Raw genomic sequence first — 138,831 nt, forward strand, 5'->3', positions numbered from 1 at the left:
GGGCTCCGGCGGCTCCCGGCCCGCCTCGCCTTTGTTCGGGCAGGGCTGGAGCCGAGCGGCCGCGGGGCGGGGGAGGGAGGGGGGGGGGGGGGGGGAGGGCTGGCAGGCAGGAGCCGGCTGCCCGAAAAAGCTTTTTTTTTTTTTTTTTAATCTCCAAGAAAAGAGGAGACGCAACCCGAGAACTTTTTTTTTTTTTTAAATAAGAAAAAGTAAAGAAAAATTTTTTAAAAAATGTTTAAAAAATTAAGAAAAATAATAATTAAACCCCCCCCCCAACCCTAACTCCCACCCCTTCGCGCAGACCCTGCCCCCGGCCCGCCCCACGCCGCGCACGGGGGCCGCGGGCGCGCAGCGCGGCGCCGCCCGGCCCCCCCCTCCCCGCCTCCCCCCCCCCCCCCCCCCCCCCGCCCCGGAGGCGGCAGCGGCGGCGGCGGCGGCGGCGGCGGGAGCGGCCCCGGCCCCGGCCCCGGCGGCGGCGGCGGCGGCGGGGGGAGGCGGGCGCCGGGCGCTGCCCGCCCCGCAGCCCGCCCGCCCCGCAGCCCGCCGCGCCGCGCCGCCGGCCCCAAATGGATTATCTGCGGCTGGTGCTCTCCTGCCTCGTCCCCCTGCACGGCTGCCTGGCCGCCGGCAGCGCCCCAGGTACGGCCCCTTCCCCGGGGGGGTGCCGGGGGGGGCCCCCAGAGGCGGAGGGTGGGGGGTGACAGGTGGCTGGCACCCCGGGGGATGGGGAGAAGGAAGAGGGATGCCGCCGGAGAGGGTGTGGGGGGGTGGATTTGGGTTCAGTGGGAAATTGGGGGAGATGGAGGCTGGGCGAGAAATAGTTGGCGTGCTTGGCGTGCGAGGGGCACGTCAGCCCGAGTTTATTCTGCTACGTTTGACGCGCCCGGTTAAAACTACAAAGCGGAGCTGCGTCGGGAGGGAAGAGCAGTTGTTGGGCTTATCGCGCTCCGGCGGCGCTCGCCAAAGGCTCCCGGAGTCGGGTTGGCCACCGACATCCCGACGCGTGAGCGGGATGCTGCGTGCCCATCGCCTTTTCCCTCCGTCTTGTCTCCGCAGAGCTCCTCCTGTCCGGCAAACTCAGCGAGTATGGTGTGATCGTCCCCTTCAGCGCCGATTGCCGGGGTCGCTTCCTCTCGCACGTGGTGTCCGGCGACGCGGCGGTGGGCATCGGCCAAGCCGCTTGTCCCCCAGCCCCGCGCCCGTCCCGCCGCCGCGTGCCCCGCAGCCCGCTGGATGAATCCCCCCAGCGCCGCGGGGCTGGCGGCCGCTTGCTCTACTTCAACGTCACGGTGTTCGGGAAGGAGCTGCACCTCCGGCTGAGGCCCAACCGGCGCTTGGTGCCGCTGGGCGCCGTGGCCGAATGGCAGGAGGATTTTGAGGTGCTTTTCCGGGAACCTCTCCAACAGCGGTGCCTTTTCACCGGCGACATCTCCGGCATGCCCGGAGCCACCGTGGCCATCAGCAACTGCGACGGACTGGTAAGCTCAAGGCCAGCGTGGAGATTCGTGCGTGCTGCCTGTGTTTTGGGGTGATTTTCTCTTAAGAGGTGGATCACGGTGTCCTGAAACCTGACTTTTTGGTGATGCGTTAGGTGGCTGCACCGTACGTCTCCCCTTCACCGGTTGGCCGCCGCGGGTTCCCTTTCCTTGTGTGGCTTGTGGCATGAGCAGGGCAGGGTGCCACACGTGCCAGGGCTCTGTCCCTCCGCTATATGTGCAGCGATGCAGCTATATTTATTTAAAGGGGTTAAAAAAATTGCTTGCCCCCTGTCTGGGCTGCCTCCTGCCAGGAGGTGGACCATGTCAGATGCTGTTATGCCCACGGGCTCTGCCCGGCCTCTGGAATGGGTACCCACACCGCCGGTGATGCTGCTGCATCCTCACTCACCCGGCTTTTACCTTGGGACTGCTTCAGGAACTTTGTCTCTGCGTTTCCCGCCTCTTAAATGAGGCTGAGCCAGCTCGAGCATCTCCTGAAATCACTGCTAGCATGAGGGCTTGCTCCCGCTAAGCATCTTTTTAGGGGAGGCCCTCTTTTTTTTTTTTTTCTTTTTTTTTTTCCTGATTGCTCACGTGCTCGGAGCCTTTTGACTTTCTGAGTGCAGGGTGAGCACAGTTCAGCATCGGTAGCTTGCTGCACAGCGCTTTAATTACTTTAAATGGCTCCGTGCCCTCCTTAGCCCCGGTGTCTGGTCTGCCCGTGGGTTTCCCACCTTCGATACACTTGAGGAATCACTTCTTATTTTTTTATACCTTTGGCCCATTGCCCTTCAAATTTCCTTTGAGCCAATTTAATTCTTGTTTTAGGTGCCAGCGTTTGCTGATTTCGCCTGGTACCACTTATGTTACTCCTGGGTTGGAGTAAAACGTCTTATTTTGCTTTTTTTTGGTTATATTTCTTTTCTGGTTGTTTTATTCTGGGAGTTCCTTAGCCAATTTTGGCTGCTAGCACAAGCAATTCGGCATTCCTTTCTTTTTATGCAGCGCCTGGTGTTACTATACAAGCAGAAATGATAGAGCAGCACAGCTAGAAATAAATATTTTGCCTACATTTAGTAGGTTTTTTTTTTTTTTTTGCCAACAATTTTAGCACATAATCCGCACCTTTTGAAGCATCTTTTTTGGAATCGGCTGAGGCTGTGAATTTGCAGAAATTTCTCCGTGACATGGATCGCGCTGGGGCTGGTGAATTTGGGCAGGCTTGAAAGCTTTGAAGGTATTTCCTATAGCTCCAGCAAGCAACTAGTAGTGCTGCGCCCGGAGTGAAAGCCTGTTCTTTAAGCAAGTTGCATTGCAGATAAAATTTCTGTTGGCATCATGAGCAAAGGGATGCTGGAAGCGGTCAGCAGCTGAGTCCGTGTCCCGCCGCAGCCGGGAAGCAGCGAGGATGGCGTTAGGGGGTTTCTCTTCCCTGGACTGCACTCTGCTGTTAGGGTCCATCTCAAGTAGGTTTTAGTTTAATTTTTCCAGGCTTTTCTAGACTTTAGCCCCAAGTTGTCCCATCTCAGCCCCTTGCACACTTTCTCAGGTGGGGGTTGTCGTTATTATTTTTGCCCTTGTTCCAGCCATCCCTTGGCCGCAGTTTACTACAGCAGCGATGCTGGTTTCAGATGTAGCTTGTACTGTGGGGTGCTTTTGCACGTGGATTTATGCAGCTGTACCTGTCTCGCCATCCATGGCACCCCCAAGCCCACTGTTTTAAGCTCGTGTAAAGGCAGAAATGGCTCTTCCCCCAGGATCAGCAGCTCAGGGTGCTTGCTTCATCCCTCTTTGCCTTCAGGAACCCCCTCTGCAGCCAGCTCGGCGGGGGCTTTGATGCTGCTGTGTGGGGTGGGATTAGCTGAGCCGCGTTGTGCTGATGGTCTTTGAGGGTTTGCAAACGCCCAGGGCTTCTGCAGGGTGGTTTTGGTGCGCCCCCATTTCCGAAGCTGTCCTGGGACACGGTGTTAGCATCGTGGTTGCTGATGTGTTGTCTCACAGATGTTTTATTTCTTCATGGAGAGCTCTAGCAGCACTAGGGAAGAGAAAACCCCCCCCCCCACCCCCCCACCTTTTTTTTTTTTTTTTTCTTCCTGCAATGTATTTATTGCTCCATGGCCAACAAATAAATACCCTGGCCTCAAGCAGCAATTTCCCATCATCCGGTGAAGCACATGTGGTGATTACAGGCTGGGGGAAGAGGTCAGGAGGACAGAGCCCGAGCAGGGGCTTTGCTCCTCCCCCTGTAAAGAGGATTTTGTGATATGGCCAACGTAGCAGTTGGTTTCTCTCTTTCATGGGCTTGCTGGCTGGTGTAGATTGCTGTATGGTCCTCTGGCTTAAGTAAGTCTGACAGCTTATATATCCCCTTCGGAGGAGCTGTGAGACCAAGAGGACCAAAAAAAAACCCCAGAAAGCAGTAAAAAGAGCTTGATGTAGTAAATGGAACAAGAAACGGAACCGGAACGTGGCAGTAGGTATGGATGGGATGGGAGGATGGTATTTACGACCACGCTGTACCTCCAGCGTGAGCCGGCAGGGAAGCAGCAGAGCATCCTGGGGGGATGTACACGGTCCTGCTAAATGGGGACTGGCTTAATGCGGGGAGCACGGGCTGGAGGTGGCTTTGTTGCTCTTCGATACGCACGTACCCTGGAATTGTGGTGGACTTTTGCTGGAAGTTATCCACGAGCTTCAAAAGGGGATTGTGGCTTTTGCATCCCAGTATAGCGTGTGTGGGAGGCGCAGGACTGCGCTTGGCCGCTCGTTTCTGGTCAGAGGAAGCGTTCTGGGATGCTGCAGATGAAGGTTGTGTACACAAAGAGATTATGCTGTGTATAAACGGAGACTGAGATTATAAATAATAAGAAAAAAACCCCCAGTTCTTAAAAAAGAGAGTACACATCAAGTCTTTCCTAAATCCATATTTAGCCGTGTAAGTGAGCTGATTTTTTTTCACAGATGCTAAATCCATGACACCTTCCACATCGGTTATTTGCTGTAGGCATCCACGTGTGAAAATCTGGCCCTTTTTTTTTTTTTTTTTTTGCAAGGGTGTCTTGTACCAGGTTGGGAAGATGCTGTAGTCCATAACAATGTCAAAGCTGATCCAAGCCACCAAATTCCTAACTGGTAAAGTAACGTTAGGCAGAAATCTCCCCAAATCTCCCCCGGCAGACACATCTCGCTGCAGTGAAGGCATCCCATCTTTCCACACAGGCTTTAGTAGCGTGTGATTGACCTTGCTTTGCTGGTTGCAGAGATGGGTGAAGAATTACCATCTGTAGGCACTGTATTTGCTTTTCATGGCTGACTTTTTCCCCACTGCTCTCCGGGATTGTTTGCACCAAACAGCAATGTGCTGCAAAGTGTAGAGCCAGCATTTTCCATCCCTGTCGCCCTGGCTTGCTTTGGATGGGTGGCAGCGGATAAGCAGAGCACAAAAGCCCTCAGGAGCAGTAATTAATAGGGAACGAAGGGAGAAACAGTCCCTATAACAGTGCCCCTGTGCAAAAAGTATGGATTTGTCTTCCAGGATTTTCCCTGCAGCTCCTGAACTGTAGGGTTAATTTTGGGAAGAAAAAAGGTGCTGGTTTAAATGTATGGCGAGTGAGATGTCTCAAGATGTTGCTCTCGATGGGAGTGGAGCAAACGTGTCTGAAGGTGGTATTTTCTCCCCCAGCTTCACTGGTGGAAAGCTCTCTCTGCATCCTGCTTAGCATCTTGCCTGAGTTTGCGATACTAGACCGTGTGCCCGGTAAAGAGCATGGAGTGAAAGTCTCAGTGGTTAATTATCTCGCTTAATTCTGTGTTCCCCCACGATGCCAATGAGTTTGCAGATGGAGAAGTACCAAATAGTGACCGAGCACCTCTGGGCTGTGCCCTGGTGCCACGCACACCATGCTGCTGCCCGGTGTGGTCCTGCTCTGCACAGGGCAGAGGCATCCCTCTGCAGATCCCCCCCCCGACGCCTTCACCGGACAATCTCCAGATGAAAGGGGAGTGGTGGCTAGCGACGGTGCCTGCCTTCACACAGCCCGGATTTCTGGGACTTTTTGTCCAAATTAAGTGTGAATCGTGTAGGAAAAATACATACTATGCACACAGCTGGATTTCCCCCTCCTCGGCGCTGTTTGCTTCTCTGGCTGAGTGGAGTGGCTTTATTAATTTTTCCACGTTTCAGCTGTGTTGAAGTGCCACAATTTCCTGAATTCCCATGAGAGTTGGAGTTTTTTTACCCAGTGGCGATGGAGGAGTCGCTTACCTGGGGTGATGGGGGGTGTCCCCCTTGGAGAGGTTGCTGTGGGGCCAGTTCATCTCTCCCATAGCCTGGGGAGACGCAGGAAAGCTGGAGAAGAGACGTCACCCTCTGCAAACTGGCAGAAGTGAGTTTAGTGTTTTCCTTAAAAGAAAAAAAAAAAGTGTATTTTTCGTTCTTTCCAGTGGAATTGTCTTCAAAGGGCCATTTTCTAGTTTGGGAATTACCTTCACCGCGAGCTGCAGACAGCGTCTCATGTTAGAAATATCTGTAATGGTAGTCTCACCTTGCCAGGTTTCATTTGATTTAGCATTTGTTAAACCGAATAAAATTGGGGATGGGAAGCACACGGCAAATTGGTCATTGAGGATGGGATCGATCTCTTGGCAAGAGCCCAAGGAAAGCTTTGTGAGGCTTTTTGGGTGGTGTCTGGCTTCTTTTGCTGCCTCCCTACAGTTAAAACCTTCCCAAAATGCTGAAATACAACCCGAGCTGCTCCTTTTTTAAGACTGAGCAGGTTCATGCATGCCTCTTGCAATGGTGTTTTTCGCTTTTTTTACTTTTGTAGATGCCAAGGGTGACTGCTGTGGTTTCTGTTTCATTTATTAGGTTGCTCTGATCAGATGTGCACACAAGTCCTTGCGGTATCTATTTTGCCTGTTGGTCGTCGCGGGAGTCAGCAGCGTGTTGCATCCCGCCTTTGGGAGAAAGCACGGGCGAGGGAGTCTGGGCTGCTTTATTTCTTGAGCCATATATAATTAGTCACGAGCTGTACAGCAGCACAAACCCAAGTGGGCTGTGGCTCGGGACCAGGCTCTTTCATATTTTAATCCAGCCTTGCCCCGGCGCGATGGCACGGCTTTCCTCCGGCCGCCTGACTCAGCAAGTCCCGGCTTTCGCTGTAAACCCATAACCTGGCTTTGGGGTGAAACGCCCCGTGGCAGGGCTGCGAGGGGGTCGCAGTGTCTCGGCAGACCTCCTCCTGGAACAGGGACTGCTGGGTGTACCATGCTGGGTGCTTTCGGGTAGCAGGAGTGCCACTCCAGGCCAAATTTGTAGCGATGTGCAATCTGGAAGCACGTTAGTTGGTGGGAAATCATCAGCGTAATTCCTGTGCGTAAAATCCAAGTGGGCGATGCCTGTGTCAGATGCCCAGCGTCCTACCCTCCTAGCTACTCGTTTTTGCATTAAGCAGTGGATGCCCACCTTCTCTTGTTGTATAATAAAGAGCAATGGCTTGACTTGCCCAACCATCACTGGACCTGACCTGTGACTTGACTCCCTGGCTTGAGCTCTACCTCCTCACCACCACCTTGCCTGGTGCTCCAAACTCTTGGTTGAACCTGGCTGTGACCTTCATCTCCTTGGCTGGGGGTGGTGGGACAAGCCCTGGCTGGGCAGATCCTGCCCTGATGACCTGAACGTCTCCTGTGGGAAGGACCTGAGATACGTGTGTCAGGCAAGTTGATCGTAGCACAACTGCCCGTACTTAGATTCCTTGGGAAGGAGGTAAAACAAAACCAGCCAAAAACCTGCTTTCCAGAGGAGTTAAGCAGCTAATAAAACCCAAGTGGAGTAGGAAATTTGATGAAGTCTAAAAGAGCCAGGTTGGCTGATGCCACGATGAATGCAACGGTACGTGAATGCGAAGGGGATCCAATGACCCAGGCGGGCTTGGAAGAGCCCCAGCTTTGCCTGGCTCTTTACAGAGCCCAGCTCACGTCTTCATACCGCTCTGCGCAAAATATATGTATCTCTCTATATATATATTTTATTTTTATTTGATGAAAACAGTTCCAATACCCCAGCCCTGATGAGGACTCCAGCAGGTACATGCTATTGAAGGCAGATCCATATGTTCTGCCTGTGTTTTCCAGGCAGCTATTCAACAGCAGGCAGCAGTGGGCAGCGCCGGAGGAAGGAGCGCGCGCGTGCGTGGTGGAGGGGAGCTGTGAAAAATGCTGGGTTGGGGGGGCTGCCCATGGGGTGGAAGCCAAATCCTGGTGATCCTTTTACTTGCCTGAGGTCCGAGCCAGCCGGCACTGTGGGGTACGAGCGCTCGGGCTGATGTGAGGGGGATTTGGTGGGAGCCTGGTGTTAATTAGGAGCAGGTCGGTAGCCAGGACAACATTTCCAACCATGTTTGCCCTCTCATTCATCTTCTTCTTTGAGAGGTGGAGTTGTAACGCTTTCCAGCTTCTCCTCCAAAGGGATTCCCAAGCACTTCACGGGGCAAAGACGATGGTTTCTTTTTCCTTCCTTCTTGCTGTGACTGCAGTTAGTAGTGTCGGTGAAATGGCTGATTTCATCCCCAGCACTGTGGAGATGAGGAGGAGGATGGGGAGGGTGCAGGGAGGCGAGGTGGCGTGCAGCCTGTATCCTCTGATGCGCAGGGTTAGGCAGAAAAACTCGTTGCTGATGAGAAGGAATGGAGTTTCCTAGCCATATAAAGACATAACTTGAATTGTGGCCAGGGTTTTTTTTTTTTTGGTGGTTGGTTTTTCCCCCTTTTTTAATTTTTTTTTTCCATCTACAGGAGAAATTAAGGGTTATCGTACGTGAACAGTGTCGTGGATCCATCCCAGTGTCATGGAGTAGCAACAAGACACCTGGTTTATTTGGAATGCTTTTTCCCCTTGCATTCATGCATGCTCTGCGTCGATCTTTAATGAGTGTATTGAGTGTGTACGTACACGTATATAAAAACACACCTTTCTTTTCCCTTTTCTTTCTTTCCTTGTGGAGTCCAGGCTGGCCTGATTCGGACAGACAGCAACGAGTTCTTCATCGAGCCCCTGGAGAGGGGGCAGCAGGAGACGGAGGAGCACGGGAGGGCCCACGTGGTGTACCGTCGGTCAGCCATCCGACAGGACAGTGCCGAGCCCCGCCAGGACCTCCACCCCGAAGGTAGGGACTGCTGGAATCTAGCCTTTCCCAGCAATTGATAATAACTATTTCTTGTGGGGGGAGGATTTCTCCCTCCGCTTGCCCTCTGGCTCGTACATCTTGCCCTGTGGCTTTAGACTGGCTTTAACTGCCAGTTGGGTCATCAGCAAGAAAGAAGGAAAGAAAATGCTGGGCTTTCTCCGGGAGCTTTGAAATTCTTCCAAATTTGGTTAAAATTGGATGAGTTAATAAGAGTTATTCTTCCTCTTCTTCAAAGAGGAAGGATCTCCTAGATGGGTGTGGTCAGGCCCATGGGTGATCACATCAGCCTTGGGATGGGAAGCAGAGTCGGGACTCATGAGCAAAGGGGTCATGAGGAGCTGGACTTGGTCCGACTTGGCTGCTGACTGCGGCTTGGTGATGTAGGTGCTGCAGTCTTGGTTTAACCACCTATACGCTGTGAGATGTGGCGTAGATTTGACTTTTAACAGAAGACAGAAGCCCTTCCTTTTCCCAGCCTTCATAACTCACTTCATAATTTTGCTTTTCCAGTGCCTTGTCCTTTTTGGTTTTCTTCTTCTTTGCCTTGAAGGAGAAAACATAGCCCTTTTTTTATAATAGCATTACTTAGCTGTGTGCTGCACTCTGTGTGCATAAATCACCTGCTGACTTCCCCTCCCACCCGCGCAAAGCCGAGCACACCCAGAAATGTTTACAAGTCTGGGGTCAACGTGGTGCAAAAGCACTCTATGAACCTATTTATATATATGCAGAGGCATTAGCCTTCTCTGGCATTTATTCACCTATTGTGGCACTGTAATCGGCTCCCTGATTTTTAAAAGAGTTTAAAATTTTTCCAGGGTGTGCTCGTTGCTTTTGCAGCATCGGTAATGGAACTGCAGCTGAGATCTTTGAAGGGACTGCTGGGTGATGGGATGAAAGGTGTGGTGAAGGATGTGATGAAGGATGCTCTGACTATGGCTGTCTGCTCTCAACCCCCAGCTTTGCGTGTGTCCTCCCCACCTCCCCAGGTGTCCCACCAGCACCCAACAGACAGTGTAGGACCATCATCACATAAATGTGTCTTTTAGTGCTGGTGCTGCCAATCCAGAGCCATTTCCCTACCATAGAGCAAGCTGGATTAGCAACCTGGTTGGAGTTAAATATCCTATTTATTTTTCCTGCTTAATTTATGTTTTTTTTAAGTGTCACCATGGTGTCAGGTCACCTCAAAGGCTGTTTCTCTTCCTGCCCCCCTGTGCTTTGCTCAGTGCCCGGCGTGCAGGTGGGTGATCTCCCCAACTCCCTGGAGCTGATGACGGAGCGGCTGGGGGATGCGGAGCGCAAGAGGCGCCATGCCAGGAAGGATGACTACAACATCGAGGTCTTGCTGGCGGTGGATGACTCGGTCGTACGCTTCCATGGGAAGGAGCACGTCCAGAACTATGTCCTCACCCTCATGAACATAGTAAGACTTGGCTTTGGGTGTCTGCGGCTCCCACCCCTTCCTTGGTTTACTGCTCTTTGGATACTGCAAATCTGTTATCCTGGGAAAGAATGGGTTTGGGGGGGCGAAAAAGTGCTGCAGGAAGGGCTATTCCTTTGCACAGCTGGCTCTGGTGTTTAATAGCTGTGGCAATTGGAGTGATGGAAAGCATCACGTTCCCCTGGCCAGTGGCAGTTGGTTGCCATCACTGTTGGTCACCCGAGTCCAAGAGCATCTTGTGTTTCTCCTGGCCAAGACCATCTCCTCCTCACGGCCAGAATCTCAGCAAATGCTAGGAAAGAGAATGATTGTTGATTATTTAGTTTGGAATTATGATATTTATTCTGTAATTATGATGTCTGTTATTTATTTTGAATAATATTTGTCGACGAGGGAAGATTTTTATAGTTTTGTCACGTTCCTTGGAAAACCTGTGCACCTTGAAGATTAGTCAGTTGTATTTGAAAAGGAGTTTACAGCAGCTTTCCAGCAGCCCTGCTTCTGCGTCTCTCCTTATTCGGTGGTGCAGGGCAGCCTGTGCTGATTCCCTACGCTGCTTTTCTTTCCTTTTTAAGATAAAAATGTACATATTCCCCAAGTCCTGAGAGATGTGGAAGGATCAATATTTATTCAGCTATTCATCTTGCAGGAGGCTTGCTCTGCCGGCACCTGAATGTCTGCAAAGAGGGGCAGCCTTCAAAGTTCTCTTTCGTGGGCTGCCCCATTTTTGTTTTGTTTTCCATGCTTTATCCTCGCCTCTATTTATTTTTATCTGAGTACTCTTTTGCATGGCGATGGAAAGCGTTCGAAAGGTGCAACCAGCTCAGAAATAACCAAGCTATAAAGATGCTTCTGCTTTCTGGTTGCTTGTTTGTTTGTTTGGGCATTATTTCTGCCCTGGCAGGCAGGCTCAGAGCCATATTGCCAGTAATGAAGGGGAAATTATCAACATAAGGGGTAAGGATTTGTGGGATTAAAGGCCAGGTGTAATGTGGCCAGTTCCAAATAGAGATTTTGGTTTTGAAAAACAAACGCCTTCGTTGCAATGTTTTATTCTCCGGTGCATTATCCTGATGTCTGTGGTAGAATGCTCTCAGCATCACATAAATTCACTCTCTGAAAGTTTCTCCCCTTTGCTTATTAAATCCTTCTGCAAGGGGGAAGCCACAGGGTTCCCCTTCTGACCTGGGGCTCTTCCCACATTACGGGGGTCGGAGATGATGTCATTTTTTTTCTTTCCGATCCGGGGGGACGGATGGTTTGAGTGCCTGGGGATTGTCAGCTCTAATCAAAAGGTTGGTTTTCAGGCACATTTCATGGTTTATACCCCGCGGGCAGGACTTTTCAGGGAGTGAATGCGCGGGATGCTGTGCTGGGAGAAGGGAGGACCGCTGTCTATTCAAATAAAGGCAGTGCTGGAGACTTTAATGAATTATATAAAGAGGGGAAAAAGGCAGCATCAATAAAAGGGGGAAAAAAACCAGGATAATGCATGCAACAAATACTTCCCCAAGTATTATTTCCTTCTATACATTCTTCCCCCACCCCCTTCCCCTTCTTTCTTTCTGGTTTTTAGTGCGTTTTCTTTCCAGCTTTGCTGTGACCTCCATCCGCCTCCTCTTCCCTTGGCGCCGCCTCGTTTCCTTACCGGCTCGGATTGCCTTAAAATACCCGATTCAGCATAAAAAAAAAATGCTTTCTGGCCTGGATGGCAGAGGGAGAGAGAGAGAGGAGGGTGCTGGGGGTTGGTGGGGAGGAGCGTGCTAGGACCACACAGCTGAACACTAATCCCATTAGTTGGAGGCAAGGGCAAGGAGGAGAGGCTTGGCCAGCCCTCTAACGAGGAAAGGACTTAATGAGCTGGGCTGGAGTATGCCGGGGAGATGCTGCATGGGAGCCAGCTGGGCAAGCCTCCAGTTTTCCAATCAGGAGATATCCCAAAGAAAGAGGCAGCAAGCTTGGAAGTTGATAATAAACTTTCCTGGCCTTTTCTTTCTGGGGTCCCCATTGGGTGCCGAGGGGGTGGTGGGACATGTACACCTTCCCAGTGCTGTGTGGGCTCAGCTTAACGCAGCGCTGCTGTAGGTAGGGTCCTGGGGCTCTCCCCGAGACACAAACCCTTTTATTAGGAACCTGGTGTCGGCTGAAGCTCGGTGATAAATGATTCGTCACGGAGAACTTTTTTTTATTTTTTTTTAAAAAACCCCCTTATTTCGTTGCCAGAAATGTGGTTGCCAGGCTTTTCATTAAACAGCGCTGTGTCCATCCTGGGAAGCTGCCATGAGGATGACTGCTCCTTTTGTGCACCGAAGAGCTTCCCTGCAGGCTGCCGTCCCCGCTAGCTCCCAGCTCCCAGCCTGTATTCTCATCCTGCCGTTCCCTTCTTGGCTCAGAGGCTACACCAGGATTTTTGGGTCAGGTTGAAGCGAGTGGGAAATGCATCCTTTGCCATCACTTGCTGTGCACGCTGGAGAAGGCGTATCTGAGCATATCTCATAAGTCTGAGCCGAGCATCGCTGTGTCCACTCCAGCAAAACCTGGCCCCCTCCCTGATGCTGGGCTCTTGGGATGAATATCTGGCAATGTGGCGGCTGGAGGAAGCCGTTCCCCTGTCTTGCTTGCTGCCCGTGGCAGGGATTGCGATGGTATCAAAGCAAAATTAGCATCCCCCAGCCACGGTGACTGCTGCGTGTGAGGGCTGAAGGGTGGGAGAAGGGCTGGGAACCAGGAGGGGATCCAGCACTCTGTAAGGGAAAGAGGAGAGGAGGAAATGTTCTGTGTCCTGCTTTGCTTTTCAGCCTCTTGTCACTCAGTTGGGCTCCTTGAGAGGGAATTACCCTGTTAAACCCAGGGCTGTGCTGGCCATTCAAAGCCCAGGCATGGTTTTCTCCTTTGGACTTCCCACCGCTCGCCTCTCATGCTCTCAAGGCTGGGGCTGGCGCTGCTCTGAGGAGACAAGCTGAGCTATGGGCTCTGTTAAGCCTGTCCTTAGTATCAACTGGTTTGCTGGGGTTTTTATAGGATATTGCCCATGATTTGGTTAAGGATGCAAAGGTACTTGGTGTTTTCCCATTGTTTCAGGTTACTAGGGAAACCCCATGACTCAGAGCCCTCTCCAGGCTGGGACTTGCCCAGCTCCTCTCCCGCACATCGGCCAAATTATTGTTCCCAAAGGCTGAGTGACAAAGAGTGCTACTGAGACCCCATGGAGGAGACGGTTACAGGAAAAAAAAAATCAAACCTCCGGCTTTAATTTTAGCCGATTATCTGAAAAGCCAAGTCGAAGTGTGGATTGCTCGAGACACTGATTTGCCGAGCTTGGTGCCGTTTCAGGAGGGGGACCAGTCTGAAATGATGGGCAAATTATCATCCTTCTGGTGTGTGGGGATTTTTTGGTGGTTCCTGAGCCATCTTGTTGCTAACTGATAATAACAGAAAATACCTCTGATGTCTGTCTTGCGCATACACGCACTTTTTCTCACCCCCTGTGTAGGCTCACATGTTTGTTGCTATGTTTTTGCGACAACATAGCCTGTTGCATAAAGAGTTGTGATAAAATCTAGAGTCTTGCTCTGCAGAGCAAACCTCCCCTTTCCTCCATTCCTCTGTATTGAAAATGTGGGTAACACGGGTCTGCCCTTGCAGACGGTGGTGTACAACCCTGCAGGGGATGCAAGTGTGTGTAGCGAGCCCGATAATGTAGTCAGGAGGATTTCTGCCTCTGTTCCTAGCCCCTCAGCCCCAGAAAACAGGCTTGGGGTAAACCACCAGCATGAAAATTGAGTGAGGGAGTAAAAGAAAGGAGCTTAAAGATGACTTGGCTGTTCTGAGTAAGCGTTCTGGGCTTTTGAAATGTCAGCTATTCTGCTGGTTTGGCAAATTCTTTTCGTGTCTCTCTCTTTGTTTTCCTTCCCTGAAGAACGGCGAGGTCTAGACATTGCCAGTGCGGTTTGCTGTCGAGATCTTGCGTCTGGGGCTGCAGATTCGGGGCTGGCCAGAGGCTTGCAAGGATTTAGGTAGGCAGTCTTGCTCCCAGTGCCAGCAAGGGTCTGAGGTGGGGGAGCGTTTCCACGCACTAGGTGAATTCATTGAGTGTTTTAGAGAGGATGCATGGGGTTTTAATGTTCCTTTCATTCTTTGTAAAACATTAGCATCGTCCCCTTGGCTGGGGGCTTTGGAGTTGCCTGCTGGGGGTCCTGCAGGCTGGTGGTTCTTGCTGGTTTGCCCTTAATGCAGAGCTAGCCTTAAGGGCCGGTCTGTTTTAGGTGAAAAAAACCCCTCTTTTAAATTAAATGGCAGAGTATTTCTTGCCGGGTGGCAGTATTAAACAGACTGGGCATCTAACCATGTGGGTGAGAAGGATAAGAAGATTTTTATCCCATGTATCTTCAGGGAGACAGGTCCCTTTACCTGAACCCTTTGCTGAGCAGGTATTTTTTGGGGGGATTTTCTCTGAAGACACTGACTCACTTAATGGCATCCACAGAGGGCAGGGGGAGTTGTGCCAAGCCTGCAAACTGCTCTCCAGGCCAATTTCCATCCCCTTTGCTGGCCTGAACCAGCTCCAGGGTGAGCTGATGGCGTTCGGGGAGGTAATGCTCGCCCCCTGCCACCTCCATACCCACTTCTTTGACAGGCACCACAGCACTGGGAGAGATGCTGGCCCTGCTGATGATCCCCCCCAGAAACTTGGGGATCACAGAGTCGCAGCTGCCATGGCAGCAAGCACCAAACCCTTTTGATTTTTTTTTTTTTCCCTTGATCAATTATTTATATCTGGCTATTAAGGGAAGTCCGTAGCCTTGGGCAGTCTGGTTCCACATCTGCTTTCTGAATTAACCGTAAAGGTCACTGCAGAGCTGGTATCTGTTAGGTACAGATCCCTGCCTAAATGCTGCCCTCCCCTAGACACAACAGGGACTGGGGTCTAAGGTTAACCCTTTGGTTCAGAGGCTGGAGGGGTACCTAGTCCCTGCTAGCTGGAGGAGAGTGGGATTTAGCATTGCTTTAAAAGGAAGATTTAGGGGATTAAATGCCATCTTGGAGTAATACAGCTTCTTGCATCTTAGTCCTTTAATAAGCTGTTTCTAAGCTGCTCGTGGTCCTGCTGCTGTCCGTAGCTGCTTCTCTAGCAGGGCTGAGGAAGGATGTGCAGTGCTGGGAGGGTGTTGATGAGTTTAGTTGTCAATGACTGTGAAAAGTATTGCTGTTCCCAAATTTTTTTTTCTCCCAGGGTAGCTAACGTTGCCTGGGGGTGCACGGTTTGGGGCAGGGAGCTCTCCTCAGACCTGGGGACTGTTTGCAGGCACCACTGGTGGGAAGAGACATTGCTGAGAGGAGGGCTGCTTGGTAAGTCAGCTGGCACGGAGCAAAGCTCTTGCCCCAACAGCTCCTCTGGTCGTGCTCCTTCCTCCCCTGGATGCGACCGTCCCCTTCTCTGGAGAGTGGCTGCCATGTGGTATGTTGTCCCAGAACATCCTTTCCCGCTGCCTGTGGGGTCTGCTGAGCATCCTGCCAATATATCCTGCGCAGCTGCGAAGGGAGAGGTTTGTGCTGCTGCCTTGGATGCTGCGAGTCACGGCAAGGTCAGGCAGTGGCTTTGTCTGGGAGCTCCGGCGGGTGGAGTGGTCCCTAAAGCAGGAACACGGTTCATCCCAATGGATTGAGGGGTCCTTGGGAGTGGGGAGCAAGCAGCAGAGTGCTGGTGGGGGATGCTGAGGTGCTGATTGCAGTGGAGGCTTAATGGTGCTCCAGCTCCTGACAAGCACTGGTGGTGAAGGAAAATGCATAAAGGTTTGGGAAAGTGAAGGACATGGCCGTGTTTTCCCCCTTGTTCCCCTGAACTATCCCCCAGGTCCAGCTCTCCAGCTCTTCAGGGCCATAGCACATTTTTCATTTCTCCCTTTCTCCCCCTATTTCTCACCGGTTTATATTGCCTCTCAGATGACATGCATTAAGGCTTGGAATATTTTTGTAAAGGGCCAAACTCCTGACGTGGGGCTTCTGAGATCTGCTAACATTTTCTCCAGGATGCCAAAGCCTCTTACATCCCAAAACCCGGGGCTGAGCGTGACCCTCCCCGGGGTGTTGCAGCTCCTTGCTGGGATGGATGCTTCATGCTGTGGTGGGACTGTAGGTATGAGTAATGTTTGCAGGCCAGAGCCCAGCTGCAGCGCTGCATGACCTTCCTCCCATCTGCGTACATCCCCAAAAAAAGAGTTAGCATCAGAAGAAATCCATCATATTCTCATTAATCTTACAAAATGCCTTTAAAAGGTACTGGTGCAGCGTAAATGAGCATCTCGACCAGGGTTGAGCTGAGGAGGGGTTGTGCAGTGTTATCTTTCCATGCTGATGAAGAAATGACATCACGGGGCTTACAGTCTGTGCATCCAAAGGGATGCCTTAATGAGGATGGACTGGCAATTTATCTGTTGATTTTTATTTTTTTTTTTTTTGGGTCGGTTTTGCTGCATTCGAAATGTGGCAGGCTCAGGACCTGCATTATCTCTCTGTAAAGCTTGGAACCACTCCATGGGAGTATTAGTTGTCATGGGGCAATGTTAACGCTGGGTATTTGGGTTTAAAAATGGCCTGAGTGAGTATTTCAAACAGATACACAGCTTATAAATCAGGGGGCTCGTAAAGCACTCATGCAGACTGGGAAATGGCTGACTTGGATTTGGGCAGTAGTTAAAGGGGTTCAACCCTCAAGTTCAAAAGTAAGCTTAAATTTAAAAAAATGAATGGGGAAAAAAATAGAAAAGCTCCATAAATCTGGTTTTATAATATTAATCTAGTCTGGAAAGCTGTGATAGAGCTGAGGCAAATTATTTCTCTCTTGGACAAAGTTGAAAAAGTATTTTTTAATTTAAGCATTAATTCTAATCAGTATTTAAAATGGTTTTAATTTGACTTCCTCGACTTCTGCTGTCTGACTTCTTCAGTGTTCATTTTGGAGACTTTTGGGAAATAAGAAAGTCCCATTCTCTAAAAATCAGGTTTTTTTCCTGGGCTGTATTTTCTCACGTGCTTTGCAGGTGGGTGAAGGCTGATCTCCTGCGCTTGCATGGGTTTATGGCTGCCTGCTCAGTGCCTCTCTGGGTGCCCAGCTGTCGCTACGCTCAGCTCGCAGGGACCTTTCTCATCTGAATGTCTTCTTCTCATGGTAGCACTTAGGGGTAGAATTTATTTATTCATCCTAAAAACACAGAAGGAAAAAGCTATAGCTCATTATTTCCTTTGCAATCATCTTTCTCATCTGAATATCTCTTCTCTTGGTAACACTTAGGAGTAGAATTTATTTCTTCATCCTAGAAACGCAGAAGGAAAAAGCTATAGCTCATTATTTCCTTTGCAAAGTCATTTTTAATGGCTGATGTTGATAGATATCTTATTGACTCACAAGCCCTCCCTGTTCTTTTCATTGTATTGTCTTCTCCTGGGGTTTCTGAAGTGGTAGGTCAAATTTGACTCACTGGTATAACTGAGTAATGCCCTTGCTTTGATGCGATTGCTCGCCTCTCCCCAAAAAGCCATTTTTTCTTTCCACCAAACACAACGATGCTGGAGCCCAAAGCATTTCCTTCCATCTGAGAAATTCACATCCCGAAGAGGGTGATGGCTCATTGTGAGATGCTCAGCAGTGGAGGCAGCCCCTGTGGGAAACGCAGCCCTCCTCCGCTCTCTTGATGGGTCGGGTGATGTCATTGACTATCTGAGACACCCATCCTGGAGAAATCTGGCTTATTCCAGTTTGGCTTTTTGACTTTATGGTTTTTACACAGGGGAAAATTAAAAAAAAAAACTGGGGGTGGGAGGAGGGAGATGAGATCTTTGCACCTGGTCTTGCGCGGACTTGGAAAGCGGGGTAGGATGCTGAACGTGGGAACGCAGAGGACAGGAGGGGCTTGAGAGCTGAGATGGTCTTAACCTCTCCTCTGTTTTATTTCCCTCCCTTCTTCAGGTGGATGAAATTTATCACGATGAGTCCCTGGGCGTTCACATCAACATCGTGCTCGTCAGGATGATCATGGTGGGATACCGCCAGGTAAATACAGTGCTTGGATGTGGCGAGGAGATGCCATTCAGGCTGGCCTCTGCTTTTCAGCTGCTTTCCCGGCTCGAGCCCTGCCCCATGAGGGAAGGAGGGCTGCCGAAATGCAATATAGACACAGCAGGCAGCTGCCACTTCTCCCAAGGCCGGCAAGTGTGCAGCGACACCATGACTTAAGTGTCTCATCACCATAATATTTAGCACTTAGGTGAGCCCTGGCTTGGAAAAATGTGGCTGTTCAGGTCAGCTGTTGAAGCCCAAGTGGCAACTGTGCTGAGCACGGATAAATTTGAACCCTCATCTGGCTGGTTTCTGGAGCCTGAAGGTCTGGAGAGCCCCATAGCCGTCCCCAGGGCAAAGAGAGGTCCCTGGGGAGACGGCGGGTGGGCTGCCATCAGCCTTTATCTGCTTGCTCTAGGGTGCTGGAAGACCCATGAGAGGCTTCCTCAGAAGCTCTAGCGTGGCAGTACATGGTGGGACAGAGGTGGCTTCCCACGCTGGTAGGAGCTGGATGTTAGTGAGGAGAAGCCGAAGCCAGGATCTCCTGTGTACCAGCCTTGACTTGGCAACCCTAGAAGGCGTCGCTGGCTGTCCTGCAGCTCTCAGGTGGCTTGGGCATGGACAGAAAAAGCATGGGAAGGTTTTGTGTGGTTTCTCAGGTTGCATTTATTTTTTAAGGCTCGTTTGAGCACGGCAGCCAGAGATTTTCTTTATAACAATGTGATTTGCTATACTTTTTGTGGCAAGCTCCTATCCTACATGAAGCGTTCTAGCAAGGGTATTAATGACTCAACACGGTGATGTCTGTGTGTGTGGTCCACGAATAAACCCCATTTGGTCTTGGAAAAAAACCTGCATGTTATAGGAATCTGCTTGGCCGGCAGAAACCCAATGCTCCTAGAGACTCGGGCGTGAGCAGATATTTGAATCCAGGCGAGATCTCAGCTCACCACTGTTAAGGTCTGATGCTTCCTGAAGCAAGTCCTCCTGTGGCTTCTTGTCTCCCACTTTGCATTTTGTAGGATAAAACCTCCGTGGCTTCCACTTAAGGGCCAGGGGAAGGGCAGTATTTCTTACCTTTCTTCCCACCGCTGTGGCTCAGGAGGTACCTGCCCGAGAGCATCATTTATTTTATAGAACATTGTTTATTTTATAGAGCATAATTTTGCAAAACGCTAATCTTGAACAAAAAAAATTACGAAGGACAAGGTATATATAAACAGTCCTGGGCATCTCCACCTGTTTCCTCTTGGGGTCTTGGTCTCTGTGGGTCAAGTTTCACAGGGGAGCGTTGCTGTGCTCATCGCTGAGCATCAGCATCTCATGATGGCTTGACAAGGAGCCCGTGAAAGCAGCTGGGAATCTGAACCCTCCTTGCTTCCCAGCTGCTCTCCTCTTTTATCTGCTGCTGCCCCAAGCACTTGTGTGACCAAAGAGGGTTGTATACTCTCCTGTGCCAGACCACATCCATTTGTGGGAATGATTTCCTAGCTGTTTTAAAACAAAAAAGGTGCAAGATGCTTTGCAGATGCGAAGTGGGATGTTGTTGCTTCTAATGATGAGAAGCACTGCTTCAGAGTCTTTCCAACCCCAAAACTCTTGACAGGTTCCTTCTCCTCCACTAACTTACCCATCTTTTTATATCTTTCTTTCTTTTTTTTTTTTTTAATTCTTTACCCAGTCAGTCAGCCTGATAGAGCGAGGGAACCCATCTCGGAGCTTGGAGCAGGTCTGCCGCTGGGCTCACTCGCAGCAGCGCTCCGACCCGGAGCACGCTGAGTACCACGACCACGCTGTATTCCTCACCAGGCAAGATTTTGGTCCCGCAGGTATGCAAGGTACTGTATTTATCTCGATCAGGTATGTGCAGTTTGCTGGGGGAAAGCCAGCAAGGGGAGAGGATTTCTTACAAACACAGTCTGTTTCTTGGCCAGCAAGGTCCAGAAAAAGGTTATAAAAATTGGTATTTCTTTAATGTGAAGTAGAAGAAAGACAGAATCAATCCAGAGCATCAACGTGAATGAATAAAAAAATAGTCTTTATTCATTCTGCCCTTACTTTGGTTTCATGCACCAATCCTCCCCTTGTCCCAAAGTACCATAAAAGTTTAAAAATAACATAAAAAAAGATGGAATACCATAGGGATCTTCATGGGGCCCGTCAATCCTTTCTGTATCCGGGAGGACCTTTAAAACCTGGTTTTACATAGGTCAGTTTCTTAACCCTCTTAGGACTTGGACATGGGAGTATTGAGTAAACCCTGGGCCAAAGAGGAGGTCTTACTGCAGTCTGAAGGAGTGATGGCAATAGTCCTCTCACCCTCTTGGTGCAGCGGCTGCTCTGACGTGGTCTGAGAAATTAGAGACCCCAGGCAAAAAAATTTAAAAAATTTGCAGGAAAAGCTTGTGGTGTTTCACAACTGTTAAAAAAGCAGATGCTTTGGTGTCATCATGAGAGGTGACTTCTCCCAGTTCTCCTGAGCCTGCTGCCTCCAAATTGCCATCTCCTTCCCACACTGGTGGCAAGGTCTGGATTTCTCATCAGGAGACTCTATTTGATGCTGTGAACATGCTGGTAATGTCACACTAATTTGTAGCATTAGTCCTTCTGGTGCACATAGGAGGAAGAAGAGGTAGAGATGGAGTCCTGTCCTTGTCTTGATTACCTTCCTGGAAAGGGTCTTCCTGCAGCAGTGGATGAACCGCAGGGGATATGCAGCTGGAAGCCCTCTTGAACATGCTGTTGGCCGTCAAAGAGCAGAGCTTGGGTTGTGCCAGCTGCTGACCTGCCTCGGGCTCCTTGTCTGGAGCTGCGCGGCAGTGTGGGTGGAATACCAGGTTTTGTTTCGTTTTTCTAGACCCTTCCTGGCAAAGTGACTGTGTCCAAAGGCATTGGTGAGAGGACCTTTTTTGGCATGTTGGCAGAGGGGGAGACTCACTGGACTCCCCCTTGGTGGGAAGGAGTTGTGAGATCGATGGAGTAGCCCTGCTCTAGGGGTGCTTGTTCCAGCTCCTTCCCCCTTTCCCTGGCTCCCTGCTTTTCACACGTCTTTGGGATGGACATTTGCTTTCTGCAGAAGTTCCCATGGCTGCCACGTCCTTGCCTGGTTGTGTTGCATGGCACAAGGTGTAGGTGCTTCTCACCCCCCGGGGACTGCCCTCTCATTGGGTTGCTGGGATAGTAACACTTTGCTTACCTTTGCCTCTTTTCCTCAAAACAAAGTCCTTTTAGATCCCTATCACCCATTGTCAGCTCAGGGCTACATGCAATGAAGGACCAGACCATGGTGCCTCCAATACTTGCTCGTGGTGTGTGTTCATTGATAGTATCTAAGCAGCTGCTGAGGTGATGGCAAATACCTGCTGGCTCTTTAGCCACTGCTGTAGGGTGTACGTGCCAGCTGGGAAGCATCTGTCCTGCTCACGCCTGTCCTGAAGCTGAGCTGACGGCAGAGGTGGTCCTGCCCCAAAGACCCTGCAGCCTAAATCAACAGCCAGGAGGAAGGAAGCCTTTGATGATGAAGTCCTCCAATTCACAGGGACCTGGGAATGGAGCCTAAATGTCAAGCCTGTGCTTAGCTTGATGCCTCAACTCTCCTTACATTTGTGTGCCCAATTAGCAGTGGGGACGGTGCTGAATCTGGCTCGTTAACCCATGCGGTTCTCTTAGCCCAGGCTATTTCCATGCTGGCAAGCCAACCACGCTCCGTCACCACATTCCCACCAGACACGGCTCATACCTCCCCCTTTGTTGTGTCACCTCCCCTTGGCCAGTAAACCAGACCAGTGTCTGGTCTGGCACGGCAGTGGTTAAGCTGGTTGCAAGTCCTTGCAAAGCGTTGTGGTCTTGTGGCGTAGCTCTCCTCTGTTGCAGGTCCAAGTTGAGCCCTGAGGAAGTTTACAAAAACTTCTCGGTGCTGGCAACAGCCCTGCTCATGGCATCTCCTGATGGGAATGGGAGCAGTCACGGCCACACAGGGAGATTTTGGAAAGCTGATGCGATTGTTGCTTTGGGAATTGAGGGAGGCTGAAAGGTGTGAAGGGGAAGGGCCAGGATGGACAGCTCAGCGGCACTGCCCTCACATGTGGGTTGCAAATAAACCCCTGCCCTTCAAAGAGAAATGCCTCTGGGTGCTGGACAGATGGGTTGTAAATTATTAATCGTTGCTGCTGAAGCCCTGTCTAAACGAGAAGAGAGTGCTGTGTCCCTCTGGAGTGGGCAGGCACAGAGGGTTTTCTGGCCCAGGCTGAAGGATGCTTTTGCTTAGATTTAATTTGTTGCCCTGTAATCACCTACGGTTGGCCTTTGAGCAGGCCGGTGGTGGTCCATGTAGAAGGTCAGAGAGGCTGAAAGCAGGTAGGAAATGTCCGTAAAGAATAATAAAGTGCATTTGGAGGAAGCAAGAGACTGGCTGGTGTCCTGCCAGTGTGGTGAGGACATGCCACTTCTATGTGTGTGTCTGGTAAGCGTTTGCAGGCTAATGTAGTCTTTACCAATGAAGTATTTTGCAGGTAATATTTCTTGCCATCGTTCTCCCATGGAGAACCCCTTATACTACTTCCAGTTCTTGGTGGGGGGTGTCTTAATTATGAGAGATCAGTGTCTGCCTTCCTGAGCATCCACCTTTTCATATTCCTTTGTCCCGTCTCCTGCCTAGACATCCAGAGCCACTTTAGTTGGGAATGTGTCCCATTTTCATCCTAGACAAAATATATTTGCTCTCCCCTTGTACAGAAAAATTGCCACATCTTTACTCTTTCTTGTGGAAAGTTTCATGGGGGAAAAAAAAAATTACTTAGAAATGGTTTATCCAGAATTTGACTCATTACTGTATGGTTAAACCCAATTATCTGATTCTCTCTCTCAAACTCTTAGTTTGGCCTGTTACCTGACACTTTCCTTCTGACTGCAGTACCCATTGCGCAAGTCATTTCTCCACTCTCTTTCTTAAGGTGTTTTAGTTTATTTGTTCATTGGAGTAAGACTTGTTGACCACTTGAATGTGGGGAAGATGAAGAGCAAACACTTCCCCCAGTAAATAAAACCCTGAGTGTATTTATTGAAGTTGCTTTGAGAAGATCCTTGTCATTGTGGAGGCTTCTCTGAGGTTACGTGGTGCTTTACGGGCAGAAGTGAACTTGCTCTGCATGTAATGAGAATCAGGTATTTATTTTATCTTTGGCTTTTTGCTCAGCAACTTGGGTTCATCTGACCTCCTTCATTTGGTGCACAGGCAAAAACGCATCCATCGCTTCCCACAAAATACTGTCTGAGTGAGCCCTTCAAAGGTTTGTGTCTGGGCTTGTTTTGAAAAATTAAATTATTGTGACGAGAGAAGTTTCCTTCAGAAGTTCCGTTGCAGGTGGACACCCTGGAAAATCTCTGCTCAGCTGATAAATAGAAATATCAAGGGAAATGCTCACCCCAAACTCCCTTGTTTTTGCCTTATGCCTGGGGTGATGGTAACTTCTGGGTGTCCAGCAGTGCGGCAGCCGCCCATCCCTTGTCCCATCAGACATCCGATCCGCTCAGTGCACCCACAGAGTCAGCTGCTGTTGACTTTAGGGCAGAGCTGTAGGAAACCTTTTATTTTTTGTTATAATCTATTGTCTTTGGCTAGCTGCGTGGTGCTGAGACCCACCCACTTGTTCGTCTTGGCAATTAAGCTGAGAGCAATCCCATCATTTCCTCTCCATCGTCTTCCAGGGCAATTAGTTGCAAGTCGCTGGCTTGGTGTGGAGCAAGTGGCCCATGAGAATGGTGGCACATGGGCTCTGTGGACCCCATGTTTTGGCCAGGGTGTGTGCAGGAGGGCAGGCACAGGGGTGTGCATCCACCCTCAGCTCATCAGCACCCCTCTCCTGCTGCAGCTCAGCCTCCCTCTTCCTCACTGAGCTTTCCTCTTCCAGCATCCCTATCCCCAGGGCAGAGTTATCCAGCATGGTCCTGCCCTGCTTTTGCCTCTCGGATCTGTAAGTCCTTTCTTTGTGCTAACTTCCTTCCCCTTGATGCCAAAAAGGGTCAGTCCTTAAAAAAATATATATATTAAAAAAATGTGGAGAGTAAATTCTAGAAGGTGCCAAGGAATTAATTGAATTGGGCAGAAATAATGTGAGAAAAAATGAAAAATAAACCAAACTCAAGATGATGCATTGCTGAATGGTGGGGGAAGGCTTCCCTGCCCACAGCTGCCCCACTGCACTGCACTTGATCGAGGGCTGGGGGCTGGGGAGGTGCATGGTCCTCCCCGGCCCTGTCTGGTGGGGGGGTGCCCCCGTGCCTGGGGCTGGTGTGGGTGCATGTGCGGGTGCATGGCAGGGGTCCCCGTAGCCTGCGGTGAGCGAGGCTTGGTTTTTGGTGGGGCTCTGGGGGACACCTCATGCTTTTCAGTCCCTCCCTTTCTTTTTAATAAAGAAGAATGCAGGGGTGCTGTTTCTGGGCTGGGGAGGTGGTGGTCACTGACAGCAATAAAGGATCCATGGGTTCCTTTGCTGCCCTCTCACTGGCCCAGACGTGTTAGCACGAGGGCAAAGAGATGGTGGCGAGGCTAGCGTAACCTCACCTGCTTTTGGCACTGGCAGCCAGGATGGTTGTACTGGTGAGCAAGTCCTTGGGCTGCCATCCAGGTGACCTGGGCAGCTCCTCCTCTTCAGTGCCTTCCTCTTTATTTTCTCCTCCTGTTGCAGTGAAGCCAGGCTGCAGGGGTTTTTTTAAATTTTTCATGTTTTCCCCCCTCTCTCAACGGTTTTTCTCTCTCCTCTCTTCCTCTGTCCTTCCCTTCTCTCTTGCCCCAGGCTACGCGCCGGTGACAGGGATGTGCCACCCTCTCCGCAGCTGCACCCTCAACCACGAAGATGGCTTCTCCTCGGCATTCGTCGTCGCCCACGAGACTGGCCACGTGTAAGTCATGGGGGCAGAGCTGGTTGTCCCCTTCGGCACAGGGACAAGCGTGGTGGTGCCCCTTTCTTTGCAAAAGGGACTTCCTGCTGGCGCAGGCGTGCGTACCACCGCGGCATGCAATGGGGCTGGTGTAAATCCTCCGGGAACCTGACTTTACACCAGCTTTTCCCACCAGATTAGGCATGGAACATGATGGCCAGGGCAACCGCTGTGCTGATGAGACCAGCATGGGGAGCATCATGGCGCCGCTGGTCCAGGCTGCCTTCCACCGCTACCACTGGTCCCGCTGCAGCAAGCAGGAGCTTAACCGCTACATTCAGTAAGTCAGTTTTAACCAGGAGGGGATGTTCCCCCTTTGGACGGCGTGACTGCCTGCATTTTGTGCTCCGCAGCTCCTGTGTGAAGCAGGCAGTGGGCAGGTCCCCATTGGTGTAGCTTGTTCTGGCCAGAATAGCAAAAACGGGTCCTGGGGAGGTTATTTTCACTTTTTCTTCTACTAACAGCTTTGGTTCCTTGCATGAGGCTGAACAGGTTTGGGACTGCGGAGGCTGGAGGCAAATAGGAGCCTGTTAAAAGCTGGAGATGTCAACAGAGCAATAGTTTGCAGAAGCTCTGTGCAGGTGGAGCCCAGATCCAGATCTCAAATATTTTTGCCATTTGATTTGGGCAGCCTGTGTGGTTTCCCCTTTAGGCTATAAAATGTTTTGTGCTGCATTAAAAAAAAAAAAATGTATAAACAGGCCAGGAGCTTTCTGTGTGTTGGGGCCAAGAAGAGCAGCAGGAGGACCCACTAGCACCAAGGGGCTCTGTCCCCGAGGGAGCTGCAGGCAGAGGTGGGATGCTTGTCTTTGGGGGACTCTGCACAGCTGCTCTTTGCTGGAAACATGTTTTCCAGTGTTGTGTAGTTAGCATCACAGAATCACAGAATCATCAAGGTTGGAAAAGACCTTGAAGATCATCCAGTCCAACCATTAACCTCACACTGACCGTTATCAACTCCACCAGATCCCTCAGCGCTGGGTCAACCCGACTCTTCAACCCTTCCAGGGATGGGACTCCACCACTGCAAGATAATTCGGATTTCTTGATATCTGAATTTGGAGAGAGGGCTGAAGGTGAGGGATGGGGTGAAGGAGGGAAATCCTCCATACCTGACTCTGCTTTGCCTCTGCCCTGCATCTCTGCAGCTCCTATGACTGCCTCCTGGATGACCCCTTTGAGCATCAGTGGCCCACGTTACCCGAGCTGCCGGGCATTAACTACTCCATGGACGAGCAGTGCCGCTTCGACTTCGGTGTGGGCTACAAAACGTGCACGGCGGTGAGTACGGGTTGCATGACCGCATTGCCCGCCACCCCTGGGACCCCCAACCAGGTGCCACGGGGGCGAGGAGGGGTGCTGTGAGCCTGCTGGGACTCCCCGCTGCTGTCCCAGCCCAGCTCCTCTGTGCTCCCCAGTTCCGCACCTTCGACCCCTGCAAGCAGCTGTGGTGCAGCCACCCGGACAACCCCTACTTCTGCAAGACCAAGAAGGGGCCACCCTTGGATGGGACCGAGTGCTCTCCGGGCAAGGTAGGGGCTGGTCTTGCCTGCCCCCTCCTTGGGAGGGGACAGGGACACCCTCGAGGGCAGCAGTTGGTGGGTGCCTGGTTTTTAGCTGGTATTACTCCTTATTTTCCCCAGTTTGTGCTCAGATGAGGACTTTGTTTTTCTTCTGGTCTGCCTGCTTCTGCATGTATATGTTGGAAAAACTGGTGGCCGATGTAGGTTTTGGGTGGTTCTCTGCTGAAGAATAGCTGGGCATAAAATATCCAACAATTTTTGATGAGTTTCTGTATAAATCCCAGCAATCTTGCTGAAAATGCAGACTCCTTGAGTGCTTGAATGAGGGTTTGCCAAAAGCTTCCAAAATGAGGCTTTTTGAGACGTGTACAGACGTGTTCCATGTTGTGCTGCCACTGCAACATGTGGACTGGAAGGCCCACGGGCTGGTCAGCGTTTTGGCCCTTGGGGGACCTTCCCTGCATCTGTCATGGTGGTGACTGAAGGCACACTTGGCTTTTCCCCAGGGCTGGAGTTAAAGCCTGGGTCTGGGTGCCCATGAGGTGACACCGCAGCTTTGTGTCAGGCATTGTATATGTGTGTGTGGAGCTCTGGATTTCACTTACCAAAATGCCCAGCAGCTTGCTGCTGCGCTCCGTACAAAGTTTGGGTTTATCCCCCCTGTGCCAGTGGGGAGGCGTCCCCAGGGCTGATCCAGTCCCAGACCCAGGTGTAATTCAGTGCCTGCCCAAGGATCTGCATGGGTAGAAAGAGGGAGTTTGGCTGGAGAGAGAAAACCAGTCCAGGAACTAAAAAATACAGTGTTATGGAAAGAAAACCAAAGGGATTTGTTTTGCAGAGGGATCTTTGCATGCTCCAGGCTTGTGCCTTCAGCAGCCTTTTGCATGGGTTTGTCCTTCCACATCCACGTTTCTCCGTCTGTGCAGCTGAGTGGCTTGTGTGTCATGTCTGGAGCAAATCACTCCTTCTCTGTTGCCTGCTTTTCCAGCTATGATTTAAAAAAACAAACCACTTGTGAGCGAATAAACCCCGGAGAGAAACATGACGATGTAACTCAGCTGCCAGCTTCCCAGCTGATATAAACCACCACTGTCCAGGCTCTTCTATGCCAGGTTCAAGCACAGATGTGTTGGGAGCCTGCCCTGCTTGTCCCTGCTCCTCCGCTGCATTTTCTGCTGCCAGTCCCTGCTGTGGAGCTGTGCTGGGCTCTTGCAGCGAAACTGCGGGCTGCTGGTGCTCCTGAATTGGTCGTGAAACATGTAGCTTGGTGGTCCCCAAACCAGACTGTTGTCACCAAATGGGATAAAAGAACTTAACACCAATGTGATGTAGATAAGCAGACACTCCTTTATTAACAGCCCGGTGCGTAGGGGAGTCGTCTCACCAACAACGCACACCTAGCTCGTGTAACATGCTGATTATAAAGGATACAGTGGTACATATTAATCAAGTTTTCATACATAAACGTTAACTCCCATAACTCATTTTCTTATTCCCACCCCTTTCTGGTCATGTGCACTTGAGTCCTGAAATGAGTCGGGGGGCTGCTTTTGTGACCACCATGGATTACTGACTCAAAAGAAAGACCCTCCAATGCCCTTGACCCAAGGACTTTGGCTCACGTTACAATTTTGACATGCTTCAAGGCCCTTTCACACTGTGTCTTTTAAAACACCTGGTGTATCCTTTTAGAACACCTGGTCTACAGGGCAATAAATCGTCCTTACCAAACAGCCTAACCATAGTACTTGGTCATGAATCTTATTCTTTGAGTAGAAATTTGGTTAATGATTATTACCAGCCTATGTGGCCTTAGCCTAGGACTTTACAAAGGACTTTGTAGCAGCATAACTGGTTGCATGGTTACTCTAAATCATTCCTTATTTAAAACCACATCACCAAAAATCATTAAAATCAGCTCAAATTAATAACAAATCAGTGACACTGTCACATGCCCAGGGACCGCTCCTGGTCCTGCTTCCCATGGGAGGGACGTGCCTGAGAGCATGATGAAGAGCACCTTCCTCCCATGCTTTGCAAACCGCGAGCTGTTTTTGTAGTGCTGTGGGTGCAGGAGGGCTCTCTTTGCTGGTGCCGAGTGCTTTGGAAGAGGCAGGCGTTGAGTTCACCCCTCTTCCTCCTCCCTTCCAGTGGTGCTTCAAGGGTCACTGCATCTGGAAGACGTCTGAGCAGCCTTACAGCCAGGATGGCAGCTGGAGCTCCTGGTCCAAGTTCGGCTCGTGCTCCAGGACCTGCGGGGGAGGCGTGCGCTCGCGCAGCCGGAACTGTGACAACCCGCCGTACGTTTGGCCTCCACCTCCCTCCTTTTAGCGGGGTGAAACTGGAAGTGACAGAGAGCCAGAGGTTCCTCGCTCTTCCCTTTGTGCGCTCGGTCGACAGGGATGGGATATTGCTCCTCTGTGGGCTGTGCCGTGCATTTGGGTGCTGAACAGCATCCCCCCCCCAAACGCTCTTTTAACCCACCTGCTTTATTTTCCAGCCCGGCGTACGGTGGGCGCCACTGCCCGGGAGCCACCTACGAGTACCAAGTGTGCAATGCCGAGGAGTGCCCGGGGCCCTACCAGGATTTCCGTGCCCAGCAGTGCTCCAAGCGCAACTCCTACTACACCCACCAGAACAGCAAGCACGCCTGGCTTCCCTACGAGCATCACGACGGTGAGCGGCAGTGGGTCCTAGCAAAGGAGCAGTAGCCAAATTGCCTTCCCTCCCAGAGGATGCCGTGCTGGTGGCCATCACTGTGGGATGGAGACTGTGCCAGCTGCACAGATGTTGGGTTGTGGAAAGCTCCTGGGCTGGAAACTAGAGTGTAATAAGCCAGCACCAAGCAGCCAGATCTTTAAAATCAATTTCTTGTGTTTGCCCTCAGGTGTCATGTAGAGAAACCCAGCCGTTGCTCTGGTTCCTGCTGTCTCAGAGCGCAGCAGGGGTGGGCTGAGAAGATCAGCCCGTGTTGAAACTTCTCCTTGCTCCTCCTGCGCTAGTAAGAGGAGAGCCCCTTGGTAGCCAGAGATAATTCTGTCTGCGCTACTTTAAAAGTCTTATCTCCACTTTCTGTGTGCTTTGGCACACAGAGGACTTGTTTTCCATGGAGGTGGTGGTGGGGGTGATGATGCTCCCTGCTCGCTCCCGGAGCCGCAGTGGGGAGCATGCTGCTCTGGGCTGGGGTGGGAGCCAGGTCCACCTGCCTGGCACGGTATTCCTTGTGCGTGCAGCCAAGTGCCTGGCATTGTGATGTTACGTAGCGTGTCCCGTCCAGGCTCTTAATTTCCGGAGTGTACTGGGCAAAGGTGCAGGCTCTTGAGCAGCAAATGGAGGTGGCAGAATAAGGCACATGAGTAGCCTGGGCTTTGGAATTCTCACTGTGCTCAGGGGTACAACAGCTGAGATGGGTTTCTGTCTTCAATCACTCTAATGTATTCCCACAAACCCCTTTTTTCCTCCCTCTTTTTCCTCTTTACTTCTTATTTTGCTGCAGATGCTCAGAAGTGCGAGCTGATCTGCCGGTCCGAGGGGACGGGGGACGTGGTGTTCATGAATCAGGTCGTTCACGACGGTACCCGGTGCAGCTACCGAGACCCCTACAGCATCTGCGTCCGGGGCGAGTGCGTGGTGAGGAGCTGATGGCTGCTGCACAATTGTCCCTGTCCTTTGCCTGCCCAGGAGAGAGCTAGTGCATCCCCTTGACCCACGATGCCTTGGGAACACACATTTTAGCCCGGGGACTGACCCTGTGTGCAGTAAAGGGCTATGGGAATGGCAAAGCGATGGGGTGGGCTGCAGGGATGTAACCCCATGCTTGTCTTCTCTTCCGCACGGGTGACAGCACGTTGGCTGTGACAAGGAGGTCGGCTCCCTGAAGCAGGATGACAAGTGCGGGGTCTGCGGGGGGGACAACTCCCACTGCCGGACGGTGAAGGGCACGCTGGCCAAGACCCCCAAGCAGCTGGGTGAGCGGGCTGGGTGGGTTGGGGAGCGGGTTTCATCTGGGTCAGCTGGATTCACAGGTGGCTGTGAGCGGGTATGCGTCCGGTTGGAGCAAACCTGCTCTTTCTCTTCCCTCCATCCTTCCTCTCTTCCTCCCTCCCTTTCAGCGGGTGTTTTGAAGATGTTTGAGATTCCAGCTGGGGCGAGGCACCTTCAGATAGAAGAGATGGAGCCCACATCCCACAGCATCGGTGAGTATGCCGTAGTTTGCCTCTCCTTTCACCCACTACCCTTTTCTCAGCCCTATTCTGAGAATTCCCACCCAAAGGGTCTTATCCAGGTCGTTCCAGCCCTTCAAAGGCAGTGACCAGAGGAAATGACATTGAAATACCTCCTTTCTCCTCCAGCTGTTAAGAATCAAGCCACGGGTAACTTCATCCTTAATGCCAAGGGTAAAGAAGCCAAAAGCCAAGTGTTCATTGAGATGGGCTTGGAGTGGGAATACACCATTGAACATGGCAAGGAGAGCCTGAAAACCAGTGGCCCTCTGCACGAGGCCATCAGCGTTTTGGTAAGCCTGGCTGACCCATCCTCTGGGGGTGCTGGGGATGGCCATCACCCAGCGGTGCAGAGATGGAGGGTGGTCTGAGATGGAATGTAGGAGGGGATGGAAGGACTTTGGCAGAGAAAGGACGTAGGGCATGTCATTAAAACCAGGGAAATGAGCTAGCCAAAAGCAAGGGTTAGTGAGTTGTGTGCAAGAATGTCATAAGGACACGTTGCTCGGGTGCTTGCCTTTGAATCCGACTGCATTTTGCTCTGTGCAGCAATTGCTCATGACTCCATGTCTCATTTTAGTTATTTGGTATTTGAGGGAGTTAGGGATTGGGTTCCCTGGGCACCTGGGCACTCCCGTCCATCCCTGTGGCCGGTGCTGGCTTTGGGTGTAGACTGTGGTCCTGCAGGTCAGAGGAGAGACCAAGGACACCTGACCTAAGGCTGGAGTTTGGATGTTTGGGCAGCATTTTTGTCCACAACTGGAGAGGTACATTCCTGAAGGGTAGACTCTGTGTTCAGAGCCCACCTAATCATGTTGGAGCTAGTAACAGGGTTTGTTTCTCCTACTCTCTTGTGTACCGTACCACGCAGTCATTGTTCACTTCTTTTTTCTTTGATGGCCTCCTCTTCCCTTCCCTCTTCTATGGCATCGCTCTTTCCTCTCCTTCCCCCTCTCCAATTGTCCTTTCTCTGCCTGCAGGTCATCCCTCAGGAGGAGGAGGCAAGGAGCAGCCTGATGTACCGGTACATCATCCACGAAGACCTGCTGCCCATGATTGGAAACAACAACGTCCTGCTTGAGGAGATGGATTCCTATGAGTGGGCCCTCAAGAGCTGGTCTCAGTGCTCCAAGGCGTGTGGAGGAGGTAGCTTTCCCTTTGTAGCAGACTACAGCGTGGGCTTGGGAGGATGCTTGGGTATGTTAGGCAGTGCGTGAGCCCTTTGGGGCATCTCTGGCTTGGAAACGTGCAGGTGCTGTTTTAAAGTGTTTCTCCCCAAGATCACACATTGCAAGGCTTTAGACCTAGACCTGGTACTGTTTGGAGGCCTGGCTTTCTTCTCCATACCCATGTTCTTCACACCTCTGTAATTTGGGGGTTCTACCACATGGGAATGTGAGCGTTAAAAACCATTATTGCAGAGAAGTTTAGCTGAGCATTTTAGCCAGATTTCTTATGAAAACAGGCTTATGTGATTGTGTGTGTACCTTTGTCTGTCTATCCACGTACCTGCTTTGATTTTTTTAATTCCTCGGCTGTTTTTAACTGGATTTGAGTCAAGGAGTAGTGGTCTTGCAGATGACTGCTCCTAAAGCTTGTGTGGAAATAGGTGTGGACACACCAGTAGGTTCTGTGATGGAGGGCAGGTAGCACACACGAGCTCCTGGCAGAGTTACTGATGGATTTTTCCCTCTGGGAGGAAGCGTATGTGCCCACATGCTGGCATTGGGGGCTTTGCTGATGAAAGCCTTGCCAGTGGGATCTGACTTTGAAGCTGGCCCTGCTCTGAGCAGGAGGTGGACCAGAGACCTCCAGAGGTCACTTCCAACCTACCTGACTCTCCAATAATAGAGAAGACCTCACACTTCTACCTTGCAGCTGGAAGATTTTGGGACTGGCAGAGCTGGAAAGTGAGCTCTTGCTGGCTCTGTGGCCCTTGCTGCAGCAGGGCTCCCGGCAGCGCAGCAGGCAGCTCATGGCTAAGGCTGGCTTAGCCCCAGTCTGGTCTACTCCCAAGCAAGCACAGCTTATTTGGCAAATTACAGCAGTGCTTTGGCTGGGCTTGTGATGTGCTGCTTTTTTTTACCCCCATCTAGAGAAATAAAGCCAAATCTGTAGCTTGCTAAGTGCTCGTGGCTGTGTCTCCACCAGGAAACTCTCATGTCTTGACTTGGGTTTTTGGGAGACCAGCTTGGGGGAGGGATGGGGGGGACACTGAGTCTGCTTTGCCTCTCTCTGTGTGTGCACCCCACGGCAGCCTGGGTGACCCCAAGAGGCTGGGGGGTCCAGCACCCACATGAGCATCCTCTGCAAGCCTGGGTGAAGGACTGCTTGGGTCCCATCTGAGCAGTGACATCTGAGAGCACACATCCCATCCCGGCAGGGATGCAGGAGAAGGAGGTGGGGAGCCGGTGAGACCCCTGCCCCCGTTGCCTCACCGCCTATGCTCTGTCCCCACCAGGCATCCAGTACACCAAGTACGGCTGCCGGCGGAAAAGCGACAACCGAATGGTGCATAGAAACTTCTGCGACAACGGCAAGAAGCCGAAGCCGATCCGGCGGCGCTGTAACCTCCAGGAATGCTCCCAGCCAGCGTAAGTCCCCCCCAGCCAGCCCGGGGTGCTCTCATCCCCTCTACGGGAGTATTTGGGGCTGTGTTGGGAGCGCGCCGGCCTCTTCCCAGTGTGGGCATCGCCTCTAGTGCCTTCACCGTGTCCATCTTCCCCCCCACCCCTCTCCCCTGCAGCTGGGTGGCCGAGGAGTGGGGTGCCTGCAGCAGGTCCTGCGGCAAGCTGGGGGTGCAGGCGCGGGCGGTGCAGTGTGTGCAGCGCCTGCAGGACGGCACCAACCGCACCCTGCACACCAAGTACTGCCCCGGGCAGCGCCCCGAGACACGCCGGCCCTGCAGCCGCCTGCCCTGCCCTGCCCAGTGGAGGACGGGCGCCTGGTCGGAGGTGAGCTGGGAAGAGGGCCTCGGGGTGGAGAAAGCCCCCCAGCCACACGGCGGGGTTGGGAGGAGGGGTGTAGGAGCTGGGTGTGAAGGCCGGGTGCTTGTAGAGCAGGCTGGTCTCATAGGGATGGAGATAAGGGTACAAGAGCCAGCGATGTTTTCACCGAGGTTTGTGGGGAAACTCAAAATGAGACAGGGGATAGCATCCCTGTGCAGGCTGGTGGAGAGCGGGGCGGCGGCATGCTGAAGAGGAGGGGAGAAAGCCTTTATTAGGCAGCAATATCCACCCGAGGAGTCATCATCTGAAAATACTTGCAAATCCCCCTCCGGGGTGGCTGTCGGGGTGTGCGGGCTCCCCCCACCCCAGCCCTGACTGTCTGTCTGTGTGTCTGTCTGGGCACAGTGCTCGGCCAGCTGTGGGGAAGGCGTCCAGCAGCGGCAGGTGGTGTGCAAAGGCAGCGAGGGCGGCGGGCACTGCGAGGGCGACAAGCCGGAGGCTGTCCAGGGCTGCCACCTGGCCCTCTGCCCAGGTGAGAGGAGGAGGAGGAGCAGGAGGGGTCACCTGGAGGGGGGCATGTGCCAGTGGGGACCAACCTTGATGCATGCCTCCAGCCCATCTCGGCTTCAGGAGGATGCCAGCAAAGAAGGATGGGTTGAACATCCCTGATGCTGCTGGCAGAGAAAGGGTTAAACGCCAGCCAAAATGTTACACTTTGCTGTTCTTGGCCCTGATATTTGCTGTAGGTGGTTTGGGGTTTTCTGGCGGTTAGGGGATGCGGTGAGCTGAGGGTATGATGGAGATGGACACCCTGGAGTTCATCTTGGCCCAGCACTTAAGTCACCCAAAACACCCCAACTGGGTGCTCCCCAAGGGACCTCGTTTTTAAGGAGATCCCTTAAAACAAAAAAATCCCCCACCAAAACATCCTCCTAAGGTATTCTGAGTGCCCCCAACCTCCCGTGGCGGCTGGGCATCGTGGTGCTCTCTCCACAGGGAAGCTCTCCGGCATCACCGCCAGCGCCGACGCCGGTGACCACAGCACGCCCAAAGGGCAGCGGGTGCCCCAGGATGGGGCCAAAAACCCCGTTAGCAAGATCTCCTCCAGTAAGTGTCCCTGCTCGGGTAAGCGTGACGCTTCCCGGGATAACCCTCCCTGCAGCTCCCTGCGGGAAAGAGGGGCGGCTCAAAGGGAGGGGGCACATCCAGCACTGATTCTGGGGAGTTTTACCCTCCACTGCTGCATCCCTGAGCCTCTGCTTGCAAAGCCTGCTGCTCGGTTGCCATCTTGTGGAGTCTGGGATCTTACAGTTTCCACTGCCTTTGGCCAGACAACCGTGTTGCACTCCGCTTTGCCTCCTGGATTTTATGCCCTTTCCTTTTTACCTGGAACTTTTATCAGCCTGCCGTGTTTACCCAAGCAGGGAGATGGCTTCTGGCTTTTGCCCCTTGCTCCAAGCAAGGCGTTGCTTAGAGCGCTTCATAGCTGGGGCGAGCTGCATCGTGATCTGATTTAAGATGCTGGTTTGGAGAACCCCTTGCTCTATCTTTTTTCTGCCATGCACACAAACCTTGAGCGCTCTGGCTTCATTTTCCAACTCCCTTACCCCCCCTTCCTATACAAGCGTTACCAAAATGCTGCCCTGGGGCAGAGAGCAATAGTAGGTTTGGGGACAGCAAGGGGGACACCTTGTTGCCTTTGGGACTGTTGGAAGGGTGCAGGGGTGGAAGCCTAATGCCATCTTCATCTTTCGTGCTGTCTGACGCTGCTCTGTCCCTCTCCAGGGGAGCCTTGCCTGGGGGACAAGTCCATCTTCTGCCAGATGGAGGTCCTGGCTCGCTACTGCTCCATCCCTGGCTACAACAAACTCTGCTGTGAATCCTGTGGCAAGAAAGCCTCCTCCACCACTGGTTCACCCCCCACCACTGGTCCCAGCTCTTCCCCGGGAACCGCCGCTCCCAGCCCTGCTCTGCCACTCTCCCCCCGCCCCACCGCCCCTGCCCGGGGGGGACCCGGGGGGGACCCCACCCCGGCGCCTCAGGCTGGGCCAGCCGCTGGTGGAGGGATGCCCGGCAGCGGCACTTTTCCCGGGGGGCTGCCAGCCCCGAGCGAGCTGGGCAGGGGCCAGGCAGCCAGGTAACCTGCTCGGGAACACCTCGCCGAGGGGCAGGGGAAGCCTTTCGCCTCCCTCCCTTCCTCCCTCCCTCCCTCCCTCTCCTCTTCCCCCTCTTTTTCCTCTCCCCCCCATTTCCACTGATGGTTTTCATGGGTGGCACTGCCAGGTTTGGAAACGACCTGGCTCATGCAGAAATTCCCGGGAAAACCACTTTTCTTCTCATGATCCCCCCACCCACCCCCTCCCCCCGCCCTCCCAACTGTGGCATGGTTTTTTTTGACAGTGCCACGGAAAAAAGGTGAAAAGGAGCAAAAAAAGCAACAGCAGCTTGGCTGCAGGTAGACGAGCTGCTTCCTCCCAAGGTGCTAAAAAGATTTGAGGGGAGGGCTTTAATGTTGCTTTTTCTTTCCCCCTGCCCCAAGCAACAACACAAGATGTGCTGGAGAGGAGGGTCCTGGCTCGGCGGTTCAGCCCCGGTGCTCGGAGCTTGGCGGTAGCAATGGGAGGATGCTGGGGATCTGGGAGGGGCAAGCAACTGGAGGGAGGTGGTGAGATGGTGGGGAGAAATGTTGGGAGATGCCCAAACCGCTGCCCTGGGCTGTCCCTGTTTTGGGGTAGAGAGTTTGGGAAAGGCGTCTGGGGGAAGATGGAGCGTGAAAACCGTAGACCAGCTTCTGTGCTGTATTGCGGGATAGTCAGGAGATGGTCCAGGCAACTCTAACACGAGCAATAAGAACAAGGTCAAAGACCAAATATACATGTGAAAAATGCCTGTCACCTGGTGGTGACTTTTTAGCCAATACTGCCCTTGGTCAGCCTTGAGCTGGCACTGATGCCCAGCCTCCGCAGGACCACCAGCCTGACCCCTGCACCCTTGTACCCAGTGCCTGTGGGGCATCAACACTTTCGGAGGGAAATGGGGACGGCTGGGAAGGTGGGAGTGGATTTTAGGGGCAGTTACAAAGAAAGGAGAGAGGAAGATTCATCTACGTCTTTTTTGTCACATGGGAGGGGGTGAAAGGGGGGTGATTAATGCCGTTAAAAAAATATTGTGCCAAGTACTAAACCTATGCACAGCACTTTAGGAGCCTAGGGCTGTGTGCAGCTTGCTTGGTGTCAGGTCAGCTCCAGGCACAGGGTCTGCCCGGAGGAGTTACTGAACTCGAAACCTCCCCAGGGCGGGGTCAGGCAGCCCGCTGTGGGTGTCCCCAAGGAGTCTGCCGTGGTTTCGGTGCTTAGGGGTGGGCAGCCTCCCAGCTGAGGGCATCCAGCACCTCTGGGTGCGGTGATGGGGGAAGGTGGGCTTCTGTGGGGGATAAGCACAGGCAGGGAGGAGGTTTTGGGGACAGAGAGGTGGAGTCTGAGGAAGGCAAGGCTTGACAGATAGACCAGTTCAGCATCACAAAGCGGGGTCTCTCGGGAGCACGTGCTGGCCCTGATGGTGCTGTTTCCCTGGCCATCTGATGGGCAGGACAGGGCATCTCCAGGGGCAGTGTTTGGGAAGCTCTTCAGGTGTCTGGGGCTTGCTGGCGAGGTGGCCCACGGTGCTCGGCATGTACCGAGAGCCTGTGGGTTTTAGGGCACGCTGCTCTTTGAGCCTGGTGCTTTCAGTGCTGTCAGTGCTGAGGAAGAGCGCTGCATCCATAGCACTTGTGTGGCTGCAAGAAACTTGAGGTTGGGGCATTTTGGAGGAGCTCACATCATTGTGCAAGCTCCCCTCAGCCTTTGCTGGGCTGGTGTGGATTGCAGCAGGGGAGACGTTGAATTACACACTTTAATTGAAAAGAATGGAGACCGCTGTGCATTCCTGGTGTTTTAAGCATTGGACTCCCTCTGCAATGCTCCCCTGGAGCTACCCAACACTACAAAAAGGGCTGAAGAGATGGTAAGAGGGCAGCTTGTACACCCTCCTGCCCCGGGATCGCCTCTGAGTCAAGGCTGGACGAGCATTTATCTACCTACTCTTAAAAGCACCTGAGGCTGGAGATCCCCAGCCTCCTGGGTGCTGCCCTTCAGCATTAAGTGGGCTTCATGAAAGATGGAACAAAGCCACGCATCTGTCTGAGCCAAGCAACCAGCACACCTCGTGGGAACAGACAGACGGAGGGATGCCTACGAAACGCTGCGGCGGGGTGCCCAGGTCCGAGGCGTGCAGGTATTGGTACCCGCAGGATCGATGAGATACTGTGGGCGTACCAGGCTGGGATTTATTCCTTGGACTGCTGCCACTACTGCCATGCCCCTTGCCAGCCTATCCGCCAGCACTGCCCTCCGTGGGAGTGCCATCATTTATTTATTGTGCCAAAGATAACGCTTTGTTTACTCTTCAAGGAGCATCTCTCCCCAGCGGTGCAGGGTGGGAGGGCTGGGGCTGGTGCAGGCTGTGCCTCAGCCCCCTCCTGCTACTGGGACAGCCCTGGACTGGCTTGGGGCAGAACTGAGCTTGCTTCACCTTCCCCTGCCCCAAGCAAGGCTTTTCAGCCCCCTTGAGTAGCCTTGGAGGCATTGAATAAAAAAAAAACCCTTCTCCCCCTGAAAAATGGGCTGTAATGTCTGCAGGGCGCAGTATGTGTGCATGTGTGCTCACTCCTTCCTCCCAAATTCTCAGCTGCACCCCTCCCTTCAGTGCTGTCCTGGGCATTAGTGCTTTATTGCATTAGGAATATTTGCAGTGGTTCCTTGCTATACCTCGGAGGAGAGCTGTGGCTCAGGACTGGCCCAGCCCCCTTGCACTCCACAACCAGGGTCCCCGGGGGGTGCTTTGGGGCAAGGGGGCTGCGCTGCAGGTGCTAACCCCCGCCTCTAGCTGAGAGAGGGGGGCGAGATTTAAAGCAGGGTGCGATAAACCCCCCTTTGCCACCTGTGGATGCTCTGGGGCGGTGATGCAGCAGGGCTGGGACCCGGCACTGGGTGTTTATTCCAGGTGAGCACAAGAAGGTGAGCACACACTGAGGTTGGGCCGCTGCTCGCCGTGCTGGTGCCACAGTGCATGGAAAGCTGCGGTGTGGGGATGGAGCGATGCGACGGCCCAGCTCCCAGCAGGGATTTGGTCCTGTCTCCAGGAGGAGAGGGTGCATCTGGTCCCTCGAGTCCTCCTGGGCCGGGTAGATGCACCAAGTCATTCCTGTGATGTAATCTTGTCCAGTGTTATGATGATGTATAAAGTTTTGTACATACGAGATTCAGAGCTTTTTAACTTTTAATATTTATTAATTTTGTTGGGTTCTCTTTTTTTTTTTTTTGAACTCTAACATAATGTAAAAAAAAAAATAAATCCACATCAAAATCTTTCTGTTGATTTATTTGTGGGATGGGTGTGCGAAGGGGGGGAAACACGACTTATCTGTGTGTGGTTGTTGAAATGGTTTTCACACAGTGAGCCGCCACCTCTATTTTATTTCAACCCAGCCACTCTTTATCAGCTAGAGTTTCACATAATTGTTTTGAGATGATTTTTTCTTCCCCTTAAATAAGCCAAAGACCCAGCAAAACCCATGATGTATAAATTACAAGCACCCTGCAATGGCTGTAATAACATTTCATGACACCCAGCTGCTTGGCTTGTTTCTAGCTGTGCTTGGCAGCGTGTTTATGGCACAATGTACTTGTTCTGAGGGTGCAGGATAATATTGAGATCACTGGATCCATCCCTGCTGCAAAGGGCTGGGGGTGTGGGATGGCTGGTCATCTGGGGATCCTCCTAGGACTAAATCCACTGGGGGTTTTATGCTGCAGGTCTGCAGTGATGAGCTCCCGTGAATGCACGGACCTGGAGGGCATGATGCTGCATGACAGGGTTGTGGGGCTGAGTCCCACCCTGCTGCTGCCTGTCTCCATGAGCTGCTTTCTCACTTGCTTTGCCACCCCCTCTCGCATTGCAGTACCCTAAATCAATTGAACTGATGGTGAAAAGCACATTTCTGACACCCACCCCACCCCCCCCTAGACATGGCTTTAGTGCCGTATGCCTGCTACTGTTGGCACAGCAGGAGAAAAAGCTCTATGTATATACATATATACACACACATAAATATATAGCTTAGCCATTGCAAAAATAAATAAAATGTTACTGGTTCAGGCCAAAAAAAACTCCTGAGCTTGCACTGACAACTGCTACCACAGGCGGGTAAGAAATCAAGAGCGATGAAACTGGGGCAGGGCTGAAGCCACAGAGCAAACCGCAGCTTGGGCAGCGATGCCCAACGTTGGGGTGCGTTTTGGCAGCCACCCCCTTCCCCTGTGCGCGGCAGGGAGGAGCGATGCTGAACACCAGCTACCATTGCTGCTCATGGGCGAGGTTTGAGCAAGGGTTTAGGCAGCCCCTAGCGCAAGGCTCGGGGGTGCTTCAGTCGCCCCAGCTTGCAGATGCCCCACTCCATCCCTGAGGCAGAAGCACGGTGCTGGGTGAGGGGTGTCCTCCGCACTCAGGGTTGCTCGGTGGGCGCACTGTCTTGCCCCATTGCTGGTGGCCGCGGCTGCTCGGCCGCAGTGGCAACGAGAAGGGGTAGGAATGGGTCTCCAGCTCAGGCTGCGTCCCTTGTGCTTGTCCTGCAGCTCAGGGGCACGTGGCAGCAGAGAGGTGCTGGCGGAGGTGCTTGATGAAGTCCACTTGGGACTGTGGCAGGATGCGGTTAATGACAGACGCGGGGATCCAGCCCTTTGGGAGAGAAAACACCCCAAATTTGGTCCTGCTGGGTCAAAGAGAGATGGGGCGCCCATCCCAGGAAGGTGGGTGCATTTGCACACTGAGACGCGTACCCCTTGCTGTCCCACCCCAAGTAACATGGTGGCACTTGCCTTCAGGTCCATGCTGAGGAGCCAGGTCAAGCGGGTGCGGCTGGGGTCCCCTGCCAGTGGCTGCAGGACGATGCAGCTCAGCCGGGACTCAGCCCTGTGGTGGGCAAGGGAGCAGATAGTGAGGGTCCACCCCAGGGAGGAAAAAAAATGGGTGTAAGGATATTTTGTGTTCAGTTCTGGGCCCCTCACTACAAAAAGGACATTGAATTACTTGAGCGTGTCCAAAGAAGGGCAACGAAGCTGGTGCAGGGTCTGGAGGGCAGGTCTTATGAGGAGTGGCTGAGGGAACTGGGGGGGTTTAGTCTGGAGAAGAGGAGGCTGAGGGGAGACCTCATCGCCCTCTACAACTCCCTGAAAGGAGGGTGCAGAGAGGGGGGATGAGTCTCTTGAGCCAAGGAACAAGCGATAGAACAAGAGGGAATGGCCTCAAGCTGCCCCAGGAAGGGTTAGACTGGATATTAGGAAGTATTTCTTTCCAGAAGGGGTTGTTGGGCGTTGGAATGGGCTGCCCAGGGTAGGGGTGGAGTCCCCATCCCTGGAGGGGTTTAAGAGTCGGGTTGACCCAGCGCTGAGGGATCTGCTGGAGTTGGGAACGGTCAGTGTGAGGTTCATGGTTGGACTGGATGATCTTCAAGGTCTTTTCCAACCTAGGTGATTCTGTGATTCTGTGAGATCCCAGGGCAAACGCAACAGGGAGGTAGCTCTCAGCATGCCTCCCTTGCCGTGCCCGGTGCAGCAGTGGTCTCCCCCCTGCAGGGACACGGTACTTGTGATAGTCATTTTCAGGAGGGGCTTTACCTGATGCACCCTTCCTGCAAGGGCAGTGGTTCGATGTGGGTGGCGGTGCCCACCAGGTAGATGGCTGTCTCCCTCCTCCCACAGTGCCGCACGCTGACAAAGTCCCGCTGGCCCACCAGGTTCCCCGGGCTGGGAGCGGTGACTTCATGTGTCACCAGTGTGTCCGTCCCGACGCGCTGCAGCACCTACCAGAGCAAGAAACACCCCAGGGATTAGGCTTCTTGTGGCTGTCCCTCGGGGGACATCCCCACCACCCCCTTACTCCTGCCCAGGGGACGTTAAGCCACCTAGGGGACAGTAGTGTGGGGTCGCAGCATGAGCAGAAGCAGCAGCAAGGCAGAGGCTTGGGGCTGGCATTTGGTGATAATTAAATCCCAATCCCCTGCAGGGTAGTAAGGAGGAAAACACGTGATTTTTGCAGCCTTTTTTATCTGGGACGGGACTCTCTCTATGCTCTTTCTTTTTCTGAAGGGACAGAGAAGTGCTAGCAATAACTAAGTAGAGGCTGGGTAGCATCTGAGCCAGCCCAGGTGAGCTAGGGGAGGCTTTCTGAGGCTGGCAGCTTGCTTAGGGATCTGCTGTGATTTAGGAACTGAGAAATAAGGCAAATAATACAGACCAGAAGCCCAAGACAATACACAAGCTTTCTGGGGGTGCCCCTGCAGAGTGATAGATTTGGTTTGGCCTCTTTTTTTTGAGCTGTCTGATTCCCTTGAACAGATTCTCCCCTGACATTAAAGTCTGAGCAACATCAGGGTCCCCCAGCACAGAAAAACCTCTGTGAACAGGCACCGTGCGGAAAAGAAAGCTTGGAAATGACATGTTCCTCAATGTCACGCCAATAAAGCACATCTTCTCTCCCTGGGGTGATATCCTGCTCTTGCATGAGTGTGGAATTAGCTTTAATCCTTCAGCGATCTTAAAAACCTCAATAAATATGATTTTTTTTTGGATGCTAGCAACCCTGGCAATGCAAAACCTCAGACCATTGGCTCGCGACGGCATCACTCACCGCGCCTGCGGTGCATCCCTCCCCACCTTACCTTCACTCGGCTGAGGGTCGGGTTCCACTGGGGCATTTGCTCAATCCTCTCAAACAGCTCCCGGTGCAGCTGGGCCACCGGCACGGCCAGGACCACCTCTGCCCGAAACACCTTGCCCAGCCCGGGGAGGGCGGCGCTGGACACGGCAGCCCCGGCGTCCTGAGAGGGCAGAGAGCCTGCATCAACCCCAAATGCCCCAAGAGGCATTGGCTACACACTGAAACGCCTGGCTAATAAATCATCCCAGTTCTCTTTTTAACCACCGCCTGGTTTACAGGCGAAAGCTGTTATATCTAAATCATGCCGCTATGATTGCTTTTTTTTTTTTTTTTTTTTAAGCTCCTTTCTAGCTAAATTAAACAATTCAGCAAACAGCTTAATGAACAAACACGGTAAATAACAACAAAGTCGCAATCTGTTGGGCTTTTCTGCAGAAATGCTCATGGCTTTCCCTGGGAACACGATTATCTGAGTTTCCCCTTCCAAGCTTTTTCCTGCTGTCTGTTTACCTTGCAGATTTGCTTGCAAACGTGCTTAACGAAGACTTGCTTGGAAACCCTCTTTGCCGTGCATGCTTTTGCACGGCATGTCTCCTGCACCTGCCGTTACCCTTTGAGCAGGATAAGAGAAGCAAACCTCCCCTCCCCAGACTCATTTCTCCTCCTGAGAGCTTTTCTGGTGTGAGACAGCGAAGGCAGGAGGTGGCTGGGCTTACCAGCAGCGTTTCGGCCTGCCAGCTGGTGTGCTGCTGCAGGATGCTCAGCGCTCGCTGCAGGGCCGTTTCTCCCTGGCTGATGTAGGAGAGGTCCACACTGGAGAACCGGCTGGGGCTGACATCTCCATCGGGCTCTGGGCACGTGGCTGGAGGAGCAAGGCAGAGCGATGTGAAAAGCCCCCCCTCCCAGCTTTGCCTGCGCATGTGGCTGCGGGCACAGAAGTGCAAATGGAGCCAGAGCAGAGGGGTTTGTTGACCCCAAGTCTGGGCTCTTACACCGCTGTTTCCACCACGCAACTAGTCCCCTCTTGGGCTGGGGCATGGCTTGGTGCAGAAAACTTTGCTCTCAGGAGCATCCCTGGCATTCATTTGCTGTGTCTGTGCTGACTGCTTGGAAAGCTTTTCGAAATTGCTTTCCAAATCAATTCCCAGTAATACTGTGGTACAAATTGCACGTGGCTTGGGTGTGATTAACATTGCATAGGCAGCCTTTGGACCAAGCCACACTTCAAAAACAACAGATGAATTTGCCAGGTTTTAAGTCTTTAGGTAAGTGGTGGAACTAGAGACACAGCAGACATGCAGCAAAACACTGTTAAGTGCCTGTAAACTCTGATTAAATCTTTGGCTGCCTGTATAGTGAGCTGATGTGATTTACCTTCCCAGAATCTCAGGGTCTCTCCACTAACCCAGTTTGCCATCAGTACGGGGAATGCTTTTAAGCTACCAGAGAGCTGGAGACCAGTCTAGCAGTGAGAAGGCAATTAACTCTGTCCCCCAAGATACGGGTCAAATCATATGGAGAGGAGTGCATTTTAATATGCATCCCTCCATCATGTGTTGCAAGGGGGTTGTGAGCAGGGCTAGGAAACATGGTACCCAAGCGCCCTGGCTGAGCTTACCTGTCTCCTTTCCCATCAGCCTCTGAATATAATGAGAAATTTTGGAAGGTGAGCCACGGGATCCTCTTACCACCAGTCCCCTGACGTCCTTCTGTATTGCTGCAACGGCTGTTATCTTCAAGCCTGGGGGAGAAACACGTGGGCTTTGATGTGCACAGAGTGCATGAGGAAGATGCTGTGGTGCCCCGCGTCTCTGCTGGAAGTTCGTTTGCAGCTAAGACCAAGACTACACTCTGCATGATACAACGCGGGAGGAAAATAGATGCATAGATGTGACATTTCCAAGGGAGCACCTCCCAAGGGGATGCCCATCAAATGCAGACTTAGCACCTCCTTTAGGACCCTCTTTTCTGCCTGTTTTTCCCGAGGTCGGGGGAGAGGTGAGCGGTGCTTACCGGGCAGGCGGCGGAGGTGGTCGTGGGCGATGCCGCAGCACAGCTTGACGGTGGCCTGCAGCATGGCGCGGGAGCGGGGCTGCCTCCGGGAGCACACTGCATCCCCGCGCGCTTTTATAGCCGGCCCGAAGGACGGCACCTGATGATAGGACCACGCTGCCAGATAGCAGCTGGGAATAAGGAGTGCTCAAGGACAAGGCAAGCGAGAGGAGGGGCCGGAGGGAAAGGCCACGCTTCCCTCTGAATGAGCACTCCCTGCCTTTCCTCCTGCCCCGGGCAGGCGGCCGTGAATGAACGCGTCCCCACGGCACGGCTGAGGTGGGACACTTTAGCGGTCCCCAGTGCCACTGTGGTGGCAAACCCAAGCTGGCTAAAGGCAACCGGGGGCACTGGCATGGAGGGAAGGATGGAGTGTGAGTTGAGAGCAATGTGGCTTTGCTCTTGGGGAGCTGCTCATCCAAAATGGTGCTTTTTCCTGTGGAAACTGCGTAGAAGTTATGGTGGTAACTGCTGCTGTTGTAACTCCTCGGGTAACTCCTTATTTTCCTCTTCCTTACTTCACTCCCACCTAATCATCCCCTGCAGACCTCTCTGTTGCTCACAGTGATGGTGGGACCACTATATCTTTTGGCGTGCAGTTATTCAGTCCTTCCCCTTGTGGTTTTAATGGCCTCTCTTAAAAGGTTAAACCCCAAACCTACTAGGTCACTCCTTAAAATACAGCCACACTGTATTCCTCTGGCAGTATCTGCTTTTTCAAGTGCTTTGAAAATCCTGTTTGATTTTTACCATGGAAAGGCTTTTCCACACATATGTAGCCAAGGGGTTGGATGTTTCTGTTTCACACAGCATCACTATGGCTCACTTTACCTTCAGCCTCTGAGGCTGCAACAGCCGAAAATAGTTGGCTAAGGAGACCAGGAGGGATTTTTGGCTTTAAAAGGGAGAGATGTCAAGACTTGCAATCTGGTGTGGTTGTGGCCAGTGGGTTTCTTGCTAGGATGGGAACAGTCCTTCTGTGGCTGCTGTGCAAGCACTGCAGGCCCCTGTTCCCTGGCAGCTCTGGGGCTGTCACAGCAGGGACAAGGACAGTCTGGTGAATCTATACAGTATTGCATGTTGCTTTAATACATGTATCATTAGGAGTGGAGTAGCAAAAGAGATACCTGTGGATGGCTTCTGAGCATGGCAGAATAATTGCGAGTGAGGGTAATTGAGTAAGTAGGAAAAGCAGTCATAAGAAACAACTGTTTTGACCCAAAGCTGATGGAATTAAATACGGTTTATGACTCTGGGTGCTGGGTCCCTTTGGGTGAGTGCTCACTCCCAAGAGCAGCTGCTCACCGATGGAGTGACCCTTGCAGCCTGCCCAGCAACGTGGCAGCTGAAAAAGGCAGCAGCCCTTGCCCCTGCAGAGGGATGAGCCAGAGTAGGGGCTTGTCCCCATGTCACCCCTCATAACCTTGTCCCACACGGGAGCTGCGGGCTCTGGCTGTCTCTCCAAACATGTTTTGTGCTGCTAATATCTTTTTACCTATAGCAAGCATCACATCCGTTCAATACTCTCGCTATTGGCAGGGGTGGAGTGGGTGGTACAGTTTCCTAGGAAAAAACTTCAGCTCGTTTCCCCATGGGTTTTAGCCCTGCTGTGCTGGAGGGTTTTATCCTAGCCCTGGGGACTTGTTGGCTCAGCTCAGCCAGTTCCGAGGCTCCTCACCTGGCTCGTCAGCCCCAGCCCTGAGCTTTTCACTCTGGTTTTTCCTCCAGGGATAACCTCATAGCACATCCACTGTGGCTTCCACAGCTGTGTCCCATTACAGCTTCACAGCTTTCTCCCTCCATTCTTGATTGCTGGGCAGGTTATAACAGCAACCCCCTGCCAGCTGCTGCTCCTTAGGTGTTCTGCTGCTTATCTGCAGTCTGCTCCAGGGTGGCTTCATATGTGGTGGCACCAAGATAAGTGTCTGTGTGTGTCCCACGTTTGTAGGAAAGCCTTGCAGGTATGCCTGTGTGATGTGCATGGCCCAAAGCAGCTGCAAGCTTTGCAGCAGGGGCTTGGGGGGTGCGCTGTAGCCCAACTGCAGCTCTGTGGGAGATGTGCTATTGCTAGAGCTCTCTGTTCAGTGCTGGGATTTATGCTGCTGCTTTGGTGAGTTGTGAACCACTTTTCTGGATTTTTCATGAGGTCTGGGCAGTCACCGGGGCCCAGCAGTTAGGAAATACATTTTTTTGCAAGCTGCCTAGGAAGGGGAGAGCAGTGGCTGATAAAAGAGCTGCACCAGTGCTTTAAACCTGCACCTCCACTAGCTCCCAGGGAGAGCTGGTCCCTGCCGATGGTCTATCCTCTCACACACATTCCCCTCACTTTTGCACACGCTTTCTCATGTTAGTTTTGTCTCTGCAGAAAGCTGTAATAGACAGGCAGATAATGTTTTATCGCCTCATTTGGTGAGTGGTGCCCATACTCTCTCCTGAGGGCTGTACGAGATGTCCTGGGAATAGGGTGACTTACAGGGGAAAAGAAAAATATCAAAAACTGCCTGTGATGGCAAACCTGGAGGCTGGGAGAGGATGGCATTGCCGCATTAGAGCCCAGCTCAGAGTGGTGAGGGGCTGCCATGGGTCAGCCCTAGTGCATTGCCTGCTGATGCAAGGGTCCCATGACCTTGGGTGCTGCTTGTGGGACACCCCAGGGTGCAGGGTGCTGAGCACCCAGCCCCTGCATGGCCACAGTGGAGCGGTTTTGGCCTGTCATCTCCACCGGCTTTGGCTACAGCCACTGGAGGTCACTGCTGATCTGCAGCTCCACATGCAAAGCCACTTTTGGAGAGGCGGGTAGGAGCCCTGTTCCCAGGTGCTCTCTCTAACCCCCTGCAAAATCCCTGGGAGCTGGGTGGTTGCTGGCACGAAGGACCACCACTAGAAATAAGATCTGGCACCCCCAACCCTCCCCAGTTATGCCCATCTCCTGCTCCTGGATGCAAGGACCCTTTGGGAACCCATCACTTCTAGCTGCAGAGCTCAGTGTAGGACCTCCTGGGAGGGATGCTGGCTCAGGGAACATCCTGCAGCTCCGGAGAGAACAGCACTGCCAAATGTGAAATGCAAAGCCTCTAACCCGTGCTTTGGGATGCAACAGTAGAATTTCAGCAGCTAATTCTTCCCTTGTTCTTGTCAAATAGTCTGTAATGAAGTTAGCCAGTAGGAATAATGGACCTTTGAAGGAGGATGCTCTTGTTTCTCCTCTTTGTGGCCAAGACCCTTTCTGTCCCCTTTGACAGGGGTGACTCGGTGCCCACATGGTGCTGCATTCCAGCTCCGTGGGTGCAATGCTGCCAGCTCTGGGGCTTTGGGGTTGAAATGTCCCTTCTAGGAGGGTTTGAAGCCATTGCCAAAGAAATGGGTGATTTTACAGAAATGCCCATGTCCCTTCGCTATCTTTTGCTGTTTGAGCATCTAACCAGAACTGGAAAAAAAAGTCTCCAGAAGGAACCTGGGAAACTTTGGGGTTCACTGGTTCAGCAGGAGAACAAAACTTCCAGCAGCAACGCAAAGTGGTAAAATCCCCACTGAAATGTCCTCACCATTTCCAAGGGGGCTAGAAACACATTTCCAGCTCCAATCTCAGCTATAGCACCTGGCCCCTCTGGCAGGACAAGCACCGTCCTTCAGGACTAGAAGTTCAACCAATTTAGGGTAATGCTGTTGCTCAACATTTAAGTAAAACCTGGACTAGAATCTTTTGGGATATTCACACCCCCTGAACACTGATATCTCCTTGTCTGCAGGTAGTGAGAAAACCTCACTTACTGTTTAGGGCAAAACTGATCTTCTATCTGCTGTAACAGCTCACCCATCAGCAATAATACCCTCTCCCCATCCCAAAGGGTAAGGGCTGGTGTTTTCTGATTTAGACTGTGCAATGCAAACCTCAGCTGAATGACAAATCTGCCTCTCTAAATCTCCTTTGGAGGAGAAGGGGGAAAGAGAGCAATGGAAGATGTCCTAAATGGCAGGCGGGTGCCTCCTGGCTTTGGCTGAGGACCAAATGCTGAGGCTGCGAGGTTTTGGGTCCAAATAGTGCTCCCCAAACACCTGGTAGAGCAGCATAGTTTTGGATGGGGATTAAGGCTTGTGCAGGTCAATAGGTGGTCACAGGGGTGATACATGTCAGCAGAGCTTATAGCAGCTCATCAGCATGTAAAACATAGTTTGAGTCAACCTGAATCCTGACTGTGAGACCAGAGGAGTGGGAAATAACAGGATGCTCCTGCTGAAAGGGTGAAGATGGGACTCAGAGCTGCTATCAGCAGCTCGACAGAAAGCTGAGCAACACAACAAGGGTGATATGGGTTCCCTCCTCCCACGGTCATGCAGGGATCCTCCTGTTCAGACCCGAGGGCAAGTCCCAGGGCAATTACTCTCTGTGTCCTTGAGGCCCGCTCTGAGTGAGAATGCTCTGTAATCAGCAAAGCCTTGGTGCAGGGGAAGCCCTGATTTTAAGCAAAGTCTTGGATGGTCTCCAATACCTTTGCAGAAGTTGCCAGGAGAGGATAAGGCAGCGTCTTTGGCCCTATGGGAACCCTCTTGCAGGGTTGCCATCATCCTTAGCGGTACTCTGGGGGTTTCTAGGAGCAGAGGCAGCCTTCACATCCCCATCTTGCAGCCTGATGGGCCATTTAGCTATGTGTCTCAGGGCCACCCTAAATATGGACCTAAAAAGCACCTCCCTGGAGTGCTTTGGCCATGCTGTTCTTGCTGGAAGTGCCTGTGCTATGGGAGCTGCTCTCTGCCTCTCTCCTTCCCAGCTGTGTGTCCAGAAAAGTTAAGAGTCAAACAGAGAAAATATAAAAATACTTGGCATTTATTTCTGTACATAATCAAAGCGCTCATACTTAGTGTCTCCATATGGAAAACTAGACAAGTGTCCCTCCTCACCTCCCCCGAAACAGGAGACTCAATGCTACATTGTCAGGCTCATAATTTTAAAAAAATGTTCAATGTCCCTCTTTTTTAGTGAAAAGCATGTTTTATAATTAAAAAAAGGGCTAAAAATATTTCAAAGGCACATTCTTACGAGAAAGGAATTAAGAAATACTGCTTTTTCCTTACGAACCTCCCTCCAGCGCTGCAGAGGTGTTTGGTGGTTGTGGCTGATAACAATCCAACTTGAGAGGAGAATGCAAAACAGAAGAACAATATTTACTTGAAGCTAATTGTAATTTTCACAAATGGTCACCCAAAGAGCCCAAATATCAGCAGAAAAGGGAAGCTGCTGTATCTCTTTGTTGCTGGAACGCTGCCTTCCTGCATGTAGGGTTAAGGCAATCTTATCTCCATCTGCTGCCTCGATTAAAAGAGAAGGGGAACTGCTGTTCAGGCGATAAGAGAGGCCAGAGGCTTCTCCATTAATATGTAAACTTTGGATCAAAAACGAAGACGAGAGGCTCTAGGCAGAAGTCACCTCTTAATAGATGGGTTTTGAATCTGCATGCACCAACAAAAAGCACATCTAGCATGTGCTGGCTTCTATAAAGAGGAGGGAGGGGATGGGATGGAGGTGTGACCCTACTACTTAACTCTTCCAGTTTAGGTTGAATGGTGTTCACCCTGAAGGATGTCTACCTGAAGTAACAGCTTTATAATGTTTGTCCAAGCTCTCTGTGATAGATTATCAAATCCAGAAAGGACCACAGTCAGTCAAACATGATCTCTTGACCACCATGGCAACCAGCATCTGTATTTGCCCTACAGGATGGACTGAACCACCAATAACTCATTAAAAAAAAAATACCTGAAGGACTGAGAACTTTCCAAACACTGTAGCAGCTTGTGCCCATGGTTTGAAATCATCTGGTTCTCCAGCTAGGCATTGCTGACTTCAGATTCAGCTTTGTGTACGACCCCTGTTAGAGTAGTAATTTCTCTATTTCCAGTGTCTTTGCCCCATACTGGGAGTCCTGGTAATCTCAAACCACCTTTTTAATCCACTCTTTGCAAACACTAAAATACCTGTGCTCTTGTGGTTTTTAATTGTGAGCTGTTTTATATGACCTTGGATGATTCTTGCAGCCCTGCCTGTTTTAGAGGGAAAAACATGTGGAAAAATTCAAGTGTAGACATGAGAGCAGGAAGCAGTCACTGAGGATCAGCATCATGAGGGGATATGCAGAGCTGTAATGAGATGCTTTAATGTCTTGGAGACACAAATGTCTCTTCCTTTTTTCCTTCAGCCAGTGCCTGCTTGAGTCCCCCCATCTCCTTCCAGCCTCCCCCAGCAGCTGGTGGGTCTCCAGCGTTTTTTCCCACATTTTTAAGCTCCATCTTCAAGATAGTTCTCCCTGTTTCAAGATGAGGATTGAGACTGCTGGCACATGCTCTTTAGAAGGGTCTCTTGCAATTTGCTACACTCTCCCCTGATCTGTTTTAACTTTGCCTTCATTTCCCCAGTTTTTGGGAAAGCTCTGTGGGCCACATTCCTCTGCCTTGCTCCTTTTTTTTTTTTTTTTTCAACCTCCACTGCAATACAAGCTGTTTCCCCCCGGCCCAGCCTCTCCCTTGCTGCCTGATATGGCACCAGCCACATCTGTGGCAACAGAATGCAAATTCCCCCCAGGAGTAAGAGGATGGTACCAAGCTGTGAGGGAGCTGAGTTGCCTTTGTATGCAAATAAATGCAAACACCATCAGTTGTTCCAGAAAGAACATACAATAATTGGCAACAGGTTATGAAGCATTTCATCTTGCTTCTCTGCCTTTCTCCCTGAGGATTATTCTGGGGTGAATGTCTCTGTGGTTGCATTAAAAAAAATAATTTAAAACCCCTACACCTCTTCCAGAAATAATGTTTGCCATGTTCCTGGACTATCTGGCAGCTGCAAAACTGTGCGTCAAAGGAGGGTCGTTGACTCCCTCCGTGGGGAACATCCTCCCTGCTGGCTGCAGATGTGCTCCCTCCTGACTGCTTCAATAGATGGGGGGAAAACATGACATTTTGGGGTATAGACTTACAGAAGAGTTGCTTGGGCTCTGAGAAACTTGTTAATTTGCAAAATAATGCTGTTTTTCACAAGGACCAGGTTGGCTTTCAGCAGGCCCTTCCTCATGAAGCGGGAGTTCAGGTGGGGGGAAATCTCAGTCATTGGGCTGGGGAGGGCAGGTTTGGCTCCTTGACCCCAAGCAAGGGGTACATCTGGCTGTCTTGCAGAAGTTCCTGTTGTGGTCTCTTCTGATGTCCTTATTGCAGCTTTTTTCTTATTAAAAGACGGTTGTGGAGGAGTTGGAGCCCTTGACAGTTCACATCGCATTCACAGAGAACTGGGGTGCGTGGCAGGCAGTTATCCAGTCCCAAAGTGCTCTAACTCCCCTATTCTTCTTCTGCTGTCAGCAGGAGGTTGCAGACCTTGGAGTTGGCTCGGTGCAAGGCAAACTCCCGCCCGGGCAAGATGCCCTGCCTCCCTTTTCGAGTGGTGCTACTCTGGCTCCCAGCAGACTTGGAAACTGTGAAGATTTCTCTGTGGGTAAAGATGACAGCAAGATGGTCAGGATGCTGTGGTGCTGGTGGACCTTATCCTCCTCCCAGACCAGCATATTCACCATCTCCTGATGGTCTAGGCATGGTGCTTTCATCCACGGCGCCATGAACTTGCAGTGTCCTTCCCCCATCCCTACTGGTTTCAACCCACCCTGTTCAATAGATGTGCAACCATTTTAATTCCCTCCTCTCCCCAAGAAGTCCTCCTTTATCTCAAGCACGTCAATGATGTTTCTATAGTATCTGACTATATTCAAAGACTACCTGTATGGGACCTGCTCCTCTCTTAGCTGCAGGCACATGAGCACTGGGCTGCCGGAAAACCTCAGCATGGTGTCAAAGTGGATTGAGGTCTCCACCTCCATCTGGTTTCTCAGGGTGGCTTGGAGGAAAGGGGCATCTAGTTCTGCCTGGAAATCAATGGCAAGGCTTCCCCTGCAAGAGAGAAGCACATGGATCTGGACACCGAGCAATGGCCCCGTGCTGGGCATGCACTGGCACCAAAGAAACCCCATAGCATCTTAATTTTAGGTCTGGCCATGGAAAAGGAGTGTGTAAACCAGTGTCCGCCAGACCCCTACCCAACCTGTCCGCCAGGAAGGGCTGGACCCAGCAGAAGAAGAGCAGGGGGCTGTGGAAAGCCAGCCTAAGATGGAGCATCCCTTGTGCTGGGTGCTGAGCCCCCCAGGTACCCCCCAATCCCCATAGCCAAGCAGTTTCCCACCCGCTGACCTTGTGTTGATGCTGGTTTTCAGTTCCTGCTCCCAAATGCTTACGTCCATGTTGGCTGAAATGTCAAGCCCCAGCCCACCCTGGAGTTTGATGGTCACTTGGAGGCCAGACTGCAGAGGAATGACCTGGAAGATGCAGAAGGCAGATCTTGCTGTGACTGGGCACTGCTCTTGGCTGAGCAGCTGGTACCAGTAGTGACTTGTGGCCTATCCCAACCCTGCAGCTGGGCTGGCATGGCAGGAACTCCAGCCACGTATGTTCCATGGCAGATCCAGCCATACTCCTGTTTTACCAACCCCAAGAGACATCTGGCAGTGCCACCTTGCTCTTAGATCTGTATCTGCAGTGAGTAATGTACCTAAAAAATCCACTGGCTCATGCTGCGGAATTCACTAGGATGTGGCATAGAAGCAGGTCACTCCCCCAACCATTACCTGGTGATGGTCCATCAGCAGGAGGTTCCCTTTGACCACGCTTGTGGGTTCTCCACTGTTTAAGAGGACCTTGGCCATTAAGTCTGTATATCCCTGGAAGAAGACGATTGGCCGCAGCTGAACATCGAAGAAGATGGCAGACATCCCAGCCATGAGCTCTGGCTCCTCTTCCCCTTCCAGGACGTTTTCTCCCAACATCGACTCCATCCCTTGTGCTTCAATAGTGACCTAAAACACAGCAGGGGAGGTGTATAAGCCACATGGAGCAAAGCTGGAGAGTCTGTTTTGTGCCCTGCAACACTATTTGAGTCTCTGTACTTGTCCAACCCTTGTGTAGGCACAGTGCAGGACAGTGACAGAATGGGCTGGGTGCAGCATCCAAGCTATCCCTAAGCACTGTTGCAGCAGCAGTGTTGTCTCCCCTGGTTTTTGGGGGAGCAGGGGGCTCTCCTCAGAGCAGGTCTGTCTGGCCTCACATCGGTGATGGCTGATGTGCATTTATGTATTTCTGACATGGGGCAGCCCGAGCGGAAAGGTGAGGTTAAGAGGGGACACAGACTTGGCAGTGTCGCTGCTGGGTTAGTGCTGCCACTCCCCTCCATGTTCCTGCTCCCCAGCTGCTCTCCCACCAGCACACCTGAGCTGCGCGAAGACGCCGGCCGTGGCTGAGCAGCGAGAAGTCAGAGACGCTCTTCCTCAGGAAGCCACCCTCCAAAAACAGCAGGTCCAGCCCGAAGGTAGAAAGGAGGTCCTGGGTGACTGAAAAGCAGAGAGACACCCATAAGCATCACCAGGCAGTGCCTGGCCCACCTCTTTTTGTGAGTGAGTCACTGAACAGTGGTGAATCATAAATGCTGTGAGAGCAGCGTCAGGGGATGAAGGCTGGCAAGAAAATAAAGAGCCCGTAGGTAGGATGTGCAAGGCTGGGATCCTGGCAAGTGCGTCCCCTGCGCCCAGTGCCACCAAGTCAGTGCTCAGCAGGACAGGGCAGTTTCTTAATAGAGCTTGTCCAGATTGATTGCCCAAACTGGGAGGTCACTAGGTATGTCTAAAAGCAGGATCCTGAGAGCTCCTTGGTAACTTGTAAGCTTCCTCAATAGATTGTATGGCTAGTCCTGTGTCCATCTATGGTCAGGGTGGCTGACCCACACAGATCTCATATGTTAGCCATTAAATATCTGATAAAGCTAACTTATTCAGAGGGGAAAGCTTCTCTGCACTATCTCCTTCCATTCTTGCAATAATCAAAGGATTTAGCATTACAGTGTTTTTCTTCCAGGTGTTGGCTATTTTCCCTCTACCCTACAAGGCCAGACTGAGATAATTTGAAGAGGGACAGAAATGAGAGCTGAGGGGCAAAGATTTAAGCAGATATTTATCAAGCATTGATTGTTGCAGTCTCTTTGAAGTTTGATGATTTCTGTCTCAGTACGAGGATTCTCCTCTTTGAAGAGCTTATTAAAAATGCCCAAGGAACTGAGGAATGGAGCTAAATATCTTGACTTATCAGGAAAAGCACAGAAACTCACACCTACAATCTACCATTGGCTTCATCTCCAGCTGAAGTTCCTCTTTCAAAATAGAAGGATTTGGGAAAAGTATGTGGCACAGCCCAGCCCTCCTGCTGTAGGGGTGTCAGAGAAAGGTATATACCTATATATAAAGTCAGGTGATGGCAACAAGCCAGCCTCAGCTGGTGCCGGGGGACTTGCTCAGAAACCTCACACTGAGATTTTGGGGCATTTCTATAAAGTCGAGGCCTCTTCTGAAAGCTTTGCCCACCAGCCCCTCCTTTAGTTGTTTGAGGGGACCAAGGGATCAGTGTCCTCCATGGCATCACCTGTCAGAGGTCCTGAGAAAGAAGAGGAGATGCCGGCTTTCGAGAAGAGGTTGTAATTATTTATCCGTGGGTCTCTCATGATGTCTTTCATTATCTTCCTGGAAGCAAGAGGGAAAGGGTATGTCAGCACTGGGAGGGGAGGAAGGGAAAATGTCAGTGGTCATTACAGAAGGCTGTACAAAGAAGGAAATATAAATTTCCAAAGTATTTCTCTTGGTTGCTGACTGTCCAGAGAAGTGTGAGCAAAAAAGGAAACGAGCAGATGTGGGCTACCCTGGAATTTCCCTCTCCTCTGGTTTGTTAGAATAAACCAGTCAGATATTTCTGTGCAGCTTTTGCTTAGCTCTGAAAAACGTTAGTGTTTGTTTTGTGCAGATAGGGAGATTAATGCAGTTACAAATTGTGCACTGCCCTGTGAGCCAGAGCTTTGGCCTCCAAGGACTCTGTTGAAGCCGTGAGCCTGGGTCCTGCTGCCACAGGGCAGGACAAAGAGGGACGCCAGGTTTCAGCCGGCTGGCTGTCATCTGTATTAGCAGCCCGGCTGTTTTCTTCCTCTTGCAGCTGGGAATCTCCAGGCAGCCCTAATGCCAGCTCCAAGAAGCGATGCTAGCACGCTTTAAAGGCACGCTGGGTCAAAAGCCACAGCTGGAGTGTGGAGAAGGAGAAAAAAGTGATGTAGAGCTAGGGGGGAAAATGCAACCTTCCCTTCCAGACCCACCTTGCTGGGTGGTGGTCAGCACGCAGGTTGTTCTGGACCTTCAGCAGCAAAAACATTGCCATCTCTGTCTCCAGCTCGCTGGCAGCCAGCAGGATGTTGATGACATCCATGGGCAAGGGCTCGTTATCTAGGAGGATTTCTGCAGCGGCCAGGCGACAGGTTTTTTCATAGCTCTTCCTCGTCTCGTGGAAAATCCTCCTCATTGCTCGTTTCACCTGGTGTGGGAGGGCAATTAAAACGGTGTTGTTAGGGTGGCTTTGTTTGCACCCTAATGTCTTGGCTTTGAATGGGAAGAGGAGTACCAAGCCTCATCAGCTTCATTTTGTACCTTGTCAGAGATGTGCTGAGTGGGGAATTGCCGCAGGGCAGAGATGGCTGCGGTGGTGACAGTGGCGGGACCCTCCTCGGCGTGGTCCAGGAGTGTGGGGATGGTTTTGGGGAGCACTGCGTTCCCCAAGGCCAGCAGGTAAATGACTGTCTTGGACTCCTCCTCAGCATCTCTCAGCCCCGCGAGGATGGTTTCCACCCCACGTTCCACCTCCTGTTTGGGGTTTGCAGGAGGGCAGAAGAGAAGGACAATGAGGAGAGGGGCATGAGACATTTTGGGCACTCCCAGAGGAGGTAGAGGGGGTCTGAAAAAGCCAAGCACGGAGGTCTGCAGAGGACCCACCTGCAGCCCACACAGCTTCTGCCGGCACAGCTTGCCAACAAGAGAGCCCACGGCAACTATCCCCGTTTCCCGGACCTCAGGGGCCAGCTGCTTCCCATCCAGCTTGTCCTGGGTGCCGGGAGAAGGGTATTAGGAAATAGGTAAAAAAAAAAAAAAAAAAAAAAGGGGAAAAAGAGGAGGAGTGTGTTTTACCTCTTATCTCAAAGCATCTACCTAAAAAGGAAAAATTAGTTCTTACCTGCTTTGAAGGAGGGAATGCATGGTTTAATTGGATAAAATACTGATTTTCACAGTGGTTTTTAATTAAGCTTTTATCTGTAATGCACTGACATAAAGCACTGTCTTCTGAGCACTTTTCCGCTGAGAAGCATCTACTCCCATCACCAGTGTCCCATTAAAAGCACATAAAACAATCCTATAAGCAGGAAGATCTATTTCTACAGAAACATATTTTCTTTTTTCAGGAAAATATGTTGGCTGTTCCTTCCTGGCTGAAATGGAGTGAGGATTCATCCTGGACTCAGGGAGGGAGAGAAATAACCATACTTACTAAGACCAGGCAGAGAAGATCTCCTGAAGGCCGGGGAGAGAAAGCTGCTGCATAGAGAAACTTCTCCAGCAGGGACTTGGAGTCCTTGCTGAAATCCAGAAAGTCCGAGAGAGCCGCCAAGGATGCCACGGACTGTGCGGCCACTGCCGCCTCCACGACAAAGGGGCTGGAGCAAGAAGAGGGAGATCATCAGTGGCACGACCCACCAATAGAGCTGGAGAAGAAACAAGGTACCCTCTGCAGGTCCTCATCCTCCCTTCTCTTCTCCATGCCTTCCTCTTGCTTCAAAACTCATGGGAGCTTCAGTTCATGGGTTAAGAAAACCTAGAAGGTTGGCTCTTGCTCTGAAGTCACCCACATGTAGGTATTTCACTGCAGAGAGGAGCCCAGCCCCAGCGCCCACGCTGACAAGGGATGGATGCTACGGCCATGGGTGGATGGTCTGTAAATAACAGATCTCCAATGGTATTTGCAGAAAGCCTTGCTAGAGCATTTGCTGCACTCCAAAGCCAGGGGAAAAAAAAAAAAAAAAAAAAAGCCATGCAGTGTTTGTACAGAGCAAGCATTAAGAAAAAACAGAGTACAATTGCACTAGTCAGGATGGCTGCCTGGACCAGGTATGGTTATGGACCAGCGCCAAATGACCCTAATTGCCAGGGCCAGGAATGACCCTATGTGCCAGGGCTCTAGATGCACAGCAAGCCAATTCTGGCAAGCTCCTGGGAGTCTCACATCATCGCCTCGGGTGCTCTCCTCAGCAACTGCAGAACATCTCTCTTCTTGGCACCACGCAGCATCTGGATCAACCTCTGGAACTGCCATGTGGTTGCTGCCTTTGAGGTGTCCATCTTGACTCTCTGGCTGTCAAAACCCTTCAGGTAGGCTCTCAGCTGCAAAGATGAGGTTTGTTAGGTGGAATTTAGCCTCTTTTACCCCTGATCCTGAATCATGGGATAGTGTTTATACTTGGTGAAATACTTAGGAGCAGGAGGGGCCCACGGGTGTCGTGCAATTACCTGCAGGTATTTGCGGCAGCCTCCCACCCCCCACCGCTGAAGCCCAAATGCCTCAATTTGTGCTATGTGCCAGGAAAAGAGCAGGAGAAACTGCAAGCACCATGGGTGCCTGAAAGTCGTGGCAATTCCAGATTTCCTAGGTGAAAAGCCCTGAGGACTTGAGGAGGCAGAAATAATCCCTCCTCTGTCCTTGCTGGCCTGACCTGTGGTGGAAATGTTTCCTGACCTCATACCTGTGATGAGTTTAACTCAACAGGGTGTGCCAGCCACGCACCAGGTTACTTCTCCCATCACAGAAACACAGTGATGTCTGGGGGACAGAGGGGCCCTTCCACCATGAGTAGTAATGTTACACACTATTTAGGAGAGGTAACAGGTCAGGCTGTGGCTCTACAGTGCTCCCGGGGCCACATCCTGCCTCTACAGTGGTAAGTAGCCCCTCCAAACCACCAAGGTTTAACCTCAAATTCTACAGCCTTCTCTTGCCTGCCCGAGTGCCCAACTTGGGGGAGAGCATGTGGTGAGTTTTGGGGGTGGGTAGCATCACTGACCGACGGGCAGAGGGTGCAGACCCTCCTGAAGGGCAGGCTGGGCATGCCTAGGGGCTGGTGCTGTTCCTCCATGCCAGACAGCGCATCCTCGAGGCTTTGGCCAGCCACCTCTGCCGGGCCAGGCGTCTGAGATGACACTAGCTGGAGCTGCTGCCTGTGGAGGGATAAGAAGCCATTGGGAAGTGATTTGTCATTTACACCCTTCATGGCTCAGAGGCTGGTTGGGTTCATGCAGGTTTGGAGGAGGAGATGAGGGAAGAAGCCGTCAAAAGGTGTCTGGTGTTCCCTCCGTGCCATGCCCAGCTGCTGCACCCTGGCCTCCTTATTGCCAGGTGCAGGCTGTGCCAGCCAAGCAGTGAACACTTTAACTCCAGCAGATGCAGATGAATCAGGCAGCGGTATGGCGACATCGCTCACCTCGAACTGATTTTGATGCCAGTGGTGGACCTCAGGGCTGGAGACACCACGTGGCTTTCCTCCGCCAGCACCGACTGGAGGAGGTTGTCTTTCACCATGTACTGGCTTCTGCTGGTGGGCTGCCACTCGACTCCAAAAATCTTGAAAAAGGAAAAGCACAGAGAAATGATGCAACCTTTTCTCTCTTGCCCTCTCCCCAGGAGATTTCTCTCCCTTCTATTAGCAGCAAAAGAACCTTCCAGTCCACAAAGTCACTCACTTAATTTGCAAAATATAGGAAGCGAAAATCCAGAAGAGCCCAACCTCTTCCCTGGTGTGGAAGAAGACAGCACCAGGCAAGGACCCAAGGATGGTCCTTGCTGGTGTGCTGGTGGGGGGAGACAGACTGGTGTGATTTTCATTACGAGGTGGTGTCACCCTGGCTCAGCCACAGAAGAAAAGGGGAGCAGGGGATGATCCTGCCTGGCATGGGTGATGCCTGGAGACTCCAAACTGGAAATAAATGCCACCCAAAGCACTGCTCTTCCTTCAGGCCCATTTGACAGCGCTAGCTCTGTAGCTGTCACAGTGCAGCTGCACAGCGTGGGAAGAGGTATCGCCCTCAATGCCAAAACCCGCATCATCCTGACGAGCATCAGCAAGGACATTCTCCAAGCAAAAGAGAAAGCTACGCAATGGCAATTTCCACCGAGCTCATGCCAAAAAACGCTCGGCTTCCTCACTGTGCTACATGGTGACCTTGGGGAAGCTCTCTGGATTTTTTCCTTCAGAAAGAAATGACGCACTTGCTGGACTTCACCTCTGCCTCGTCTCCCAGCCCCAGTGAGGGGAGCGCCGGTTGCAGTGGGAGATGTTATCGGAGCAGCTGGGCTTGCACGTGGCAGGCCTTGGGGAACGGGAAGAGCTGAACCATGTGCAAGTGGTGGTTTTTGACAGTAAATGACATTAGCAATGATAATATCACTATTTTAATAAAGAGCTTTTGTTCATAGGCTTTGCCTTTAATAGAGCTGGGCAGCATCATTATTTTGCTGTTGCAGCTATGGATGCAGGCAAAGTACAGAGACCTGCCTCAATCCAGACGGCAGGCTTGTGGGAAAACCTTATTGCCAAAAATATGCTATGCAGGGTTTGTTACTTTCTTGGGTAAGTTTGCCATGATTCTGACCCAGAAAGTTTTATTATATGAACACTCAGAGTTTGATTGCCAGGTGTTGAGACCCCTGCCAAAGCCCGTGGGCTCTCTGTACAGTAATGTCCATTTTTATATTGAATTCAGTAGAATTTATATATTTTAAAAAACACATTGATTTTAATCATAGCAGGTATAACTGCATTAAGACCCACAGAGTTTCATCTGTTTGTCAGGGCTGAACAGGGGCTACTGCTTTAAATGAAACAAGCAGCCATCTTTGGTCCTGTCCCCTGTCAACCCAATCCCCAATCTAATGAGTCTGAGGTCTAGAAAACATTTCTGTATCTCCTCCTTCCCAAGGAGGATTAGCTGACAGGTCAGAAATGATGATAAGGGTGGGGATGGGATGACTCAGGACATATTTTCTGCTCCTACCCACCTCAAAACCATACGCTTCTCCTGAGGTGTGTTAGTACATCCCACTTTGGGTGTGGGTCTAAGAGTGGGAGCCCCATCCCAGGCTGGTACAGAAGGCTGGAGCCAGCTGAGAGTGGGACTCTCATCCCACCTGTAAGAAGGTTTTTGGGGACAACCCTGCTGTACTTAATGTAAGCTGAGCCCACCACCGTGAGAGCAATGGACTTGCTTTGTTTACGGAGGTGAATCCGGACTTTGGCTTTGTGCAGCTAAGGAGATCTTTTGTCTTCGTGATGGAATGGTTGGACATAGCATATGTGACTTGGCAGCTCCCAGACACGTCCTCCTGAAACACAAATGTAAGTGGCCATGGTTAAGGGTGATCGGCTTTGATGGAGCCTGAATAAAATGATCTGTGTAGAGGACAGACACAAAGGACAAACTAAGAAATAGAAAAATAATCAAAAAGATAAAAACTGGGCCATATTTGGGGGTGTTGGATTGCTCCAAGTCCATCTGGGCAGGAAATTTGCTTTTGCAAATTTAGGTTAACACCAGCAGCAGCACCTTTGTGCCTGTATTTTGGGCTTCGAGGTTATTTCATGTTCGCAGGTCACTACAGCATCAATTGAGCTCTGGAGGGAGCGATTTCCCTGCCATTTGCTGGCTGGGCTGGGCAAAGCAAATCCCACTTGGCAGAAATTCTTGTAGATAGTTTTACTCCACTATTCCTACTGTTCAGGAAAGATGATGATTTTGTAAGTGTGCCCATTCCTGAAAATCATCTACAGATTATTTTACTTTAAATCTTCTGTCTTCCCAATAGTCATTCTCACTGACAGCCCAGGGGCAGCTGGACCAGCAAAGCCTGTGATATTTATCCTGAATTTTGCCTCCTCTGCTGAAGTACCGGGGGTCTGTGTTTAGGGTCCTGCTCTCTTGCTGCAGCACGATCCCTGGCTTTTGGGCAGAATCTGGCCCTGGCTCTGCACCTACCTCCATGGCAGTGCCAGCATGGGGCTGGAGCTGGAGCAGACTGATGATGCCTCGCTTCAGGTTTGAGATCAGGATGCTTTCTGCTTCATCCCCATAGAAGGCTTTGACCTGGGAGAGCAAGAAGTGGTGTCTGCCTGCAGGGATGGCTCTGGGGGCCCTGCGGGCTCTCTGCTGCCTTCCCTGCTGAAAGGAATCTCCCCTGCAACCTAAGCGGCACCCTGTAAATACCCAAAGATTTTTCACAAGGAGGACTGTATCCCTCAAGAACATGGGATTTGTGGATGCATGCCCACAAAATGTGCCGTTTTTTTCTTTTTTTTTCCCCGCCCTGTTTTTCCAAAGCCTTAGAGGAGAAAGTCAGAAAGGAGCTTATATCCCATGGTTAGGACTGAAGCCCTTTTAACGCGGGATGATGCAGCTCCAGCTGAGCCTGCAGCCCTTTTGGACGATGGAGATCCTGGGGTCATATTGGACTCATGTGAGACCATATATTCCTACATTTGCCACTCTGTCTGGTTCCTTGTGTTCTGACAAGAAATCAGAGGTGGAGCAGGAGTTCATATGGGCTTTGTAGCTAGGAAAATGTGGGCAGGAGTGCTCTGTGGAGGGCATGAGCAAGTCCAGGAGGTGTCCAGCTGACCTTCCCACTGTTCCAGGAGATGAACACCGGCTGCTGGAGCTCTGCCTGTGCCTCCTGGCTCAGTGCAATCTCTTCAGGGGGACCTCCAGTGCTGTCCTGGCTCCTTCCCTCATCTGGCTCATGTTGGACTTTCAGATCATGGATCTATGACAGCACAAGACAGCAGAAAGCAGTGACCAAGCACTTCAGCTCTAAGGCTGCTGTGCATTTTACCTACAGACGGTGGCCTCCTGGTCACAGAGGTCATTTTTCAGGTGGCTTGGGCTAGAAAGGGAAGGGGGTAAGGGAAGACAGCATCACTGCTCCCAGGAGGAGTACCTGGCTGCAATAGATTTACCACCTCACGTACCTGCACCTGGAGCAGCTCTTCCCCGCCTCGGTCCCTCCAGAGCCGGTGCAGCTGGACCAAGGCCTCAGCCCGCAGCCAGGCTCCCCGCGGGGACGGCGTGGATGCATCAACCAACTGGACATCCAGGGAATAGCGGTACTGGTACAGGGTCCCAGGCTGGAAAGAAAGTGGCTGCAAATCCCCTATGGAAAGATGCAAATGCTGAAGGTACGTGGTCACAGACCTCAGTCCCTCCGCCTGCCCCAGCCAGCATTCCTCTATCCCAGGGAGGACATAGACTTGCAGGGATGCTTGTGACCTGCATCACTTTCCTGCCTGGAACTGTCATTTTTACGCCAAGCACTAGGTATAGAGGACATGTTTGGGGGAGAACATGGGAAGGTTTTCATGGGGAATTATTTGTGCCTGCAATTTGGGTGTTCTTGGGGTGACAGCTGATTCTTGCTTGCATTTCCAGTCCTGTCGTGGAAATGATGGCCAAAGTGGGGGCCCTCCTTGTGCACTTCAGGACTTTTTGAAACTGCCAGAGAAACACATTTTGAACCCGAAGCAAAGTTTCCTGAGCATGCCCACGGACAGGAGGGATATCTTGAAGTGTCTTTTCAGCATTGTGCATTAATTGGGGCAATGCTAATGTTTTTATTTAGGGGGGAAGAGAGGCCATATTCTTCATATTGTGTGTTTCCCATTAGAACTGCCAATTCTTAATTAAATCACTGACTTTGTGATGGGGCAAAATTAAGTTGGTGGGGCAGCTTTAGATCAGAAGTCCTTGCTTTAATCTTATTTATCTAGAATTATTTGGAGTCTGTTCTCTTGTTCCTATACAGATATGATTGTATCTGTATCTTGTTCCTATACAGATATGTGTTTGCCATGGCATAACCAGTCTAATCTGTTTTCTAAAGTCACACAGAATTCTCCTGCAAATCTGATGCACTTGCTGGGCTTCTGAAATGTTTTATAGTTTTGCTACTTTTGTTATAATGATAAAGGAATTGGTGGAAATCGAGCTCACTCCCTGGGGCTTTTCTCCGTGAGTCAGACTGAAGAGTTTCTATATTTCTGCCCCATGTGTAGTTTAAAAAGCCTTAGGTCTACAGTTTTTCTCACCCCCCAGGGAGGACTTCCCCGGTCCCCAAAAATTTCCTCGCCTCAGGAGATGCTCAGACTGTCTGCAGTTGTGGCAATAACTCTTCCCTCCCCAGCTGGCGACTGGAGAGATGTTGCCAGCCCCGGGAGGCTCTTTGTGCACCGGGATGAGCATCCTGCCTCTCGGAACATCCGGACCCCATTGTGTCCCTGGACCCGAAGCAGCCCAAAGTCTCTTACCTTTTGCTGTGCTCATGAAGGAAAAGCAAAGCAGGCAAACATATCCCAAAACTTCCTGTGGATTCATGGTGGGCTCTGGGAGCTGGGCAGGAGACGGGAAAGGAAGGGGGGTGGGAAAGGGACTATACAACAAAAGTGGGCAAGATTTGCAGCGTCAGGCGACGGGGCCCGACCTTCTCCCTATCCCCGCCTTACCCAAGGAAAAGCAAATAATTAAACCTTTGCACCAACCCCCAGCAGCCACGGAGGGTTTGGAAATCAGCTGAGGTTTGCCAAAGGCCGGCAGGAGGGGGGGGGAAAGCTGCAAAAAAGAACTGCCAGAAGCATTGTGGGGGTGAAGAAATTGTCAATTAGGCTTGATACGGAGGGGGATGCTCAGAAAGCTGCTCTGTCTATTGGTGAAACATCTCTTCCCACCAGAAGGGAAAGGGGGAGAAATGGTTCCTTTTAAAAGAAAGGAGCCAGAAGGGGGAAGGGGGAAAACTGCTTTTCCATCCTTTTAGTTAGAGACTGGGATTTGCAGCCTGGAGGCTCAGGTTACTTAAAGGGCCAGGCTGGAGGGGGATGGGGAGAGTCTGCCGATGGGTTGGCCATGAACACTGTTACCGCCCCGCCCCCCCCCGCGCCCCCTCCTCCCAAACCAGCATGGGAAGGGGTTTAGGAGATGGGTGCTTTGCTGATTGTGCTCCACACAGCCTGCTAACCCCTCGGCCCATCAGCTGTGCATTTTTTTTCCATGCATGAACTTTCTGATTGCTGAGTTTAATTGGTTCCCAAAGACACATTATGAAAGCGATTTGCATACTGCAGTGGGACTAAAACCCAGTGGGTTTGGTGTTATGGCATATTCAAGGGCACTTCTTTCAGCTCTGCATCACCACTGGGCTTTTGGGCCACTACTGTGACCTGAAAAGCAGGGCAGATCCAGCTTTGAGCTATTTGGGGAAACTGCAGCTATAGGTTTCCCATATGTGGTGTTTCTACTTGGTCCTCTGACGGTCTTTAGGGACAAATATCCCATATTTAGATTGAAGCCTTTTCCTTTCTTTATTATTGTCTTTCTTGCCGGTCTGTCAGCTTTTTGTTCAACAGCTTCCTTCTGAGTGATGACCATTAGGGCTATCCTTGAGTCAGCTGCTCAAGACATACCCACAGAGTGTGACACTATTAGTTGGGAGGGTCTGCAGGCATCAGCTTCTCCTCCTGGGATGCACGGACCTGGGGTCTTCTGCTCGGCCAGTATGCACTGAGAGAGCAAAGCACACTGGGGACGGATGGAAGCCCTGCTGAACACAGAAAGCTTTAGCCTTTTAGCCAGGGTGGGGAAAAATTAAATATTTTGAAGAGCAAAGTGGCTGTTGAGGGTCTAAGTCCCATAACTCAGGTCCCAGAGTGTTTGCTGGTTGCAGCTAAACACACTACCTGGAAAGGAAAGGTAAACAGGAATAGCTTGTGAAAAAGACCCTGCTGATAAGGAGGCCTCAAACTGGAACTGAACTTTGGCAGGTTTGCTTATTGAGACTTGGCTGCTGCGTCCTTCCAGGACCGGGGTGTACAAAGCTGACAAGCTGCAACCTGCTTTCCTGTAGGCAGCTCTGGACTGCCGACTGCTACCTGCCAGGATGTTTGAGAGGTGAAACCATGTGATAGTCACTCAGCAGAGTTTTCCCAGTGGTCCCCCAAGGAAGGGAGTTTATTCGCTGCCTGTGCTACTGGGGATGAGTTGCTGAGCTCCCACTTGAAATCTGCATGGGAGGAGTCTTGCTGTCATTTTGTGATCTCCTCTGTTATAATCTCATCCTTGTGACAAGAGAGCAATGGGCAGGGAAAGCAATCATGTAGCTGGAAAATCACCAGGGATGGGATTTATCTCTAGGTTCCTGAATCAGGCCTCTGGACTAAACCAACCATCCTGGATCCTTCTAAAGGCAGCGGAAAGAGAGAGGTGTCTTTGGAGGATGCCACATGCTGCTTATCTTGGGCACTGCCTTACTGTGACATTAATCTCCCTCTGATGGTATTTATTTAACTCCATCAATTATATAGGAAATTAATACCTAGCTCAGACTTTGATGTGTAACTTTGAAATGAATCCCGCCCTCTGATGTGCGGCTTTGCCAGTTACTGTGACAATTTCTCTGCCTGGAGAGAAAACTCCCGGAGGTTTGTTAGTGCAGGAGGAGAGGCTGGGATGCACAGTGAGTTTCAGTGCCTGTTTTCACCTAGTTTCTCTAGAACCAGGTCTCCAGACCTGGTTCTTGCTTCTGTTTCTGTGAAAATCTGAAAGAGTAAAGCAGAAGAAATCAGATGTTTTATATTCCTGGTGTTGGTCATGAAAATGAAGGGCAGATGGCTTTGCCTGTTGCTCAGTGTTGCTGTGTTTGTCTGCTCCCCACTGACTATACGACACTGTGGCTGTGGGTCTAGGCAAAGGCACTGCTGCCCAGCATCGCTGTGCAGATACCCATACCCTGTGCTTTCATCCACTCACTGCTCAAGTGACAGGATAAACGTCAGTGAGCTTTGAATCCATCCCACAGCTGAACCAGAAGATGAGGAAATAAAGTATTTGTGCAAGATTAATTTCACCAGCATCCCCTGATGCATCTCTTCCAGCATGCTGCTCCTTTCTCTGTACATGGGGGAGCCCCAGAGCAGAGTATCCCCAGGCCCCCATTTGGGCCCCTGGACCTGCTCTGCAAGCTTTGGTACTAGTGTCACAAGCTGATCCTCTTTTCTGGACCTTCACTTTTAATTTCCGCTCACTTCAAATTTAACTGACTTTTATTAGGCCTCCGATTTGCTAAGCATTCTTCCCAAACCCCTCTGGGGCTGTTATGCTCTTGGAAAGATGCCTTATGAAACTTTGCAAACCTACGGACAGATGCACGGTCCTAAAAAATTCAGTGCTGCTGAAATCTTGGGTGGTCTTCCAGTCCTTCGTGTATCACCTAAGGGAAAGGTGATCTCTTGTTTCCAACCAGGCACAACCTGCCAGTGCAAATCTTCTTCTAATAAATTAACGTAGTATGGTCAAGGATATGTTTTCATCATTTCACTTTCTTATTTGGACACTGTGCTGTTAATTCTCTTGGAAATGACATGGTAGCAAGCTTTATGGACAGCATTGGGATGCTGAGCCCCCCACCCAGGTCCCCAACCCTTATTCTCCACATAGTCCTCACCCAGCTGGCTGGCTACCGAGTCACCACAGGGTCTGGCTGCAGCAGCTCTGGACGCAGCAGCTCTGAAACCCACTGGCAGAGCAGAGCAGGAACGGTCAGTGCAACTAGGTCACCGTGCCCCAGGGGCAGAGAGGTATGCAGGGACCTTGCCACGGAGGTGTGACGTCAGGGTGGACTTTGGCAAAGGGTGGTCTACCTGCCCAGAGGCTGAGCTTGACTAGATGAAAGTGGGATGGAGGCAACAAGGACTGTTGCATCAAAGCCCGTGGACTGCAAGCCTCAACCCGTGGGTGTTTTCAGGGGATTCTCATGGAAATATTTCTCATGGAAATAACGAGACCCAAACTCTCCTTGCCCAGGGGAATACCAGTACCAGTGGCCAGTCTCTAGGCTTGGAGGCTACGTGCTGGGGTCTGAACTGGGAAGGTTGTTGCACCATCTCAGGATTTTTCCAGTACAGCTCTTGGCTAGCTGGGGACTTTCCAGCTCTTGTTTCAGTATCTGATCACCCTGAGGCAGATGGGAGGGTGGACAGAAAGACTCCTTAAGGGTTCTGTTCCTTCCCCATTTTTTGCATGTGATCTTTAGTTATGCACCCACTCTGGCCTCTTATTATTTAGGAGTTTTTAGGAAAGACCTGGAAGTAAGTAGAAAACAACCTGCTGATAAAATATGCAGATAGCCCAGAGGGGGAAGCAGGAGATAACAAAGACTACATAACAGGCCCCGGGGGTAAATCTTTACAGGGTGACTCAGTGGAAAAGTGCAAAGGATGCAGGCTGCACCTCCAGAGCAGGGGAAGAGTCATTGTCCTGAGGGACACCAGGACATCCTGCAGCAGGTCCCCTTAGCAGTGAGGGTGATTCACAGTGGAGCAAACTTCCAAGCGAACCAGGGGATGCTCCATCCCTCGGTAACCTCAAAGCCAGGACGGCTTTGCTGGAAGACATTCAGCAACACAAGAACAACCAGGCGAAATTCTTCAGTGTTGCTACACACAGCAGATGATGTGTTATAAAAACCTTTAGTGGCTTTACATTCCATTCAGTGCCATGCATCTTTTCTACTTTGGACCAGAAGCTTGTGAAAGCAGGTCTTGCTGTCTGTCACAGCTACCTCAGTCCCAGCACTTTTCTGGCCACTTCAACATCTTTTCCTTACCATGAGCTCTTGCTGCTGTAAGGGGAGGACAGCTTGCCCTTCCTTGAGTGTTGTGTTGTGCTTTGCTCCGTATTTTCAGAGGTCTTCCCTCCAAGCTTCTGCTTGAGTCCCTTCACTCCTGCCCCATATCAGCTTTTCCATGCCCTGTGGTCCTCCATGGTTTTCTCCTGTGGTCCTCCTTGCCTTTCATCTGCAGCCACTGATAAATCCTGGTCTGCTCTCTGGGATGTTGGAGTTGGGACCGTGTCAGCTCAGCTGTGTGCTGAGGCAGGACTGGGCTCGTCATTCAAGAATGGGAAAATGGCTGTGTCAAACCAGTTCTTGGTTTGGCTCAAGCCCCTTTGTTTTTGTTGCTGAAGGCATTGGCTTTGAGTGCTGAAGGCAGGTTTCCAGCGCCGCAGGGAGGGGGTTCGCAGGGATCCAGTGCCTATGGGTTTGTACATGCTAAAGGGATGCATATTGCATGCACTCAAGATTTTGGATGGGAAAGCTCAAAGCCTTCATCGGGGAGCAGGAGTTCTCCAGCTGTGCCTCTCACCCTGAGTGGGGTGCTCTTTTAAACTTCCCTTGTCCTAGGGAGATTCCCAATAATCCTTGAAGTCTTGAAACCACCCCAAAACCCAAAACTTATAAAAGTGATGGAGCAGCCTCTGACTGAATTTCATTCAGCTTTTTCTCCTTGTTGCATCCTCTATTTTTTTCTTCCCTTCTAAATGACCTTCAGCCACAAAGCCCCCATAAGACCTCCCCTCTTTTCCTGCCTTGCCACCTCCCTTTTTGTCATTGCAATATGGTAGAGAAAGCACTGACTCTGCCAACAAGCTCCCTAAGTTCTTCCCTCTAAAAGAAAAGACAAAAACTGAAGGTGCATGAGCAGTTCCCACATAATTGTACTGATGGCACTCATAAGACTCCAAAAGCCCTGAGCAGAGACATCTCCTCTCATTTTTTAGCCTCCTGTCCTTGCATACTGTCACACCCCTAAGCTGGTGGCACACCAGAGTTGGGGATGGGGGGAGAAGCTCTGTCTGATGCCCTCCCATGGATGGGTGAAACAAAACCCTCACCCTGCTAGAGAAAGAGCTGGGTAGAGAGCTGGGCTGGTGTGGGGAGCGAGGCAGCGGGCAGGCAGGACAGGACCTTCTCTGACTGAAGGTCCACCTTGCTCCACTTAATTGGAGTGCTTCTACTCAGGTTGCTTGCAGCAAACCAAGCTAAAGGCATGATGAAATTTAATGGTGGTGTACCTAGTTTAATTTACATGGTAATTGTACTTGATTAGGAAGCATGGAGGTGATGCAGCAGGTCTTGACCGAGATTATGTGGCCTCTGCTGCCAGCAGAAGTTGATGGACCTTCGTCTGTCACCAGAATAGCCCTTCCCAAGATGCTCTCCCCACAGTGCATCGGGAGACAAGTGACACCTCTGAAATCTGACAGTGTCTTTCTGTGGCTCAGAGGCATTTCAGCTCAAACAGGCAGGAAAAGTTACCAGGTGGAGAAAGGCACCTGGTAGCCCCTGATTTTGCCTTTACAACCACATGTTTCAAATGTAAAGTCCATGGTCTCCCACAGGGTGACCACTGATGGATTGTTTGCTTACACAGCAGCTGAGCTGCTATCCTGCAAAGGTCACCAACAAGGCTGGTGCTCAACTATCAGGTGCAGAAGCTGAACTGTTCATTCCTCATCTAAGCTAGGACTACGCATTGCCTCTCTCCTTCAGGCTGGAGGCGACTCCTTCATGGGAAATCATGGAGATAATGGAGAAAGCTTGAAGGAGTGTCTTCTGCAGCCTCTTGGAGCTCCTTGGGAGCAGATTATGATACTCTCTTCTAAAAGCATGCAGCCCTTCATTAGAAGTAAATACAGTCATGCAACAGTTTCTACACACTCATTCAGGTGTGCCTGATGGGTGCTTCCTTCATGCTTTTCTAATTTTTGTGCTTATAAACCTGTGCAGTCTCTCTTTGTGCCAAAAGCCATGCTTTAACACAGAAGGAGCCTTTCCTGCAGTATCTGTTAGATGGGGAGGAGCAGGTATGGTCCAGGTGCTCTGGGGTCGTATGGGACATACTGGCCAAGTGTGTCCAGTGTAAAGCTGAGGGTCCTAATGAGCCTTAATGGCCCTAAGGGGCCTCACCTGGGGCCTCCACCCACACCCATGAGCCCAGGAGTATATTTAAGCTCAACCCCCAGGTTGGATGGGTTTCTCAGCCTGTGGTATAGCTTTGATACCTGCTTTGTATCTGCTGTTCCTGAATGGATCTGAATCTGCTTCATGTGCTGGGGAGCCCTGATAGAGCCTTTTACAAAGACTCAGCTTTGGCTGCTTCCAGACAGACCCTGCTGCTGAGGGCATTACCTGTACTGGGTAACTCTAGCTCATTCCCCTGTGTTGTATGGGGCCATGGATCTTCCAAGGAGCTGTTATCGTTCCCAAAACATCTACCTCTTCCTCCTGCTTCCCCTTACACTGGTCTCTGAGGTAGGTGGGTGGGATGTATCCTGTGACTTTGCTGTGCAATAATTTTTTGTTAGGCCAGGTATATTGAGCATCTGAGGTCTGACACTGCCACTAGAGATCATCATGTAAATACAATGAGATAACAGGAGCAATACTGTGCAAATTTCTTTTTTTCTACAAGACAAATATCTTAGGAGATGATATATATTCCTGCAAAGCAGCCCATTGCCTGCCCTGTGAGCAAGGACAGGGAAGTATCTGACTGGTGTTGGTGTTACCTGTTTAAAAACACAATATTCAAAAACAAGTGGAAAAAACTCAAACATGCTCAGGTAGTAACAGTAAATATTGGGCTTTGAAAGGTGTGGAGCTATTTTACTTGTGAATCTGTCTTTTTTTTTTTAATGCTGCTCTGGTCTTGGACCTGCCCTTTTTATGATAATTCACATAAGTTGGGTCTGGCAGTAAGAAGTGCTTTCTTCCCAGCCTGTCTTTTAGGCAATTGCTTCCCAGGAGAAAACTTAGACTGTGCTACCTGGGTGGAGGAAAGCAGTCAACGCCAGTGATGAGTCTGTTATGAGACATATAAAAAGAGTTACTCTCCACCAACCCTGTGGAGAGGCTTGCAAGCCCTGCGTTTGAAAGGCACTGTCTGTGCACTTTGTGCTTTATTGTGTGGAGGTTGCTAGGCTGCCTTTCTTAGTGCAGCAGTAAAGCCTGCCTCTTTTTTTTGTCTTGAAACGGGCTGTGAAATAACCCCTGGGCTTGGCTCCTTATGAGTTGTTGGGTGCTCACCATAGCTACCTCTAGGGAGGCTCAATAGATGGGGTTGGGGGCGGGGGAGAGAGCCTGAGCACAGCAAAGTGGTAGGAGTTGGGCTTACATCTCAATTTTGAGGTCTCCCGAGGCCTCATAAGCTGTCGAAAAGACTTTGCTGTGTTAATGCACAATGATATTTTGTGCAATTGTGGGAAAATAGGGCTGGGATTGACTTCAAGAGGTCGCTGGGCCCATTTCCTTGTGTCTGCCTTCACCATGACGAATGTCTGACCGCTTTGTAAAGAGCCTCTGCTGATAGAGATTTCTCAGTTTCTATAGTGAATTTATCCTAGTGTTTTACTGCTATAAAGATGCCTCATCTTGCTGCAATTTTATCTTATTACTTCTAACCCTAGCCCCAACTGACATGGAAAGTTGTTTCTTTTCTTCTTTGAGAGGAATTTGAAGCTACCTCTGCTGCAGCCCTATTTCCTTCCTTTCTCACCTCACAGGTCCTGTTTTTCAGACCCCTGCTCTTTCCCTATAAACCCCTGATACCAGCTGAACTAGAGGGTCCAGTTCCCCAGTTAAGGCTCTGGTGTATGCCTGCTTTTCTACCTTTTGGGGGCTGTGGATGAAGGTCTGGCTTTGAGGACCCCATCCTGCTCCCTTTGCTCAAAGCAATCAACCTTGCTGTTATTTTAATGTCCCTCTCCTGCTTTTGTTTTGGGCTTTGGCACCGATGAGGGCTTCCTTAGGCTAGTGTAAAGCACTTGCTGAAATGAAAAATATCCAGGAAACTTTTCATTTTTTAAGGTTATAATGCTTTCTACAAATCCTTGAGATGTGACCATATTTACTAAAAACCAACAGTGTAAATGCACATACGTTCCCCCCCCGCCCCCCTCTGTGCTCCATCTTCTTTCTGCATGGTTCATTAGTTTGTAATCTCAACAATTGCTAGGGAAACCTTTCTAATCTTGTCAGCTGGCAATGCAACTGCTTTTTAATTTAGTTTTAAAATAGGTTTTTAAATCAGGCTATGCCTATGCTATTGATTTGAATTCTTGATTTAGTAAGCTGCTGCTTAACAAGATCTTTGCTATGCTTCTTTAAGGGTCAAAAAATAACATTTAGAGGGAGGGAAGAAGTGTTGCCCAGTAGTTGTTTATAAATGTAGTGTATTAAGCTAGGTTTCTTTAAAAGCCATTTTGTGTAACCTGCATTCAGTGAAATTAAGGCACTTGAATTACTTTGGAAAATGGTCCATTTAGGATAGATCCACAGTGTAAAGCGTGGACAGAAGCTGTTCACCTGATGTGGATAGCCAACATGTCCTTTGATCAATGTAGGGCCAGCCCCTTCAAGAAATGTCTGGTTTGACCTAAACCCAACAATGCAGAGGAAAAGGCATAAGCTGAGCTTAGTGTGCTGTACACATGCAATCCCACTGATGTGCCTGAAGCATGGTCGTCCCCAGCAGCTTTTTTCTTGTAGATGATAAAAAAAGCTAATGGCTGCTGCTTAGTACTTTGGGATCTAGCTGCATAACTGTGGAGGGGATGAGCTCCCTTATTGCAGGTTGGGTGGTGGAATATCACCAGCCTGGAGCCAGATCACTTCTGTTTCTGCTTAAATTCAATGTGAAAAAAAAAAAATAATTCTCAGAGATAGTCCAAGTGAAAGAAGAGAACAGAAATAGATTGGAGCATCACTGGTATATTAATTGATATTTTACTGTTCCTCCTCTTCTTTTAAAAAATATACACAACATTAACTTTTTAACACAGTGTTTTGGGAGAAACACTATAGAAAAAACTGGCAGTCTGGCTGCTGCTTCCTCTGTTCAATTTTAGTGGCTAGTTTTCTTTGTTTACGTGCTTTATTCTTGCTTGCCATCAGATGGTTTCCTGAACTGAGGTCCCTTGAAGTGATCAAGCTTTCAGAAAGTCAAGAGCCTTGTTCTGTCTGAGAGAAATTGGCTTTTTTTTTTTTGATGGCACAGCAATATGTTTTAGAAAATCTTTAGGATGTTGTGCACCTTTCCAGCTCTGGGAGCGGGTGGTCACTTCTTAATCTGATGGATGTCAGGGGAGCAGACTGCTCTTCAGTGAGATCTGCTGGGAGCTCCTCTGCTCTGTGGGTGCCTTTCTGCAAGTGCTGGGAGTCATTTCATAGCATCTAGTCCCTGACATGTATCGAGGAGATGCTGACATTGAGCTTGCAGAAGTAGGAGTATCCAGAGGACATGAAATGCTTCATGTCAGTATGCATTCAAGTCCTACTTGGCCTTTAATTTTTCAACATACATGGTACCGTCAGCAATGTCTTTGTTTACATACTGGGATGTAACTACCAGGCTCCCCTTTCTGCTGGGTATCAGGTTACTTTGCTGAGCATCCTGATGTCAAAAGCAAGATATTCTGATTACCAGGGTAATCTAAGCTGGCTGGATACAGAGCAGGCTCCATTAAGAAACACAAAAGTGGCCAGAATAGCCAATGTTGGGATCATCTTCCAGTTGCTTCTAATCTCTGCTGCCACCAAGAGCATTGTTTTCTTGCACAGTGAGGGTGGAGAACAAAGTCATGGGTGGTCCAAGGGTGTCTCGCTCTTTAACTGGTACTTAAATTAGTATTCCTCAGACATAAGGAAATCATGGAGGCTTTCCTGACTCTGACATGTGTATCTTGTTACCCATCAAACCACTGCTGTGCTCTGGTGTTGGACGTGGCTCTGAGAGAGCCAGAACTTGATTAGAATTAAAACGATGCTTGACAAGCCTCAAGTGCAGCTGAACAATCTCTTGTTTCTCTCTTCGGAAGAGATATGCGAGTCGAGGCATTACGCCAATGCTTGGTGCATTTTATTTACATTTTTACAATTAAACAACGGGTTGATAAGATTGACAAGGAAGATATGACTTAGGAGCTTGTTAGACAGCAACCTCTAAACTCTTTGGGTGATTTAAAGAGCAGTAGGGTACGAAGACTGTTTTCCAGTGCAAGATTAGAGTAATCAATAACAACATGTTCACTGACATAAAAGTCACCTCTTAAAAGCAATTTATCATTCATTGAAATGCAGGAGCTATACTGTTTGACAAAGCCCCAGCGGAACGATGGAGAATATTCCTGTCTGATTTCTTTCTCTTGCTGTGCCAGCAAGAGCAATCAATCATATTTACGGAAGTGTTTCTTCCTCTGTGATCCCCCGTAGTTTGGGGGGAAACAGTATCCAGGAGAATTAATTATTTAATCCACATTGCCTTCTTCCTCTACGTGTGAGGTCTGGGTAATGTGCTGGGGAGTGGGGCCAATATAATTTCTGGGTTGTATATTGGGACTTGGAGCTTGAGTGTTCTCTTGTTTAAAGAGGTTAACACTGGAGACTCAGCTCCCTCTGTAGTCGAAAGAGGGAGAGACACCTTCCTTCAAGGGGTCTTTCCAGATTATGCTCTTCCAGAGTTGGGTATTCTCTGTTTAGTAGCTCAAATCTTGTCTCTTCCTAAAATGGTGGTGTAGATACCACTCAAGGTGGCAGATGTCTTGAGTCATGCGCCTGGGCCAATACACCTACTATGGTGTGACTAGAGAAGCAAAAGCATTTGCAAATGAATAATCAGGACTGGTATGGAAACACTGTTCTGCATTAAAAGACAATAAACTTTGAAATGCTTTTGTGTTGCACGGAAAACCTGGCACGAAATGGAGATGCTCACCGTGTATGCACTCTTGCCTACAGCTTGCTTAGGAGCTGCTGGAGGTGAGATGAGGCTAATGCAGAGGAACTGCAAGTACATGTTTTTTTCACCCAGGACCCTGTGCAGATTTGCTGCAATTATGAGGCTGTGGCTTCTCAGACTAGAGGAACCCCTTAAAGGATTGCAGAGGGATATGGAGATGGGATTTTGGGTTTGCATCCTCAGCTGCTGAGCGCACGTGGGTTTGGATGCCTCTTAGCAGAGCTGTAAGGCATAATGAGGGCAGCAGTTCCTCTGCTGTTGCTTTGAGGGCTTAAATTAAAAAGTTCAGGAGCTCGATCACCTCTAAGCTGCTCTGTTGTGAGCAGGAAAGGAAGGGACATCTCTGAAGGCAATGCAGCCCATTTGTGGTCAGGAAGATCCCGCGGCTGAATCTCATCCATCAGCTGCAGATAATACTGCTCCCGTCCCAGGCACTTCAGTGAAGTGGGATAAATCCAGGCTGTGATTTCTGTGCCACACAGATAGTGAGGAGCAATTATACAGTCTTCTCAGGCTAATTCTCACCATGGGGCTGTTGAGAGTAGTTTGTTGTCATTACTTTGGAAGGGGACCGTAAGTGCTATTACATGTCTCTGCACCAAATAGAGCGGTTGCAGCTGTGGCTGTTACAGGAACAGGTCCCTTGTGAGGGCTGGAGATGATGAACTGATATGCATGAGCACATGCAGATGATAAAATACAGTTTTCTGACATGGCTCTTAAGGTTATAAATATGGGGCTGTTAGCTGACTTCCAGGTACCCATCTTGCAATCAGCTTTCCGGGGGGTTTCACCATGTTGAGGCTCGATTTGCTGTGCAATATGGGATAGTCAATATTTTATTTCCCTGTTACTGAATATGTTTGGTGTCAGCATGTGAGAACAAAGAGACAAATATGGAAAATCTTTGGCATATACATGACATCTGAGAGAATTTTGGCCCTGCTTGGTAAAAAGCATGGCTTTTAATTTCTGCTTGCTTGCTTTGCAAAATGCTGGGGCTTCAGTTTTGAAGGGAGAGGTTATTGCTTCTTTCTCCCCTGCCTCCAGAGTGAAGCTAGAAAGTCCTTCACTGACAAGAAGCTCTGAAGAAATCAGTGGGAAACCGATTGCAACACTGAAAGCTGAAGTTGAAATTGCAGATATTACTACAGCCACTCTGAAGCCAGGACCATGAGGTACTTGTTGCAGTAATCCAAATCTGGTTGGAAAGGTGCCTCTGGCGGGGAGCAGTGCCTCTACCTAGTCCTTGGCAAGCAGGATTTTCTCTGAATTCAAACAGCTGCTGCTGGAAAGGTGTTAGAAGCTGCCTCAGTTGTGGTCTAATTGTCTGGTAATAGCTTGTATTGCTTTCCAGCCTGGACTGAACTTATTCTACCAATGGAGTGGTAAGAAGTTTTTATCCAAGTATTTTAATATTTATTGGTCTAATTCAGTCCAATGGTAAAACTACTGCCATTACATTGGGAATTGTTGTCATCATCTTGACTTTTTTACAAGTCTGGTTTATTTTTAAAGTTTATTTTGCAGCTCCCAAGAACATCACCTGATGTAATACTGAACATACATGCACACAACACATGCACCCTCAACCCCACGCCCCCAAAAAAACCACCAACCCCAACATTTTCTGGAGTGATGCTAGTATGCTGCTTGGATGGCTGACCAAAGCCAGCGTGCAGCAGGATGTTGTAATTCATGGATTTGTTCCAAATTGGGCTGGATCCTGGTGTTCAGGATGGTGAAACACTGTCAAAGTGCTTGTGCAAGCACCAACTGTTAAAAGGCAGCTGAAGGTGTGAGGATCTCATCCAAACCTTGTCTGATGTGCCTTTGCATGTAGCCTGTGCTACGCAATTAAACCAGAATGTGATATAGTGATTCCCTAAGCTGTTTTAAGGACATAGCACTGGAAAGCACCTCGGGTTAAGATGACTTAACCCAGACCTCTGAACTCTTGCAGCTCTGGAAGAAAGTCTGGGATCCAAACCTCAGCTCTGCCAGCCTCAGGGTGCCTGTAACCTCCACACAGAGACCTGAGGATCAGCAGTGAGCCATGGGAGGAGGAGGGATTTGTTAGGTGAAGTTTCCAGATGACTTTTTGGTTCTGTGGATGTTTTGGGCCCTGTTGCTGCCTTGAAAGGGTGACACAAATAAAGTAGATATGCAAACAGACCAACCCCCTGCTTTGGATGAGGACTCTTTCAGCTTCCTGCACCCGGAGCATCCTCAATAGAGAGGGCAGCAATGGGCTACCAAAAGGCATATGAGAATGCCAGGGCCTGCCTCCTAGCAGCAATATGACCTTTAATTTTTTTGGTACATCTCAGTGCATGTCTAGAGGCTTTCCTGGGGCAGTAGAGATGGGGCTTGATGGTAAAACCACATGCACATTAGGAAGACAGTGCTTACGCAGATGTCGTTTGGTCCATCTTGTCCTTTTATGTCACTGGTCTTTAAATTCAGTGCCCTTGGAAAGAAATGTGTGTCTTAAGCAGGGCAATTGTAAGACCTCTAGAGACCAGAGGGATGCAAAAGCAGACATAAAACCAGGACAGGAACAAGGGCAGAATCCCACAGCAATAGTGGTAACGGGAGGGACAGATAGGAGATTCAGAGGGTGGCACTATGACATGTCTGGAGTGCTGCAACGGGGTGTCACCTCCCAATTGACCCTTAAACACCTCCTCTGCAGGTGCTGTCTGTGGCAGGAGGGGCACAGTGTCCTTCGAGCAGGAGCGTCCCCTGGAAAGAAAAGTCTACAGTGTTCTTGCCATAAACATTGTCAGAAATGTCTGGTCTGGGAGTGCTGGGTCAGCACTTGTAAGAAATCCTCAGGCTGGCCAGAAAACTTAGACGTTGCAATCTGCTACTCAGCATCTTGGATTATTCAAGGAGTGGAACATTTCCTGTTTTCAGCTTGTGGTAGATGGTGTCTAATGCTAATGGCTCTGTACTTGATAGGCTTTTTTTTTTTTTTGGAAAGGCAACAAAAATTCCTTTTGGGGAGCTACATGTGGAGCTGTAAAACTGGATAGGAAAGGGGAAAAATAATCTCCTGTATCTGTTTTTCTTCTAGAGAACTGCTGCTCTTTGACTGATTTGCCATTTCCCAATCTTATGCTGCAGTCATTAAGCTAAGTCATTTCCTAAGTTTCTAGGGGGGAAAATGTTGAAAATGTATTACATTGTGTTCTCTACTTCTGTAGAGTTTATATAAAACCAGTGCTTTGTATTTCTTTCTTAATATATACACAAAATGCATAACATAAATATTTATTTCCAAGTGCTCATATTTCAGCACTTTGAGTAGCTTCTGTCCTGAACAACTTGGAAACGAGAAAAGAAACTGGATTCCTTTTAATTCCACCAATTCCAGTGTAATTTTCTATGAGACGAGAACCTATATTGTCTGCCAAATAGGAATACTGTACAGTTGTTTCAGGAACTGAGCCCATATGTGCACAATACAAAGTTGCATCAATGAAGATTACAGGAAAGAACTTTGCTAGTGTAGAAAATGGCTACTGTTCTTCATCTGTTTAGTTATAAATCAAACAAATCAACTGGAAAACTCTAGGTTAACCAGACATGTTCTTTTATGTAAACCTATGTTAGGCTTTCACTGTGAATGCCCTTTAAGCTCATTTATTTTTATATTGCTTTTTAAAAGTCTGTTCCTCTGATTGGTACGAGTTTTCTTCTAGTCCTCATGCCTCAAAGGTGTATTCAGGCATTTAATTTTATGCACTGTAAATTTTGATTAGGTTCGTGCTGTACTTTGAGTTGAGGTTTAGAGCATCTGCTCAAGATCAAACTTGCCTCCGTAGGTCTTCAGGGTAAGCTGGGGGAAGAAAGCTCCTGTTGATGAAGGTCTAAATAACCACATTTCCATGGAACAGTCAGGCTGGATGTACTGTACCTGGCTCAGCCTCTGCAACACATTGCACCCATGTGCGTATTGATATTTCATGCAACACGACAAACAAATCTTACAAGGGGACTGATGCAGTTTTTCCTGAGGCAATCTGGGGTTGTAAACAGCCTAAATCTGGGTTGTCCTTACAACAGCATTTTGCAGCCGAATTACAAGTGTCCTGTGGAATATGGATGCGAGCAGTCAGATCAGAGCATGCCATGCTGAAATACATCACAGCTGGCCTTTGCAAAATCAGGCTTATGTTTGTAAAAGCTGAACAACGGGCGCATGAATTGGGATCCTGTGTGATAGGTTGTGCCCCAGCAGCCACTTGGCTGATCTCTCTGGGCTTGCACAAGCTGTGGCCATCTGCCTGATGTGAGCCATGGAGCAGAGGGAGGGGAAGGGGGAGGAAAATGTTCCTCTTTACCATCAATCTCTCTTGTTCTCTGCTCCCCCCAGACTTGTACAGAACCACACTAACAACATGGACTAAATGACAGAAGTGTGATTTGGGCTGTGTTAACATCATTGATGTTTGGATGGAAATGTGGGTATTGATCCTCACAAAACACTTATGGGGACAACTAAATTTACTTAGTTTTGCTGCTTCTACTTTCTGTTCCTAAAGAGTGGTCAGATTCTTTTCTTAAAATAATTCAATTAACTGTGTCACTAGGTTTTTGAGATTAACTGCTTAGTTGATTAATTGCTTACAGACTGCATCCCCTCTGTACTAGTTAGGGATATTGCCCCATTTTTTGATTAGGCCGGGGAAGTCAGTACCCTGGTATCTCCTTCTTGGGTCTTTCGCATCCTCCAAAGAAGCAAGTGAAAGTGGTCAGTGGACTATTTCTATGCCAACTCAAGCCTCAGCTAAAATGACATTAGCAGGCAATGCATGTGATTTTAATTTTATTGATGCTGCTTTTATACTTCAGAAGCATGTTGTCTTGAAATCAAACAAGACAGCAGCTCCACACTCCTGCTGCGTAGCTGTGAACTTCCAGATCCTCACGTGAACTTGTTTACAACCCTTTCCACCAGGGTTGGGTCCTGGGGGCTGTGTGGGCTCCTCGGTTGCATGCTCTGGATTCCTGGCTGTGCAGCACAGAGGGTTTAGCCAGTGGGGTGGAGGAATCCTTGGAGGTCCAGATCTGCTGACTTGACAGCTACTTGGTGCTCCTGGTGTGGCTGGCAGCTGCTATCAGCTTCCCAGCCCCACATACTGCGGTCTTTAATCAATCAGCAGGGAATGCATGGAAAGGAAATGAGTCTGGGGCGAGACACAACGCGTACATCGTGATCTATTCTAGGAAGCCAATGTGTTTCTCATTTCCATCTCCTACAAGCCATGGCTCGCTGGAGCAAAGATTCCAATTCCTGCCTGTTGCTGAAGTGGGGAGCAATGTTTCTTGTAGGAGCACAGGCTTATTGTACCTTTATGTCTGAGAATTATGGCTGGAGGTTTGCTAATGGCTTACCTATTGATTTTTTTCTTAATGTGGTGTTGGTGATATGCTTAGGTAGGCAACATTAAACTGCTTGTAAATGGCAATTATGAATGATGGTAAGTCCTATGGAATCAGAGGAAGTCATTCAGTCTCCCAAAGAAGCCCTCTGATCCAATGTAGATTGAGAACCTTAAATCTACATCAAATCCCATTACTTCTCCCTGTCTTTTACAGGTTAGCCCTATACCTTCTCTTCAGGACTGCCAGATCTAAGTAAAATGGGGTTGAATAGGTGGAGCCGTTACTACCTTAAACTACACCAGGAATGTAATATCCCTTTAAAATCACCACCAGAAATATTGAAATATATGCTTTCCTCTCTGCCTTGTGCGGGTGTCTCACCAATGCATGTTGAAGCCAGGGCACTCTTGGCATCTGAACCGAGAGGTGTTTGCTTGCACTGCTCGATTGCAGCTTCTTTTGCTTCCCTGCGGCCAACTGGTTGCTGCTTGCTTGGAGGAGTGAGCAGGCAGAGCTGGGGCCAAGGGAAGAAAGAGGGGTTTGTTCCATTCAGAAAGTTATTATAATCCCCTCTTGTTATTACTTTGTGGAAAGAGGAAAAAGCACTCCTTTTTTTCATACTCAACTGCTTTCAGACTTTGACTTTTGCATCAGCCCTTCAACTGATTAGTCCTGCTGGACTGGTCTCAATGATGTTTTTTTCCTCATAAATATGTAACCTGTAATACCCCCACACAGTGTAACAGCCCTGCTGGCAGAGAGGGTCTTGGAGCACTGCAAAATCAGGATTCATTTGATTTTTGCACCTCCATCCCCTTTTCCAAGAAAACCTTTAAAGGATGTTTCAAGAGCTTTGTTTTAGCATGAGCAATGCTGGCAGGCATCTTGGTTGGCAGAGCGGAGGTGTCCAGACCGCAGCTCTGTGGGAGAGGTCCTCTTGGTGTTGCTAGGAGGCTGCAAGTACTAAGAGCGATCATCCTCCAGCAAACCTAGCCTCTTGGCCTTGGTCTGCACTAGGCTTTAGGTCAGCTCAGGCTGTGCAAGCAGCCTGGCTGCCCTGCTCCTCAGCCCCAGGCTCCCCTTCCCAGCCCTTCTTGGGGCCAGCAGCAGCAGGGATGGATGGAGAGCATGGCCAGGAGCTCAGGGTGATGGCTGGCTGCTCCTGGGAAAGGCAACTCCCTTCTCTGTGTGAAAGCAGCTGCTTTGACACAGTCACAATGATAATCCTGCCACCTGCAAGGAGAAGCCAAGGTACTTTCATTTTTTTCTTCATCTGAATGGTAGCAAAAGCCATTTCTGCCTGGGCTGTGGAGGAGCTGAGCTGTGTGATGGACCAGAGAAAAATGGAAATCCTGGTTTAAATAAATATGGAAAACCTAATCTCCATGGAGTAAGACTCACAGTTTCAAGATAGGTTCTTAAACTCAGATGTAAAGCTGTGAAGAAGCCATGGTCCTTTGTTGTAACATGCTTTGGAGAAGTGGCTCTGGCTTTTGAGGTTTGTAAGCTGTTATTACTCTAATGCAAAGGCTGTTGCAGAACCTCAGCTTTCTCATGGCTACAAACCCTCTTGCAGTTCTCGGCCTAAATGGATTCAGGGTCAACCTGTATCCATTTGTTCTCATGCCACCATTGTCCTCTCACTCAAACGGCTCCTCTCCCTCCCCGGTGTGTCTCTTCCTCTCCCACCCACATATTTATAGTGAGATACACCATTCCCTTCTATCTGTGCTTTTAGCCATATTAAACAAACCAATCTCTCACTTTCCTGGCATTATGTGAAGGTGTATGTAAAGATTATCAAGGCTTGCAATGATGTATCCTAAGAGGCTTTTTTCAGAGTTGAGGGAACAAATAAGATTTCCTCTCACCCCCTTGAGAGCAAGATGTTACTTAGACATAAATGTGTTTTTAAGGATATTTTCCAAATAGCAACATTTTTCTGGAAGTGTGGGGGCCTCGATGCTTGTTGCAGAGGTTGTTTCAATCGGAAAACACAGCTCTCTCGGGGTTGTCTCAGATGCTTTCTTGCTTGGCAGGCACATGGGAAGAAGACCTACTTTGAGATTGATAGTGGGTTAGTAACAGATCTGTTTGTTCCCTTTTCTGCTAAAAAGGACATCTGATATCTAGAAATACTTCTAAAAACAATCCCACGAGGGCAGTTTTCTTGAGATAAAAGTACTGTCTGGTGACTTATGTAAGATGCCATCTTCTGTGAGGAGACAGCTTGGATGGCATGGTGACAGCTGACGAAAACAGTTACCACTTGTAAGGCAGCACAGAGTTAAATATTTGCGCTAACTACAAATGCCAAGAGCTGATATTGGTATACCCATTTCAAAACACTGTAAAAACAAAAGCATGGGAGGTTAATTGCAAACATTTGAAAAGCCACACCTGAATCTGTGCAAGAGAATGTACAGTTTTATACATTTTAAAACCAAGATGTGTTCTGGAGTGGCCAACCAGAAATCTTCAGTTTTGATGAACCCAATGTCTTAATAGGTTTGGAAGCTTGCAACGAAAGGTGCACCTCAAACAGTTTATTACAGATACAAGGGGCATCAGACAATGGCTGGTTTTGATCCAACTCTGGTGAAGGCACCAATGATTATTTAATAACTGATTTGAGTGTGAGCTTCAGACTCTGCCCTCGAAGAGCTCCTGTGTTAGGCCCATGTGAAGATGGGCACATTCTGCTGCCACCTCCAAGGAGAGAGGCAGTTGCTCAAGGTAATACACCAAGCCAGCAACAGAGGCAGCACCCTGTGACACTGAACTGCAGTTGCTCTGTGGATTAATTTTTTAAGGTGGAAATGAGTCAAATGATACTGTGGTATTTGTTCAGTTGACACCACTTACTGGCAACCAGAGCACCCACTTGTGTGTTTGCCCCCAAAACACAACCCTGCCTGAAGTTACCTGAGGCTGCTCTGCTGTCACTGCACAAGGAACTACTTATTTGAAATGTTTCCCTTTCTTTTTGCCATTGCCCATCTCTCCCTCTTTCTGGGTTGCTTTTGGTTCCCCAGAGCCAGCCTCCCACGTCCATGCTGCTGTCCCACCCTTGAGGTGTGCTCCCTAGAGCTATGAAACATTGCTTGGCCACCTCCCTCTGCAAACTGGATGGTACCTAACTGGAAGCCTCCTGTGAGGAGCGATTAAGGACTCTGGGTTTGTCTAGTTTGGAGAAAAGGAGGCTGAGGGGTGACCTGCTTGCTCTTGACAGCTTCCTGAGGAGGTGAAGTGGAGTGGGAGGTGCTGAGCTCTTTTCCCTGGGATCCAGTCATATGACATGATGCATGGGAATTGTTCAAGGCTGTATCAGGGGAGGTTCAACCTTGATGTTAGGAAATTTTTTTTTACTGAGAGGGTGGTCAGACACTGGAGTAGGCTTCCTCGAGAGGTGGTCAATGCTTCAAGCCTGTCAGTGTAAGAGGCATTTGGACAATGCCCTTAATAACACGCTTTAACTTTTGGTCAGCCCTGGTCAGCAGTCACACAGTTGGACTAGATGATCATGTAAGTTCCCTTCTAGCTTGAACTAGTCTGTAACACAATCCCTTCTAAATCCTGCTTCCCACAACTTAAATGCCCTTTGGATGTTTGCCAGGTGGTGTTTGCTCTGGATGCCTAAAAATTGCCATGCTTGTAGGAGGCTGGTCACAAACTGCTTGTTGTGTTTGAAAACCAGCCTCTGCCTCGTGGGGTCACACCTGATCTTAATGCTGTACTGGCCAGTAGCTCCTGCCTTACGTTTTGCACAGGAAAACTTTCTTGCAAAAATTGCAGGAACACTGTGCATCTAATAAATGTATCCTAAAACTGGTGATACAGGTTATGAGCAGCTGGATGCTGGAACAAGCTCTGAATAAAATGTCTCATCAGCTTCAGCTGATCTTGTGCTAACCAAAGTAGTCATCATGCCCCAAGATGACTGGGTGTTAATGAAGATCTCTTGATGCAAGGGGGCCTCCTTGTGTTTTGTGGCAGCTAATTAGGACTCAAGCTCTGAGAACTGCTTGCTTGTTAATTCTCTAAATTGCGGTTACCTAGAGCTCCCCTCTCTCTGGATGTTTCCCTGGTCGTTATGGTGTGAAGTGATCTTATCCCTGTACTCTGCACTAGTGAGGCCACACCCCAATTACTGGGTTCAGTTTTGGGCCCCTCACTACAAAAAGGACATTGAATGACTCGAGCGTGTCCAGAGAAGGGCAATGAAGCTGGTGAAGGGTCTGGAGCACATGTTGTATGAGGAGCGGCTGAGGGAACTGGAGGTGTTTAGTCTGGAGAAGAGGAGGCTGAGGGGAGACCTCATCGCCCTCTACAACTCCCTGAAAGGAGGGTGCAGAGAGGGGGGATGAGTCTCTTGAACCAAGGCACAAGCGCCAGGACAAGAGGGAATGGCCTCAAGCTGCACCAGGGAAGGTTTAGGCTGGCTATTAGGAAGTATTTCTTTCTAGAAGGGGTTGTTGGGCGTTGGAATGGGCTGCCCAGGGCAGGGGTGGAGTCCCCATCCCTGGAGGGGTTGAAGAGTCGGGTTGACCCAGCGCTGAGGGATCTGCTGGAGTTGGGAACTGTCAGTGTGAGGTTCATGGTTGGACTGGAGGATCTTCAAGGTCTTTTCCAACCTAGGTGATGCTGTGAGGAAGCAGCTCCTCAGACATGGGGTGTCAAGGCCAGGCAGGGATCGGGGCGGCCTTATAAACCACTTCTGTGGGCTTTTTTGAGAATTTTAACCAAAAGACAGCGTTTCGCAGCCTTTAAATCGAGGCGGCGGCCTCCCCTGAGGCCTCCCGCCCGCCGATTCGCGTTTCGCGCCGCCCCGCCCTCTTCATCGGCGGGCGCGAGCCCGGCAGGGGGCGCTGGCGTGAGGGCGCGGCGGGGAGGCGCCGGGCAATCTCGGTGCCGGGGCGGGGAGGAGGAGCGGGGCCGCGCCGGGACCGTGCGAGGCCCAGGAGGAGGAAGAGGAGGAGGAGGAGAAGAGACAGCGATGGTGAGCGGGGAGTGTGGGGTGGTGGGTCCCTGACTCGGCCGGCACACGGCGGGGCGTCCCGGCGCGGCCTGCGCTGCCCCGGCCCTGAGGCAGCGAGGCCGGGGCCTTGTCCCGGCGGGGGGCGGGTGTGGGCCGGGGGATGTCGGTCGCTTCTCAGGAGCCACTTGGCCGAGCTCGGCCGCCGGCGGGGGGGTCCGGGGCGGCGGGGGGGGCTCCGCCGGAGCCCCCCTACACCGCCCCGGACCCCCCGCCGGCGGCCGGGCGAGGCCCGAGCCGTACCCCTAAACAGGCCGGGGGGGTGTGTGTGTCACTCTTGCAGGCCTGCTAGCCGTGCAGTGCTTTTCTTGTCTCCCACAGGTGTCTAGTTTCAGGGCAGGGAGGATTAGGAAGGATATCTGTGAGTGGCTCTGTGGGTTGGGTGAGGTAGAAACTGTATTTTCCGCTCGTTCTGGATTTTGGTGAAGGTGCCTGAGTTCTGCTAAAAGTTGCTGGCTAATAGGGATCCTGCTTACTTTTTTTTTTTTTTTTTTGGCTAGAAGTAGTAGAGAAGCAAACTCCAGTCGCAACTGGGAGTGCTTGAAATATAGCTGCCTCTGGCACACAGTGGTATGGCATGCATTTTCCGAGTCCTCAAACCTGGAAGGGGTGCTACCTTTTTTTTTTTTCACCCCCCCCCAGGAAGGTACTTTGCAATCGTGGCTGCTACTGGGTGGTAGATGAAATAGTTTCATCTCTGGCTGACTGCCTTTTCCCACTTGGTCAAGGGGAGCGACTGTCCGTGGCCGAACACTCAAGTGCTGTTTCCTCTTCCCACTCTGGCGTGGAGCTGTGTCCAGCCAGTGTGTCACCAACTCTGTGTGAGGGACAAAGGCAGGGTCCGTGGCATGCCTTGTGTCTCTTGGCACGTGTAGTGTGGGGCAGCACCGAGAGCTTGCACGGCTTGTGTTTCGGTTGCTTTCAGCTGCCAAAAGTTAGCTCTTTTGGAACCGAGTAAATACTGCGCACCTTGTGCACGGTGTGGTCTAGACTAGCCTGGGGTTGCAGGAAGCATGCTGTGTGATCAGACTGTTATCACCTTAGTCTCTCTGTGCCAAGGCTTTGCGGAGAAAATAGTTAATTACTGCGTCTGGAAGACCTGCACAGGTCTGTTGTTTTATTTGTTAGACTAGACAGTAGCTATTGCACAGGGTTGCTGGCTTCTGGAAAGCAAATGAAGTTGGCTGTATGCTCAGGGGCTGAAGCTTTCTCAGGAGAAACACTGATACGTAGCGTTTTTTCGAAATTGTAGTTTTACTCTGCGATCCTTCCCATGGCCTTAGCAAAAGGGATTGCGAGGCACTAGAAATTTTCATACCTAGATGAAGAAAAATCTTGCTTCTCCTATGTACTGCACACTTACAGCCTACTAAGTGTTTTCCACCCTCTCACTACCTTTAAAAGTCATAGATGAACCTGGGCAGGGCAGGGTCTGCTGAGATGATACTTTGCTCCTTGCCTCTGATTGCTCCAGTACATGTTTCCACTGTTTGGTGGTATTAAGATAAACCTAATCACAGCGTTTATTGCGTGCGTGTGGTTTGACTGGTGTGGCAGTGATCAAAACCTCGCTGTGACTCCTTTGGCAAAAGGGATTCAATAGAGCCCATTTCCATCAGTACGGATTTTGAGGTGCTGCTCGTCTCTTCTGCCAAACGCATAGTTCTGGCAATAAAAAGGCGTAGTTCCAATCTGATCTCCTCTTGCGTTAGCCGTCTCCCACCACAGGCCCCAGGTGTGTGGTGAGGGTGGTTTCAGAAGGCCTGGTCTGTTCACACTCTTTGGTTTTTGGAAATGGAGTGATGTGTTTTTGACCTAGATCTATTACTGTCCTTCCCTGTGTCCCAGGTGGTCAAAGCCATTCCCTTTCAAGTATTAGCAGGCCTTCCTTCTGCGGTATTTAGTCCTGAAATCCCTTTGTGTACTGACTAAACAGTTATGGCCCTGCTAACTACTGGTTACTGTAGGGATAGGGCTTTTGAAGTAAGTTTTAATACTGTCTTTAGAGCACGATGTGTAACTGAGATTTGGATTCTGTCGATTGATGTTGTAGTAGCAGGCACGTTGGTCTCTTTGCAGTGGGCTGTGGTGATTGTGATATGATTTTCTTTATTCTTTTTTAGAAAAGATTTGCATTTCCTAGAAATTTGCAGGTCAAAGTCACTCGGGAGCCCTTGTGTTCTGGGCGTTTCCATTTTTTTCCCCTCCTAGCTCATCGAGATCCACCCGTGCCACGTATCGGGAAGGGCATGTGGGTAGGTATTACAGGGGCCGAAGGGTTTTGTGCATTGGTGTTGGTAAGATAGCCTTTGAGGACCCTGCACTGTGGTCAGAGTTGCCCAAGAACAGGGCCCTTAACATATAATCGTGGCATTCAGTTTGTGCTGATACTAGGGGCTTTGTCAGAAGCTTGCATAACCCTGCTCGGAAGCTGTGCCAGGTCTTGGTGCTGCCGTTGTTCACGGATGCCCATTCCCAGAACAATTGCCACGCTATCTGCTTTCAGACAGCTCCCGACAAGACTTTATCTTTTAATGCTGCATGTACCTCTGCACGGCACTGAGCTACTCACAAAATGTTTCAAATACATACCCATTTTGTTCTCCAGAAGGCATGCAGAAGGGACTGTGTGATCCGCATCTGAGAGGATGCGGAGGGGAGGAATGACTCCAGATGAGTCCCAGCACACAGGGAACTTAGCGCTTCTTTTATCCTAATTATTGTGGATGCTGGGAGAGGATGTTTCCTTGCAGAAACTGCACCTTCTTGGAGCCGGTGACCCACAAAGAGATCCATAATGGGTTCACGTAGGACATCTATGGAGTCAATCCCATCTCTTAGGATATTTGGGATTTGTGCCACCTGGAGCATGCCTAGATGTTTGCAGAAACTTTGCTTTTATAAATTGGTTTCTTGTAGTGAGCAAAGCGAACAATAAGTAACAACATCTTGTGCGTGTTTTGGGTTAAATGAAATTTGAAATCACACCTAATTTTGGAGTCCTTTGGGCTATTGTAAAACTTCACATTTTTTGAGCCTGAAATCAGCCTTTCTCCATCTTGTTTTGATAGTTTTATGTTCCTTCTCTGCAGTGGAAGCTGGGATGCTGCTGCTCTTACTCTGAGTTGATGCCTTGTTTGTTTTTGTGCTGAAGCTATAATTAACCATTGTCTAACCACTCCCCTTAAACCCTGAGGGCTGGTGGGATAGTATGTATACATTCATTTTGCAGACACTGTATATGGCAAAAAAATAATTGCCATCACTCTAGAAATCACTCTGCCATCACATCATTCAGTATGGCAGCGGTGGAAATAAATGCAACGCAGAAGAAACTGGTGGTACCAAGGAGCTGTGGTAAGATGAGCATAACCTGAATGTGCTTTTCTTTCACGTAGTTCAGCCCATACATCTAAAGGTTCACGATTCTTGATTTCTGAGAGATCCTGTGTCTGATAGCGATCTGTGTGCCCACATCCTTTGGTGAGGAGGGCAGAATGCAGTCCAAACCTCGAGCTATAATTAGGAGCTGACTAACAAATATTCTCTGCTCGGTGCTTATGTAAAGATATTTGTCACTCTGGGGGTGGCAGGGAGGGACGGAGGAGCAGCTTCATTACTGGGGTGCCAATCAAAATACCACAGGCACACGCAGCAACTAGCACCGTCTGAGGCTGAGCTGGTGTTGCTCAGTCCCATTCCCTGGCTCTCGGGTAGGAAGCTGGCTGGCTGGCGGCTGCAGTAGTCACCTGTGGCTAGGCCAGTTAGGCTGCCTAGTTACGCTGGTCGGACGTGCCTTTTGCGGCCAGAGATTGCACAGGCAACAAGGTGTTAGCTAAGGCATGGCTAATTGAAGTCTTCCTTCATCTTAGGAGCAGAATAAATAAATGAAGCTGCTGTGTCGTTGCTGGTTTTGTGCAGTTTATTTTCAGTCAGGAAGCCTTCTGGGAAAAACTTGTTGCATAGGAGCACAGGCCTTAATTACAGCGGCAATACCTGTATTCCGCGAGTAACCGTAATCAGAGTTGACCTAGCTCGTGCAGTAGCTATGAGCAACCTCCCTCTGCCTTGATTTACTACATTGTGTGACACGTCGGCTCTGTTGAAGTGAGGGAAGACGAATGGCACATGCAAACGTTAAGGCTTGGGTACGGGGAGGTGGCCAGAGGGTCTTTGGTCTGGGAAAATGTGTAGATTCAGGTGAAAGCTGAGGATGTGGTTTGATCTTAGCGCCTTCTACTTGCCCAGTGAGCCTAAGACTCGTACAATTGCTTAAAATAAACTTGCCTTTAAAAGCTACTTTTATTCTGTGGCCCACTTTAAATGCTCTCCTGGGGAAAGGAAGATTCTGCTGATAAAACCTTTTTTTTCTACTCTTCTCACAGGTAAACTTTTCTACTTTACAGCATCAGAAACAGGAGGCACTTGTAACAAGTGTGAGGTCCTCCAGTTTATTGGCTTTCTGTTTCTCTTTTTTTTTTTTTTTTAAGGCTTATTTGAGTCCTAAAACTCACAGCTGAGGAAATGCTGTTCTGGCAAAACTGCAAAATGTGCTCTCGTTAGCTTTGGCATTTTTTCCCCCCCTCTTTTTTCTATCATCTCGGACAGAAGAGCATTACTGCAGTTAATTTGTCCTCTTTTGTAGTGGCGTAAGTGCTATCCCTGGAACCAGCTCAGCTAGCTAATGGCTTTTAGAAATAAAGTACTAAGGATGTATTCCTAATCTGTGGAGCTAAAAATTCAATATGTAAACTGCTTGGGTTGCCGAGTGCATTAATATTGGTACAAATGAACACTGCAAGTCCTAATGATAGCAATTAGCATTTTATCTGATACTTGAGTATGTCTTAATGCTCTGAGAATTAAAACCAAATCCTCCAGTAGAGATTTTCCCCCATGCTTTTTAGTGTGCTCATAAGTCGGGCTTTTGAACTGCTTCTAAAATTATCCTATGTCTTGTGAAGCTTTTGCAGGGGGTGGGGGGGAGGTTCTCTTAAGGAAATAAAACTAGTTTATCTAATCTCCTATGATGGGAAGGGAAACCTTTATTTTTTTGATGCCTTCACAAATAAGCGGGTTATTGTCTTACATGAAATTCAGTCCTGTAGATAGGCTTAAAATCAGGCCAGCTTCTTGTTTTTAGCCCAGCTGGGGAAGCAGTAATAGCAGGGGCGAATGAATGCTGTAATCCTGCAAAGCTGGAAGTGCATCCCCTCTTACTGTGTGTGAGGAATGTTTCTTCTGGGTGAGGCTGATTTAGAAAAAAAAAAAATCCACCTGTTTTTTACTCTGGTACGAGCAGCTCCTCCAGGGCTGCAGGGGAAGGGGTTCAAATGGCTTGGCTGAACATAGGCTATTTATTACCCCTGCCTCCTCCCTGTAAAATAAGGAAGTGGCGTAGGGCTGCAACAGTGAGGCTGTAATCACATGTTGTTGGGTGTAGTAAAAACAGAGTACATTCGCATGCAACCTTTTAAATGCCCTATGGTTTCTCAAGGATTACGTTAGTAATTCAGAAAGTAGAGGTCTTGTATCTTGCTGGATGCTTTGGGGCAAAGAGGTGCTTTAAAAACACTTGAGTGTGTAGTTAGCCAGGGAGCTGAGAAATTGTGTTTCGTTGCTAAATTGTCTTCCATGCCAACTTTCAGGTTGTTTTAATCCCTCTTTTTAGTATCCTCCTAGATTGATCCGTCTCATCCTTCAAACTCTTGTAAGTATGAAATAACTGAAGAAGGAGAAAGTGAGAAATACAGACAAAACTTTACCCTGTCAAACTGTATTCTTTGTGCAGTGATCTCAGATTGTTTTTTAAAGCAACAAAGGGAAAGAAATTCTTCAATGACTTAGAATTAACATCGTGAAAATCTTCTTTGTTCAAAACTTGGATGTACCATTGAGTTACCATATATCAGTGCTGGTGTGCACTCTTGTAGCTTGGGGTAACTAAAGGTAAAATATTTTGGTTTGGGTCTCGGTAACAGAAAATGGAGTGGAGGCAGAGCCACAGTGCCCTGTGTATGTGGTAGGCTAAGAGCAGAAAGCTGAGTGTTGCTCATTCATCTGTGATGTCTTCGTTATGCACCTGAGCCTTGTTTGCTGGTAATGTGGCTGAGAATAGACTGCCGTGCAGCAGCGTGCTGGGTTCTGTGGTGCCCTGCATCGCAGGTGTCCCACCTGCACTTTGCTCCTCGGGATCACCTGAAGTTCAGAGTCCAGCAGCCTGAATTTGCAGACCAGAGCACTGGTCTGATAGGCCCTTGGAAAAGAGAGAACAGGAAGGGCCTTTCCGGTGGGTTTGCTTATCGCTGCAGTAGGATGCAAGATTTGCTACCGGTATTGGTTGAGTCTAGAAAAACTGACTTATTTTTCCCCCTGTCCCAGAGGGGAGCTGATGTGCTGCAGAATGCAGTGGTTTCAGTGGGGAGTGTGTGATTTGACAACAAAATGTGCAGTCAGCTGCAGTCTTCTATCCAGAGCTTTCTCCAAGAGTGAGATCAATCTCTTGCCAGATTTATTTTATTTTAGCTTGGCCATTGGCTTAAGTGACTTCTGTCTAGAAGGTCATGTTCCCCTTTGATTTTTGGGCTTATAGCTTACAGTATCCTCCCTCTTCAGGGGAAAAAAGCATAACCCACTTTATATTTGATGCTGTAGCATTTTCTTGCCATCAGTTGAGAACAGCTATTGAGACACCAGCACATTAGTGGCTCCGTTTCCATCCTTTAAAGTGCAGTTCCAAAACTGAATATCCTGGCATTAGCTCCTAGGCAGTGAACCAAAGTCGTTGTTGCTGGTTGAACACTGCTTTCCAGGGATTTTTCAGAGAAGATTGTGCAAACTCGATGAAACTTAAGTACCACCTCTGGTTAGTTGAAAAAGGTAGCTCTTCCCTTAAATTCTAGGGTTAAATCAGCTTTGTGGTGGCTGGATTGGAGGACTGGGCATTAGCTAGGACATTGCCTAATTGCAGCGGTTTATGTGGCTGCCTTGTTTTCAAGGCTGAAGTAGCTGATGTATTTTTAAATTGCCCTTTGCCAAGCAGATGGGTGCTAATTTGACTTATAGCTGAGTGCTGCTCCTCACGAGGAGACCTGGTTTTGCCCAGTTTGGTCTGTGTCCTTTCAGCCTGTGCTGGGACATGTGTGGTATTAGTCCTCTGCAATGAGTTGACACTGTTGTTTTTCTGGAATTTTTTGGCTTTATGTTTGGGTTGCTTAAGTATTTTTAAACTCTCTCACATCATATGCATTTGACTGCTTTTCCAAAGTAGGGAATACTCATTAGTGTTGTTTTTTTGTAAGGAATCCTGCTTTTCTCCATTGATTATTTGGAAGAACTTGGCTTTCTTTAGGCTGTTTGTAGCTTCTCCAGTTGTATTGGAATGACGTGTTGTCTCTAAAGGTGACCTAAAAACAAGTAAATTTAAATGCTTCTTCTGTTGTTGGCTTGACCCAGAAGTGAGGTCTGTAAAGGGTCCTGAGAAGGAAAGTTTTAGCAGTTTTTAATTTAGTGGTTTACCTAGTCTGTGCAAGTCACTCTAACCCTGCCAAGAGTACGACAGCATAGGTATCAAGGGTGTGTTCCTTCCAAGGTTTATTAGCACATCTTTTGAAAGGCTCCATGGACTTTGTCATTTGGAGGGTGAAGCTTTATAGTGCTGGAGATCCCCCCAGAATGCTCCCCAGCAAAATGGGGCAAAACTAGGCTTGATGGTGGGTTAAAAGGGAAGAAGGGTTTGGAAGACTGCTCTGGGGGTGGCTGAAGAAGCTTTAAAAAAAGTGAAGTAAAACACATAACCTTTTGTCTGTAACATGCAACAAACCCCACAAATACTTATTTTTTGGTCATAGCTCCATACAAGGTGTGGTTACCTGGATTCTTCATATCTCTAGACACCTTCTTCCAGAGAATTGTACTGAAGACCCCTGTTTTGGGGAAAATGGCCTTTTTTTCTTTGTGCACATCCAGTTTTCCCCACCCTGTTCTTCTAAGACTCTTGGAGAGAGTGTGCTTTCAAGCTATTGATTAGGTACTTGGGCTCTGTCCCGACAATAATTGCTAGTTTGACATTGTAATTGTTATTGCATCACAGTTTTCTGGTTTTTATTTTGGCAGCAGCAGTGTTTGTCTCTTCCATCCTCTCTTTGTGTGGAAGGTACTAATTAGATCTTAAACTTAACGAGTTGCTGAGTACTTGCATCTTCTTTAAAAATCCAGCCCTAGATACTTAATAGACCTGTTTTGGTGGTGCCTGATGAATGGTGGCTCCTTTCCCACTGGTGTATTGTCGTAGTTCAGTCTTCGCTCGCCACATGACAATTCCTTGGGAAACAATATTAACACAGTTGCTTCTCTTGGGCCTTGGTAAGATCTGGTGGTGAGTCTTGGGGCTGCGAAGCTTGTGTATCTTACTTGTCTGCCCTTGGCACTTCTCTCTGAGTATTTGAAGTCTCTCAAGATGTGTGTTTTTAATCAGTGGCTCTTGACTAGAACTGAATGACAACTATCTCCTACCCATTCTGTTCACAGGAATTAAGGAAAGCATGGGATCTGCCTGCTGAAAAGCACCTTTTTAATAGAGAATAGGCTCATAGACTTTTTGATGCCCAGTTTGTGTGCATTTGAACTTTTCTCGATATCATTCCTGTTTTCCTTTGTGCAGGATGCCATTGTTCCCTACAAGGAAATCCTCCAGATGTATTGGGATAAAGCAACGAGCTTTGTGAATGCCCTGTGTGATGGACTTGAACCCTGGCAACTGGTTGGGTTGACGTTTTCTTCTACGCTTATAAGTGTTTGGCTGCATGGCTTCCTCTTCCAATCCGAGAGTAAGTATTTGAAATGGGGAATTTTCTTGTGTTTGGGGGGAAGGGAGGGAGGATGTAGTTGTTCCTAAGCAGTGGAAGTAAGCAGGGCAAAACGCTTGTTAAAACAGACCTTCTGCTGTCAACTAGTATTAACAAAACCCTCTTCCTAATTAAGGTCAGGGCCTGTGTGATCAATGAAATGCCCCCATTCCTTCAGAGGGTGTGGTAGGCCAGCCTGGAACGCGCCTGCGTCTCCTTCTCTTCCTCTTGTCTCTTGCTTTTGGCTAAACCATTTACTTGTCGCAATACTTGTCTTGCTCAAAACCTGGGGAAATTTATCTGAGAGCTGGGTTCTTGTGAACTTAGTCACTGGTGCAAAGTGTCTGGATAACTCTTGCTCTTGGTTGTTTTCCTTCCTGCTGGGGGAGGAGACGTGGTTTTGATTCGGTGTTGGAGGCATGTTTCATCCTCAGGATGTTCAAGATAATTGCATGTGGTGGTGATGTGTGGATTTTTTTTTTTTTTTTTTCCCCGGAGCATCTTCCTGTTTTGAGTGGTTTCTGATATTGACAGCTCTTCAGTGAGATCTCTTTTGATGAACCTGCAGTTTTCTCTGGCTGTGTGATGGTCAGAGATCACTACCTTGCCCTCAGAGGACAATGTGGTGTTTTTCAGTTCCCACAGGCCTTAGGGTTACACTCCAGTGGCAGTTTGTTAAAAATAGCCAAGTTTTTAACTTGGTGTTTGCTTCTGTGCCTCTCTGTTCCTCAGCCAACCTTTTTTCTTTATAAAGGTGGGAGTAGCTGAATAGTGGGAATGTATGTGGAAGGAACAAAACGGTGTGAAGTTTTTGCTCAGTACAGGCTTAATGTTAGCTTCTTGGCTAGTATTTGTACTGTTGCACAGTATTTTTTTTTAAGAATTGACTAGTTGTTGTAAGATCTGATTAGATTGTCTGAATTTTTCAGGAGTTTGCACTCTTCTCTCACTGTGAAAGCTATTAATGAAACACTGCACACAAAAGTGCAACAGAAATGTTATTGTCAGAGTGTTAACAAGTATTTGCTACAGAATGTGTGAAACTACAATTACTGTCCTGTAGCTTTTCAAAATATAAATGAAGTGAAATATATATGAAGTGGGGGGGGGAAATGGAGATAAAATTGCGAAGTCCTGAAATGGTTGATTTTTAAAGTTTGTTTAGTTATTTCTCGGTGTAAGTGTCCTGTAACTGCGGGTACTCAATTGTAATGCCTCTAGGACTCAAAAGGCATTTTTGGTGGCTATAAACCTTCTGTGTCATCCTGCTTTCATTCCTTTCTTTACAGCTACCCCAGGAGTTTTCTGGTGTTTGTCATCAGTGGCTTCTCTCATTTCAGTATTTGGGCTGTGGTGGAATTTCTGCTCTTCCCTCTGTCTGTCCCCTTCCCCTCAGTCGCCTATTGTTTGCATCACGCGTTTCCTACATCGGATGGCCAGACACCGGGCAAATCCTTGCCATGTTATGGCTGAACTACTATTTCCTCCTTTGTTCCGGGAGCCTGTTTCACGTTGCTGAGTGTTTTTTGTGTTACGGTACTATTCTAGTTTGAAGAGGCAGAAAATAATTTCAAAAAGTATTTTCCCTTTTTTCTGGAGAACCTTACCTTTAGCAAATCCTAAAATCCTTTTCTTTTCTGTAAAATTCCACGTGTGGGTGCAAATTCTCTAGTAAGAAAGAAAACAAGACAAATTACTGAGTCCCATAGATGGCTACTGTTCTGCAAGCCAGATGTTTCTGTAGCATGGTCCACTTCTGAACCTTGCTCTTTGATATGCTCATCTGACTCGCCATGTCCCCTTGGTCACTCTTATTTTAGTTTGGATCAGAAATACTGAGCCTGTATCATGGGCTGTTTCAGAAGTATTGCACTCCAAGTCAGTTTTTTTGTTTCTTAGGTTAATTTCTGACTTTTTGTCTTTCAGGTTTAACATCCCGAACTAAAAAACAGTTCTTTAAACTACTGAGAAAAATGCCATTTGTTGGGGCTATAGTAAGTATTTCAACAGCTTTTATAAATATTATCTCAGGTCCTTGTTTCAGCCTGCATAATGCTCTCGGAGAACTTGCAGTTCTCTGCATCTTTGTTGTAATGTTGCTGTGATCATAATGATTCACAGATACAGATCTGGAAGGTCTTCTGTTGCCACCTGGTTTAATGAAAGGTATAATTTCTAGCTAGTCTTTTTCTCATAGAAAAACTCTCATAAAATGGGGGTGATACCTTTTTTTTTTTTTACAGAATTTTCCTGTAACATTTCCTCATTGTTAGATTTGAAGAAAATAATTTTATTTATGGAGGAAAGGGACAGGTTTGAACTTGTGTTTTTCTTCTGAAACAATGTCTTATTCGTCAGCAAGTGTGAGACAGCCAGGTGCTTGTTGTACAACATGGAAGGATAATTTTTTTAATCAGATGACTGGCCATGATTAGTTTAGAGCTCAGATACCTATTGGCAATAGTTAACATTCTAGCATAAAGATATCAGAAGTTTGTGTAATCATTAAAATGAGACAAGCTTTAGTGTTTGGGGGATGTTTTTTTTTGCATAAAAACTTGAAACTACAGCATGTTTTAGCATGTTAATGACTTAATGATCAAGAAATGCACAGCTTGGTTTATTTTACCTAGTAAATGATGGTATTGCGCTTCATTGTCCTCCTTTCTGCTTGATGTATGGGCATATTTACGCATTGATTTGGGAGGTCAGGTCTGTTATTGGCAGTTTTATCAAATGACAGTAGCAAAGAGGAACTTTTTCCTTTTGCCGTGGACACAAAAGTGGTTCCCGAGTTTCTCCCCCAGCCCTCTGGAAGGGACTAGCATCCTCCTTTTATGTCATGTTAAGTGCCCCAGCTTTCACCTTCTGACTTGAGTAGCCCTTGATCAGATGAATTAATGACTTGTTCTCTTCTGCTTATATTTTTTGTCTGCCTGTTAGCAAAGGACACCTTCTGGGCCCCTTGTATACGGTCCCAATTTTGTCCAGACTTACCTTCTCAGGGCTAGCGCTGTTAAGCTCTCCTGTGCCAGAGGACTCCTGGTGTGTCCTGTCTTTGTACTCTTCCTGCTCTTTGGTAGGCTGATACCTGATAACCTATCAGTTGCTTACAGGAGGCCTTGACTTTGAGGCATTCCAATGTCCAAAAGTCTTTAAAGCTGATGATATCTCAACACCTGTGTTGCCTGGAAGAAGAGTCTCTGGAATGTGTTGTGAGAAGAAGTCTGGGCCTCCTGAACGTAAGGCCTGGGTGGGAAGAAAGAAATCTCCTAACTGTGTCTGTAGTGGAGATTTCTTTATTGTTTCTCTCTATTTTCGTGAGTTTCTTAGCTGTGTGTATGGTGGCAGAGGGGACAAGGTACAAAATAGAATGCATCTGAAGACTTCTGCAAATTAAAAACTGACTTAAAAAGGTTCTGTGAATAAAAATGCAGTATTTTTGCCTTGAGCTTTGTTTTTTGAAGCGTTAAGGGCGGGCCTCAAAGCTCCCACTGTTTGTTGATACCTAGTAAAGAAGCTCTGTCTGACTGTTGTGGTGGTGGTGTCTGTGCTGTTAAATGAAGCACAGCTGAGCAGTGGCCCAAGTGCCACTCTCAGTTGCCCATACTGGTTACTTGGCATGGTTCTGGGCTGTGCCAGCTCCCGTTTCCACAGGCAATTCCCAGTGTGGTTTAGAGACTGGTGTATGCCAGTCCACTATGCCAGACAGCTTGTTTTTGGAGGAAGAGGTTGGTAGGAAGGAGGAGTTGAACCCTGTGGCTGTGGACTCTGCTATGCTTTTTGGTCATAGAGCTGAAACAGTTCCTATCTATTCTGCTCAATAGTATGGATGGAGCTAGTGGGTTCAATTGTGCATGCACTCAACAATTATGTGTAATATGGCCAGCGCCTCTGCTGATAGGATTTTTTTCTCTTTAGATTCAAAAGAAGATTGATGAAGCCTTGAATGATGTCACTTCCAGTTTATCCTTCCTGAAAGATGAAAAGGATTATATCAAAGCGCTTCCAGAGCAAGGCATGAGCCAGCCTGAAGTACTGGAGAAGATGAAAGAGTACAGTTCAAAAGGTATGAATGTGAGTCTGTACTGCAGTAGAGGTGGGTCTCTTTCAGACCTAACATTAGACTTACTCTCTTAAATGAGTGCTAATGACTCCTGCTCATGGTTTCATCTTAAATATTTCTTCCCTGATGTTGCTTGCAAATTTTTGTCTGTTTTCCTTCTGGAAGTGACTAAGATCAGTATTCATGACTTCTAATACTCTATTTGGGTATTTACATTGAAATTCTGTTCCTTCCCCAAGAATTCTACACTGATGATGGGAGAGGTAGGGAGAAGAGAAATAAGGAGGAAGTTATTTGAATGCATTTTTGATTACATTTCCGAGCGGTTGCCTTGATGTTCGACTTTTACCAGAAATGTGTCTTCTGTGAAGCCGCAGGGAAAACTCTATATAAAAGAACCCATCTTCCAAGAAGGATTTTTAGGGAATTTCCAAGACACTCTCTCTCTCTTAATCAAAGTCATAATGGTTTGCACCTTTAAAATGCTATTTAAGTAAGGCAAAGTCATGATGTTCTTCTGCTGGCTTCAGTCCGTATAAGCAGTGTCTGAAACTTAGAGTTGCCTTGCTCATGTAAATATCTCCACCCTGATTTGCGTGCCTATTACTCCTAATGACCAAATTTGGGTGACTTGCTGTCCAGAGAAGATACGACTACTCTGCTTCTATCCCAAATTTGAGAAATGCCTTGAATTTTCTGCTAGAATAGTGCATCTACTCCAAATTCAGAAACACAGTTTCTAAGTCAAGTATCCTATATAACAACGTCCTTCTTTTCTACTTTTATGTATTGCTTATGTAGCTTCCATCTGTGTTTTCCCTCAAATGATTATTTGGGTTCTTCTTTCCTTTTTTTCTTTTCCTGTGGCCCCCTCCTTCCCACACATGTGCACTCCCCTTTAAAACTTGCTTGGAATTGCGGGTTGCACTGTGACTATGTTCACCTTATATACGCTTGTGAAGCTGATGCCACTGAGTTTTATGAAGGAGACTGACAGTTAGGAGAGGAAACAAATAACCAAACAAGTGCAAATACGTTGCTGGGGTGTTTGGAGGCAGAAAGTTACTTGGTAAAGTACCATCACGTTGGACAGTGGGTTCAAACACTTTTCAACAGGTTGTATTGCTGATGCTGTTTCCTCCACCTGCTCTCATTTGTTAAAGCTTCAGCAGCATATTGTTTTAGGTGAAATTTAATTGAGGTGCCCGACACTGTAGGTTTTAGCAATACAAGCTTGGCCTTTCCATCTCTTCTCAGCTTACAGTGGTGATGGGTGCTCTTTGAAAGTGGCTTTAACTTTAGCCACTTTAGAGTTCAGTTGATTGGACAGCAGTCTGGGGAGACTGAGTGGGGATTAAGTGGATTACATATTAATATAACTGCTTGCTGCAGCTAGATGTTGTTTATGTGCTGACTCTTCAGTCATCATTTACTTGCAGTTTGCTAAGTTCATGGGGTAGACGATGCCAGAGGCTTAGCGTTACACACAGCTATCTCTGTGGCACAAAAATCATGCTTGTTCCTCATCAGTGACATCTCAAAAGCTGAATGCTCATCTGCAGAACTGGTGAGGGGACTTCTCTGTGCACTTCTACGTGCTTTCTGAAAGTGGCTGTGTCTGCAAGTAGCACGCTCTTCCTTCTCTTTCAGGAGACGTACGCTGGCAGGATGGGAAAGTCTCTGGGACTGTGTACAGTGGTGAAGAGAAGCTCACCCGTCTGCTAGTGAAGGTAGAGTGCAAGCAGTCTAACTTTGCATCTTTGAAGATATCCTTAGCGTCTTCAGGGTGACCAGAAACCCCTCAACACTGTTCCAGCATCATTCAAAATAAATAGGGAAGATCTGAAAGTAAGACTGCCCAACTATGAAGACAGAGCCTAGGGTTAAATGTAGGTGGAAGGGGAATTATTAGCAAAGCATTTGGGCGGTGTAAAGCTGGCTAAGTGACAGTCCCTGTGAAAACACTGTGTAGAGATAACTGGGATCCAACCAGATGAGATAAAGTTGCTGGTTACAAGCAAACTGGAAACTGGTACTGACCTTCAAATTCAGGGAGTGGTAGGAGGCATAAAATTGCCATAGATCAGCTTCAGCAAGCTCCCCCCACAGATGTGCCTTTGCTGCAGGCTGGAGTGAAAGCATCCATGGCTGTCCTGTTACTTGGGAGGCTGGAACAGCTTCACTGAGCAAAACTGAATTCCTCTTGGTTTAAGCAAAAAAGAAGTTTGTAAAATGTTTTTTGGCGTTCCTGTGCAGTCCGAATCTTACAACAATGGAGCACTGGCATGCTTCAGTGGTGTCTTTGTTAGGTCTGTTTACCTACTCAGGAAGTTTTCCCTTTGAGAAGGTTGGAAAAATAACCTAAACAGCCCAAAGGTCTGTTTTCAAATATATCTGCTTCAAGAGGTATTTTGCTAGAAAGGGAAGTCTAGCCTTCTTGCTCCTGGGAACAGCTTTTATAACAGCTGTAATGAGCTCTGTTTGGTGGTTGCTATTGCTGTTTTCTTCTACGCGTTAACATTTTCTTTGCCACTTCTGGGGAAACATAAAGCTCAGTGCAGCCTTTCTAGAGGGGCCTCAGCTTGGATTGAGTGTTGTGGAAACATTCCCCCTGTTTGTGCTGATTATTTGCTGGTTTATTCTTCTGTATTTCTTTTAACATCCCTGCAGTCGCTTTTTGATCTCAACTGCAGGAGGTCGGAACTGGCCTGTTCCAGCCTTATCCTGTGAGTCCACGGTTGCAGAATGAGCATGAAATACTGGTTTCCACAGCTGCTTTTGTTGTGGTGGGCATTTGTGCTTTTCTAGCTGCTTCAAAATTCCCCTAAACTTGAAAACTAGTTCTGCAAAGTAAATTTTTTGGCCTGTTTTGTGTAAAGTAATCACAGGGTGCATATTGTGTTCCTTTTAAAAAATAGCCAAATGATTAAACTTGTCTTTACAACAAGAAATATTGCTACGTTATAAAATCACTCCAGAGACCAGAATACCCTAGAAAAACAAATTATTTCTTTTTTTTTTTTTTTTACCCCTCACCCAGAGTTTCCCAGCTTGTGGTGTTTACTTGCAGCAGGAGTTAAGTCCAGGTTGATCTGCAGTATTGTTATGGCTAAATGAAGATAATTTGCTTATACAGTGTGTATGGTGAGTTCCCAAATCTGTGCTGATAATCTAGTGTTTCATCTGCAAGACTAACTTTCTGTCTTTGTTTTCTGAAGGTATATGAAGAGTTTGCCTGGAGTAATCCTCTCCATCCTGATATATTCCCTGGTTTGAGGAAGATGGAAGCAGAAGTAGTGAGGATTGCCTGTACACTCTTCCACGGGGGCCCCAACTCTTGTGGTGCTGTAAGTAGCCTGTCTCCAAGTGTCCCCTGAACATTTTGGATATTTCTGACTTTAAGTGCAAAGGTACCTTCTGCTATCCAGCTGAGACTGAGGTCAAGCTCATTCTGGTATACGCCATGTTAATGTAGCTATGTGGAAGACTGTTGCTAATTGCTCTTCTTGCTGAAGCTTTATGAGAGACAATTTAACTCAGGGACGTAGTTCTCTAGACAAGACCATTTACTTCAGTTTTTTTCTCACTCTTAAATGATACAGGCTTGATGGCAGTTGGAAAAGTGAATCAGTGTAATATAGCCTGGCTGGTTGTCAGTGGGGGATGGCAAACCAAGCGGTGTCACTTTGAGTAGCTCCCCTCAGTTTTAATCTCTGAACTGGAAATCTGTGAGCCTGCCAGAATGCTAAGATTGAGGACGAGGCCAGCTGGCTGGCTGGCTAGTCACCAACAAGCAGCTTGAAGTGTTGGTGATCAAGCAGGCATGGCACGTACTGTCATCTGTCCAGCTGGAAAGCTGTCTTTCCAGGCTTGTGTGGCCTTCCAGTGTACTACGGTGGAAACCGATTTTAAAGCCTCGATGGAGTGTCTAGCAAGAGTCCAGATTCTTAAACCGATGCTTTCAGAGTTGGTCAAAGAGCAGAAGATGTGAAGTTGCGTGGTGAACTATTGTTGTAAAAATGAGCCATGGCTGCTTACGCTCCTCTCTCTTGCTTTTACCATTTTGGTAAGGATCCTGAATTCCTTAGGCCAAATTACCTCTCTGTTTACATGGTGCGAAGGACAGTGAGGTCTTGTCTCCTAGCATGGGGGTCAGGTGTGGCTGGGATACAAACAGGCTGCTTAATAACTTGTGAAGAAGTAGCTCCATTTGTGAGAAGAATCAGATGAGGCTTTTCAGAGACAGGGCGGGAGGTGATTGCTGTCTGTAAATACAATAGGCAGGGCTGAAGATCACTGTGGGAAGGCAGTGTTGACACAAGAGCTTATGAGGTGAACTGGCCTTGAATGCGCTTAATCTGACAGTTGGATGCTTGGTTGCATTATGGAGGTAAGTACTGGAGTAGCCTTGCAGTAGGTGTAGTTGGGACCAAACTCCAACGGGATGGAAGATAAAACTTGACTGTGCAGTGTCTGGGAGTATAAGACGTGATTGCCTTTGATAGCAGGAGGTTGCACCCTGTGACCTGACTTGTCTTTTCGGGACTGTATTCCTTGTGCCATCTTCAAGTTTAGAGAAGGAACGTGCCTCTTTGCTTATAAAAAGCATTTAACCTCGCCTCATCTCCTTCTTGGTTTGCAGTGCTGAGAACACTGGTGAGATTATCCCTGGAGTGGGGAAGAGGCTGGGTCTAAAGCTGTTGAAACTCAGCTTTATCAACAGTTGAGATGTCAATTGATGCAACAGTCAGATAGCTCCATGGCACTTATCGTATGCTTGGAGAACTTTGCTTGCTGAAGCCTGCAACGTGTGTGTTCAGTTTTTGTTACGTAAAATGTATTGTAAAAGTGTCAACCTTGTCCCTGTGTGCTCTTTCACTGAAATTTAAAAGTAGAATTGCCTAAGAGGAGTTCAGAATGGGTAAAAAAATGCTCCAAAACAATAAGACAGTGATCACAGCCAATGTGAGACCTCCGCAGATGCTCTCTGGGGAATCCTGCTTTTCCCTCTGTCTCCTCTCTTCTGAGGATTGTGCCACAAAACTGTGGCTAAGGTTCAAACAGAAGCAAAGCAAACGGGGAAGCATGGAACCGGCTGTGGAGTTACGTTCTAGCTGATTGAACAGTCAAATTTGCAGGATGAGAGGGAGTGTGGAAAAGTTGATTGGCCGGAAACAGAAGATTAATTGCATCCCTGTAATTATCTTGTCCAAACGAGTCTCTCCAGTGGACTTTTTGTCTTCCTCCCATGTTGCTCTTCCTGACTGTGAAGCGTCCAGAGTTGCTAATCATTGATGGAGACGTGTGGGTGGATATATAGAGGGCACAGGCTCTTTAAGTAGTTGGGCTCAAAGACTTCCTTATTTTCTTCTCCCCAAAACACAAATTAACATTTCAGAAGTATTTCTGTAGGCTTGGACAGTTACAAAGTCATTTAAAAAGAGCATTTTTTCAAACTGATGCTGTGTTTTCTGTCTCTGGAAGGCCCTCCTGTAGCTGGTTGCTCAGACAGCCGCAGTTATGCTTCAGTAACTGGTGAGGCTGTAAAACAGAGAGATGGCTAAACCAGGGAGGGTGCAAGGCTGAGAGTTATATTTATCTTTAAATTGATCTGTTCAGGAGATGCTGATGCCCTTTTCTACTGAGAAGGCTTCTGGCTTAACTCAGTTCAACTTTTGCAGTGTTGAAAACTAAAACAAATGCTTTTTTTTTTTTTTTTCTGAATTTCATCACTGCTATCTATGAGAAGCAGTGTGTCTCAGTGCCAGGTCCCTGTCCACTGGATTTACTAACCTGATTTGAGCAACTGGGACTGCTTGTCCAATTTTGGTGCCTGGTGAAGGTCCCTGAAGGCAGATTGGTGGAGCTTGTTGGGGTTTCTGGAGAGTTGTCGTCATGGCCATGCTATGTGGAAAACACCAAAATTTTCTGTCTGTGCTTCTCAGTGAGGCAATTTCACTTCCTTTGTGCTCTGATTTACACAACATGTTGCAGAACAGCGCTTTTTGGGGCTAATACTCTGCTGCTCAGTCTGGGAAAAGCAGCCCAGTGACACGTTTGTGCTGTTCCCAGGGGATCAGCCTGGGGATCCCTACACGGTCCTGCCCAGTGTCATGTGGACATCGTCCTAAGCAGGATCTCTGGAGAGCAGTCCCCTGCTTCCTCTTTGAAGGTTTTCCCTCTGTTTAATAAATGCTAAAATGAAACATGTCTTTTTAGATTTCTGAATGTTGAATCAGATGAGGAGCTTGCATTATTTACAGAAGTTGCCTTTGTTTGAGACCTGGGGGCTGTAATTTTCCTTAGTTTAAACATGGGCATAAAAGCACTAACAATGCCCTTGTGGTGGGGGGTGTGCAGGCATGCCATTTGCCTTAAATTGCACTGAGAGATGTTTCAGGTTTTTAAACAGTTTTTAAAAGTAATCATTTTCAGCAGTGGATGGATGCTTCCTATTTCTCACTAATTACTACTTTTGTTCTTACTTTTAATCGTGTTACTCAAGAGCAAAGAGACAGGAATTGGTGATTTTTGGCTCCCAGGAGTTTCTAATCACATTCTTGCAATGATTTGGAAGGACTAATTAAGCTCAGCACATAGAGGAGGAATGGGGGAGTTTGTTCTTGTCTGATGTGTGCATGTGTTCCTGTTCACAAGGTGCTTTGTTTTGCATTGCTGACTCTGTGGATTTCCCCTCTAATTTGGGAGAAACCACCGCTTTTATGCAAGCTTCAATGATTTTCCTTCTTTCAGTAGTTTTTTGAACTTTAAAAACAAAGGGCAGCTTTGAAGTGCAGGAGAAAATTGTGTGTGGGGGGTGCACGCGTGTGTGTTGGACGTCAATCTCTATGAATTCTTCTTTGCACTTACTCTGCAGCTGAGGACAGGAGAGGAGGCAAAACAGCAGATGCAAACCTAAGCTTCCTGTAGAAACCATCTTGTCTCTTCCCCTCAAATTCTGGGTCTTCCAAACTTTGTTGTAGTGCTGGCTGAACATCTGAAGTAGGACTTTAACAGCGAAATATGAGTGATGTGTCTTGGGGGGCTTAAACTCTGCAGATCTGTCAGATTTTATCTGTAGTGATGAGTGTGTCACCTTGAGGGAGACAGCTAGTGGAATTTACAACCTACAGGTTTACAGGGGTTTTATGTGAGTCTGCCACTACGTTATGACTGTAGTGGATTGTGGTATATTTTTACTCTAATGCTGCCTTAGAAATAAATTGTAGTTTGCTTTTTTATTCATGGGGTAGTTCAGCTCAGTGAAACTTTTGGTCAGCTTTGTCTCTAGGGTCTGAATGGATGTGTTTCCTGAGGTGAAAGTGCAAGCCAAACATTAGAGACCAAAACCAAAGTAGTTCTTTTCTGTCTGACAGTTTGACAGTGACATGCAAGTGGCATGGCTAAAGAGATCCTAGAATAGGGACTATACCTCTTACTGCTGTTTTAATATTGAGGTTCCAGAGCACTAGGGTTTGGAGGGAGGGGACAATAGAAGGGATATGCTGAGTTTAGAAAGCAGGAGGGATATTTTTTCCCTGCACTTTCTCCTTTCCCCTCCCATTTGGAAAATAATAAATAAATCAAGAACAAAAAAGTCTGTTTGCTTGCCTTTTTTCACGCACTTTGCCTGGCTTTTGAAGATAGTGCAGGGTTGGAAAGCTGCTTAAAACAATGCCTGCTTCCAGCCCCTTTTCCCCATGACACTGTTTGAGCCTGTGAACTTTCATTTAGAGGAGAGGAAAAAATATTTGTGTGAGCCATTGGCCGGTGCTGAATCACTGTGTGTTGGCCAGCTGCCGGCAGGCTGCAGGCGGTGGGGAAGTTGTATCCTGTGACAGTGATTCAAGCCCTGGCTATAGCAGAGTTTGCTGTTGATAGCTGAGCTGACAAAGCCTCCTGTAAAGGAGCGAACTCCCTCTGCAGGTATAAACCGCGTGGACCAAAAGGGTTTTTGCTCTTGTAGCTGCCCTATGCTAAAGGTGCTGCTGTAGATCAAGCTGCTCTGGTGCATCTCTGTGACAGATACTCGTGTTGGTACTGATGTGCCGACTGTGGGCCAATTAAGCAAGCTGATCTGGCTGAAATTCAGCTTTTTGGGTGGATTGTCAGCTGCCTGAACAAGCTTTCTGTGTGGTCATCTGCATGCCAGCCTTGGTGCCTGAGAGAAGTATCTGTCCTGGATGCTGTTCCATAACCTGCATCTGACCAGCTGCTGAAAAGTGTTGACTCTGACCTACTGAAAACTGCGTGTGGCTCAGCCTTTCCATGCAGGTGATAAGCCAGACTTTGAAGAAAGATTTGTCATATGTTAAGGGGAAGATGTTGGTGTTTTGGTGGAAAGATCAAAACTGAAATAAGACTGTACAGAAGCTGCTCTTTGAAGAGCAGATTATTTAGATGAGAGTAGAGGTAGGGACTTCTTGCTCAACAAGGGGTAGGCCTGGTGGCACAAAGTGTTGGCGGTGTTCAGTAATGTGAATCCCGAGATTCCCAAATCATGTGTAGCAAAGTTTTCACAATCTTTGCAGTATTGTAAGCAATGTTGCAAGCGGTGTTACAAGTATCCAATAATCCCATTCCTCTTCTCCCACCCAGCAGTAGGAAGGCAATCCATGTTACACCAGCTGTTTTTTTTCCCCAAAGGTAATAGCTGACAACTTAACAGATCATTTCATAGGAAGGTTGAGAAGTGAATGACACAGCCCATAAAACGCTTGGGACATTATGTTCCTGCTACCATCTATTTGCTTCACAATAAATGCAATGATTTCTTTATCCAGTATGAAGCTCTGTTAGGCTTTATCTGTGACAGCTGTTGCTTTTAAACTACCAAAAAAGCAGAAATTGTCTGTGGTGTGACAGTCACTTCCACGCTGCCTGTGGCAGCAGCTGCTGCTAACTTGGATCATGTTAGGAACAAATGTGTCAGGCTGTTTTATGTGCCTGTGAACTTTGTTCCTTATCTCTTGTACTTAATGTTTAGTCACTGTCATACAGTCACACTTCTTTGCATTTTGCAAACTATGTCAGCTGGGAAAAAACAAAGAAAAACGCAGGCTAGCAGATGTCATAAGGCATGCAAATGTGATTGCATCCTTTTTATGTTTATTGTTTTGGAGGAAGAGGTTAAAAGGGGAAATCACAGTTGGTTCAGCAGATCTGAGGATCAAAATTAGTCCTCCAGAAGCGCTATGAGTAGCTTTTGGTTCCTCTCTTTCACCTGCACTTCTGTGTATCTGTCCCAGGTATCCCCTATCCTCAAGTTACAGCTCTCACAGCATAGCAGTTGGTCAGTCCTTCAGGCTACTTGAAAAACGAACCTTGCGGTTTACTAGGTTAAAATTTTACTTTGGAAGGTTTGTGCCCACACACTTTTTCTGTCCCCTGCATGTCAGAACTCAAAAGGGCTGGCTGACAACAGACAGCCCTCCCACTTGAGGAGTTTCTTCCTGTAAATAGTTTAATTTATTTATTTGCAACAGCTCTCGAGTTCTAGTATGCAGCAGTAAACTTGATCGAACAGCTTGTGCATTTACCTTCCTCTCTTCCACCTCCTGATGCAAACCCCCTTGTTCTGCTGTGGACAGGGTGAAGAGGGCTGGGCCAGCACAGGTAGTGGGTTGTGTGAGTACTGAGGGACTTGCTGGGGATAGTGATGCAGAAATTCTTCCTGGTGTAGAACTTCTTGGGTCCTTGAGGACTTACAGACTCTGGCCTGGTGTTGACCAGACCTAGCCTGGCCTCTGCAGAGAGAAGGTGGGAGAGAGCTCTGTGCTCCGCAGGCTCCAGGTTCTGGGAAGGTTTTGTATCTCGGGTGATGCCAACCCTGAGTTGGCTCTGTGCCTCAGCGTGGCACCGCTCCAGACCCTGCTGGGCTTGAGTTGACTTAATACAGAATCAACTTTGTTGTTTCCATGTACGTGGTTTAATTAATCTGTAATCCAGATAAACAATCCCCAGGTAATCAAGACCTAAGTATGTACCAGTAGTTTTGTGAGGTGTGGTTGCGTGTGCCAGCTAGTGACTGTGCAGTATGGTCCCCTCTTGTTAGGATTTTGAGTTGAATATTTTTTTTTTCTCTCTTCCCCCCCCCCCCCCCGCCCAATAGAGGAGTTGACATCTACTTAGATGTACACTTCCAAGCGGAATGTTAGAAAGCTACCCTGAGCTGCTCAGTGGCTTCTGCTGCCCTTGAAAACCTGAGTTGTCCTGTGCATCTCTTGCCTCTGAAACATCTCTGGGCAGGGATGCTGCCACAGCATCCTTCTTTTTTTCCTTTTCTCTTCTGTAACATCCATGTAAGTGGTTGTTTTTCTTGTTTGCTTCTTTTCTTCACGACAGATGACATCTGGGGGAACTGAGAGCATTCTGATGGCCTGCAAGGCGTACCGAGACCTGGCTTACGAGAGAGGCATCAAACAGCCAGAAATGTGAGCAGTAGCTCTGCAGCTTGGTTTTTGCTTTGGGGGCTTGTGGAATTTACTGTTCCTCTGAGTTGAGGTGGCTGCTAGACCTCAATAATCCTTCAGAGCTCATTACCACCTCCTCCTTGTCCACCTGTGTCTGAAGGAGAGAAACCTGGGTCGAAAGAAGTGCTGCAAAAGCATAGGAACCTTTAAAGCAGCCTGGGAGGCATGAATGTTGCTGGGGGGCTGTGGTAGCTATGCTGTGCAGATGTATTTTGGCAATACCTGTGTGCTGCTCTAGACAGAGCTTGCTCTTATCAGCTTTGGGCCCCTCTCGAGCACAGATTGTCAGGCCCTTTGAAGTGTTTAAGGGTTTTGATTTATTCAGATCAAAGAGGGTTTAGCCTGAAAACTCTGGGACTAAAGTTGGGGCTGGCTGGATCTGAAATGAGAAATTGTGCTAATCATTACCCTGCTAATAGAGGATTTGCTCTAATACGCTTCTTTTTTCTAGACGGTGCATCAAAAATATTTCTCTGGTTAATTGCTTACAAGGGGAAAATATAAAAAGAGTTGAAATGCTGTGGTGTTCATCTTCTGCTGAATTCCTGCGGTTCTTTTCTTCCCTGTCTAACATTTTTGCATGCTGTTAAAGGCCCTGATAAAGATACGGTGCCTCAGAGAACAAGGTTAATTAAGGCTGTTCAGCCACTGCCATTAGAGATGGGAGACAGCAAATGTTAAGTTCATTTGGTGTATTTATGCTGCTCCTTCCCTTTTGTATTGTCTCATACACCCCTCACAGGGAGGGTGGCTGATTGGAAAGGGAACAATATCGTTTGATATGACAAAAAATTAGCTTTCTTGGGAATTCTAGTCCCTGGTTCACAGAAGACCATGCAGTCAGATAGAATTATTTTAATCTTGGGTTGTTCAAGATCAAGTGTCCATCACTTTAGTTCAGAACAGCATGTGGCCTCTATTCTATCCCAGATTGTGTTTTTCCCAACTTCCTTCTTCTTTCCGTCTGTATGATTTTTGACTAGTTGAAACATGCAATTGGCCTGTTTGTGACCTGTCTGTTACACAGAAATAGCTACAGGTTGAATTTTTTTGCTCTTTCTCCTCCTGTTCATGGTAAGGCTTAGGTGCTGCCTGGGTTGACATATGCAATCTGTTCCTTTTCTAGGTTGGTCCCGGTGAGTGCTCACGCAGCGTTTGATAAGGCAGCACACTACTTTGGACTGAAGTTGATTCACATACCATTGACCAAGGCTATGGAAGTGGATGTTCAGGTATCTCTTCAGGCAGCACAGCACTCTTTCTGTGGGAAATTGGCATTGTACAGCAAATAGCAGGAAATTTATCTATCCAGGTAGCAAGTCAGCGCACAGAGAGAGATGAATGCTTCCTGGGAATAAGGAAAAACGACAGGAGTAAGTGCCTGTCAATTGGAGATAAGGTTTTGTTTGAAATAATTGGATATAAACCATTCCTTTGTCCTGTGTGACTAATTTAGAATCAAATAATTTATGTGTTTCAGAAATAGCCCCGGATTTCAGATGAGGGTGAACAAAAGCGTTCTAGTATTTTCAAGTGCATGAGTTAAATGACTCAGTTGGTGTCTGCTGATGCTTGTAGCTCATAGCTTTGCTTTCTGTAGGCTTTTGTGTGGTGGTTTTTAAGACCAGACACTGCATGTTTTCACTTTTTATCTTTTTTGGTAGGATGGCACTTGGTAAATGGAATGTGAGCATCTTCTCTCTTTAAATCTTCAGGCAATGAGGAGATCTATCTCGAAGAACACAGCTATGCTGGTCTGTTCCGCTCCCCAGTTCCCCCATGGAATTATGGACCCAATTGAAGAGGTGGCAGAGGTAGGGGTGCCTCTGGGACTTCTGGGTGCTGTAGTGATAAAACCAGCATGTCCTTCTGGATGAGAAGAGCAGAGGCGTTCCAGGATGCCAACTGGTGCCTCTGGTGGGGGGAGCAGACTGGTTGGGAGGGTATTACAGTCCTCAAATCAGGTGTTAGCTAACAGCAGGGTGTGTAGGACACAACTGGGAAGTCAGGAGGAACATGGGTCCTTTTTTTTTTTTTTTTTTTTTATGCCCTGTAACTGCTGTGAGAAGGTGGACTTTAAATATCAGAAGTTACCTCTGGGCATTATCATAAAGCTGTTTGCACGAGACTGGATTTTAGACATGAGCTAGTGCATGTGGTGTGTCATAGCAAGGCAAAGCAGCAAGTCTTTTGCTCATGCTTTGTCTCTGAACTCTCAGGTCTGTGTCGTAAATTTCTATAACTGAGGGTGTGTATCGTGTATGTGACTTAGAGCTCTGCTGCACCCACTGCGAGACCAACCGGAAGGGCTCATTCTTTGATACCTGAAAGGAAATAACAGCAAAATAATCCACCTGGTAAAAAGACTTTGATTTAGGACCTACTGGTTGTAGCAAGCTTGGTGCAGAAGTCTGAGGAATGTGTGGAGGGGAGTAGGAGTCAAAGGGCTGGGATCTTACTTTTCAAACACGCCTCTCGATTTTCCTCTCTGTGCTCCAGTTAACTTATTTTGTCTGTAATGAACCAGGGCCTCTTGACTTTCTTTTCATTTGGATCATGCCCTTACACTTTGTTGCAGATACTCCTTTCAGACCGTATTGTCACATCTCTTTGGCAAATACAGCAAACTGCCAAAATGCGGTTGTTTTTCCTCTCACGGGCAATCTTCACATGTGGAAGGCAGAGAAGGCATCCCACAAGCAGCCAGCCCTTCCATATCTCCTGTCCTCAACGGCTTGAGAGTGCATGATGCTCCAGAACGGTCCAGGAAACATTTAATTGTGAAATGCAGAGTACCTTTTGGTGACTGGAGTTTGGGTGCCCCAACGACAATTTTCTTGCCTGGTTGCGTGTTACTTACCAGAATCTCTTATTCTCACGCAGCTTGCGGTGAGGTACAAAATCCCCTTCCATGTCGACGCCTGCCTGGGTGGTTTTCTTATTGCTTTCATGGACAAGGCAGGGTTCCCTCTAAAGCGTCCGTTTGACTTCCGTGTAAAAGGTGTGACCAGCATTTCTGCTGATACCCACAAGGTAAGAAGGGGGGTGAAAGGTCTTCCAGTGCTTTCATTTTTGGGAAGTGATTCCTGATGCCGTCCCTGCCTTTGGCCATTTCTGCTCTGCTAACTGGAGGAGTGCTGAAGCGTGGGGGTAGGGGCTGCTCTATTTGGATGCTTTGTGCAATGCACCAAAGTACGGGCAAATGGGATCTTGGTGACTGCATGCAGTGAGTGCTTGAATGTGGTCCTGTGCCCTCTTGCTGCTTTTTAATGCTTTCTGTGCCCCTTGCAGTATGGCTATGCTCCCAAGGGTTCCTCAGTGGTGCTGTACAGCGACAAGAAGTACAGGAGCTACCAGTTCTTTATAGCACCTGACTGGCAAGGGGGTATATACGCCTCACCCTCCGTGGCGGGCTCCCGGCCTGGCGGAATCATAGCTGCATGCTGGGCAACTCTGATGCACATAGGAGAATCGGGCTACGTTGAGGCTACGAAGAGGATCATTAAAACGGCTCGTTTCCTCGAATCAGAGTACGTGCGTGCCTTAGCATTTTGACTTTAACCCTGTTCCGGACTCCTCCCAAACTGCTTTTGCTTCTCTTGCAACTTCTGTTTTTTCCTGGAGGAGCTATAGCATGTTACCTGCTGGGTAGGGGTCTGCTGGGCAGTTATGGGAGAAGCTGCTTTGTTTATGCCCAGGTGCTGCCCTGTGCCAGATAGGTGAGAGGCACAGGGAGGAGGCGTGCAGGCACCTTTATTTAGCTGACTTTGCTTCGAGAGTTTCTTCTGCATCAGCTACGGCTGGGGGAGGATCTGGAAGGACTCACTCAAGATGACAAAAGAAGGGTTATACTCTCTCTTGTTGGGGTGCTTGTGTTGCTATGTGAGCTGATAAGCTGATTTTCTCTGTCTTCCCTTGCCTCTCCATCTTCCCTCTTTTCCATTTCTTCCTGAGTTTACTTGACTTTAAGGTCCTGTAATGACCTGAGTCCTCTTGCAAGTCCCAATGGCTTGGGCTGGTTGCATGATTTTTTGGTAGGAATGTGCTGTCATCTGTCCCTTCTGTAGCTTTTCCTTTAAGGCTCCAGATGGATGGACAGAATGTCTGGCCCCTGTAACCCTGGTCAGTCACTACTTTTCTCCTTTGTCTTTTCAAGGTTGAGAAAAATTGACAGCATCTTCATTTTTGGGAAACCTGAGGTGTCTGTCCTCTCCATCGGTTCGAACGCTTTTGACATTTATCGATTATCTAATTTCTTAGCTGCAAAAGGATGGAACTTAAATGTCCTACAGTTCCCATCAAGGTGAGTTTCTGGAGACCAGTGGAGCGATGTGCATAGCCGGGGTGTGCAAGATGGTCACATTCAGGCCATGTAGCTGTCGTGATTTGCTGAGTGGTGTTCATATCTGGTAAATTGTATGTAGACTTTTCCTCCTCAGAGAAGGAATTACTTTTGTAATTGCTGATACACAGCAGTTACTGCAGTGAGGATAAGGCAACAGTAATTTTAATGAGCCTGGCAGAGGACGTATCTGAGGCTCCCTTTCTATTTACCTCTGTCTAATGCAAGCAGAAAAATATAAATAGCCAGGGCTTTATCTCATGTTAGTTAACTGAGGGTTTGTAGATTTATTTATTTATTTTTAGTATCTTCCCGCTGCCCACTGAAGATGAAAGTAGTTGAAAGAACGGTGAAGGGCTGATCATTTTCAGTGATCTTTCCAGCCTGGTGTGAAATTAATGTTTGTCAGGGTTTTCTTAAGTGGGTAGTTGTTGTTTTTCTGTGTGTAAAAGGGGAAAATGCTCTCAGATGTAACTGCACTGAAAAAATTTTGGACTGGCGGTTAGCGTGAAGCGAAGTCTAGAGAGCCTGAAGTGATAGCTCAGAGGTGCGAGTAGCCCTCTTCCTTCTGGTGGGTGCTAACTTCCACACTGTGGGTTCCAAGCTGGAGAGGAAGGGGAGGGAAATGATGGCACGGATCACTGTGCTTGCAGGCAGCTGCATTTTTCTCACCAGAGGTATACCTGGAATGAGGGGAGAAAATTTAGGGCCTTTGTGTATGGTGAAGTCAGGAAGGAAGGAGGAGTTGCTGTTTTGTAAAACAAGAGCTGAACTCTTTGCAGCTTGATTCTAGCAAGTATTTTGCAGGGGTTACCTTTAATTGGAAAGTAGTGGATTGTTCTCTCCCATTATACTGCTAAAATGTTATTTTAAGGAGATACACGGTCACTGACCAGGAAGGAACTAAATTGCTGTTGGTTGCTCAGAAAACGTGGAGCTGTACATACCTGAGATAGTTAACCTCTCCCCTCTCCTCTGCCTGCCCAGCATCCATCTCTGCATTACGCAGTTGCACACAAAGTCCGGTGTTGCTGAACAGTTCCTGAAAGATGTCAAAGACAGCATTGAGGAGATCATGAAGGACCTCAGCGCCAAGACCACAGGCATGGTAAGGAGGCCGGTGTATAGCGAGGGTACATTTGGGGTGCGCGTGTTTCTCTGACGGCATTAACGACCCTGTGTAATGACCTCCTCTTCTCTGCTTAGGGAGCCATCTATGGAATGGCCCAGTCCGTCCCAGACAGGAGCTTGGTAGCGGAGATTTCTCAGGCGTACTTGGATGGCCTCTACAGCACGGATGTTCCTTGCAGTGAAAAGCACATGAACGGCTCTCCTGGCCACCACTGACTGTAGCGCAACAATCGGTGCCTCGCCAGCTAGTGCTGGGGTGGTTCTAAAGGCTTCCTAGGGGAAGAGATTGCAGTAAGCCTTTGTTCCTACTATTGCAGGTCTGATGGCAGCTTGATCTTGAAAACTTCCTTCCCCGTCTAAGTCTGTTCCGAAATCCACGTTATTTTCATGCCCAACTTCAGTTTTAGGGCTTTTCTTCCCTTCCCCCTGCCTATTTTCATCATGACTGTTGATGGTGAATTGAATGTCCATTCCACAACTCCAAATTCCTCAGGTATTCTGCATGTCACTTCGTTCCTTGCTGTTTCTTCTCAGACCTGGTGTTCAGACGGTGTCCAGCCAAGTGTTAGATTTGAGTTCTCGTGTTGTGTTCCAAAGCTTCAATCTTCCCAGAAGTTGAAGGTAGAAAATAAATTGAAAATTTTGTTTTCTTCTGAGTATTCCTCCAAGCTACTGCATTTAACAGACTGTGCTGGGAGCCTTATATCTCTGTAATGCAGAGCCGATAAATTGGCAAAGGAAAGATGGTCATGTACTCTCTTTGAAATCCCCTCTGGAGATCTCAGTGAGACTGCAATCAATATCTGCTGAGGGGAAGAAAAAAAAAAAAACCCAACAGAAATCCTTTTCTGGAATCTCTTGGTTTGAATAACAGCAGAAGTAGAAACCAAGCAGGTGGTGTAGGGAGAGGAACTGGATGGTACTGAAAATCCTAGGTACGTAGTAACTGTTTTGCTTCCCTGCCTCTTCTAAAAGACATGCATTTACCACCTAGAGTGCTTTTGTCATACCTTGCACAATTCTGGAGGGATGTGCAAAACAGTGATTTCACTGTTCATAACTTGAAGGGTTTGCACTATCTCACAATGCTGTAGCAGAGTCGGTCGGGCCCTGGCGCGTGGCGTGGCTAGGGACTTCATGTGCAAACGGATGGCGCCAAAGCTGACCTTTTTTTACCATGATCTTTTAGTATAAAAAGGTGACTTTTGTAATAGTAGTAATCTCTGCTCTTTGCACTGATTCTTTTAAGGCACATTCTCAAAAGGGCATTCACCACTGTGCCTTGACGCTTCTCTGGCTTTTTTTGTGGGACGCCAGGGAGGATTTGAGGGTTCAGCTGTTGACCGCAACCTTTGCTACGGTTGTTTCCTTACGGTACTATACTGAAAAAACAAACCTCAAAGGCAGACTGGCCTCAGAGAAAGTATGCTTGCCTGGAAGGTAGAATAGCAGTTGTATTGAGCCAAGTCCCTTCACAGTATTACAAAGATGCTGGTGTAGTTCTGAGAGGTAGACGATAGGATGCAGCAAGTTGGAGGTATTCAAGCCTTGGGCATATGGGCTCATCCTTCCTGTTCTCTGCTGTTTTTATGGTGAGAGTTTTCCCAGTGCAGCTTGTGGGGCAGTTGTGGCCTTAAGGACAAGCTAGAATGTCTTGAGTTATTAAACAGTGGTGGAGTCACTCCTGCAGGGCTCTCCCATGTGTTTCCTCTCAGCTTTTTGCATGCTACTGAGGGCTTCCCAGGCAGAGTTCAGCACTGGGGAGAAGACATCGTGCCATGTTTGCAGTGTCTTGTAAAGGGTGCCTGAAGGCATCTGTCTCTGCTCTAGCGGGCTTCTAAGCCCGAAGCTGACCCTCACTGGCTTAACACCGCTGAAGCACACAACTTGCACAATAATTAAACCGAATGAGAAGGTTACTTACTAGCCACTGCACAAACCAGTGCAGCCTTGGGCCCCGTGATTGTGGGGAGGATTCTTGCTTTTTAACAGGCTTATTCTCAGTGCTAGGAGACAAAAGTATTTTGGCCATCTGCCCTTAAATTGATGACTTTCTGCCTGTCTCTGAGCCCTTTTGCAAACATCGCATTTGAATTGCCTGATAGTCTCTTGATGGTGTTACCAGCTCTGGCAGTCAGAATTTATGTTGGACCTATTTATTCTGCTAACGTCTTGCCAATGTGACCTGTTGCTGCCTCTCTGAGTTTGCTGTACTTTGGAGACAGTCTTAAGTGTCTGGCTACTGTGATGGTTCTCTTTTGAACCGGGATTTTAAAAAAACACAAAACAAAAAAGGGAGGTACTCTTTTTGTTTCTGCTTTAAAAGAAGGGGGGTGATGGAGTGGGGTGGGTTTAAGGAGAGAAAAACTCCCTCCTCTTCCCTGGTTGCATTCTCCTCCGAGGAAGTAGATGGATCTAACAGATCAGTGCTCCATTTCACATTTTTGGATGTATTTGAAGTTGTTATTTGTAAGTCAATGTATTCCATTCTGGGCTTCACTTACTAGTAGTATCTGTGGGTTTACTTTTTTTATGTGTATTTGTTCTATACTGTAAATGTAATCTGGTCAGACCGTTGTAATTTACTGGTGTGTAGTCTTCATCCTTGTCATCTAACGGCATCTGCATCTCCTTTATCATGCCAAATGGTCTTAGAAAAATGATGTGATTAACATGCTTTATAATTATTTAAAAGACAAGAAGAATTTTATGGACTGGATTATGATCTGGAACTGGATGGTACTTTAGACCTGGAGGGATCTTCGCAACTATTAATTCCTGCGAGATTTCTGACTGTTGGGTTTTCCGAGCGAGACACTAAATCTGTTGCTTGTACAAAGCACTCCCAAGGGATCTGCGTGCTCGTAGGTACTAGACTGAAGAATATCCAGTGGGATGGACCAAGAAGAGATGTGTGTCTTCATGCCATGGATTTCATCTGCACTTTTCTGATGACTTGGGGGAGGGGGGAGTGGAAGGGTTGCGTACAACACAGTAATACCTTGCCCAATAAATTCACATTGACTTTTTAATGAACAAATGGGACGAGTTTATCTGATGGCAGTATTCTGTATTGCTCTAATTTGCCACTGTAAAACTGTAGGCTGAAATAGCCGAAGAGATGGTGAAAATGGGCCTAGTTTGTATTAAAATGGTGCATTTAGCTATCTAGGCTCATTGAACTCTTATTTTTCTGTTTCAGTGCTCATTTGAATGAATGGGGACCTATTGCTCCTGGTCTTTGCTCATGCACAGCCTAGTCTGTGGCGGGGGGAATGGTTTATGAACCTCGCTAACTCTGCCCAAGGGCTGCTCTTTCATTCTGTCAAGATAAAGGTGATGTCTGTGGCTACATCTTGCATGCAGTGTTCAAGGATGCTGAAAATTGTCATTTAAGAGCTATGGATTTGCTTTTAATACTTTATAGAACTTTAAAGGCTTAAAAAAAAAAGGGCCTGAACTGGGTGTACGTAGTGTTTCTCCCAGACTGTTTTGCTGAAAGCAACTACTGTTGGTTCCACAGCAAATTGTTGTACCAAAAATGCAGTAATTTGACTGCAGCCTCCTTTAATGCTGAGATTGTTGCATTACTGGAGTAACGCACCACCAAATCCACCTACAACCTCCTTTGGGAGGTATTCCACTGTAAGCAGCCCCTGGCCTGTTGCTGCGCTGCTTTTGTGCCTTTTGGTTGTGTCTTCCCTGTGTTTGTGCCTTGGCTATGGCACACGTCTGATTTTAGCACAAGCAGTTTTTTACCTGATCAGCTCTGGCTTTGATAATCTCATTCTCTTTCAGACCCTGTTCACTTTGAGGTGCAGACCTGCAAAGGCACGTGCCATCTCTCCACTTTGCTTCAGCAAGAAGCTTTTCCATGGCAGAAGCACCTTCTTGAGAGCAGTCAGGCCAGTACCTGCCTTGGGAAAACCTGCGGGTGTAATTTTGACTGTGAGGCCGCCTTCCAAACTGACATCAGGTTAACCAAGATGTTTATTGTAAACATTTTCAGTTGGTATCCTACTAAAGACTGGTTACAATAGGGGTGAGATCACATGCCTGCTTATAATACTGCTAGAGAGAGGTTACAATAATAACCAAATTGCACATCGCGCTTGCTAGTATGTTACAGAGAAACTAAAGGGTTGATGTACCATGTTTCCAATAGAAAGCGTATTCCCGCAGGGAAGAAGCGATAACACAGTGGCTGGATGGGGTCAGGCTCTGGAAAGATTTACTGGTGCAATTGTGTAACATGACTCCTAGTAAAAGGGCAGGTCTGCTGAAGGCCCCAGAGGCTCAGCAGTTTGCGGGCTGGTAGCACACAGCAAACGAAGGGTTTAAGAACGGAAGCAGCAAGATCAGAGATGGATATGTGCACAATGCCCAAGAAATGCCTCCATCCATCTGAGCTGTGGCATGGAGTTTGGCATGGCATTAGGCAGTCTGGATCCAGGAACGAGCTTGGAAGTGGGAGAAGGCTCTAGGTGCAGCTGTCCAGGCGAGACGCGGGTTGTGGCAGCAGCAGAGTTGATTTTTGGCTTCATGTGTGTGTCTCTAGTCAAGAGAGAGAAGCTGCAACCTGCTCGATGAAGCTGGCCAAGTTGATGTCTCGCTCTGATAAGCCTCCGCACTCGTGGGTGCTCAAGGTGATGTGAACCTAAACCAGACAGACAGACCAACCAAGTGTTGCTGGCAGAAAGAGCAGGAACATTTTCCCCCAGTGCTGCGGACAGTTTGCATCTGATGAGGCAGGTAGCACTATGACTTTCTTCAGACTTGGTAGCAAAATTTCCCGGGGTGGGAGAGGTGGTCTGGCACTTCGCCTCGTTATCTCCTTCCTACAGCTCAGCCTGGCCACAAGCTGTCCCTGCTACGCCTGCCTCGGCCACAGCAGCTAGCTGTGCTGACTTTCCAACTCGCTCCTTCTCCAGAAGCTTTTCCCCCTGCTGCTACTTCTGATACTGATTTTAAAAAGCAACCCTGGTGCTGGCCTATAGGCAGCTACTGCTCAGCTGGACAGGTTAAAAAAAGGGGGAGGAAAGGATCTGTAATTCATAGCTGTAGGCTGCCTGTGATATGCCAAGGGAATAGCATCTGAGGGAAGAGATCCCACTGATCTGAACAGGACTTTCTGCTGCTGTTTTATGCCTCAAAAAAGGCATCTGCTCCTTGAAGAGCACAGTTTGCCCTTGCCATCCCTGTTTCTTACCTTATTGTACACATTGAACCATTCGGGGTGGTGATCCAATTTTTCTGCTTGTAGAGCCACTCTGGTCATGAAGCCAAAGGCCTGCCCAGTGGAGTAAGAAGAAAAGTTAGTTCTGAACCACTTAGCTTGTGATATATTGTTTTTCACCCTGTTGCTATTAATTTTACACCACAAGTGTCTAGGCAACCCAACCAAATGCAGATGTTCTGTATCTTTGTTGGGGTTTTCTATGAGTTTTCCTCTTTTGGGGAGCTTTTCCCAGACACTTTGGTGTCTTGGACAGGTTATCTTGCTCAGCCATTACATTTCAAGAGAAACACAGAGGGGTTTCTTTGGCTAAGCCTTGCAGATGGGACTCCCTGCTCTGCAAACCAGCTCTGCTGCTTTGTAAAATTCAGTACCGCTGGCGCTCGTACCCGGTTGAAGTCCTTGAAGTGGAACTCTTTGAAGATGGCGTCTCTGCCTTCCACCTCATTCCACCCCACGGCTCTCAGGTTTGGCAGCAGCTGCTCCCTCTCCTCCGCGCTCAACCTGTGGGCTTTTCCTGCCTGACACCGCAGAAAGGAGAGGGAAAGAGGAGAGCAGATCAGCGTGGCAGAGGTAGGATGAAGCAGATGTTCGAAGCAGTGAGGCATCTTGTGGGTCATGGAGTTATGGATCTGTGAAGGCAGCTGCAGACTGGGTGGGAGGGTTAGAATCACACAGAATCAGAATCATTCAGGTTGGAAAAGACCCTTGGGATCATTGAGGCCAACCATCAGCCCTACTCTACAAAGTTCTCCCCTACACCATATCGCCCAACATCTCATCCAAACGACCCTTAAACACACCCAGGGATGGTGACTCCACCACCTCCCTGGGCAGCCTATTCCACTCTCTGACCACTCTTTCTGTGAAAAATTTTTCCCTAATGTCCAGTCTAAACCTCCCCTGTTGCAGTTTAAAGCCATTCCCCCTTATTCTGTCACTAATCACCTGTGAGAAGAGACCAGCACCAACCTCTCTACAATGTCCTTTCAGGTAGGTGTAGAGAGTGATGAGGTCTCCCCTCAGCCTTCTCCTCCTCACACTAAACAGTCCCAGCTCCTTCAATCACTCCTCACAGGATTTATTCTCCAGGTCCTTCACCAGCTTCGTTGCCCTCCTCTGCACTCGCTCCGGCACCTCGAGATCTCTCTCGTATTGAGGTGCTCAAAACTGGACACAATACCCAAGGTGTGTTAGTGTGTGTGCAGACCCAAACTGGGGGGTGCTGATGATAGGCGATATCAATGCTGTCCTCTGCTCCCCGCCCTGGGTACATCCTGCATGTACCTAGGTCAAGTGAAGTCCAGCTTGTCACTTTTGTGCTCTGACCAGCAACACCTACCACTTTACCAGTATGTATTCATTATGACCTGAGGTACTAAGAAATGATGGTTGTGTGAGGTTAAGCTCCCAAATACATTACATATAATTTTCTGGGAAAAAAAAACCCTGAAGCTCTGTGATGGCTTCTAGAACTGAGAATTGCTTGCTTTTGAGGTTCATGAAGTACCTTCCCAAAGCGGGAGGGCTTTATTTGCAGGTCATCTGTACTGGAAGCCTGCTTTAGAGGAGGAGGAAGTGGTGTGAATCAGAGAGATGAGTCACACTAAATTGGAGTTCAGCTCTTTTTCAATCACTCTTATGTTACAATGGAGTTTAAGAGGCTGTTTCTGTCGGTGAATAACAAAGGGCAGAGGGAGGGATTGTGATTTAGCATTGTCTTCCCCGCTTGGGCAGAGCTGCTGTTATTTGTTTTCTAAGGTGGGAGGGGGGAACAGCAGTTCTTCTTGGCTTTGGGGAGTGAATACAGGCAAAGGTGAAACTAAAATGAAGTTCTTGGGGATGGGGGCTACCCGAGCCACTGTACCTTCTGGCTCAGTGGGGAAGACAGGAGTGAGTGCAGAGGGGTATTGCTCTATCTAAGCTGGTGCAGGGTCTGGAGCACATGTCGTACGAGGAGCGGCTGAGGGAACTGGGGGTGTTTAGCCTGGAGAAGAGGAGGTTGAGGGGAGTCCTCATTGCCCTCTACAACTACCTGAAAGAAGGTTGCAGAAAGCTGGGGATGAGCCTCTTTAACCAAGTAATAAGTGATAGGACAAGAGGGAATGGCCTCAAGTTGTGCCAGGGAAGGTTTAGACTGGATATTAGGAAGCATTTCTTTACAGAACGGGTAGTCAGGCGTTGGAATGGGCTGCCCAGGGAGGTGGTGGAGTCCCCATCCCTGGAGGTGTTCAAGAGGCGGGTTGACATAGCACTTAGGGATCTGGTGTAGTTGGGAACTGTCAGTGCTGGGTTAACGGTTGGACTAGATGATCTTCAAGGTCCCTTCCAACCTAGATGATTCTGTGATTCTGTATCTAAAAGTTATGTTTTCACAATTAAGAGTTGGTGAGGATTGTTGTTTCTCAGTGACAAAGACCAACCTCTCTCTTCGCAATTTGTTTTCCTTTATGTGCTGTAGAGCAAAGTGTGGCGAGCTAGCTATGAGTCCCAACAAATATGGCCCACTGTTTCTTGCAGGTGTTTGGTCAGCAGCCCCTTGAGATGTTTCGCTTGGACATCAGTGCTCAGAATCAGCATCTTAAACAGCTGAGCAACTAAGGCAAATTGTCTTTTCCTATAGTTTACCTCCTCACTGGCTGTACAAAACCAAAGAGGCAGCCATGGAACTGATGGTTTTGTGGATTCTGCTTTGGTTTTACGTGTCTTGAAGAAGATTGGACAGATTATGCCCTATTCCCATGTTACTGGGTCTGCTAAGATATTGGGCTGTGTGGGTGCTACCTGTCTGCATAGCTGTCACCCTTATGCTTAGAGAAAGCTGTCAGCTGCAGAGCACTTCATGAAATGGAGAGTGCCAGGGTGCACACTGAACCTTAGCTCAGGGGTAGCTGGGGGTGGGATGGTTCCTGTCCCCTGGCATCGCAGCTGCACGCTCTCCCTCTTGCCCAATGTTTGGCGAAAGCCTTCCTCGCCCGTGCGTGCTCCGGCCTCGCTGCTAGCGTGCAAACCACCTGTGCTGCCCTTCAGTTTGTGCGGCGTTTTGGATGGCCCCCTGCCAGTCCCGGCTCTGCCACCCCCCCCCCTAACGTCAACCCCGGTCCTTTCCTGAGCTCTGCCTTTGGAGGGAGGGTAGTGAGTAAACACGGCTCAGCGCAATAAACCCTCAGCCGTTGCCCTTCCGAGCCGATGGCGTGATAAGCCGGGTGCGGGTAGCTTAGCAACTGGATAACGTGGGGACGGAGGCTGGCTCTGCACGGGGCCGCTGGCAGGGGGGCACCCGTGGGGGCTGCCCGTGGGGGGCTCTGGTGGCAACCGGGTGGGGGCTTCGCTAGGTTTTGGGACCAGGGGTTGAAACTCCCTGCTCGTGTATCAGTGCTAAAGAGAGGAAAGGCTGTCTAAAGCCAGAGCTGCTGCTTGCCTGGAGCAGAGGGGTATGGATGCAGGGGGCTGGGTTCCAAGCCGGCCTCCCCCGGGCAGAGCAAGAAACCAGGCTGCTTGGGAGGGACGCAGCTTAATTGTTTTCTGAGCCCTTTTCTGCATCACAGCTACATAGGAGGATGGGCCCTGGGGCTTTTTCCAGGCCCAGCTCCCCTCTGAGATCCCAGCAACAGTGGGAGACATGGCCAGGCTGAGGTTTGGCCAGCAGACCGCACGAAAACCAGCTCCTCCGGCTGTGTGTTGTGACAGCAAACCCTCTGCCCCGAGCACCCTCCATGCCCTCCACCCCGCTCCCTTCCCCTTCCCTCCTCCACCACCCCAGCACATCGTCCAGCCTGCTGTTTTTCTCAGTATGGCACGTTAATGCTTTCACGTGCATTTACTCCTTTAAAACACACTCTTCTCATTAGGGAAATTTAATTGTTTTGTTTTCTTTTGCTGGCTCTCAACTACCAACGCATTGGGATTTTTTTTTTTTTTTTTCCAGCAGGAAACCAAGTAGATGCATTGTGCAATTGAGGGAAAGGAACCAGCATGGGAAATTGGGAGAGCTTTGGGCTTTCTGGAGGTGAAACAACCCTCTCGACTCAAACTAACATCTTCACTTTTAAGGGGTGACTTGTCACCTAGGAGAAGGTACAGGGGACAGCCCCAGCGTGAGCAGGACCTGCAGGCAGGGCTGGAATGAGGTATGCCACGAGGCCCACGGTCTTTTGCTCCTGTCCCCTCTGCTGCCGTGAGAAAGCTACTTTCCACCCGGCCAGGGTGAGTTGCACGGGCCGTGTAGACAGAGCACGCATGGGGGTCATGCTTGCCGTGCAGAATTGGAGCGGGGCTCACCCTGGCCACGCAGCCTTGCTGACGGGCCCTTTCCCTCCCCCTCGCAGAGGAGCCGAGCCTGGCGAGCCCTGCCTTTGGTAATTCAGCAGCAGCCGGCCGAGCTCCCTGCGTTACTTATTAACCACAGCACAGAGCTCTCTGCTCCTTTCTCCCTTTCCTTCTGCCTCTTCATAGAGGTCGGAGCTGCCGCTGAAACCTTTCCTGCCCTGTCCTTTGCCACCGCCTGCAAAGCAACAGCTGGATTTCCCAGCAGTGACTTACCATCGCCCGCGGGTCTCCGTGGCCTCCGTCCCCGGTCCAGGCTGGGTGCTTCACGCTCTACCGTAGCCCGGTGGAGCCGTGGCTTGTCCGGGGCGGTGGGAGGCGTGGCGAGGGAGCCGGGTCCACCCACGGCGAACTGCTGCCCGTGCCTTTCCCAACGCTGCCCGGCAGCGGTCACCCACCCGCGGGGCCCTACGGGGGCTGAGGGGCTCGGGGGATGCTAAAGCAGGGGTCTCGCTGAACCCCTGCACGCCGAAGTGGTGATGTGTCCACCCCTGAACCACCCGCCCCTCTCGTGTAGGGTCACTTCTGTAACCTGTTGCACGAGGAAAAGGCAGAACGGAATGGAGAGGGGCAGTTAAAGCCAGTACTGCTGGATGCCGCTGGCAACACACGCGGTGAATGTGACGGTCATCCTGGCTGAGCATATACGTTGTGCCTCCCAGCCCTTTGAGCTCTGTGATAATCACGAGCCGAGGGCTGCATTGTCTGGGGACAGCCGGGATTGTATCGCAGCACGTGGACCAAGAGACTGGGTAACGGGGAGAGTGTGTGCAGCACAACACTTCTGAGCATTTTTAAGGTGTTTTCTTCTGTTGCCGAGGGAACCGTGTCTGCACGGATGCCGCATGCTGCTCCTCAGCGTGTTTTTGCTCTCCGGGCCTGCCGGATTTGTGCCTATGTCATGTAGCTCATCGTCTGCTAAACTCACTCACATGATGGGCAATTTTCTGGTGGTAACAACAATGTTGTACTGTGCTGATGTACATGGTAGATGGAAATTCAGCACCCTGCTATACCCTCACGGCTTTCTTTACCCCTGATCTGGCAACTGATTCTGGAAATTTTTTAATATAGTGTGACATCCATCCCTTGTATATACTCTTGTACACGTTTTGTTTTCCACTGTTGGGGTTCGTGGGTGCCGCAGAGATGATTTGTTTCTCCAGCAGGCAAGTTACAGGGAAGCAAATTCTTCTTTTCCTTTTTTGCCCTCTCTAAATTTGCTTGCCATGGTAATGAAAAGGAAAAATGAGCATCTTTTGTGTCCTGGGAGACCCCGAGTGTCTGTCCAGGGTGAAATGACTTGGAGAGCACTGCAGCACCTGAGAAGAAAATAATTGTGTGCAGATATGAAGCTGGAAGCTTTGATATGGATGAGACAAGGAGGTGCACTGCATGGTTTCCAGCAATGAAATCAGGAGGTAGGATTGTTTGTAAGGTTGGGAAAGGCCAGCAGAATATTTCCTTGGCAGAAATTTGAATTGCAGGGCTGGCAGTTTCATCAGCACAGCCCAGCAGAAGCGGCCCTGTAAATGATGGTGTAAGCAGGAGGTAAAGGAAGCAATATTGTTGTGAAGTTGCAGGTGGAGCTATGGATGCTGCAGGTAACAGCTATGTTCAGGGCATCTCGGTCACAGTTTTCTCAAGAAAATGCAGTGGTGGTTTTGATGGTGACCTGTCAGGGCCTCAATTGCACCTTGCCTAGGTGACAGTGCCTCTGTTGGCCTCCCTATTGATTTGGAGATGGGGGAGGAAGAAAATACCCCCTCTCTTATGGTATCCCACCTTCCCTCTGTTAGATTTTGTTCCAGCACAGCTGGGAGCCGATCCCGTTTACTTTGCCAATACGTGTGCTTCCAGTACAGAGCAACTGATGGACACCTCAGCTCATTAGAGGTGAGAATTTCTGTGGTTGGAGAATATCAGGAGAAAAGCAATTAATTATACTGTGTCTACTGATTACCCAGTTCCTTTGTAATGGCATTTTCTCTCCTAGGTTATAAATCAAGCCTTAACTGCCAGCCTTGCATGTGAGAGATCTCTCGCAGAGGGATGTGCTTTTGCTGAAAAAGTGTCATCAGGGCAGTTGTGATTTTCCTCGGTCTGTGGTGTGAAATTGTGGCTGGGGGGATCCTTTGGCTGATTCCAACTCCTGAACTTTGAAGTGCATGAAACTCCCCCTCTGCACAGTTTTATTTTCTCTTTTTGAGATGGGATCCTTTAGATTTGCTTTTAATGATTAAGTGATGTTGGGCAAGATGTTTGCTCAGGGCAGTTTGCAGCCCCATGCAAGGAGGAGCTGGGGTCAGATTTTTGTTCTTTCCTCCCTTTTTGTCTAGTTTAGAGCTGTGCTTCTTTTGGTGAGGCCAATGGCAGCTAAGCCCACATCTGTACATTGCTGTTATGTACCCATAGGGACTTCTGCATATTTACAGGGAGCTCTCATATCACTCACCTACTCTTATTCTTATTTTGTCAATAAGTTTTTAACAAAATGTATCTGACCCTGAAAGCTGCTTTGGTTGAGAGCCGTGCACTGTGTCCCATCTCAAGATTTGCTTTTTGAATTCCCCCCCTTTCTCATTTCATGTCCCCTGAAACATTTTGATGGTCCCTTTGAGGGAAGAGGGGACACTAGCTTCCTTCTGTGACAGTGCTGGCTGCAACGTGTGACTGCTCACAATCACATAAGAGATGTGGAGAGTGTGATCCTTGCTGTTGCAGGAGGCTAGAACTCTCCAACACAGCAACAAGTGGCTTTTGGTGGTTAGACTTTTTTGGTTGTGTTTTTTTTTTTTTTTTTTAAATTTATTCTCTTTTTTCATTGCCCGTAGTTTGTGCTGGCTCCTTGCTTAACAGTGTTAAAAATGTGCTGCTTAGTGTCATCTTCCTGCAGGTATGCTTTTGCAGGCATCCCTTGGGACCTGTGGGGTTAGCATTATCATGGTTCAAGTCATGGTAAATTCACTCTGATTTTGCATCTTGGACCCTCTCACAAGGCAAATGGGATTAACCAGCAAAGAAAGCAGTGCCTTCTGCCATCTTCCTTGCTGCACTGCACGTTGCAGCAAGGACGGGCTGTTGGCAGAGCTGCTGACTCAGCCGTGGGGTGTTTGCTGATGGCACTGGCAGAAGGAGTTTTTATCTCAAGCAAGGTGCAGTTACAGGGCTGGATGTTTGTTTTATATTGTACTTTGGAAGAAGGGTGGGTGTCTTCCAGCTCTGCATGGGAGAGGCTTGTCTGTCACATCCAGGTGGGACCCAGTGGGGTTACTAAATAGAAAACACACATCATGTGAAAATCTCCTGGGCTTGAAAGTAGGTGAAGGTAGAAAAAGGGAGAAGCTTCACTTGTGCTTGCATTTCCCAGGTCCATTTCTGACTGCAGCTGGAGGCAGGGTGTGAACTAGATCCTGTATCAGGATGCCCTTACTCCTTAAAGAAGGCCTTCAGACAATCCTGAGTGTGCTGTTAGTTTGCTTCACCTTTAACTGATGCGCTTGGCATTTCTTCAGGTCTGGCACCATCTGCCCTTCCTTCTTCCCACTATTTGGGAGGGAGAAGCGCTTGCTAGGGTTCACCTCTTTTTCCCTGAATGGGGAAACCCAAGGCAGGAGGACTGTTAGTAACCTACAAGATGGGGGAACAGATTTTTGCCTGGTCAGTACTGAATTGTCCATGTATTTATGGCTTTGAGGTTGCTCCTGTGATGAGACTGAAACTCATGGGTTCTGGGCAGGGGGAAACAACTGCTTAGTCAGCAGGGAAACAATTAACCAGCTGCAGTGCCTCAGAAATTCACTGGGAATACATTTTCAGAGCTTGCATCCATGCTAATGGCATTTGAGCAAGTAGCAGCTTGGGACAGGGTCATGATCCCCTGGTGAACCTCAGCGCCCAAAGGGTGTTTTAAGTCAGGGCAGACCAAACTTTTTCATCATTGACTACTCCGTTGGTATCTGAAGCATTGCTCTTGTGGCACAATAGATTTAATTAAGGAGTTTGTTTAGCGCTGGAGGGGATTTATGGCAGTTGTGACAAGTTTAGGTTGACAAAAGGGCCCAATAAATAGAGGTGAATCATTAATTATTCCTGTGTGAGACTTCCTCTTGTAGCTTCGTTTTATCAAAGTCAGTGAGGGCTGGGAATTGGCCTCAGCACAATGAACAAAATAAATAGGAGTCTGGTACAAATGGGGGCTTCTCTGGTCTGCTCACAGGATGCTTAGGGTGAAGGACCTTGGTGTCAGGCAGTGTGCAGGTACCCCTGGAGAAGGCGAGATTGGAAAAAAATGGCAATAAAAGTGACATAACCACTTCTAATGTGTAGAAAACATGAGTACCAGAGTGGGAGACAGCTGTGCAAGATGGTGGAATATCAGCATCTGGGAGTGAAGAAATGTTGCATTGAAGGGATGTTTCCCAGAGCAGGAGGAGGACGCAAACTTGAGTCCACGCTGCCATGGATGCTTTTTCCTGAGTCATACTGGTGCTGGAAGAAACAACCCATTGCTAGCCAATTCACGGAGAAGCCTGGCATGAATTAGATTTGAAAACTTGAGTTGGGCCAGAATAATGCTGCTTTGACTCCGTGTTTGTCCTTGAAACCAAGTGGCATGACAAAAACAAGGGCCACGGGCCCTGGCAGCTAATGTACTCCTGTGCCGCAAGTCTTGTCCTCCAGGTCCCCAGCAGTTTGCTCCATGGTCCATCGTAGACAGCGGTGGAATCACGCAGTTTGCTGCCCTGCCAGGGCCGCTCAGTTCCCTGCAACAGGATGCATTTGCCCCGGGGGTAATACATCAAAACTGCCTTCTCCCCACCCCTCGTTTTGTCCAGTCTGCTGGTGGATTAATCCTATAACTTGGCTTCCCTGGGCACTGCTGGAGCCTGGTGCAAGGGAAGCTTCTTGTATTCAGCTTGTTTTTCAGTCCAAATTTGAGTTGCTTTGCTAAACAGGTTGGATTTTCTGGCAAGTGTGCAGGGGTTGTGGAGGGTGAGTATCTTGACGGATCTGGAAACCCTTCTGCCATCTTAAAGAATAAGTTTTGCTCGTTGTTTATGCGGGGAGAGTTGGGCGCCGCATGTTAAGCGGCTGCTGTACAGCCACGTCTTGTCACTAGGGGTCAGGAAAATGCTGAGAAACGGGAGAGCTCCCTGAAACCGCAGCCCCTAGCAGGAGGGCACAGGGTTGGGGCTGTCGGAAACCCATCTGATCCTGAAAACCAGGAGTGATTGCTGATATTATCAGCTCAGCTAAATCGGCTCTTCAGCTGGACCTCCACGACCAAATTGTTTCTCATGAGAAGCACCTCCTGATGCTTTGGTGTGCACCAAAGCGCCGGTGCTGCTCCTTGGCACCGCTTGCCCGTAGATAGGTAAGCGGTGAGCATGTCTCTCCAGCCAGATTGCTAGAGGTCTTTGCTCACCATTGCTGTTTTTAAGTCCTGGAAGTCCTTGGTTTTTATTTCCAGTTTCCCAATTGCAGGTCTTGCAGTGAGCTGCCCTGAGGTAGGGACAGGAGAGGGGCCCTGGGTGTGGATGTAAAGGCAAGGTCTGTCTGTACGGACCTTTTATTGGGCAGGATTAGAAGGTAGGATTAGAGAAGGTAGAGAAGCTTTTGGGCATACAAGCCCTTCTTCTGATCCGAACTAGAAACGGCAAGCTTCAAAGCCAAATGAGTTGAAAACAGTTGCTCAGAGATTAGCAAGCATTTAACACGTGTGTTGCTTTAGAAGCAAAGAGTGACTGTAATGTACAGGAGATGATGACAGGGGAATGGAGAAAAATAATGTGCTAAGGCAGTGATTTCCCTGGAGACAGAGACAGGTAGCTTAGGGTCCATGGCACATGGTGAGTCTGCTAGAGGGGACAGCGGCCAACTCCAGGAGCTTTGCTCTACAGTAGAATTGTGAATTTTGCTTCCTAGATCTGCCATTGGGAGATCTACTTTTCATAGTAGTAGTATTTTTTTTTTCTCAGATCAGGGATGAGAGAGCAGAGGGAGTGAATTTTTTTTTTTTTTTCGGTGATAAATGGTCTGCTGCTGGCTGCTGGGTGTGCTTGTCTCTCACAGATTGTGTGAGTCTGTTGGAGCACTCAGTGGGTGCTCAGCTTCATCTCCAGCCTCCCCAGAGGGTGGTAGGTGAGCTGTGTGAAGTCTATTGCACTGCTGGAAGCACGGGGGTAATATCCAGGCATGAAGCATGGTGTAGGGGGAACTGCTGGCGATACGTTGGCAAGCTTTGCATTTTTTTGGTGCAGAATCTGATAGCAGAAACTTGTGTGAAATTCATGTCAGGTGCAGTGCTGATTTTTTTCCTTGTTAGCATTAAACATACTCTTTTGATGAGGTTACTCTCTTATTTATATTACCGCCTCTATTTCTCCTCAGCCTAATGAGTTTGTACTGCTTCTTACAAACTGAATTTATCTGCTTTGCTTGTTCTTGTTATTAGTGGGAATGACCACTGGACCATTCTGTCTGCAGTTTGTTCAAAGCAGGATAAAAATTAATGGGAAAATTGTGTACGCAGCAATCTTAAGAAACTAAAATGCCACTGTGCCTCACCCGTTGTGGGTAGCAAATTAAATAACGTAGCAGCTCGCTTCAAAGTCTGAGGATAAGGAGTTCCTGTGGCAGGCATGGCAAGGAGGGGAGAGATGAAATGCTACAAACTGTCATTGATTCACATCCTGGGCTGGAAAGTTTGCTGATGTGCTACAGCAAAATGGAGCTGTGTTTCACTCCAGCTGCCTCCACTCCCTCCTGTGACAGCTGTGTCCTGGAGGTGCTTTGAGCTCGAAATGAGAGACCTGTTACTCGTAATGATTTGCCTCAGCTCTTGGACTTCTGCTTACATCCCTCTGAGGTGCTCTTGAAGGTTGTCTGAGTAGTACCCTCAACCGGTCTCGGAAATTGCTACTTGGTGTGGGCCACGTTTATGACCTTGCAAAGGCGAAGTGCTGAAGCAGGTGGGGAGGAAGGAGAAAGGGAGGTGGTAATTTCTGACCTGAAGTGGAACATCACTGGTGCTGTGAACTCCTGAAGGATATTGCTTGGTGCATAGCTGCCCGATGCTGTTATCTCAGAGCTAATGTCCTGTGGCAAGATAGCTTTCATTGCGTGCTGCTGCTGCCTGCTTGAGGCACCGTGAGGAGTCAAGATGTTGGTGACAGTGTTGTAGTGCTGGGAAGGAGGATTTTGCTGGGAGACAGACCCGACTTCTTCTGGAAGGAGGATGTCTTGTAGGACTGCTTTCAACCATGGGCCCTCCAGAGAAGCCCTGTGAGAGCTTGGTCCTCATGCTGGTCACACAAAGGGAAGGTGAGGAGCAGGAGTGTGTCACATGATGGGGAGGCAAAGTTCATGGGATGGGAGGGTTTCCAGTGCGAGGGTATACTGGGGAATCTGCCTCTGACATATCAGGCTCAGGAGAGCTCATCTGCTGGTGCTTTCCCCTTCTCAGCTAACGTGGTGGCTATGGCTTTGGACAAACTACCTGCAAAGTAAACGAAGAAGGAACAGTTGTTTGAAGTGGAGCTGGGACAGGAACAGACCCAGTGGCCAAGCGCAGAAGAAGAGGGAGAACAAACCAGGAATTCTTCTTCCCAAACTTCCTATTCCTGGATCAAGCAAGTTGTGTTAATAAAAAGGACCAACAGTTCCAGTGCCACTGGGAGATGCGGTATTGCCTACCATGGCAGCAAGAACTTAAGTCAGCAGGATCAAAAAGCAGCCTCTGTGCACTAGCAACAGCATTGCTCAGCAGAGAGAGGGTTTCTCTCCAGGAGCCAGCTATTGATCAGCAGTTTACAATGAATGCCCAGCATGTAAATAAATACAGATATGTGTGGTGGTTCTGCAGACATGAGGCTGCCCTTGAGGCCCACATGGCCACGTGCTCTGTGATAACTCATCTGTCTCTTCTGATGCACAGTTGAGCAGGGGAAGCTGATTCGCTCAAGCCTGGTGACTGCAGCTGATCTGCCTTCTTAAGCAGGTAACCAGTGGCTTATATGACTGACAGATGTCTGAAATCAGCAGGGATACTCCATGAAATATTTGAATGTAACTCACTCCAATAGATGCTTCAGAATCCAGTCTTGCTTTTGCTATCAAATTCAGCATAAGGAGGGAGGGAGGACTGTGATTTTTAAAAGCACTTGCATTTTTGGGTACCCTCCCGGTGCTACCGAAGTTTTCCAGTGCACATACATGGCTGTTGTGGGTGGAAGGAGTGAGAACCCATCCAATGAGAAATCAGGTGCGTCTTATCCGCCCTGCCTGCACAGTAAAATTTGGGATCTGGATTGTTCCTTCTGGAGCTTGGGTGTGGACTGCAGTTTAATGCTCCCATTTTGCTTAGTGGCGCATAGCTTTCATTAAGTAATGCTGTAAAATACTTGCATTATGGGCTATGAACCAGAAAAATCAGACCATGATCGCTGTGGTTCTGGGTCACATTTTGCATGCGGATCATTGACAAAAGTAACCAGCCAGCAGGGATGAGTGGGGTAGAAGGTTTTTGCTGCCTTTGTGGTACTACCTTCTGATGAAAATTGAGAGGCAACCTGAGATCTGCTCCATGTTTAGTTTAAGAGGAAGTAGTATACTGGTTTTTATTTCACTTGCCTTCATTTACACTGCTGGAAGGTTTAGCTCCACTTCAGATCATGGATTTGCATTTTTTTCCTTACAGAAGAAAGGGCACCCAGAAAAGGTATTTTAGAGCTTGGAGAGAACTTCAACAAACTGCAGAGCAGGCCAGGATCTTTCCCCTCTTTGTCCTGTGCATGTATCTTCATTGGCAGTAAGCATGGTGCAAAAAGCACCTGTCTTACTTTCCAAATCACTATAGCTGGTGATCAAGTCTGCCATGTCAACAAAAAACATTAAGACCTCTGCTTTCTGCTGATGCAGAATGATAATTTGTGTCTCAGGCATTACTGAGATGTTAGATGCCAAAATTATGACCACTCTGTCAGATTGGCTGGATAATTTTTACTCCTAAGCCTTCCACAAAGATGATTTTCAGTGCTTGGAAATTAGTCTTACTCTGCAGAGCTGTCAGTGTCTCCCAGCTGTGTCAGTATGTGCTCTAACAAATGTGTGTATATATGATATAGCTATTTCATCGTCATTCCCTGCACTCCTCCAGACACCTGGGAAGCTTATCTTAAGTGCAGCTTTCCTCTCCCAGGGGTCACTTTTGTTAATTCTTTTTTTGGTTTGTTTTCCAGTAGTGTAGAAAAGCCCTAGAACAAGCTTCTTGTTATTTTTTTTCCCAGGCCCTGTAGACACACAGGGAGAGAGATTTCATGTTCTGAGTAGGTTATGCTTGAAATAGATGATGGGAGGTTTTATTTGTACAGGTAGGAAACGGAAGCAAGGAGAAATCAAGACTTCAGAGGTGTTAAAGACCCAATTCTCAGCGAAAGTTTGTATCCTCAAAAGGTAGCAGGCAGAAAATCGTTGTATAGGGAGGCTGCGCTGAGGTCTCGTGTGCAGGGCTGAAAGGGTCGCAGATCCCCTTGCAGAAAGGGAAAAGCAGCGTTTAAAACAGCAGATCCTTTGAGAAACAGAGCACCCATCCTCTGACCTTCTCCATCACCGATCTGCAATCACGCTTTTGGGTCGGCAGAGAGGGGCCACCTCCACCCCCTGGGCACTGTTCCTCCCCGAGGACGCCTGGGCCTGTAGCAACTCATCCTGGACACATCCCTTCCTAGCAGGAGGTGGGAGATGCAAAAAAGCCCTATGGAAGAGTTTTTGCCTTTGTTGCTTGCAGTGAAGGTGAGCTGCGAGCCTACAGTAGCCTCATCTTTTTGGATACTCTTCCTGATTGATTTGGGCTCTATTATTAGTAGCTGATGTGCTGGTAAAGTCACTCTCCTCCTAACTCTGCTAATTAATCAATGTGCCCCATGACAGCTCTTGACCATTGAATAACTTTCATTAGTATCTAGACCCCAACAGCATGGATGAACCCATCTATCTTCATTAGCTCTTGGATATCAACACCAGAAACAGGAGCCAAATGTGACAGTAAAAGGGCAGTTTCCTGTCTAGTCCCTTCCTCATCTCACTGAAAACTGCCCTTGCTGATATTTTTCTTTCTTTCCCTCTCTGCTCCTTGTTGTATGTTGGTTAAAGGAGATGCTCCTCTCCTTATCCTGAGTGACTATCCTTAAGAAAAAAGTGGACAGGATCCTCTTTAAAGGTAGATAAATAGCATATGATTATCCTCATTTTTTAAGTAATCTGAGAATGTCTCTCAGGTCACCAAGGAAAGAAAGTGCAGATCAATACTTATAGATGTCTGAATTATCTTCCTCCATACTAAAAATTAACTTTGCCAGTGGTGTAGCTGCATCTGCACATGTGTAACCCTAAATTGGCCAAAATTGTATGCACAACCTCAAAACCAGGAAGGAGTTACACTTCTTGGAAGTGTTTCCTGACCTCACTGAACATCTGGTGTTTTTCTGGAAGCAATGAGAAGCCACTGCTGCGTGCTCAACCTTGCTCTCCAGAATGAGAGGGCATTGCTGTTCTCGCTCATCTGCGAGGTTATTTCCTGAACACTGGTGTAATGTGACAAATATTCTGTCATGTTGGGAAGTCATGTCATTTCCTTCCTGCCAGTTGAATCTGCCCTGAAGCAATTCCTCCTTTTGTCAGATTAATGTGATTCAGATTAGAGAAGTAAAAGAACTCAGAGAGGCCTCCTGAGAGGCGGAAGTCTGTCCCTTGCTCTTGGATTATATGATGTGGTCCTCCAATCTGTGAAGTCGTGGGGGTGGTGGGTTTGTCCCCTATTAACTTCTTCTCTTTCTCCTAAAGCACGTCCTTTCCTGTTGGTTGGGGAGAAAAAAAGAGAATAAAGACCAACCTTTGAAGCATTGAGCTGACTGAGCAGCTTTGCTATTCCCATTAGGTGTTGTACTCCATGTGGAGGTGTACTCAGTGCTGCCCAAAGACCCATCTGACCATTGCAAACGGTGACAGTCTGTGGGGCAGGGAGCATCTACCCATCTGTTTTCAGTAAGAACTGCAGAAATGCAAAGTGAGCTTTGCACGAGGCCTATCAAACCGAGAGGAGATGGCTTGTGCTTAGCTGCCGTGCTTATGGGGCGAGTTGCTCAAGAAATCACATGGGCTCAGGTTGTTTCATCAGGCTAAAAGTGAGAGCTCCCAGAGACTTCTGGAAATCTCATGAGGCAGAGCCCCAAAAGTACATTTTGACCAGATGGACATTTCTGTGTGTTCTTTTGACCTTTTGTGGCATCTATACTGTGTCCCGTGGGTGGCCCAGGGAGGGATCGTGCAGGTGGTGGCTGTTTGGGCCTCGCTCCCTCCCGCACGGTGGGCATCAGAGATGAACAACGGACGTTATTTTTGCGGCTTGCTCCTCCCATGCTGCTGTGCACAGGCACTGCTTGGGCTTTTGTGTTTTGCTCTCTGTTTTTCCAATAGTCTTTCTAGGATTATTTTTTCCCCTCTTCCTGTAGAACTCAACTCGGAGCCGCCTCCATTGATATGTGTCTGTATCTGCTGAGAAGCCTTCTATCAGTTGTTTGCCTGAAGCCACCACTGTAAGTTATTTATACAGTGATTAGTTAAACCTTCAGATATTTAATGCAACCTTTAAATCACACATCCACCACCAGCTATTGGTCACATAAAATTTCATTGAGCAGTATCTGTCACTTACTGGTTTTCTCAATGTGTGCATATATTTAATTTTCCACAGACCTCTCTTGCTGGTATTTTCTGCTGAGTAAATAGTAAATCGAGGGACTTCAAAAAGTGTTTTGTTGCATTGCAGTGAGTGAATTACTTGTAAAGGGAACATGGAGTATAAAAATTCATCTTGCAAAAAAGTTGCCCTGTTATATAAATCCCATATCTCTATGTTAAAACAGACTCAAACCTTAAAATGAAATGTATTTTCACAGCATATGTAGCTAGTAAGGACTCTCCCAACCAGCTGCCTTTGAATATTCAACCTTGTTGGGTTTGCTTCTGTTTTTTGCCTCTTCTGTCTCAGCTTATAGGATGCTTATGGGACAACATCTGCTTTGTACTAGGGGTTCAAAACTGTACATATATATGCTTGAATTCAAAGATACAGTCACAATCTAATATTTTTAAGTTGGCTCAGAAAGCCAAGTTCTTGAGCTTATCAAAGGAAATGAGACTTGGGAGAAATGTAGGTAGAAAATGTAAAGCTGCAGTCCAAGGAAATGAACTTCAGTTTTGGAACAAGTAGTAATTAAAAGAAGTGAAACAAGGTTATGTCTGTGTCTGTAAGTGAAGTAGAAAGAATGTATCGCCGTCCTGAGAGCTGGGCTGAGCCTAAGCCAGCACAGACCCTCAAGTGAAGCATTTGGGTACCTAATGTCACCCTGTGGTCAGGAGAGGTGGCTTGAGTGAATCTCAAGGGATGATTCAGGTCCTGGGTGTGGGTGTGTTGCACTGCTGCATGAGGGTCTGTCCATGACCCCAACTGCACCCGACAGTGGCTGAGACTGGGAGTAAGGGGCCTGGATTGGGTAGGTTGAGTGCCAACCTAAAGATTCAAGTGCTTCTGTGTATGTGCAATGCAAATCCTCCTTTTCAGGTGCGTGGGTCAGTTTGGAGAGCCATGCTCAATTTGTGTGTCCTCAGCTTGGAATTTGGGGTCACCATTTTGCTGTGCATTTGAAAACACTGCAGTTCAGTTGATCTGGAGTCAAATGTTGCAATATGTCCGTGTAATGGCATTGTGACTGGCTTAGCCAGCTGGGAGTGAACAAGTCTCTCTGTAGGTTTCTGTAGGGTTGGTGAAGAAAGGAGGTGGCCAGGGACACTGAAGGGGAAGAAGCGTGAGCTTTTCCCAGCTCTAGGTGCTTTGGTGGAGACCTGCCAGCCTTCCCTGCCATTGCAGAGCTGCCTTGATAGCCCCGCAGCTACCTGTAAATGGGATGTCCACGTGCGTCCCCGCTCCTTTGGTTGCAGCCTGCAGTCTGGTAGTGAGCAATGCACACCCTGAAACAAGTGCAGTGCTGGGGAGTGACAGTCTGTTGTTTCTACCACCCTCTGGGAAACAGCTGGCAAATTTGGAGCCCCATCTGCTTGCGGGGTTCAATGGAAAGGAAAGAGAAAGTTGCTTGTCTGGTCTAGTGCCAAAATGAGGGACTTTCAATGCTCACACCACCTCACCTTGCCCTGGAGTGCAGACGCAGCCTTGCCTTGGCATAGCCCTCTCCCAGCCCAAATACGGGGCCAGAAACCCCTTTCTCTTGCTTTAACCTGGCTATAAGGAGCAGAGGAGAGGAACAGGAGGGAATAAAAGGAGAAGCCAAGGTTGAGGAATGGCAGGTGGGCAGCGCAGGATGGCTGGGTCGTGGGTCGGCTGCTCGCCTGACCCTCACCAGGTCTAATAATGTTTTCTCTGACTCCTGACTGCTTGCTGCAGTTCATTAATTGATTTGGCAGAGCACAGAAGAAAACAGTAGTGACTGAGTGAAGTGAAACTATATATTTTAAACTGTCTTCCTGGATCCCAGCAAGATTTCCTTCACCCTCTTTGGAGCTGGTTGCTGTGATGGTACCCTGCTGTTCTGCATTCCCCTCGCCAGAGGTTTGATGGATGCTGAGTCTCATCTTTGGTGAATAATTGGGATTTCATTCATCATGGAGGCAAATTTGCCACTCATTCCTGTGGCAAACTTCAGGGAGAGTTAGCTGCTGCCCTTGTTACAAAGGCCTCTGTCTTAGTCTGTGCTGTAATTAGGTCATTAATTGAACACCTTTGAGTATTTCCTTTTACCCTTTTTTGAAATAAGGATGGAGTCAAACTGCCACTTGGCCAAACTGTACTTGTTGGGGCTGAGTAATAGAGACACGGTGGCAGGTAAATGCAGGTGATGGAGAGTCCTACCTCTGTGTCTTCTCACAGAGCTGTGAGTGCTTTACTCCAAGCCTTGTTATAAATAGGGGCTCGACCTCTTTTTAACCGCAGTTAAAAGCAGTGTAGCCCCTTCCCAGCATTATTTGGTATGGCACAAGGAAGGGGAAAAAACCTACATGGACTTCAAATAGACCCTTTCCAGGTGCAAGGGAGCTCCTGCTGTATTTAAAGTTCAGAGCGAAAGACTATCTTTCAATACATTGCATTTAACTTTGTCCAATTCCGTTCCCTTTTTCTGCAGCGATAAAACTACTATTGCTCTTTCATCTCTCCCGCTTTCTTCCCGAGTAGGTTCTGTGAAAACAGTGTTTGGGGGCAGTAAATCACAAAATGGAAGCATGCATTCGTAAAATGCTTTATACCTCCCTCCATCAATATTTCAACGGGCAACACAGACATCAACATTTCATTTTAATTACGCTGCAAATTTCCTTGTCGAGGAAGAAAGCTGAACTCCGCGAGGCAGCCGAACCCCATCCCTGTCTCCTCCTTGCCGTGGGAGCACTGCAACATCCAATTAGCCACGTCTTTTGTTCCTCTGAGTCACGGGGCTGTACGTGTGCCCGGTGCGCTTCTCTCCTGCAGGAGGAAGACTTCCAGCTGGGCTGAGTCTGGCCTGGCTTGTCCTTTTCTTGCCACGGGGTGAAAGGAGGTCTCAAAGCCATTCGTGGATGTATCTGTGGGAGCTGGCGCGTTGCCTGGAGCCCTCCGGCGGGCAGGAAGGGCGATCCAGCACAAACAGAAGGTTTGGGAAGATAGGCTCTGACAGCGATTAGAGGCAAGGGAAGGCTTCCCTGCTACAGCAAGCGTCACATT

General features: G+C 48.7%; 5 protein-coding genes across 6 annotated transcripts; 2 read left to right on the top strand and 3 right to left on the bottom strand.

The window, feature by feature from the left end:
* The first annotated feature begins 566 nt into the window (after positions 1 to 566).
* Positions 567 to 39,203, top strand: ADAMTS14 (ADAM metallopeptidase with thrombospondin type 1 motif 14). 2 transcript variants are annotated; one of them, XM_074830225.1, is made up of 22 exons: positions 567 to 639; positions 1,057 to 1,478; positions 8,487 to 8,643; positions 9,894 to 10,090; positions 18,075 to 18,158; positions 19,846 to 20,002; positions 24,959 to 25,064; positions 25,240 to 25,383; positions 26,252 to 26,384; positions 26,522 to 26,635; positions 28,778 to 28,926; positions 29,127 to 29,302; positions 30,123 to 30,256; positions 30,471 to 30,594; positions 30,739 to 30,822; positions 30,979 to 31,142; positions 31,830 to 31,995; positions 33,311 to 33,443; positions 33,596 to 33,803; positions 34,203 to 34,329; positions 34,794 to 34,904; positions 35,583 to 39,203. In XM_074830225.1, exons 1-22 carry the CDS (start codon positions 567 to 569, stop codon positions 35,936 to 35,938), a joined length of 3,519 nt encoding a protein of 1,172 aa, XP_074686326.1. In that variant the 3' UTR covers positions 35,939 to 39,203. The 2 variants fall into 2 exon arrangements, with proteins under 2 accessions (XP_074686326.1, XP_074686327.1); XM_074830226.1 differs by having other exon boundaries at positions 19,846 to 19,993.
* Positions 39,204 to 40,469: 1,266 nt separating this feature from the next.
* LOC141926191 (steroidogenic acute regulatory protein, mitochondrial-like) lies at positions 40,470 to 46,350 on the bottom strand. Its single transcript, XM_074831594.1, has 10 exons — positions 46,282 to 46,350; positions 45,909 to 45,973; positions 45,435 to 45,498; positions 44,565 to 44,703; positions 44,170 to 44,292; positions 43,189 to 43,413; positions 42,553 to 42,728; positions 41,510 to 41,694; positions 40,712 to 40,805; positions 40,470 to 40,571 (listed from the first exon to the last, which is right to left on the bottom strand). Exons 1-10 carry the CDS (start codon positions 46,348 to 46,350, stop codon positions 40,470 to 40,472), a joined length of 1,242 nt encoding a protein of 413 aa, XP_074687695.1.
* A 3,060-nt stretch (positions 46,351 to 49,410) lies between these two features.
* On the bottom strand, positions 49,411 to 64,172 carry LOC141925593 (microsomal triglyceride transfer protein-like). The gene is made up of 19 exons (XM_074829998.1): positions 64,090 to 64,172; positions 63,895 to 64,016; positions 62,563 to 62,744; positions 62,214 to 62,357; positions 61,574 to 61,681; positions 60,807 to 60,923; positions 59,026 to 59,165; positions 58,609 to 58,762; positions 57,774 to 57,931; positions 57,042 to 57,207; positions 56,492 to 56,599; positions 56,150 to 56,362; positions 55,822 to 56,036; positions 55,104 to 55,201; positions 53,901 to 54,022; positions 53,264 to 53,491; positions 52,830 to 52,954; positions 52,362 to 52,532; positions 49,411 to 52,077 (listed from the first exon to the last, which is right to left on the bottom strand). The coding sequence occupies exons 2-19, from the start codon at positions 63,959 to 63,961 to the stop codon at positions 51,930 to 51,932; spliced, it is 2,664 nt and encodes an 887-aa protein (XP_074686099.1). The 5' UTR covers positions 63,962 to 64,016; positions 64,090 to 64,172; the 3' UTR covers positions 49,411 to 51,929.
* A 21,340-nt stretch (positions 64,173 to 85,512) lies between these two features.
* Positions 85,513 to 117,663, top strand: SGPL1 (sphingosine-1-phosphate lyase 1). Its single transcript, XM_074830227.1, has 14 exons — positions 85,513 to 85,603; positions 94,302 to 94,467; positions 96,412 to 96,479; positions 98,407 to 98,554; positions 100,202 to 100,281; positions 101,770 to 101,898; positions 108,896 to 108,984; positions 110,150 to 110,255; positions 110,739 to 110,837; positions 111,907 to 112,056; positions 112,315 to 112,553; positions 113,180 to 113,326; positions 114,353 to 114,473; positions 114,572 to 117,663. The coding sequence occupies exons 1-14, from the start codon at positions 85,601 to 85,603 to the stop codon at positions 114,710 to 114,712; spliced, it is 1,686 nt and encodes a 561-aa protein (XP_074686328.1). The 5' UTR covers positions 85,513 to 85,600; the 3' UTR covers positions 114,713 to 117,663.
* An 805-nt stretch (positions 117,664 to 118,468) lies between these two features.
* PCBD1 (pterin-4 alpha-carbinolamine dehydratase 1) lies at positions 118,469 to 124,517 on the bottom strand. Its single transcript, XM_074830228.1, has 4 exons — positions 124,275 to 124,517; positions 120,122 to 120,253; positions 119,706 to 119,786; positions 118,469 to 119,153 (listed from the first exon to the last, which is right to left on the bottom strand). The coding sequence occupies exons 1-4, from the start codon at positions 124,275 to 124,277 to the stop codon at positions 119,055 to 119,057; spliced, it is 315 nt and encodes a 104-aa protein (XP_074686329.1). The 5' UTR covers positions 124,278 to 124,517; the 3' UTR covers positions 118,469 to 119,054.
* Between the last annotated feature and the right edge of the window lie 14,314 nt (positions 124,518 to 138,831).

This window comes from Strix aluco, chromosome 7 (assembly GCF_031877795.1).
Source record: "Strix aluco isolate bStrAlu1 chromosome 7, bStrAlu1.hap1, whole genome shotgun sequence".
Lineage (NCBI taxonomy): Eukaryota > Metazoa > Chordata > Aves > Strigiformes > Strigidae > Strix > Strix aluco.

What these genes read in the sequence shown, in the direction of transcription:
- ADAMTS14 (XM_074830225.1), top strand. Translation starts at nt 567, where the DNA reads ATGGATTATCTGCGGCTGGTGCTCTCCTGCCTCGTCCCCCTGCACGGC. An exon ending in GCCCACGAGACTGGCCACGT is followed by an intron (nt 25,065 to 25,239) that starts GTAAGTCATGGG and finishes TTTTCCCACCAG; the next exon opens with ATTAGGCATGGAACATGATG. An exon ending in CAGGAATGCTCCCAGCCAGC is followed by an intron (nt 33,444 to 33,595) that starts GTAAGTCCCCCC and finishes TCTCCCCTGCAG; the next exon opens with CTGGGTGGCCGAGGAGTGGG.
- LOC141926191 (XM_074831594.1), bottom strand. Translation starts at nt 46,350, where the DNA reads ATGTGCTATGAGGTTATCCCTGGAGGAAAAACCAGAGTGAAAAGCTCA. An exon ending in CTGCAAGGGTCACTCCATCG is followed by an intron (nt 45,499 to 45,908) that starts GTGAGCAGCTGC and finishes TCCCTTTTAAAG; the next exon opens with CCAAAAATCCCTCCTGGTCT. An exon ending in TCCTCAGCATGGACCTGAAG is followed by an intron (nt 40,572 to 40,711) that starts GCAAGTGCCACC and finishes TCTCTCCCAAAG; the next exon opens with GGCTGGATCCCCGCGTCTGT.
- LOC141925593 (XM_074829998.1), bottom strand. Translation starts at nt 63,961, where the DNA reads ATGAATCCACAGGAAGTTTTGGGATATGTTTGCCTGCTTTGCTTTTCC. An exon ending in GATTCACCTCCGTAAACAAA is followed by an intron (nt 59,166 to 60,806) that starts GCAAGTCCATTG and finishes TCCTTTTTCAAG; the next exon opens with ATTTTTGGAGTCGAGTGGCA. An exon ending in AGAAGCTGTGTGGGCTGCAG is followed by an intron (nt 56,363 to 56,491) that starts GTGGGTCCTCTG and finishes AACCCCAAACAG; the next exon opens with GAGGTGGAACGTGGGGTGGA.
- SGPL1 (XM_074830227.1), top strand. An exon ending in CTTCCTCTTCCAATCCGAGA is followed by an intron (nt 94,468 to 96,411) that starts GTAAGTATTTGA and finishes TTTGTCTTTCAG; the next exon opens with GTTTAACATCCCGAACTAAA. An exon ending in TCACCCGTCTGCTAGTGAAG is followed by an intron (nt 100,282 to 101,769) that starts GTAGAGTGCAAG and finishes TGTTTTCTGAAG; the next exon opens with GTATATGAAGAGTTTGCCTG.
- PCBD1 (XM_074830228.1), bottom strand. An exon ending in ACTTCAAGGACTTCAACCGG is followed by an intron (nt 119,787 to 120,121) that starts GTACGAGCGCCA and finishes TCCACTGGGCAG; the next exon opens with GCCTTTGGCTTCATGACCAG. An exon ending in GGTTCAATGTGTACAATAAG is followed by an intron (nt 119,154 to 119,705) that starts GTAAGAAACAGG and finishes TGTCTGGTTTAG; the next exon opens with GTTCACATCACCTTGAGCAC.